The sequence below is a fragment of the Drosophila teissieri genome, chromosome X (genome assembly GCF_016746235.2).
Source record: "Drosophila teissieri strain GT53w chromosome X, Prin_Dtei_1.1, whole genome shotgun sequence".
NCBI classification, from domain to species: domain Eukaryota; kingdom Metazoa; phylum Arthropoda; class Insecta; order Diptera; family Drosophilidae; genus Drosophila; species Drosophila teissieri.
In genome coordinates this window covers 1,606,794-1,726,402 of record NC_053034.1, presented here as the reverse complement: position 1 = coordinate 1,726,402, position 119,609 = coordinate 1,606,794, and the positions used below count along the sequence as shown (strand labels likewise).

Genomic DNA, 119,609 nt, shown 5'->3' with positions numbered 1-119,609 from the left:
ATAAACGAAGGCTGCACAGATTTGGCCAGCCAAACTGAAATAGTGTCCAATTTCAGAGTCGCCACACCCATTAAACGGAGTCAACAGTGTTATGTTATCCTTGTCGATGCAAAAGGAAGTGCTGAAAGAATGCAAAGCCAAGGTGATTTATGCCTCACAAACTCACAAATGCCTGTGGTTTCCACAACAGAGTTGCAATCAGTAGTTTAGTTTAGAAATTTCCTACTGTTCTTCTCATATTTGCTTGGCTTTGCGAGAAATCTGCAGCCGATCAATTTGTTTTGCATTTAACTAAACATCACTACTACTGAGTTTTACCAATTAAGGCCTTCTGAGATTTGCATGCTATCGAGAACTTGAACGCCAGTAAAGAGAATCAAAAGTTAAGTCCCCCAAGTCTAGGCACACTAGCAGCCCCACCCACAACGGTCTCTATTATATATTAATCAAGTCTAAGGACTCTACAGGATCCAACCCCCCAACTGCGCCGCAGTTGCTTACCAACACTGGCCACGTATTAGCAGCACAGATAATCATCAAAATACATCAACAAACTTATTGTGGAGTGGGTAGTGGTGGGCAAGGGATTTTGGGGCGTGACAATCCATGCAAATGCAGTGCGAGCTGCTGGGGGTTAAGGCTGGTTCAGGGGGCTCAGGGGGTTCAGGGGGTCAGGGGGTAAAGGCTCAAGGGGCCGGGGGCGGTAACAGGTAATCGTAATTGAAACAAAAGTTGTAGCCAAAGAAACTGTAGCATACGTTGCGGCGCCTTAAAAACCCATTTCCAACTGTTGACACGTGCCGCATCGTGCCGCGGCCTTAACGCCACCTCCTCCACCCCCCTCTACCCCTACCCTTGCTTGAACCCCTCTTAAAATCCACCCCTCCCCACTCCACCCCCCCTTGAAACGATCTGAGACGCCGCCGTATGAAAATCACGCGACCGCATGCGAAGTAAACAACGTGAAATGAAAGTCATGCGTCGCATTTTAAAACGCGCCGGTGTCCCAGGACGTGGTAAGCCCCCTCCTCACTCCCCTGCTACCTTTTGGTCCATGGACGTAGTACCCACCCATGATAGCACACCCATGCCATATTCCCAGAGATGCGCATAATTTAAAAGACAAATTTGCGTCGCCCGGGACTCTGATGAAGATGGCAAGGGTATGGCGATGAAAAAGGTGCCGAAGAGGTGCCTGTGCACCTGAAGAAAATGTGTATGCGTCATATGAATTATACTAATCATAGCAAAGGGACAACCACTAAAGTATATGTAAGATACAATTTCTATATTTCCAATGGATATACACATATGTTTATACAATTATACAATCAAGGTGCCAAAACGCAGCAAAAGCTAACTTCCCCAGTGTATCATCACAATCAATGGAATGGGAATGGGAGACTCGAGCTCGGCGACAGAGATGCATTTGTAAGTACGCCTCATTATTGTTATTGTGCCGCTCGTTGCGGTGGCCCAACTCACCTGGAAACCGCCTCTCCGGGAAGAGGACCTCCTTCTCCTGCACCCCTCTAAAAAATAAAGGAAATAAGGGAATCCATCCCCCGCCCCTGGAAAAAGGAGCCCGGCATTAACATTAGCATTCGCATTCGTCACGTCGCATGTTTGGCTTCTGTCGTGCAGCGAAACGGAAATGGCAACAAAGTACAAAGCAATTTAATAAATGCCGGAATCACGTGAAGGTGTTAAACAAAACATTCATGCCCCAAACAGCCGACTTCCCCTGGCCGATAGAAAGTGTGTGTGAAATAAAAAGATGCATCTGAGTGGGCGAGGCGTAATTGAAAAACGGATTTCCCTGGGGCAACAAGTGGCACCTCACCTCACCCCACCTCACTCACACTGCTGAGGTCAGCTATCAAATGATAGTACTTTGCATTACTGGCACAGCTAATAATAAATAGCTAAAATTAAGGCTGCTAAGCTCTACGTTCCACTATTTTCTATCCAACATTTGTTGCCCTTTTTTGTCTTATAAACTAGGAATAAAATACGTCAATAGGTTTTTCTTAAAATTCTTTATTAGCTCATGGTTAAAGTGACACTTGAATCTGAATCTGAAAGTTTGCGTTCTTCCCCGTAAGCAGCACTCTAATTTACTCGTTCAGTCGCTTTAATAAATGTCAATGCCGTGACGTGGCCAGCCACCATTGTCCTGTTTTCCTGGTCCGCCTTCCTCCTGGCCGCCTCCTGCAGTCGTCCTGTATGCTCCTCAATCCCTCTCAATCCTTCGCACAGTGGGCAGCGTCGGCGTCAGCTGTTAATAATGAACGAGGCGTGTTGGTATTAAATGCGGCTCTGACCTCAGCAACAAAAAATAACAGCGGTTTCTTTCTTTCGGTTGTTGCTGTAGCTGCAGCTGTGGCGACACTGAAAAGAATCGCATTGAAGTTAGTAGTAAGTTGGCTATTATACAATTGGATAGAATTCAATTCGCCATTAATGAAGTAGTGAGATACGTTTTCAAGATACATTTATTGTGAGAAGTGTGCAGCTAGTGATATGTTTTATTCACAAAGTAATATTGCTGCCTACTGAGCTTTGATAAGTGGCATAGGTGTGCAATTTTTCTCCGTGTAACATCGCTGTATTGCCGGACTGCGTATTTCGGATTTCGGATTCCGCATTCCGGATCCGGGGAGCTGGCGAACTGGCGAGCTGGCAATGGCAATGGCGGCTGATCTTGTTCCGTTTACCTTTTCAAGTGGCCAGCGACACAAAAGCAAAAAGCGCGCCCATGTGTGTCCCGCTCCGTCGACCCCCCTTGCCATCCCTTGCCATCCCTTGCCCAGTGTCCTTTTAGCGGGCATGTCCTTTTGACAGGTGAAAGGCGAAAAGGGGAGAATGGATTGCTGACATCAATTTGTAATTTCAATTAAAAATTTAAACGCCGAATGAACATTCGCCGGCACGGCCGCGACTGTTGACCGTTTAACGGTTGGCAGAATATGCGTTTCTTGGTCGTCCTGTCACACACTCCCTTTTGATTTACTTATACGTTCACTATATATCCTTATATGTACATACATAGGTTTATATGCGGCCATAATTTGATATAGCGTATGCTCCAAATGGCTGCCCCGAGCACTTAATTTGATTTCTTTCGCAAAATGGCTTTCTTTTATGTAAATATACATATACATATCCTGACCACTGAGATACAGAAAGATGGGGAGAGAAAAGAAAGTTGAAAAGAGTGGTCGATAACGGGAGAGGGGAAAGGGGATGGGGATGGGGAGGGAAAACTTTCTGTTAAAGGCGCAAGTTTGCAAATTTTCAAAGCATTTAAGCCAACTGGGAGTGCAAATTGGGTTACTGTCCCACTTTTTATTCCTGACCCCTTGCTTTTGGCAGTAAGTTAATATTTTTGAATAAGACTTCGATTCGACTGGAAATTGGGTTACTAGACGGTGTCAAGGGGTGCAAAGTCTTCTTCAGTCCCTGCAATAGTGTCCCATCAATTTCTGGCTGAAAATCGTGTCCTTTAATTAAATAACATTGCCTTCCAATTGCCATTTAGGTAAAATGCAAACTGCGGCTGCTTTTATATTTCAACTCAGGCATGTACTTTAGTTGTTTCATTATAATATATGCATTTTTGTGATAAAACTAAATATATATTTTATTATATTAATATATATTGAGTGCATTATTTTGTGGAAATATTTACCTTAACTTCAAACCCAATCACACAATGTGAAGATAAGAATACGGAGGCCTGAAAAGTAGGCTACGAAAAGCAACACTTCAGCTTCGGCTTCAGCAAGCAGGGATTTCGGTTTGCTGGGTTGGCCCTTCGCTCCTGGCCCTTCCCCTTCCTTCCCCTTCCTTCCGCCGCCATTAGTCGCGAAAGTGTCAACTTCCGCAGACGCACACAAGCACACTACACATGTGTATACACGCACACTCATAAAGAGTAAGACTTGGCTAAAAGCATGTCAAATTTTTGCACATCGCGGGAGATGGGAATCGATGCGAGGGGCGGTTGGCTGGTTGGCTGTTGGGTGGTTGGGTGGTTGGGTGGGGTGTGGGAAATGCCTGCGAGAATGCATGATTGAATGATTGAGAAATTAATACACATTCGCGTATATGGCACACACACACGGACACCACACACACACACACACACACACACACACAGACGGATACGCAGACGGGCATGCAGAAGAAACCATCAACGGCGTCAGCTTCGTGAAATTATTCCATTTCACTTTACAACTGAATGCAAATTACATGCTGTAATTTCCTGCAAGAAAGCAAGAAATGAAGCGAAATGAATGTGGCACACACAGATACGCTGCCGAACACACACACGCACGCTCGCACACTCGCACGCACACAAATGTATTTTGCGCCGAGCGGAAATAAAAATAAATTCGAAAAGTTAATATTAAATGTGCTACATTGGAAACATATTGTGTGTGTGCTGGCTTTGGTATCTCGTTCTCGTTCTCGTTTGGTTTTCTTTTTTCTCCCCATTTTTTCACATTGGCTCCACCACTGTTTGGCACACCCCCTGCGCCCCTTTCGGGCGCGCCCCCCTCTGCGCTCTCCGCTTGGCTGGCGCTGATTTTCCACATGCCTAGCAGACAACAAGGGCGGCCTACCCCCCCACCGACGGCCCCGTTTTCACTGCGCCCCTGCAGCCATTACCACGCCTGAACCTATCCGCTCAACCCCTCTTCCACCCCCACCCCCGCTTCTGCAGTCACTCAGATACACGCACACCAGGCCAGAGGCGTCGCCCCCCTTTTCGGAAGGTGCCTCCCCCTCATTTTACCACGACCATGCCATAAACAATTGCGCATTTTCAGCGCCGTTTGCTTACAGTTTCCTTTTATTTTGTTTTACTGTACTGCGCTTTTTGTTGTTGTTTTATTTGTGTCTTCTTGTTTCCCTTTTTGTTGTATTTTTCGCGTTTTTTTTTGGCTTTTTGTTTATATTTTTTTCATGCCTGGCTCATTTTTACATTTTTATAGAGAGCAATTTCCATTGGATTTTTATTCTTTTTAATTTGCGCGCCATTTTTTGCACTTGCAGTTAATTTTTTTATTGTTATTATTTTCGCGCTCATTGTTGCTGCTTTTTCCCCCACCCCCCACTTTTCATGCAACTGGTCAATGGTTCGCTTTTCGTGTGATTTCCATTTTTTCCTGCCTCCCTTGCGTTTTTGTTGCTCTCTTTTTGTTTTTCGGCCAACGCGTAAAATATGCTTAAATATTTTAAATTTAATCACACGCTTCGCTGGCCTCGGCAAATACGTCAATGCATATGCAAACAAATGATGTGAAGCTGCTTGACTGAAGGGATGTTGGGTGTAAGGGTGTAAGGGTGCATGCACCCCAATCGGAAAAAAGCCCTCAAAGTCAGGTGAGCTGCCGGCTTTATTTGGTGGCTGGCCAACTAGGGGTTAAGCGGAGAATCCGAATACAAACGGTCAGCACTAATGGCAATTACATAAGTAACCCTCCAATTGACGCCGCATAATTCTGAGCACATACTTGATGAAAAAAGTTGAACAGAAATTCTTAAATACACATTACACTGCATTAGTTAATTAAATTGGGTTACATTTTGGACCGTTTATGAACACGCTTTAAAAAAGCAGAGCAGCATTTCAAAGGTCCAATTAAATGTATTTCATAATTGTTAATTGAATCTTTAGAAACTTGTAGTTGAAGTATTTCCGCAATTCGACCTGTTTTCATTCCTCGTTCTGTTCCATTTGAATCCATATTGAATTGTATTGTCCACTTGGACATGATTACAATTGCAGCTGGTAATTCTCGTCTGTTTACCTGGCATTACCCCTCAAAATCATCTCCCATGTGTTAACGATTATAATTCCGACCGGATGCAAATTTCTTCTCACTTGCGGCCTTGGCATTGAATTCATTTGATTTGATTTGCTTCGGCCTATGAATAAGTGGAAATCAAACTGCAATAGAGTATTAAGCATATGGTATTTGCGCATCAAGTTGTATGTATAAGTTTAAAAAACCAATTTTTATACATTTTTGCAAAATTTAAACCTAAAACTTCACAGGTGGATAGGGATTTTGTTACGAATTCAACGAGCACCAGTGCCCACCATCTCCTTCCTTTTTAACCACACTCATGTACACTCTCTTACTCTCTTCTTTCCACACTTTCTCTGCTGCAGCTTCTCTCTTGAGCTGTTTTAACTCTCGCTTGAAGTTGCTATAAATGCTGCTGTCGCGGGTTTGAAACCAGGCTAAAATTCAATTGGGGAAATGTAGAAATGTAAAAATGTAGAAACTGCATTTGAAAGCAGTAAGCACCTGTTAAATTAAATGTATTTAAATTAAATGCGGGGTGTGTAAACCGTTACTTTACCACTGAAGGCAGATCAGAGATGCTCAGTCACATTGTGCACTTGGTGCTTCACGCGTTTTTCACGAAATTTGCACGACAATCACGACATAATTAAAATATCCTATGTGGTTGTTGGGAGCGTGACAAAAAATCTGTTACACGCGGGCATCTCTATTTTAGGCAAAAAAAGGGATCGTTGGCTACCTACTAGGATTTTTGTTCGCCTGGTATTTAAAATCGGAAATCTCTTTAATTTCTTTAAAATTTCAGCCGCCCGGGAATCATTTTCGCTGCTAAATCGGCCAGTTTTTCGTTTCGCACACCAGGCGAACAGAAATCGCAGAAGGTGGCGTCAGGCGGCAGCAGGTATCATAGAATGAGACAACTAGCTGATATTTCCATGATGGCCATCCCTTTCATGCTTTCAGGCGCCCCTTGACAAGCTTACAGGAGTAAGCCGTTACTTTACCACTGAAGGCAGATCAGAGATGCTCAGTCACATTGTGCACTTGGTGCTTCACGCGTTTTTCACGAAATTTGCACGACAATCACGACATAATAAAAATATCCTATGTGGTTGTTGGGAGCGTGACAAAAAATCTGTTACACGCGGGCATCTCTATTTTAGGCAAAAAAAGGGATCGTTGGCTACCTACTAGGATTTTTGTTCGCCTGGTATTTAAAATCAGAAATCTCTTGAATTTCTTTAAAATTTCAGCCGCCCGGGAATCATTTTCGCTGCTAAATCGGCCAGTTTTTCGTTTCGCACACCAGGCGAACAGAAATCGCAGAAGGTGGCGTCAGGTGGCAGCAGGTATCATAGAATGAGACAACTAGCTGATATTTCCATGATGGCCATCCCTTTCATGCTTTCAGGCGCCCCTTGACAAGCTTACAGGAGTAAACCGTTACTTTACCACTGAAGGCAGATCAGAGATGCTCAGTCACATTGTGCACTTGGTGCTTCACGCGTTTTTCACGAAATTTGCACGACAATCACGACATAATAAAAATATCCTATGTGGTTGTTGGGAGCGTGACAAAAAATCTGTTACACGCGGGCATCTCTATTTTAGGCAAAAAAAGGGATCGTTGGCTACCTACTAGGATTTTTGTTCGCCTGGTATTTAAAATCGGAAATCTCTTGAATTTCTTTAAAATTTCAGCCGCCCGGGAATCATTTTCGCTGCTAAATCGGCCAGTTTTTCGTTTCGCACACCAGGCGAACAGAAATCGCAGAAGGTGGCGTCAGGTGGCAGCAGGTATCATAGAATGAGACAACTAGCTGATATTTCCATGATGGCCATCCCTTTCATGCTTTCAGGCGCCCCTTGACAAGCTTACAGGAGTAAACCGTTACTTTACCACTGAAGGCAGATCAGAGATGCTCAGTCACATTGTGCACTTGGTGCTTCACGCGTTTTTCACGAAATTTGCACGACAATCACGACATAATAAAAATATCCTATGTGGTTGTTGGGAGCGTGACAAAAAATCTGTTACACGCGGGCATCTCTATTTTAGGCAAAAAAAGGGATCGTTGGCTACCTACTAGGATTTTTGTTCGCCTGGTATTTAAAATCAGAAATCTCTTGAATTTCTTTAAAATTTCAGCCGCCCGGGAATCATTTTCGCTGCTAAATCGGCCAGTTTTTCGTTTCGCACACCAGGCGAACAGAAATCGCAGAAGGTGGCGTCAGGTGGCAGCAGGTATCATAGAATGAGACAACTAGCTGATATTTCCATGATGGCCATCCCTTTCATGCTTTCAGGCGCCCCTTGACAAGCTTACAGGAGTAAACCGTTACTTTACCACTGAAGGCAGATCAGAGATGCTCAGTCACATTGTGCACTTGGTGCTTCACGCGTTTTTCACGAAATTTGCACGACAATCACGACATAATAAAAATATCCTATGTGGTTGTTGGGAGCGTGACAAAAAATCTGTTACACGCGGGCATCTCTATTTTAGGCAAAAAAAAGGATCGTTGGCTACCTACTAGGATTTTTGTTCGCCTGGTATTTAAAATCGGAAATCTCTTGAATTTCTTTAAAATTTCAGCCGCCCGGGAATCATTTTCGCTGCTAAATCGGCCAGTTTTTCGTTTCGCACACCAGGCGAACAGAAATCGCAGAAGGTGGCGTCAGGCGGCAGCAGGTATCATAGAATGAGACAACTAGCTGATATTTCCATGATGGCCATCCCTTTCATGCTTTCAGGCGCCCCTTGACAAGCTTACAGGAGTAAACCGTTACTTTACCATTGAAGGCAGATCAGAGATGCTCAGTCACATTGTGCACTTGGTGCTTCACGCGTTTTTCACGAAATTTGCACGACAATCACGACATAATTAAAATATCCTATGTGGTTGTTGGGAGCGTGACAAAAAATCTGTTACACGCGGGCATCTCTATTTTAGGCAAAAAAAGGGATCGTTGGCTACCTACTAGGATTTTTGTTCGCCTGGTATTTAAAATCGGAAATCTCTTGAATTTCTTTAAAATTTCAGCCGCCCGGGAATCATTTTCGCTGCTAAATCGGCCAGTTTTTCGTTTCGCACACCAGGCGAACAGAAATCGCAGAAGGTGGCGTCAGGCGGCAGCAGGTATCATAGAATGAGACAACTAGCTGATATTTCCATGATGGCCATCCCTTTCATGCTTTCAGGCGCCCCTTGACAAGCTTACAGGAGTAAGCCGTTACTTTACCACTGAAGGCAGATCAGAGATGCTCAGTCACATTGTGCACTTGGTGCTTCACGCGTTTTTCACGAAATTTGCACGACAATCACGACATAATAAAAATATCCTATGTGGTTGTTGGGAGCGTGACAAAAAATCTGTTACACGCGGGCATCTCTATTTTAGGCAAAAAAAGGGATCGTTGGCTACCTACTAGGATTTTTGTTCGCCTGGTATTTAAAATCGGAAATCTCTTGAATTTCTTTAAAATTTCAGCCGCCCGGGAATCATTTTCGCTGCTAAATCGGCCAGTTTTTCGTTTCGCACACCAGGCGAACAGAAATCGCAGAAGGTGGCGTCAGGCGGCAGCAGGTATCATAGAATGAGACAACTAGCTGATATTTCCATGATGGCCATCCCTTTCATGCTTTCAGGCGCCCCTTGACAAGCTTACAGGAGTAAGCCGTTACTTTACCACTGAAGGCAGATCAGAGATGCTCAGTCACATTGTGCACTTGGTGCTTCACGCGTTTTTCACGAAATTTGCACGACAATCACGACATAATTAAAATATCCTATGTGGTTGTTGGGAGCGTGACAAAAAATCTGTTACACGCGGGCATCTCTATTTTAGGCAAAAAAAGGGATCGTTGGCTACCTACTAGGATTTTTGTTCGCCTGGTATTTAAAATCGGAAATCTCTTGAATTTCTTTAAAATTTCAGCCGCCCGGGAATCATTTTCGCTGCTAAATCGGCCAGTTTTTCGTTTCGCACACCAGGCGAACAGAAATCGCAGAAGGTGGCGTCAGGTGGCAGCAGGTATCATAGAATGAGACAACTAGCTGATATTTCCATGATGGCCATCCCTTTCTTTCTTTCAGGCGCCCCTTGACAAGCTTACAGGAGTAAACCGTTACTTTACCACTGAAGGCAGATCAGAGATGCTCAGTCACATTGTGCACTTGGTGCTTCACGCGTTTTTCACGAAATTTGCACGACAATCACGACATAATAAAAATATCCTATGTGGTTGTTGGGAGCGTGACAAAAAATCTGTTACACGCGGGCATCTCTATTTTAGGCAAAAAAAAGGATCGTTGGCTACCTACTAGGATTTTTGTTCGCCTGGTATTTAAAATCGGAAATCTCTTGAATTTCTTTAAAATTTCAGCCGCCCGGGAATCATTTTCGCTGCTAAATCGGCCAGTTTTTCGTTTCGCACACCAGGCGAACAGAAATCGCAGAAGGTGGCGTCAGGCGGCAGCAGGTATCATAGAATGAGACAACTAGCTGATATTTCCATGATGGCCATCCCTTTCATGCTTTCAGGCGCCCCTTGACAAGCTTACAGGAGTAAACCGTTACTTTACCATTGAAGGCAGATCAGAGATGCTCAGTCACATTGTGCACTTGGTGCTTCACGCGTTTTTCACGAAATTTGCACGACAATCACGACATAATTAAAATATCCTATGTGGTTGTTGGGAGCGTGACAAAAAATCTGTTACACGCGGGCATCTCTATTTTAGGCAAAAAAAGGGATCGTTGGCTACCTACTAGGATTTTTGTTCGCCTGGTATTTAAAATCGGAAATCTCTTGAATTTCTTTAAAATTTCAGCCGCCCGGGAATCATTTTCGCTGCTAAATCGGCCAGTTTTTCGTTTCGCACACCAGGCGAACAGAAATCGCAGAAGGTGGCGTCAGGCGGCAGCAGGTATCATAGAATGAGACAACTAGCTGATATTTCCATGATGGCCATCCCTTTCATGCTTTCAGGCGCCCCTTGACAAGCTTACAGGAGTAAGCCGTTACTTTACCACTGAAGGCAGATCAGAGATGCTCAGTCACATTGTGCACTTGGTGCTTCACGCGTTTTTCACGAAATTTGCACGACAATCACGACATAATAAAAATATCCTATGTGGTTGTTGGGAGCGTGACAAAAAATCTGTTACACGCGGGCATCTCTATTTTAGGCAAAAAAAGGGATCGTTGGCTACCTACTAGGATTTTTGTTCGCCTGGTATTTAAAATCGGAAATCTCTTGAATTTCTTTAAAATTTCAGCCGCCCGGGAATCATTTTCGCTGCTAAATCGGCCAGTTTTTCGTTTCGCACACCAGGCGAACAGAAATCGCAGAAGGTGGCGTCAGGCGGCAGCAGGTATCATAGAATGAGACAACTAGCTGATATTTCCATGATGGCCATCCCTTTCATGCTTTCAGGCGCCCCTTGACAAGCTTACAGGAGTAAGCCGTTACTTTACCACTGAAGGCAGATCAGAGATGCTCAGTCACATTGTGCACTTGGTGCTTCACGCGTTTTTCACGAAATTTGCACGACAATCACGACATAATTAAAATATCCTATGTGGTTGTTGGGAGCGTGACAAAAAATCTGTTACACGCGGGCATCTCTATTTTAGGCAAAAAAAGGGATCGTTGGCTACCTACTAGGATTTTTGTTCGCCTGGTATTTAAAATCGGAAATCTCTTGAATTTCTTTAAAATTTCAGCCGCCCGGGAATCATTTTCGCTGCTAAATCGGCCAGTTTTTCGTTTCGCACACCAGGCGAACAGAAATCGCAGAAGGTGGCGTCAGGTGGCAGCAGGTATCATAGAATGAGACAACTAGCTGATATTTCCATGATGGCCATCCCTTTCTTTCTTTCAGGCGCCCCTTGACAAGCTTACAGGAGTAAACCGTTACTTTACCACTGAAGGCAGATCAGAGATGCTCAGTCACATTGTGCACTTGGTGCTTCACGCGTTTTTCACGAAATTTGCACGACAATCACGACATAATTAAAATATCCTATGTGGTTGTTGGGAGCGTGACAAAAAATCTGTTACACGCGGGCATCTCTATTTTAGGCAAAAAAAGGGATCGTTGGCTACCTACTAGGATTTTTGTTCGCCTGGTATTTAAAATCGGAAATCTCTTGAATTTCTTTAAAATTTCAGCCGCCCGGGAATCATTTTCGCTGCTAAATCGGCCAGTTTTTCGTTTCGCACACCAGGCGAACAGAAATCGCAGAAGGTGGCAGCAGGTATCATAGAATGAGACAACTAGCTGATATTTCCATGATGGCCATCCCTTTCTTTCTTTCAGGTGCCCCTTGACAAGCTTACAGGAGTAAACCGTTACTTTACCACTGAAGGCAGATCAGAGATGCTCAGTCACATTGTGCACTTGGTGCTTCACGCGTTTTTCACGAAATTTGCACGACAATCACGACATAATTAAAATATCCTATGTGGTTGTTGGGAGCGTGACAAAAAATCTGTTACACGCGGGCATCTCTATTTTAGGCAAAAAAAGGGATCGTTGGCTACCTACTAGGATTTTTGTTCGCCTGGTATTTAAAATCGGAAATCTCTTGAATTTCTTTAAAATTTCAGCCGCCCGGGAATCATTTTCGCTGCTAAATCGGCCAGTTTTTCGTTTCGCACACCAGGCGAACAGAAATCGCAGAAGGTGGCGTCAGGCGGCAGCAGGTATCATAGAATGAGACAACTAGCTGATATTTCCATGATGGCCATCCCTTTCATGCTTTCAGGCGCCCCTTGACAAGCTTACAGGAGTAAACCGTTACTTTACCACTGAAGGCAGATCAGAGATGCTCAGTCACATTGTGCACTTGGTGCTTCACGCGTTTTTCACGAAATTTGCACGACAATCACGACATATTTAAAATATCCCATGTGGTTGTTGGGAGCGTGACAAGAAATCTGTTACACGCGGGCATCTCTATTTTAGGCAAAAAAAGGGATCGTTGGCTTCCTACTAGCAGATACAACGACCGACTAACTGCCCACCGTAATCGTCTCGCCCGGAGATTACAGGGGGCTATCCCAATTCGCAGGCTCAAAAGAAGACATTTTGGGCTGCTTCTAAGATGTTAGTATGAATATATTATTTACCTGAAACCTCACTACTCGAAATTTGACCTATTCCTATATATTAAGATGAAAACAAATTATATTTTATAATTAAGAGATTATTTACTTAAGACAACATTTAGGTTAAAGGCTTTAATTAATCTGTTCCTGAATAATATTAAATAAAGATGTTAATTAATTAAAAAAAGGTGCATAGTTAACTATGCCTATCCCAACTTTTTTGATTTTCGAAAAAAAAGATTTGACAAATTTTCACAGCGGTTACAGCGCAAATTACAGCGGTTCCGTTCTATCCTTGCTTCCGCCCGTGTCCAATGGTGCGGCGGAGAATGTGAGATCCCAGACCAGCACAGCTCCGTCCTTGCCGCCGCTAATAAAGTGCTCGGCGTTGTCCGTGAAGCGCAGGCAAGTGATCACCCGATTCCAGAGGGTGCTAAGCATACGGCCGGAGTTAACGTGCCACTGGTAGATGTTCTCCTGGATGGCGGCTACCAAAAAGTTCCCATTCGGCGTCAGGGCCATGGCGTTGACTTTGCCGGGCACCACGAACCGCAATCCGGTCATCTGTTCCTGCTTGTTGATGGGCCACAGCGTCTCCCATGTTGTAATCGGTTCGAAATGCGAGCTGGTGTTATAGTACGTGAAAATGTTGATATTGCATTGCTATTGTTTATAAATTCAACCGGAAATAAGCGGTAGTTTCTTATCGATACGAAATCACGAAAGCGTGATTTGCTTTGGCGTACCGAACAGTTATTGCGGTAATCGGTTCGCGTTCTCCTCTTGCGAAACCTGGTCACACCTAAATTCGGGCCAAATAAAAATAATAATTTGTTATAACATAAACAGTTTAGTTTTTACCTGGACTTTAGCTAACAAAATGCACCTGACGCTGATCAATTTGTTCAAGAAGACCGTGCCTGGTCACATATTCCGTGGCAAGCGGCGCCTAGTAAAGCCGGTCAGCCAGCGCGCAATGGACACCCTGACCCGCGAGTACGAGCGCCAGGAGCAGGTCATGCTGCTCCTCCGGCACCCGTATCTCACCCTGGTAAGTCTTGCTCGCTACACGCGTAGTCACACGTTCTAATACCACACTATCCACTGTTCGCCCTCAGGAGCAATCTTCCGGTCACGCCAAGGAGCTACAAAAGCGCGATAAGCTGGTGGCCAAGTGGACGGACGAGCAGACACTGCGCAAGATGAAGCCACACGTTACCATTGAGGAGCGGCTGAACCAGCTGAAGATCAAGGAGGCCTGGGACTAACTATCATAATATCTATATATAAGCCGGCGTTACCTGTTAAATAAATCTAGATGTTATGGAAATTATATAATGCCTGCTGGACTAGAGTATGTCGTTTTGTTACCCGATAAACATCCATATTCGGCTTGGTTATATCTACTTACGAGTTATTCCATGTGGACTCACTGCTTACTTGCCTTTGGACACCAATCGACCCGCATGCACATGTGAAAGGCAGTGCGCTTGATCAAGTTTCCACTTATTTCACTCAACGCTCTTTTCGTGTTTGGCGCTCATATCGCTTTTATTTGTTATTTGTTAAATTGCGTGTCTAAGTGTATATATCAATAATTTTTGTATGTTATGTATATGAACTGTTATGTACATATGCAAGGCATGTAACATGTTTCGTCGCTTCCACTTCCGATCGCTCGGACAAATCCGATCGCCATAATCAGAACGCTCCCAGCATCAATTCGTTAGTAGGCTATAGACTAAAACTTTATTATTTAATGGATGTTTTGTCTTGCTGCTTCATCTGTATTGGAGTTGGTTTAGTTTAATGCACACGTTTAATTTCAATTTCAGGGGTTCTCACTTTTAGAAAGCAATTTCAACATTTTTCAAATTGAAAAATCATATTTTCCAAACGCCACAAGGATAGGGAATGGTCTTCGGAATACTAGGGGGTTTAACTAGTTTTGACGGGTTGGAGATTTGGGTTTGCTTTCGTGTCCGAGGTCCGAGTACGTCGCCATCAGCATCTCGATTTGTTATAGCAATAATACCAATGGAAACGCCTAGAGATTGGTTATAGCTACGAGGTTGCCTCTTCTCATTTGTCCTAAGTTTCGTTTTGTTTTTTCGTTACTATCATTTGCGATTTGCCTGCTTTTGGTTAATGATGCGCATAACCTCAATAAAACATTTGTAACAATTTTAAATTAACTTTAAAAAAATAGATATATGCATATTTGTTGCTGCTGCTGCTGCTGCTTCTCCACTGCCCTCCTGCTGCTGTATACGAATATATGCGTAATAGTTCCGCCTTCTGTTGTTGCCCTAGCTCTGGGCTCTTACTACTTATCCCCCTGAAGATGGAAATCCTCTCCAGCTTTCCACTCAATCGGTGGCCAGCGGCGTGGCACCGGCCTTTTTCGCAGAGGGCGCAATCGCATCGGTGCCCTCATCCTCCGGCTGCACATGCTCCGACGCTTCGGCATCGGATCGGGAAAGCGGCGATACTGGCAGCAATGGCGGTGGCGAACTGGAGAGCATAGCAACGGGCGAGGCACTTGTGGTGGCCGCTGCGGCTCCATCGCCTATACCCCGCTCGGGAGCTGGTTCTGAAACAGATGACGCCGCTGTGGGGACTGGAACTGCAACGGACGCGGTCGACGCCGTGGGCGTCAGCGGCGGAGAATCCAGTTGCTGTTGGCTAAACTCCTGGTTGGGGCTCTCCCTGGTAAACAGGCCCATCTTGGACTCAGATCCCGCAGTGCCCGGCGCTGTCGGGGCTCCTCCCGCCTCCCCGCTGTCTGTGCTCGAGCTGATCAGCGAGTGGGCCACTGTAGGCGCAGCAGGACCGCTGACCAGGTGCGGCGGAGCGTGCAGTGGGACGTGTTGGTGCTGCTGTTGCTGGTGCTGCTGAGCTCCATGGTAGCGCGGTATGTCTGCCTTGCGCCACAGCGTGATCTCCTGTTGCTTGAAGTAGCGCCGGTCCTCGGTGTCCATCAGCACTAGGTTGAGGAAATACTTGACCGAGAACTTCTTGTTAATGTCCCGCATGGTCGGCGTGAGATTGTAGCCAGCAAGGAAGACCCGGATGGGTATGCTTTCGCCTTTAACGGGCGCTCCGTCCATGATTTCGTACTTGGCAATCGTTTCGTTCTCGTTAAACATGGTGGGACCCGTGCCCGTGCTCTCTTTCTTGATGATCGCAATCTCCATGTGCTTGATCTTGATGCGCACCAACAGGAAGTAGATCTTGCCGATAATAGTGTCCCGCAGGTGGTACTTGCTTTTGTTGTACTCAAACTCTATGTGCAGGCAGTCTTCGATGCCAACCTCCATCTTGATGGGGTTGTTCATCTCCGGGTAGCTACACAGTGTGTGCACGGCGATGTCAACCTCCTTGGTTATGTCGCTGATCCGCCTGACGATGGTAGCGCGCAGGAAGTAACGCAGTCGCACGTTCGAGCCGGCGTACACCTCAAACTGCTTCTCCACGTTGGGGAAATCGAACGGATAACTGTTGTTCTGGATGAGATCGCCCGGACGGGCCAGCGCCTTCGCTAAACACTTGAACTCGTGGTGGTTACCCCGGTCGTAGTACAGCTCGATCTGGCCAATGAATTCGATCTTAATGCCCTGGTGCTCCAGCTTGCTGCCCGGCTTCTTGAGGGTCACGTTCACCTGGATGAAAAGGGGGTGGATAAGGGGTTTATCTCTGGTAATGCTTGGGGGAACTCCCCCGGATGCTGACCACGACGCACCTTGCCGGATACCGTCTCCCCGTCGTAGAAGAGCAGCATCTTCTCCACCTTGCCGTCCTCCCCTTTAACCTCCGCCGTCTTGTGCTCAGCTCCATCAAAGACTATCTCAATGTCCGCTGACTGGCCGAATCCCAGGAAATTCATAATTGATAAACGTCGAATCGGCTTCTTCTTCCTCTTCGTCTTGCCCCCGCCTCTTCTTCTTTCTGCTCCGATGGAATGTCGACGCTGTGACTCCTGTCGGCGGTTTTTCCTGGAGATATCTTTTAGATAACCCTTTAAATAACCCTCAGCTGTAATGGGCGTTTTTCTGCGGCCTTTTTTCGTCCTTCGTTCCGATGCTGGCGTATGTGTCGCGTCTGTGTGTGTGAAATGAAAAAAATTGCAATTTTTCACACTACAGCGTTGCCGTATCGCGTCATTCCGATTGTTATTAAGGAGTGCCAACGTTGGTAGTTTTCAGTATTCAGTATCTGCATGGTATTTTTTAAGGAACCATTTCGTTTAACCACGCAATAAACATCTATTTGATATAAAAAATGTTATAAATCAATATTATTATTTTTTATAAATCGTTGTTACTTTTCATTAATTAAAGTCTAAATGGTCAGGCGTGGTATTTATATACCAATTAACCTAATCACCCGAATACCATAAGCGCAGTATTTAAATACTGCACCCATTGAGCGGAATAAAACTAAAATTAAAGAAAATAACTTAAAACCGTAACGATGCGAAAGTTAACCAGCTTCGTCTGCGGCACTGGAGCCGGATTGGCGGCTTACTACCTACAGCGGCTGCGGGACCCACAGGCGGCCGTGCACAATTCATGGACGAACAGTGATAAGCCGGTGGATCCGTGGGCCCTTTGGGACACCAACTGGGATTGCCGGGAGCCACGCGCGCTAGTGCGTCCACTGCGAAACAGCCAGCCGGAGGAGGAGAACCGCTACAATGCGGAGCTGGAGAAGGCGAAGGCCAAGAAGGCGCGCCACATTATCCTGGTGCGGCACGGCGAGTATCTGGACGTGGGCGATTCGGATGACACGCACCATCTCACGGAGCGCGGCCGCAAGCAGGCAGAGTTTACTGGAAAACGGCTCAGCGAGCTGGGCATCAAGTGGGACAAGATAGTAGCATCTACAATGGTGCGGGCCCAGGAAACATCCGATATTATACTCAAGCAGATTGAATTCGAAAAAGAGAAAGTGGTGAACTGCGCCTTCCTGCGTGAAGGAGCGCCTATTCCTCCTCAGCCGCCAGTGGGCCACTGGAAGCCGGAGGCATCTGTAAGTCAAGTCAATGGTCAACCCAGTGCGTATTCCACATGATTTTCGGCTTTCATTTTACTGCAGCAGTTCCTTCGCGACGGATCGCGCATAGAGGCCGCCTTTCGCCGATACTTCCACCGCGCCTATCCCGACCAAGAGAAGGAGAGCTATACCCTGATCGTGGGACACGGCAACGTGATCCGGTACTTCGTCTGCCGAGCCCTGCAGTTCCCCGCCGAGGGTTGGCTGCGAATCAGCATTAACCACGCGTCCATCACCTGGCTGACCATTAGTCCGTCAGGCAACGTGTCCATTAAGTACCTGGGCGACTCCGGCTTTATGCCTGCCGAGCTGCTTACTAATCGCATACCGCGTGACGTCAAAAACGTTGTCTAGCAGTCTTTTTATAGAACTGCCCGAAGGAGAAGCAATCTTAGTGTATTTATTTCCAATCCCTAACGTAAATCCGTTGAGCTCAGATCGCGTAACAGTGTAACTAGCATGTACATTATTGCCGCCCCGTAAAGTAAATCTCTAAAGAAGGAATCATTGAATCTTCCGACTGAAATAATAAAGTTTTTATAGAATGCCTAACTTTATATTGAGAAGCGTTATACATATGTACAAAAACAGTCGTGATCTTATTTCAGGTAGACCTAAACCCTGCTCAAGACCTTTTGGAGTCGCTGCAAACACTTGCGTATGCCAACGTCCTCTCCAGCGCCGCGTTTTAGCTCCACCTGCTCTGCCTGCTCCCTTACAAAAGTTAGGAGTGGAGCCACCAGATCCGGCGCGAGCTCTGCCAGGTTGATAAGCATCTGGAAGTAAAAGTAGGTGCAGTGGGCCAGGTGCTTTTCGGCGAGGGATCGCAAGTGATTGGAGCACAAATCCCTGACCGCCTGTGATCGCTTGTATGCATCGTGCGAAACAAGGACTCTATACAGTCCAAACACTTGGTTGCGACTGAGGTCCACTTCGTCCACGAACATTACGTGCTCCAGCAGCGGGATGTGCACGCCGCGCAGAAGGGTTAACAGCTGCTCTTCCTGCTCCTTGCCCGTGCTCTCGATGAGTTGCTGCATGATGGTGATCACCAAGCCCGCATGCTGTCCTGCCCTCCGCCGCTGGACCACCAAAAACTGGGTCACCAGAAGCTGAAGCACAAACTGCGCCAGCTCTCCATCTACATCCGCCTGGAGGAGGGTGGCATATGGACGGGCCACCAGCTTGGCGTTGGATGAGAAGCTAAAGTGCGGCGTCCAGTGCTGAACTAGCTGCTCCAGGGTCTTGGCTACGTATGTATCCGTGCGGTAAGGCAGCCGACCAATCCCTTGTAGCAACACCGGGAAAATCTTATGCACCAATTGCGGTAGGCGACCTTCGGGCGGTACTCCCGCCTGCAACTGCGTGGTAAGCAGGAACCGCACCATGGCCAGGTGGAAGAAACAACTTGGCTTGGATCGCACGTACGCTAAAGTGGGGCAATTATAGATGACAATGGCTAAGAAGCTGTAGAACCGGGATCCCAGTTCGGATCGACTTCGGTCCGGCGGTAGCCACAGCTCGAAATGATTTACATAGGCATGCAGCTTGTGGCTCAACTGCATACGGACGTGGGCAGCAGCCTCCTCTTGCTGGGCCCGCCTTCCCAAAGCTCCAAAAAAGGCGCAGAGCGGCTCACGCCCGCCCTCCAAGGAGGCGGCATCAATGGCTAGGTGTCGGAACTCCTCTAGCTGTGTAACATGGGGCATTAAAGCCAATACAGACTCGTGTTGTGCGTTAAGGAGGACCAGAGACTTCACCCAGACCTGGAGAATGGTGGAGCCCGCAGGCCGTCCACCGTCTTCCAACACCTGGAGCATCAACTGAGCAGAAGCAGCCATATTGATAGGTTCTGGTCCCTGCAGGAAGCCCAGTAGCAGTTTGTCGCTATCTTTTTCCAGGGCAATGAAGTTGGCCGCTAGCTTTGGGAGCCATGTGCTATGGCTGCTAACGTATTGGGTCCTTAGCAGTGGCATTATGTGCTGTTGGAGTGCCTCCTTGATGCCACTCGCATTGCCTGTCACAGCTCTCGGCTCGCTGAGACGCTGGATTAAACAGTGAAGCGTCTGCCAAACGCGATCCTGCGATGCCTGACCACACTTTTCTACGTAATGTGCCAACCAGGGCCCAAGAAGCTGCTGCTCGCCGCGGTTGAAGTCATCCGCAAGATTGAAGATGGCTTGAAGGCTGCTAACGTAGATGGCGCCCACCTCTGTATCATTCCGAATGGTGGCCAACTGGTTGACCAGCTTGCCCACGTAATCATCCATGGACAGGCGATGCTGGGCATGCAGAAGCAGCAGGGCCATATGGCCCTTGGCTACGAGAATCCGCCGCACCGGAGGCAGTTTTTCCAGGGCCAGGCAGAGCAGCATTTCGCGCAGCTTGGGCGCCAACTCGCCGAGATCTTCATGGCAGAGCAGCAGACACAGAAACAGCTCGATTACATGGTGAATACCAGGCTCATTCAGAGCCAAAAGTTTTGCGGCACTGAATTTGCTGAATATGCGGCCGAGTAGTTTCTGGCGTTGGTTGCTTCTGCCCTGCGATGGCAACAGCTTCAAGGTTTTGCCTAACATCCACGCGTACATGGTGAAACTGCTCAGATTCAAATCATCTATATGGGATTTCGACAGCAGTTTGCTGTAGCGATCGACGTAGGCCGCTCCATTGGGGCAAGTAAGCGGCAGCTGATCTAGCTCAGGACCCACACTAAAATTGCAGTTTAGAGATCGGTGAAAGTACTCCCACAGCTGGCACAGCACATCAGTATCCGGCTGGCCGAGCTGCAGTTGAAGAGGAGAGAGTAGAATTAGGTAGACACGCCGCTGCTGTTCGTCCGGCTGGCTCGCCAGGAATTGCTTAAGCAGATTGGCGGTTTGAAAGCTGTCTGGTGGCGGCGCAGTGGGTGAGAGATCCGGCTGGTATCGGCCTTCACTGTTGTATTCGTCTAGGCGGGCCAGACCAAGCCGTAGCCAGGAATAGAGTTCGTGGTATGCCAGAGAAATGGCATTGCTCTCACCCTGCAAGTGGTTTGTCTTATGCCTCTGCATGGCCTTGTGGAAAAGTATCCAAAAGTCAAGCTCCCGCTCTCCCAGCCATTTGGGAACAAGGCGTTTCAGCAGCAGCCATAGCTCCTTGTTGCAGCGGCACATGAATGGCGAGGAATGGCTGAGCTCCGGGCGGTGTTTACTGCGATAGTGATGTCCGGCACAGACGATCAGATCGTCGAGTGTGCGCTCCAGCTGTCCCAGGAAGGCTTGATCCTTCCCAGAGGCGTGCAATATATGCAGATCCAAGAAGCGCCACTCCAGCACGCCATGATACAGGTGATATGCCGGCGCCTGGCAGTCGTTTCCCTTGCTGTGCTCCGCAAAATACAAAACCTTCCAGGCATCCGCATCCAGCTGATCGTTAAGCAACTGACGAAACCCGTCAAGAAAATGTGATGGTAGCAGCTCGTTGTCTCGCAGGCGCAGCAGCAGATGGTAGAAGTGGGTAACCTGTTTTCGCACTCTATACCACCCGGAGTTCATGGAGGTGGCCGTGGCCTGCAGTTGTTGCTGACCCGTCACCACGGTGAACAGCTTTTGCACATTCTTGCTAAGAACGGGACAGTTGTACTTGTTGCCAGTTGCCAGAGGAGCTCTTAACTCACCAGGCCTCCCCGTACAGATAGTTCCGCACCGCGCCAACCGCCAACTGGCCCTGGGAAAAGTCAAAACAGAGATTCTCCAGTCGACAGCGGGGCGGATTCAATTCGGCGTAGCCATTCCCCAGAAAGCCTCCCTCAAAAAGTTGGCTCTTCACAGTGTCCCGGCCGCTGCAGTTGAACTCAGGCAGGAAGTCCAGACCGTCGTTCAGGTTCTCCTCTTCGCTATCGTCCACATCCATTTGTGCGCTCTGGGATTCCTGCTTCTGTGTAGCCTGGGTGAAGGCGGCCAGGATCTCCTCGTCGTCATCTGACTGGAAGAGGTCGTAGTCCATGGTGCAGGCGGGGATTTGGTTTTCGAAACCAATTCTCTGGAGGATTGGATTTCGCGCGGCGATATATTCTTCAATAGCATTAAAGCGCTTTGCAACACTGTCGGAAAGCCGATAGCTTCGATAACGGCCGATAAAGAGGTAATCTTTGTGACATTTGGACCTTTGTTTTGGACCTGACTTGGCCCCTTCTCTTATCGTTGGTTGCCCCAGTTACGTAGCATCTCCACTTCGAGCACCATGTCGTTCCGCCCGTTGGTCGAGGGCGACTGCGGCGGAGTTAATCCTCTCATGCAGCTGGGCGGACAGTTCACCCGCGATGTTGCCCACAAGGATGAGGGTTATGTGCAGCGGCACTTTGAGCGAGCCGCCCGTCCCGAGGACCAGTTGATCAACGAGTTCCTGGGACAGGTCGCCGCCCCGCCGCAGTCATTTCAGATGGACACTCTGCTCCAGGAGATGCGGGATATAAACATTCACGGGAACCCGCAACAGCAGATGCACTCCCAACAGGCGGAGCAGTGGGGACAGGACTTTGCCCGCGGACTGGCGCCCGCCCTGCCCAACAAGATGATCCACATGCAGGCGCAGCAGCAGGACCTACAGCATGCCCAGGAGTTCTTCGACGAGCCCTTGATCAGTAGCCAGAACTTTCGGCCTCTGCAGCGTCAACCCTTGATGTCCATTGCGGCGGGACAGCAACAGGACCCCTTCTTTGACTCCGCCATGGAGACTATCATCACAGATCATCTGCCACAGGCGCCACAGGGTGAATCGCTGGACGACTGGATCAGCGACTACCAGCGTAGCACCGAACAAAAAGAGCAAACCGCCTCCAACTTCAACGAAAAGTTCTGGGAGCGTCTGCAGGACGAGTGGCAGAAGCTGTCTGACGAGAACGAGCATCCGTGGCTGTCGGAGTACAACGACAATATGGACGCTTACAAGGAGTATGAGTTCGCCGAGGGCAACCCCATGTCTGAAGTGGAGAACCCGTTTGAAAAGGGCAAGGAGTACCTGGCAAAGGGGGATATACCTAGCGCAGTTCTTTGTTTCGAGGTGGCGGCCAAAAAGCAACCGGAGCGCGCTGAGGTCTGGCAGCTTCTGGGCACTTCGCAGACAGAGAACGAAATGGATCCGCAGGCCATCGCGGCACTGAAGCGGGCCTATGATTTGCAACCGGACAATCAACAGGTCCTGATGGCCCTGGCCGCGTGTTACACCAATGAGGGCCTACAGAACAACGCTGTGCGTATGCTCTGCAGCTGGCTGGCGGTGCATCCGAAGTATCAGCACTTGGTCGCAGCCCATCCGGAGCTTCGGGCCGAGGGCACCTCGTTGGCCTCCTCGCTGATTGGTCCGAGTAAGCTGCGCGATCTCCAACAGATCTACTTGGAGGCAGTTCGACAGCACCCGGCGGAGGTGGATGCCAACGTCCAGGATGCCCTCGGTGTGCTTTACAATCTCTCCGGGGAGTTCGATAAGGCGGTCGACTGTTACCAGTCCGCACTGCAGGTGGATCCCCAAAATGCCAAGACATGGAACCGCTTGGGCGCCAGCTTGGCCAACGGTTCGCGCTCCGTTGAGGCGGTGGAGGCTTATCAGCAGGCGCTGCAGCTCCAACCGGGCTTCATCCGCGTGCGCTACAACGTGGGCGTGTGTTGCATGAACCTTAAGGCCTACAAGGAAGCCGTGGAGCACCTACTGACAGCGCTTACCATGCAGGCGCACACTAACGCCGCCCGTGAGCTGCCCAATGAGGCGATGGCGGCCACTTTTAGAGGGCAGAACCAGATGTCCGAGTCCATTTGGAGTACCCTGAAGATGGTCATTTCACTGATGGGTCGCAGCGACCTCCAGAGTCATGTGAGCGATCGCAATCTGGCTGCTCTTAACGAGGCCTTCAAGGATTAACCAGTCCGACTGTCATGCTCTTGTGGTGTCTAAGGTTGAATTTAAGATAAAATTGACTCTGGTAGCGTAATCATTCCCTCTCGGTTCTTATTTTTTGTATAAATTTGTCTATTTCCTTAAATTTAAGCAATTAAATAACTGTTGGATAAATACGGAGTGCACCTTTATTATAAACTACGGCATGCCGCCCAGTCGCTTGTAGTCGATCTTCTCGAGCTGCACGAGAGGCTTTAGCTGCTCGGCAAACACCCGCATTTCCTCGCCGACATTCTCCTGCCCCGTGGGCGCCACCACAGAGAGTTCTACTATGTAGCTTTGTGAGATTGGTTCGTTGGCCATGTCCTGCTGCTTGCCGGGCACAATTTTGATGAGCTTGGAGACGGTAATCTTCATGCGACCCTTGCGAAACATGTAGCCTGAAATAAATCCGTTTGTCACTATGCTTTTTCGCAACTCAATCGTAATAGATGATCCCAACCCTTGGCTATGTACTCGAACTCTAGGCGAAAGCCCATTTCCGTGAGGAATTCCAAGATGCCATTGGTGCAGGCGCAGTCCATGCAGCTGCGTACCAATGTGGGCCGCCGCTGATCCACCTCGGGGTTACCTAGGTAGCGCATCTGAAAGGGAGCATCGCGACCAAGCGCTCGGCGCACGCGGAGCAGCAGCGGCTGGTTGGCATTGGGCTGGCGCAGGCTCATGCATACTTCCAGGTCGTGAAACGGCTCCGGCGAGGTGTCCACATTGTCGCAGAGTCCCTTTAGTCTGGTGGTGGTGAGGCGGTTAGGTAGGTGTGCAAACCATTCAAATCTGACGCTGGGTCTCCCACCTGTGCATCAAGTGTTCCACGGCAGAGTCCAGGATGGATCCCTGCAGCAAGTACTCCAGGTTGGGCAGGAAGCGGTTGTTCATCGCGTGGGAGAGGGACTCGCGGGCCGATGAAACAATCGCCATTGTTTTAGTTCACTTGTTCGTTTGTTAGGATAGGATATTAATTAAATTAACTGAGCACAGTTTGGTTTTTAAGCCGGCTTTGTTATGTTTATGTTTATCGTTTTTTTTCTCGGGGTAATTCGTTTCACAAGTGATACCGTTTTAGACATTTTTTGACAGCTCCAGCTAGATGCCAGAAAATCGAATGGTCTATCGATAACGATGAATGCAAATCGACGCGCACAAAATATTGTCAAATACGAATTTATTTAAAGCATATTCTTAAAGATTGATTTACCGTTAATCCCCCAACGACGCCCCCAAAATGGCGGATCATAAGTATAGGCTCTTCAATGCGGTCGATCCGAGCACAGTAAAAGTTCCCTTCAATCAAAAGTTCGCCAATTTGACGCTATCCTCCCAAAAAAAACGACAGCAGGTGTCCCATGTACCGAAGGATCAGCCAGAAAAGAGGAATTCTCAGGAAATAAGAAAACTGCAAGCAGATCCCATGCGCGAAAATGTGGGTGCTCCGTCCTGCGGGGCAGATACGGAGGACGTGTGTACGCAACTCGACAACTCCGATTACATGGAAGCCTTGCAGTTGAGCGCCGATGGCTGCAGCCAGGATGTGGCCCATGTGGGCGACGTAGAGCTCCTGTCCGCCGGCATCAGCAATTTGAATGTGCAGCCCATCAATCAAGAGCACTCGACCAAGCCGGAGATCTCCATTTGCATTTCCTCCACAACGGAAGAGAACATATCCGGCGGCGACGACGACGACGCCGCCTCCTGCATTACCATATCCGATTCTAGCGAGGATGAGGAAGAACCCTTGCCGCCCGATAGCATGGCAGTGAGCGAACGGGAAAGTGTGCCTAATCCCGGACAGGAAGACATACCACCGCCCATGCTCACAACCGAGAAAGTGCAGCGCATCGAGGCTTTTCTGCGCGATGTGTCGATCGAGCGACGCGAGATGGAGTGGAATGGCCCATTGACACCATCCCCCCTCTCATCTAGCAAGCGGCAATCCCGTCTAGCTGAGGCGGAAACCGAATCCATGTCGCCCACCGACGAGGACTGGCAGCCACCCGTTACCAGGCCGATTTCCAACAGCACACGATTAGCGAACAACGATACGCAGGTGAATACCATCTGCTCAGCAGATGCCACTCGATTGGATAGCAGCAAGCGGCTGGCAGACGACGAAACGGAGGCGAATACTCTCGGATCGGAGGATCTTGAGCCCACAGACAGCAGCAAGCGTTTAGCAGACAATGACACCGAACTGAACACCCTGTGTTCTGATAGCTCTGGGACTCATGACTCCACTATCCACGACAATGACAATGACGATGAGCCCGTTCCTGATGAATCCATTGAAATACCGGAAACTAGCAGCGAGGGCGAACCAACGCCGCAAAGGGCTAGCTCTGGTTCCTCGACATCGGGAGGGGACAAACACGGTTCAATTCAAGTCAGCAGTATTAATATTTCAGCGAAGATCAACATTAAAATCAGCATTCCCACTATGGAGTCTAGTTCGGCGGAGGACGAGGATGAGCATTTCTCTCCGCCCAGGGCCACGAAGTCCCTGCCCAGCTCGGAGAAGGTGCTGCACCAAGAGCACCATCAGCAGGAGCCCCAGAAAGCAGTCCACCAAAAATCCATGCTGTCTGTGGATGATGCTTCCGAGGATGAGCAGTTTCTCACCCACGCAGAAAAACTGCTCAATCAATTGTACGGCAAGTCTTGGCAAACACCAGATGTGATACGCACTCTCAAGCGTTCCAGTGGTAGTGGTGGGAAGAAGGCTCCCCTGAGGCCCAGGAATATTCAAGCAACAGCGGTAACCACTGCTAAAAAGAAGAAGCCCAGGCCAGACGAAAGTGTTCTCGGGGACTTCAGCATATGTAAGAATTTAGTTTCAATATCCTCCAACCGTCAAGTAACACGCACTTTTATCCGCAGTTACCAAAGCCCTGCGCACAAATCAGACACCTTTAAACTCGACTCGCCTGCCTGCCGTGCGCGCTGTCCAAACGGAGAGACGGCCGCGGCCCCAAAAGCCACTAACACGACCGCGCACCAATCATGTGGACGAGGATCGCTGGCGCAAGCTCATAGATTCCGACAGCGGAACAGACGCCTCCGACGATGAGGATGCCGATGCCACTTTCAGTGAAAGCGGTAGTGATAGCGACAGTGCTTCAGGCAAGGAGAACAAGCAAAAGCGCGGCGACCTTACCTATCTAGACTTGACTAAAGACGAGGTGGAGGTGATCAGCAATCCTGACCAGGACTCGCCATGTAAGAGTTAAACTTATAGTTTAATTATTTCTTGGTACATCTAAGGGATTGTGTAATTCTTTCCAGCGCCAAAATGTCACCGCCGCCTGGACGATATACTACGCTCCTGTCGCGCCAGCGTAAAGGCGAAACTTCCTGCCACGCCTGCGCCCCAGACAAACATTCGTCGCCAACTTTTTACCCCTAACGCTGGATTCGAAAACGATAACCAAGCTAAGGAAATAGTTGACAGGGCGTTGGACTTGGACATGCTCGATGAACTGGAGGGCGACTACCTTCCCGGCACTCCAGTCCACAGGCGATTGCAGGAAGTAAAGAAGCAGCTTGGCATGGGGCAGCAAGGTCAGCCAACGCCTGAGCAGAGCCCGATTCTCAAGTTGCTTACGCCGAAAACGGCTCCGCCTAAGGGCACTGCTCCGCCAAAAACAACCGCCCCGCCAAAACCAACTGCCCCGCCAAAATCCACTGCCCGCAAACCGAGGAAGCAGAAAGAACTCGCACCCATTAGAACCGGCGGCAAGTGCGGCTTCCTGAAATCCCTGGAAGGACAAGTGACCCGCGATAGGGCGGACAACGAGGCCTTCTTCTATCGGGAAAACTTCGCGAGGAATAAGGATCAGCTGGCCCAGCATCTGTACAAGATGTTTAATGCTCAGGTGTTCAACAACGAGCTGGATGTGCCCATCACCTGGTCCAAATTGCTGCGCAACACTGCCGGGCGGTGCATGAACAAGCGCAAGTAAGTGATTCTCAAAGAGATAATCAGATATCCTCTTTAACCTCCACTGATTCATTTGGTTTACAGACTTAACCAGCGTAGCAGCGTGGTGGAACTGAGCGTCAAAGTGCTGACTACCGCGGACCGCCTGCGTTGCACCTTGATACACGAACTTTGCCATGCTGCGGCCTGGGTGTTCAATGGCGAGGGTGGACACGGACGGGTGTGGAAGATGTGGGCCCAAAGAGCCAACGATAAGTGTCCCGATCTACCTCAGATTAAGGTTTGTCACAACTATAGTATTGACTTCAAGTATACCTACAAGTGCCTAAGCTGCGACAAAGCGTAAGTTTTCCTAAACGATACAAAGAATGTTAGTGTAATGTAGTTATTTCGCATCACAGTTCACATGCTCATTCCCGATCCCGCAAGGTGGAGGATTTGCGCTGCAGGATCTGTCGGGGACCCATCACACTGTTCCTGAACAAAAAGGACAAGCAGGGAAACACCGTATCCACGCCGGCGGGCGAGGCTAAGGGATTTGCTAAGTTCGTTAAGGACAACTTCCAGAAGCACAAGCGTGACAACATGACCGCCGCTCAGGTGATGCGCATCCTAAGCGTGGAGTATGCCAAGCAGAAGGGTCAGCCGGCGGAAGAGACAGCGGCGTCGATCGCCAGCCGAGTAGAAACACTGACACTGGACGAAGAGTCCAACTAGCTGGAAACTAGCGACAATTGGATGTGTTCTCATTTCAGTTTTTGCTTTCTCCTGTTGGTGGCGTTGTAAATCATTTTTTTATATCATTGACAGTTTGAAAAACTTAAGTGAGATCTCAGTTTATGCGAAATCCGTATTTGTATATTTTGTTTAATGTATTATATTTTTTCTTAACCAAGAAACATGGTTTCCATTAAACTTTAACGAACATTTGAAAGCCAGTGCTGTGTAGCTCGTTTTTGGATAGCCGGTGCCGGCTGGCGGTGTTGGTAAAGGTAAAGCTTGAACTCACTACTTGTTTCATTGAAAGAGTATGTTTGTTTAAGAGTTAATATATGCCTAGTACAGCATACGAGATAAATGTTTGGCACAATCTTGAAATCATCTATCCTACAGGATTTACACAGATGACAAGTGAATAGTGTGATAGTTTTGAAAGGGCTAGACACATAGTAATTTTTCAAACACAGTAATAAAAAAAATGCCAGGGTATCCCACGGCCTAATCTTTTGGTCAGAGGCGCATTAACGCTGCGTTTCCGCAGTGGCTTTGGTCACACTACCCGCACTCACACAAAGCCACCGTAAACATTTTGTCGCAGAACCGAACACGTCAGCTACGCGGATTGTTTGTAAAACAACGTTTCTATCGCCCCGCAAATCCGATCCGTAGCAGCAGTCCTCCTGCGCCGTCCGCATCCGATCCGCGAAGTATTTTCCAGGGCTAAAACGTGAAACGCAGCAGCAAAATGGTAAGAGCCCCCGACCTACGCACACAAACACACACACAGGCACACACACCTACACGTCGGCGATTTTGGGGCTTATCGGGGCGGGGGTTACTGTATTCCGGTATTATCACTAAACCTATTCGGCTTGCAGGTACTCATTGCTGCGGCTGTCTGCACGAAGAATGGCAAAGGTGAGTGGCTTGCATGTGTTTTAAGAAACGAACCCTTTGGTTAACCCGCAATGTACACGCAGTGATTCTGTCACGTCAGTTCGTCGAGATGACGAAGGCACGCATCGAGGGTCTGCTGGCTGCCTTCCCCAAGCTGATGACTGCTGGCAAGCAGCATACCTACGTGGAGACGGACTCCGTGCGCTACGTCTACCAGCCGATGGAGAAACTTTACATGCTGCTCATTACCACCAAGGCCAGCAACATTCTGGAGGATCTGGAGACACTGCGCCTCTTCTCAAAAGTGGTGAGTTCCATACGGAAGTACTGAAGCCTCAGTGTTGATCAGCCACAACCTTTGCAGATTCCCGAGTATAGCCACTCGCTGGACGAGAAGGAGATAGTGGAGAACGCCTTTAATCTGATCTTCGCCTTCGACGAGATCGTGGCACTGGGCTACAGGGAGAGCGTCAACTTGGCCCAGATCAAGACCTTCGTAGAGATGGACTCACACGAGGAGAAGGTCTACCAGGCAGTGCGACAGACCCAGGAGCGTGAGGCCCGCCAAAAGATGCGCGAGAAGGCCAAGGAACTGCAGCGTCAGCGCATGGAAGCCAGCAAACGGGGTGGTCCCTCCCTGAGCGGCATGGGCGGCCGCAGCGGCGGCTTTAGCTCCGACGGATTCGGCAGTAGCGGCGTGAGCAGCAGCTCCGGTGCTTCCAGTGCCAACATCGGCATCACCTCCATCGATGTGGACACCAAATCCAAGGCGGCTGCGTAAGTACTTTCTCTCTATTTCATCTTGACCCTGGACTTATTGCTTCAATTTCATCAGCAGTAAACCAGCTTCCCGAAATGCCCTCAAGCTGGGTGGCAAGTCCAAGGACGTCGATAGTTTTGTGGATCAGCTGAAGAACGAGGGGGAGAAGATTGCCAATCTGGCACCGGCGCCGCCCGCTGGAAGTGCCAGTGCTGCAGCCAGCGCCAGTGCAGCAGCCAAGGCAGCCATTGCGTCGGACATTCACAAAGAGAGGTGGGTTTCAGCATGATTGTTTAGTTCATTATTAAATGCTTAACACCTACTTTCAGTGTACATCTGAAGATTGAGGACAAGCTGGTAGTGCGTCTGGGACGCGATGGTGGCGTGCAGCAGTTTGAGAACTCGGGCCTCCTCACGTTGCGCATTACGGACGAGGCATACGGCCGCATTTTGCTAAAGCTGTCTCCCAACCACACACAGGGCCTGCAGTTGCAGACCCACCCCAACGTGGACAAGGAGCTGTTTAAGTCGCGCACGACCATTGGACTAAAGAACTTGGGCAAACCGTTTCCCCTCAACACCGACGTGGGTGTGCTCAAGTGGCGCTTCGTCTCGCAGGACGAGTCGGCCATCCCACTGACCAGTAAGTTCACCACAACCACTACTTGCGTCTCGCTCATCCACGTGATTGTGCTTCTCGCTTTTTTCCAGTTAACTGCTGGCCATCGGATAATGGAGAAGGTGGATGCGATGTGAACATCGAGTACGAACTGGAGGCGCAGCAGCTGGAGCTGCAGGATGTGGCCATTGTCATTCCCTTGCCGTAAGTGCAGTATTTATATAGATGTGAACAAGATTACTCATTCAATTTCACACTCAGAATGAATGTGCAGCCTTCGGTGGCAGAGTACGACGGCACCTACAACTACGATTCACGCAAGCATGTGCTCCAGTGGCACATTCCCATAATCGACGCCGCCAACAAGTCCGGATCCATGGAGTTCAGCTGCAATGCCTCCATTCCGGGCGACTTCTTCCCCTTGCAGGTGTCCTTCGTCTCGAAAACGCCGTACGCGGGCGTGGTGGCCCAGGATGTGGTGCAGGTGGACAGCGAGGCGGCGGTCAAGTATTCGAGCGAATCGATTCTGTTTGTGGAGAAGTACGAGATCGTGTAGGCCACGCCGCTGGCCACGCCCACCTAAGTAGTACATAGATATACATAATTTTCCGGGGTCATCCGATGCGATGCAATGAATTCAACTGCTGCTGCATGTTGAAAACTATTTTTCCATGTTTGAACTCTAAATATTTATGGCGCAGACAGCTTCTCAAGGCGAGTAATTGATTCCAAAAAAAAGAAACACCATCAAAACCAATTAATTAAACTAATTTTGTGCACTCCAAGCGCTGCGTATAACGGTATCAAATAAATTAATTGCAATTAGTTGTAGTTGGCGATTGCAGTGTTTTGTTTCGTGTGCTTCGTCGCACCCCTTCAATTGGAGTATTTTGTATGTAAAATGCTATGAATAAACCATATACAATATACACAAAGTGCATTGTTTCTGGATTGTTTACTATAAGCAAACATTATATCTTTTTTTTAAACTGAAACCCGCATAATAAATTTGAGTCACGCTTTTTGAAGTGGTGCCCACTGTGCATGGATTCTTAACGCCCGGCTTGTTGGTATTGCAGTCTTCTCGGCGAGCGGTCACACTGGCCATTGTTTTGATTCTGTTCTTGCTTTGTTTTTTCACTGCTCGAGGTGTTCTACGTCGCGAAATAAAGACATCGCCCATGGAGCAGCAACTGGAGAAGGTCTTGGCGGAAATGTAAGGATCCTTGATGCGTCGATACCTGAGAGTACTGTGAATAAACCACAAATCCATAACATATTTGCAGCGCCGCACGGCAGGACACTGTAGGGGCTCTGCTGGCCAACCGCCAGGGATTGTGTTTGGGCAGTGAGTATCGATCGTTGCCGGTTAATTAGTGGCCATAGCATAATGCCGATGCATCTTTGCAGCCAAGGGAGACATTGATCCAAACGTGTCCGGCATCGGAATGGCCATTTCCGAGCAGGTGGCCAAGCTGGAGCCGAATGCCACGGTTCCGGCCACGATTTGCCTTTACAGCGGGAACAAGTAAGTGGGGAGTAGGACCTGAAGAGGCTCCATTCAAGGCTCCATTTGTAATCGAATACTCTCATTTTACTCTTATTTTGCTCCTATGTTCGTGGTGTTGGCGGTGATCAAGAGTAAAGTCTGTTGAAACAGTCATCTTTCAAAGCCAACGATTTATTGCTCTGCTGTGTATTAATAGACACCCATTTATTTCCCTACAGACGCTGTGTCATCCAGAAGGATGGCGAGATCACGGGCGTTATCTTCAAGCAGCAGACGGGTACATCGGCGACCGCCACCAGCAACTAACAAAAGTTGGGGCCTCAATCGCAACTCTCAGGCCAAATACGCAAGTCAAGATACGGATACAAAGCTAGATACAGATACATATATCTTCCAAGTCGCGCCCGCTTCGCTCGATTCGCCCGATGGCAGCGCCTGTTACATTTGTCTCTCATTCTAACCGATAACCATAAGCATTGTTTTGTACGACTCGCATAGCATTAAGCATTACGGATTACGCATTAAGCACTGCTGTTACTTGATCTTATTTGTCTTAACCAGTCTAGCGCCATCAACATGTACATACATAATGACTTTGTACGATTAAGCCCCAGAAAGTGAACACACCATATACACCAATTAAATTTATAGCGATGAAGCAAGCCAGCTAAGAGCTTTTGAACTTGGCCATTTACTCGATTTTCAAACGTAATTACTCAATCATAACGGCGTGGTGCGCTTCGTGCTGCAGTCTCTTGCACATTTTCCGGGTTTGCATTTCGGGTTGGGTGCACCGCATCGAGGAAATGCCAGCGCCCACGTCATGTAAGAAGTTGCACACATACGTGAACGTGGACGTGGCATGCTGCATGCAACAAGGCGGTAACAATGCAGCGGTATCAGTAGTGCCAGCAGACAAATTGCTGCGCATTCCGCAGCCCACGGGCCATGCTATCCACAGTACAGTCGAACCTCAATAGCGCGGGCTTACTCAATTAAAGAGAAATTGTTTCAGACTTCAATAACTAATCGCAATATTAGCACATTTACTTGCGAAGTCCTTGTTGATTGGCATTAACTTTTCATGCCTTCGTTCGCTTTAGGCGGCGTTTGCTGTAATTGGAAAGTAGCCGTACACGAGAGGTGTGGCGCCCAAAATCTACAAGAAATCTCCAATCCCTGGTTCCATGTTCCTTGTGCCACCGCCGCGAGGAGGAGCTCGTTTGGTTGGTTTTGCGTCTCGGATATTCAGGCACATCTGCCAGGTAAACCCACTCTGTTTGTGCCTTGTGTCTACCTGTTGCAGCCTTGAACTTTCACCAGGGGCACTGGCGACCCACGTGTGGCGTCTAGGCCTCCGTCGTTGCCTCTTTTACGTTTTTTTTCCCACCTCCGTGGGTGTCGAAAAGCTGCGGCTGTGCAAGGTAAACACCACAGAGACAACAAAGTTGATAAAACACGACAAAAACAACAAATGAGCACCGAAATTGGCACCAAGGTGCGTTTGTTTAGCCGCCTCAATAAAGCCTTCAACTTGAATTAAGCGTTCACTCGGATGGATCCCCATGTGACCACTGATGACCTATCTCCGTGTTTGTTCGCGTCCGTCAGACATGGAGAACCCCACTTACAATTTTCCCGCTTTGGAACCTTTATTACCCATACGCAGCGTTGTCCCAAAAACACAAGGCATTACAGAAGTATTCTATTCCAATTTTTGAAATTACACCATGTCATGACTACTTCTAGAAATTGACGTGAGTATACCGAATGCCGAACGCAGCGAACATTAACCCACATTTGTGAGCTTCACTTTCGTTTTTATAGAACTGAAAGCACGACGCGGAAAACTGGTTACCTTTCCCAACGAAAGTTCCACAGCGAGATGATTCACGTTGCAGTCGAAGAGAAATTCCAAAGTACGGCGCTGCATTTTTCACATACATAGCGAAATCTGATCTGATCCACAAATAAGAAAAACACTATCTGATGATGGTAACGACTATCAACGATACGAGAAACAATGCGTTAAATAAACTAAGAACATGACCAAAAGGTCGTAATAAGAAGCGACAATAATAAGAAGAAACAAGGTGCAGGAATAAACAGTCTTCCAAAATTATACGATTTTTGTTTATAAAAATTCAAGGAATCGTCTGAATATGGAATGTCATATATCGTTGAACTCGTAATAAAATTTCCCATCGGGTGGCGTTCACGGAATAAAATGTTACATTTTGGCCATTTTTCGCAAAAAATGATGATGGTACCCCTTACAAAAAATGCAAAATTTTGAAAAAAATGTTTTTTTGGAAATCTTAAAAAACGTGATAGGGGTTTTTAATTGGGATCATTAGCTGTACAAAACAGTAATTTGTATGGCTGTGTGACGATTTTCAAGAAAGTTATGATGAAAACCCCGCCGAAAAATATCAATTTTTGCCTTATCCTCATTTTTTGCCCAAAAATAATTGGTTTTTTGTTTACAGAAATTTAAGGAATCGTCTGAATATGGAATGTTATATATCGTTGAACTCGTAATAAAATTTCCAATCGAATGGCGTCCCAGACTTGAAATGTTTAATTTATGCCATTTTTCGCAAAAAATGATGATGGTACCCTTACCAAAAATGCGAAAATTTGGCCAAAAATTATTTTTACAAAGTCGGTTCAAAAGTGATATGGTTGGTTAGTATGGGTAATTAGGAGTAAAAAAATGTACTTCGTTTAACATTCCGACCATTTTTAGTCAAGTTATACCGAAAATACCAATCGTAAATATTGAAATTTTGCCGAAAATCGTTTTTCTGTGTTTTTGCGAATATTATTATCAGTTTTTTGTTCACAGCATTCCAAATATTGATCTGAATATGGAAAGTCATATCTCGTTGAACTCGTAATCAAATTCCCCATCGGATGACGTTCACAGATTAAAATGTTCAATTTCGGCCAATTTTTGCAAAATTTAATGATGTTACCCCTTACAAAAAAAACAACATTTTGAAAAAAATTTTTTTTTTTGAATTCCCCATGGAAGTTATAGGGGTTGATAGCTATGACAATTAGCTGTGCAAAAAATCAATTTTTACGTATGTGCTCCGTTTTGTTGCCAAGTTATAAAGAAAAGTCGTCAAAATAATGAGTATTTCTGTCTGTATTTTGGTCAATTTGGAGCGCCATAGCTCGATGACACTCTAGCCTTTCTTGATTTTTGGGTGTAACATCTCATCTTGATCTTGGATGATTATGTCATGGGCAGTGCCAACTATCACGTCATCGTGCACATTCTATATCATGGGATATGCGATCAAATAGAACTTCATTGGGCATTATCGAAAATCAATGGGCAGCAATTACTTGCTTTTTATAGCAAAGCCGCAAAGAGGTAGGCTGATCAACAGGTGACGCAAAATCACTCAAAATATACAAATATGCCACAGTGACGACTACTTCTTGTTAAACAAGAGAGATCGCTACAGTAGAGTTCCTCGACTATTGGATACCCGTTACTTGGCAAACATTCAACATTCTTTTTGGCCTATTCACAGAAATTGACAACAAAAAATCAATAAAAATCTCCCTTTTCGAAAACGCTCTCTTCTGCCTGTTACATACTTTTCAACGAATCTAGTATACCCTCTTACTCTACGAGTAACGGGTATAAAAACAAGCTGACGCTCATGAATCATCGGATTGGGGAACTCGATTTCGGGCTTTCGCCTTATTTGGTCGCTTCTAAAGCTGATTCGAAATTGGAATATTGCACAATCTTCGTGAATCATTGACCATTTGGCCGAATGCCATTGCTTGGCATCTGGTCAGTTAGCCCCCAGTTACTATCAGTTACCAGCTACCATATACCATCCAGAATGTAATGCCTCGAACTTCAAGGCGACTGCCAAATAGAATCAATCAAACTGCACTTGCACTGCAATTGGTTATGGAGGAGTGTGTTCTGGCCAGCCGTGACGACTTTCAAGTGGTCATATCTAATTGCCTCACTTTGGGGCAAGATTTGCATGCCACCCATGGGAGTCGTCGACTGACTGTCTGTCTGGCCGAAAGCCTTAAATGGGAAAATGGAATATTGAAAGATCGCTCAATGCGCGATGCTATCATCTATCTATCTATCGCCCTTCCCATATTGAGTCTCCCGACTCGGATTCTCGGATTCTCGGCCAGCGATTGCATAATCTCGTTTCGGCAAGTGTGTTGTGCTAGAGATTTCGGTTTCGTGCACGGGGCATTACCTATAGATCGCCATGCCATATATACCAGAAGCCAACACATCCGAACACATCCCATCCCAACTCTGCCTATATACCAGACAATTAAAACAATTGATGCGATTTCTCGCACAAATGTGCCAAACACGAACGTTCAATTTATATTTAGTCGATCGCCTTCATCCGTCAAATGATCGTCAATGGCCCCCTCGCGCCCTCTTGCGACCCATCTGCCCCCCTTTTCGGTCATGAGCCACTGGCAAGAAACTAAATCGATTCAAAATCGATCAGTGATCGCTGATCTGGCGTTTTGCTGGCTGGCGCCTGGAGCAACTGCATTGTGTATTGACTTATCGCAAAACCACTACAATCTCTCGTTAGACCAAAGACACAAGTGTTAAGCCAACTTTTTTCGTCAGATACGCACTCTCATGCCCGCACCTCTGGTCTGGAATCACTGGAGTCACTGGAGTCACTTTCTACTTTCACTGCTGCACACCACTGCTGGAGTTCACTTCGCACTTGGGCGCTAACATGACGGGAATTGACGTCAGCGATGGTTGGTGACGGTGACCTCCGGCCACTGGGCTGATCCACTGGCGCCCGCTGACCAGGATCGGTGACTATAGGAGTACATCTAATGTCACATCAAATGGACCATGTGTACCTAGGGGCGGAGTCTGCGGCGCAGATGCGTGAAATACCTGATCTCGAGCGCCCGTTGATTGCTAATTACTTAGTTGGGCAAACACTATTTGTATATGTACTCAAGAGAACCTCAGCTGATCACACAGATCAGCGCTTCCGCAAAGTTGGCTCGACGGCATTATGGCTTTTGGCCGCAGGTGTGGGTATAATACTGTGTAATGTGTCCAAGGGTTATGGTTATCAGCTGCGGGTTACAGGTTGATTGCCACCTACCGCCGATATCCGAAGGGTAGCTACCCAGCAGCTAGCTGCTAACTACGCCTAACGACGTCTCCCTTATCCATCCGCTGACCTCGCCAAGTCGGCTGAAACACATGCGGTTTGATCTTGATCGCCGCGCTAAGGTAACGCGGTTTGTAAGTACGAAGCCCGTAAGTAGAAGCCCGTTTGTTTGGCCAAGGTAAATAGGTACATCTAAATTAAGAGGCATGCGCAGGTATGGTATTCTAGATAACATTGTTATTTTCTATTAAATTACCACATGCCACATGTGGAAGAAATTCGGCTGCAATGACGTCAGCGGCGGTCACGCTTAATACTCCCGATTGATACCCAAGCTAAAGGGTAGACTGACTGGGTTTCCCTGGGTTTCCATGCCAGAAATAAGAACAACTGCTGTGAGTTAGTTTAGTTTTAGACAAATCTTTGTTGCTTTTATTCTCTTGAAATTTTCGTTGTGCATTTGCATTACTCTTCTCATTCTTTCCGTTCAATATAAAGACATCTGCTTGGTGCAGTGTACATATTTGTGCTGAAACTTATTCTGCTAGGAACATCGATTTTCAAATAAAGTATTCCTCGGCTCGTTTCACAAATGGAACAGAATCGAGGAACAATAGTTAAACGTCGACAGTTTCTGGAGAGAAAATGAAAAGTATTTCTTAGCCTAGGATGGAGTTCAATGTGGAAAATTGTACACTTGAAGAAATTTTCAATGAACTTGTCGCGTGATTCGTTAAATAAATAATCAAAACGTTTGCAGAAAACATAAGGTTAACCTAACTTACGATTATGCATAGTGTATAAAGTAGTTCAAGTTAAACTTTACTTTCCTTCGTTTCCTTTTGTATATGAGATGCTTTATTCGTAAAAAAATAAAAATAAAAATAAACGAAATGATTGGCGGTAAAAAAAAACGAAACGAAACGAAACGATACAAAACGAAAACTAATGGTAAATGATAAATGAAAGATAAATGGAGTGATTTTAGTTGAAAGTTTTGGTCGAAAATTAAACTTATTTGGATTGCCTTTCTTTTGCGTTTCTTAACAAAATAATGTGTGTGCGGGTATGTATATATTTTTGTATTTTTGCATTTTTGTATTTTTCTATTCTTTTTGTAAGCTTTTACTTTTCATTTCCGTTTGTCGTGTAAATATGTGAGAAAGTGAAAAAACATCACAGTTAAAACTTCAGTACATTTTCTCGTGGTTCGAAATTAATCAAGAAAAAAAAAAACAATATGTGTATATACATATGTAGATTAAAGTACTATTTCTCTATAAATATACGCTTACAAAATGTACCTTATGTACCGCATATAATTATGTGCTTATCCTCCTCTTTCCTTATTCCTCTTTCCTCTTTCCTCCTTCCTCATTCCTCGCTTGCTCTTCTCTCGCCATTTTTTGTCATTTCAATTTTGCGATTTACTTTATATATACGCCGAGCGAACCCCTGGCAATGGGGCCCTATATACATTATGTACGAGCTTAACCGAGATAAGTCAGTTAGTCGGTGTTATAGAAACCGATTGCCAGGTGAGCAACCCAGCTGAGATTTTACGATTGTGTTTTGTTTGTGTTTGAATACAGTACTAGTACAAACTAGGCGAACTAGTACCTACTGGCTTAACAACTAAAAGTACTTGCTGGCCCCCAAATGTTACCGATCCGCCCCCCGCGATCGAGCCCCCTCAATCGTCCCAGCTCCAAGTGGGATCCAGCTCGCGGTTGACCCTCCACAGCATCAGCTCCATGCAGGCCCGCGAGTCCTCGAAGCTGCTGTGTCCCGTGGTGCCATCACCGCTCTGGATCTCCCGCTTCAGGTGCACCTTGGTCAGGTGACGCAGGGCGCGGCGGTAGGGAAACCCACTGCAGTGCGGGAAGCTGATGGAGGTGTCGATCAGGGTGTTGTGCACCAAGCGCAGTGCCCGCAGATCGTTGTCCAGCCCGTGTCCGATGAGGATGGTGTCCGCCGTGATCAGCTCGAGCAGATCCCGCTGCACCTCGGCCAGACTCTTGGCTCCGGAACGCAGATCCCTTTCCGTAATGCCCGAATACTGGGTGTTGTAGTCAATTATGTCGCACTCGGGCCGAACAAAATGCTCATACACCAATTGGCCATTGAGTGCCACCAGGGAGACCTTGGTCACGTCCAGACCACGACCCGTATAGCTCATCTCGCAGTCCAGGGCGTACACGGCGGGCTCGTCCTCGCCGGATCCTCGCTGCTCGGTCCTAACGAAGTCGTAGTAGGGCCCATTGACCCCCACCACCGATCCCGTCCACACATGCCGGTCGCCCAGGCAGCATCCCGGCGAGGATTCCTCGCCCTCGTTGCAGCACGTCCAGCGTCCGTGGCAGACGCCATCGTAGTAGCGTTGGTACTTGCCGGAGTGGTAGTGGCACTCCTCGTGGGTCAGGTATTGGCCCGTCAGCTCGTCCACCAGAAAGTGGCGCTTGCAGCGCGCACAGGGCTTGGCCAGACTCCTTTCCACCTGCACATACTGGCAGTACTTGAGCTCGAGACTCAGCTCGGCGTCGCCGGCGGAGGAGGACGATAGGTTCGAGGACTCGCACTCGCTGCCGCTCCACTCGCCGCCCGATTCGGAGTCCAAGGAGCGGGGCGAACTGTTGCCGGAGTCGGTCGAGGTGGCCACCTCCTCCTCAGCGCGGTTGGTCAGTCCGTCGTGGTAGTTGATCACCGTGACTGCCGGTGCGGTTTCCGCCAGCGCAGCTGCGAAGCTCATGTGCGGCAGGCACTTGAAGATTTCGATGGCGCCCTCATGGACCACCGACTCCACGGGAAAGCCGTACACCCTCAGCAGATGGTGATCTATGATGTGCCGACGCAGTTGCTGCACCACGGCCGTGTCGTCCAGATCCAGTTGCTCGTACTGGCGGAGGGGAGGCACCAGGAAGTTGGCGTTCTGGCGACCACGCTCCCGCTCCCGCCGCCATTCCAGAGCGGCTCCCGGCATCAAGGAGCGTTCGATCCGCTTCCGATTGCCATTGGCGTGGGGGGAACTGGTGGGCGAACTGGTGGGCGAGCTCAGCGCAGAGGAGGAGCTGCTGTCGCAAGTCTTCCGCTGACCGTTGCCGCCGTGTTTGACCATGTTGCTGTCGGAATTGTTGATGCTGCTGCTGCACTTTGCGGACTTCTTGTTCCTGCCGCGCTTCTGCTGTTGCTGCTGCTGCTGCTGCTGTTGTTGCTGCTGCTGCTGGCTGTTGTTGCTGCTGGGATTGGGCTGCTGCTGGCGCCACTTGGCATTCGCCTGCTTGACCTTCTGGCCCGCAATGGGGCCAGCTGCTCCGGTCCTCTGGCCATTCTGGTCAGGATTGCGAGTCTGCTGGCCGGACGGCTTTTGCTGGCGCTTCGATCGACTCTTGCTGCTGCCTGCCACATGGTTGTGGAAGGTGTTGCTGCCGGCGCTTGAGTTGCCCTTCGGTTTGTTCAGGAGCTCGCTAGTGGAGTCTATGTCCTCGCTGGTCGCCTCGCTGCTGGTGCTATTGCGATGGCCCGGATTGTGCTGGCCTAGGAATTTGTCTGCAAGAGAAGGGGAAGGGAGTGGGGAATTAATTTAAATAGGTACACCATTTTCGCAGCTCTGTGATCCAAAGCAGATCCAAACCGATCGCAAGCAGTTACATTTGATGGGTTTATGAGTTTAGTTTATGAGTTTAGTTTGTAACTGAACCGATTTTACAAGTATTACAAGTAGCTTTGATTAATTTTTAATAAATTAGAAATCATGATTTTAGTTTTTCGTAAAACAACTTCTTTATGGGTTATTAAAATTAAACTGCCACCTATTCAAATTCGAATATATTCAAACAACTCAACGCAATGGACTTCTATTTATTAAACTCTGCATTTAATTCATTAGGCAAATCTCACGATCCTATTACCATAAAATAAAATGTTCGTTTGGAAATTCAGATTTCTGATAACACCCTCGTACTCGCACACACACAGGCGCAGTCGGCTAATGCTCGACACACACGCTTATCAACAGAACCACGTGCTTTAGAGTTTTGCTCGTTTTCCACCTCTCTGTTTTACTATTCAGTACACTCAGAACATTTGGGCTGTATGAAATGTCAAATGAAATACTAATCTTATTAAATGCAGAGTGTGATCTATCGCAGTTTCGAGTGTTTAATAAATACAAGTCCATAGGTCGATTTTTGAATGGTAGCCATTATTGCCAACTGAAACAAGTGCATTTGAACCAGGTATGTATGTATGTATGAATGTCTTAAGTGTTCAAGTGACAAAGTGAACTTATTTCTCTCCGTGCAAGTGTACGTATTTAAGTTTCGAGTGTGTGATTTGATTTAGGGAAGGTTACGCATGACTGGAAATTGACGCATGTGCGGGTTTCCTTCCCGACTTTTCGCCAATTCAGCTTATTTGGTTGCCACCCAGGGGGTGGGGCTCGTTCGGAGGGGCAGCCAGGGGGGCTAGGGGGGCCAGGGGGGCCAGGGGCCAGGTGGCTCGCGTTGACGCATTACAATTATAGATGTTTATTATGACTATTATGTGCCCGTTGCTGCTTCCGCATTTAGCTCATCGCTTCTCACTTCTCGTTCTGAACGAATAACTCGGATCCATTGGCTTCCAGGTTCCACGTTCCTGGTTTGCGGACCAGGTTTTGTTGCCAAGCCCCAAGAAAGGGTTTTAAGGGAGCCAGTGCAATACATACAATAGTTTACTTATCTATCAGTTATCCTACAGTTGAAGCACTTCCGAGCAAAACTCGCACAAAACTCGCACGAAACTCGGTCATGTGGTGCGTCTTCCTGTTCCGGCACCCGACTTTCTTATCTGCCACTTTGCATGGCCACTTCCGCTTCCCAGCAGCTACCAGCGCACTTGGGTTAAGAGCGCTCGAGCACTTCCTTAACACCCACGTGCTCCCCAAGAGCTACATCAACGGATATCGGATATAGAGTACTATGGAGTACACCCCCTCCTTGGGGGCCCAGAAAGCGGCAGCCACTCGGGCCAGCCACTGAAATTGAATTTCAATGCGCGCATAGATAAATCATATGGCAGGTGGGTTTGTTGACTTCGCCCGGACGCCGAAGGACGCCGGGCCACTAAGCACCCAGACGTGAGCTGGAAGCCCAAAGAGCCGATGGGATCACCAGGGCGGTGGGAAATGATATTGGCTGGATCGGGGGGTTATGGTTTACATATGTATGTGCACATGTACATATGTACTCGCGCATGGGTGTGTGGGTATGTCCATCACGTATGATGGCAGAGTACATGGGGCGTCGAGTGCGTGGTCAGCGATTAGATAAGGCGTGGCCGGTTTTGGGCGTGTTTCGGCTTCTGGCCGGCCATCTGTCCATCTGACCATCTGTCCGACTCTCGGAAGCCCATCGAAAATCAGCAAATAGTGCTTTCCAAGCGCTTTTTATGACAGGCCCTATAATGGAGCACTATCGGCGACCGAAGCACGCGCCGAACTTGGCAAGCAGCCTTGAAAGCAGCAGAAAGCATAGAAGAACTTATAATATTTGTACGGCCGACCGAAAGGTAAACATAGCGAAATTTATGATCGAGGGTTTTGGGGCGCAAGAAGGCGGTATAACTATGCATTGGGTAAATGGAACTCTGGTAGTAGGACCCGAACCCACATGCCTAACTTAACTTAACCTATTGCGTCGTGCCCAAGACGAAACGGCTATTTATAAGATCGTCTTTATGACCAAGTGATAATGGCCAGCTCCAAGGGCATTCAATCTCTCGCCGTAGGCAGACCTTAACCTTAGGAGGGGTAACAAAAAACACTCGAGAGCCCGCGATTAGATAGTTTAGTTAAATAAGTGAGACTAATGTTAATCCATGAGTACACGCAGTGTGTGGGGAACATATGGTAGGAGCACTCGACTGGCGTAGGAATTGAATATAATTGGATAATTGGCAGAACTTGGGAGATTGCCTAACTCCTGTTCCCAGCCCAAGTATTCATATTCTACAAATTCATATATTGTGGGCATCGAGCTGAAGCGCTTGCCTGCCATGTGCGAGAATTGAGTTCCTGTGTCTAGACTGAAGGCTACCCACATTTGGTTACCGGGCGGCGATAAGATGTGCGTGTCCAGGGGCCCACAGTTCTCCCAAACTCCCGACTGACCAATTTGCAGTTACCTACGGCAACAGCGTCCAAAAGTTGCCTCGAGTGCCGCGATTGTCTTCGCCGCACCTGTGATTGTGATTGTGATTGTAATTCTTATTCTGATTATGATTTCGATTTCGACTTCGTTTCTGATTGTGAGGCGAGTGTGGTCGAGCGCCGAAAGTCGCCATTCTAATCAGTCCTCTTCTGATGCGGCAATCCCGAAATATCAAATCACGCCAACCAATTTCACGGGTAGCAAATATGAATTTCACAGCTGTTGCTGTTGCCTGTTGGCTGTTGGCTGGAGATAGCCCTTGCCTGGCGACGGTGACGATGAACTGATATTCGTGTGGGCACCACACCAGTGACGCAACGTTTGCCATAACTCACAGGTATCATCATCACGTCATCATGAGGCAGGCAAACCCATTTGAATGCCCAGTATTACACAGCATCCCAGGTGGTGCTCGGAGTGCCCAGTCCAGTGTCCGCAGTATAATGTTGTGCGACTTAAAAACGACCTTCGACTTTATGCGTCGCTTCCTGTGCCAAGACAACGAACAAAATTACTCGTCTCGCAATTGGTTTGTGCATTTTTAATGAGCCCGAAAACTTGGCTTTGAACCGAGCAGCTGAGCGAAAAACATATAACTATGATACTATCATACTATCATACTATGGTACTGTGGTACTAGTTAATGGTGGCCAAGCGAGCACAGCGCGCTCACGTATGTCACCACATCCCGTCGTCGTCAGTCCAAAGTTTGGCACAGTCCAATAGTCGCCTCTGGTGTAAGCCATATACCATATACCATATGCCATATACACACAGCACGGGCTTTAATAATCACACATACTATAGGTATATAACGACGCATGCGGCTGCCGTGCGTATGCAAAATGCGGGCATTGAGGTCAGCAGAAGGGGGACGAAGATTTAATAATCTCCAGCCGAAAGCAAAACAAAAGCTGCGATTCGAAAGAGCAATCAAAACGACTGACTGAATATGGGGTAAATCTAGATATGCGTGAGTTGCACATAGACACCTCCAAACCATTAGATAATACCACTGGCCACTGGCCACTGGTCACTGGTCTGTTGCTCCAGAATGAGAAGGCGATGGATAATAATCTTGATGTGCTAATTGGGTGTGCTCGAAAATATTTACTTTCCGCTAAATGTTCTAGGAATAGCCTAATAGCATACAAAAGGATGGGTGTATTACGCTTTATAAGCTCCATAAGCAGAGCATATTCTTAGAACAATAATCCTTCTACTAAAAAGGGCTTGTGGCGAGGAAGGGGTAATAAAGATAGCTGCGATATAGCTGGGAATATACGAGTAGTCGAGAACGCAGATGTAATCCATGGGGAAACTAGAATTCTATCTTTGTAGCTGTGACATAATAAGCGAGAATCCGTTGCCCATTGAACTTTCTCCTCCAGCCTCGCTGATCTCACAGAGCTCACAGATCTCACTGATCTTTGGCCCCCAGGCCTGGCTCAGATCAGATCAGATGGGATGGTGTCGTATTGGAGACACGGACTCAGACAATGGGTAAATGGCCGGTGGCTAAACGGCGAACACGTTGACCTTGACTATTGCCGGCGGCGGGGGGAATCACAGACGCCGGAGACTGAGAGGCACTGGGAGGCTGGATGGTTGGATGGATGGATGACTGGGGTGGGTCGTCGAGGGGTTAAGTGGAGGGGCGTTGCGAGCTACTATTCCACGGATTGGCAGAGATGTGCGAATGGTGATGATGATGGGGCGCTCATCACGATGAAGTGCCCGACCGAGCTGAACAACAGCAATGCACGGATTTGCGAGCACTTCTACGGTTGCGTAGTGCGACTACGGATTTCGGACGGTAGCGGTCTTTAATGGGTTAATAATGCGAGCTGGCGTGTGTGTAGAGTGCACACTGGGAGTAATGGAAATAGATCGACAAAACTAAAAATAAATGTGCATAAATGTGCACCAATGGACGTAACACCGAGGTGGCTGTGGCTGTGGCTGTGCAGTTGCCCAAAATGGCAATCCTAAAACGAGTCCCCCGAAGATACCACATGCTTATACCATATATAGCCCCAAATCGAACTTGTGGGGCGTAAAAAACGCATTCTGCGAATGTCGGCCGGCGTGGAAAACATTCCTCTTGCCATACATCGTCTAGATATAATGTCAATTGAGACAATGCTTCCAAGTCCAAGACCAAGACCAAGGTTTCTGGCCAAATGCATAGCCTGGAAAATGGGGCATTCAAATAGTTCGTTCTAGGGGCGCTTCGAATGCTACAAAGTTACTAATCAGATGACGGGCTATATGCCTTATCTAAGCAATTGCATTTTGTTGGGAGGAAAGCGTTTAAGACAGGGAACATAGAACTAGTGTTGTGCTGCTGCTTTGGCTCAATATTATTTTGGGCACTTAACGTCGCGGTGCAAATCTCGCTTGGGCGATCTCGGAAATGGGCTCTAGGCCATCGTTTTCCAGCCAAGTGCTAATGAATGACAAAACGATCGCTTGCGTAACGAGTCAGCAAAGTGAGCAAAGTGAGCAAAGCACATGTATGTACGCTTGGTTCGGTCCACGTCGATTATCAGTTCATCGTTTGACCAAATCGATCGACTGATACTACGCCCAATAATACACCTGATACGGCAGAAATCAAATAGTAAATAGCAAATAGCATTTAGCAAATAGCTTGTAGCACATAGCAATGTAGCTGTAGCGAATAGCAAGAGCAAGAGCAAATAACAAGCACAAATGGTCAAGAGGCGCCAGCTGACTAGGAACTCAAAAATCTGAGTTCTAATCAGCTGCTCTGTATTGCGTCTTAGCTTTCCCCACCAATACACGTTCTAGTCCAAGTTCGATGATAACAAGAATTGTTTAGACCCGATTCTGGAAAGTTTTGCCGATTAATGCCAAAAATAAATAGTGGAAAATTCTAAATCGCCCAATTGCACAAGAATCCATCCAATTTTTAGCCCCAACAAGTGTGGAAATATTTCAAATATTTGTTGTTAAATACATTACATACGTTTGCAACAAGCGAATTAATGAATGGAAGTGATTTATGTGTTTTCGATCATAATTGCCGATCTATTCCCGATGCGCATACATTATGAAAGTGGCGAGAAATGTAAATGTTTTGCTTGGTTTCTTCATGTTTTTATGACTGCTACGGAGAAGATGGCTTTGTTTGTTTATTTAATTTCCATTTGTTTATGTCGATTCGCCGCGTTTTTAATTGAATTTTTAATGCGAACGAAAGCGAAATCCACAGGCAAAAACAGGCAAATGGAAGTGGCTGTCTTTCTATGTCCCTAAATATCCTGATATTTTCATATTTTCTTAATTGCGAACAAGGCCGACTTCCAGTGGTGCGGTGCTCGAGCGTTTCAATTGAAATATTGGTAACCTAGGGCTTACCCCCCATCGAATGGCTACTCAGAGATAGAGCCAGTTTGATAACAACATTTCCATTCCGTAAATAGATATCGCTTCTGTTCGAGTGGACTTATATAAGTTTCCCCGCAGCGCAATATGGAAAATTTGGGGTGGGGAAGCACTTGAGCACTTACAAGCCTGGTCTAATATTAGGAAAACTGTGTGCAGTCACCAGTCAGTCAGTCAGAAGCGGAATTCGATATACAAAAAGTAATCAGTAGGCTGGCGCTTTCTCAAAACTTTTGGTTGTGCTCATTGAGTGCCTATCATTGTGGCCACTCTATACACAGTGGCATTGTAATAAGAAACCTCGTATCCTCCGCCCATCCATCCCCAATCCACTGACCCAGAAACTCCTCTGTTTGCGGCAATGACGCTCTTCGAAATAACCGTTCCCGTTCCGCAAAACCCGATACCATCCAAATTGAAGTACCCGTTCCCGTTCCCATTCCCGTTTCCATTGCCGTTAGCGGCGATGACGCCAAATTCGTGGCAGTGTGTGATTCACTTCAGATGCCGGCCGATTTGCTTGGAATTTTATTAAAAACAATGCGAAATCGTGATTCAGCGCCGTCTTTATTTTGATACCCATGAGCCGAGATACGATCACACACATTCGTATGTTATGTGGGCGAACGACTGGACTGACTGACTAAAACGCCGCAGAACCATCGAAATTCGCAGAAAGAGGTCAGCGTTGGCCCAGTGACTCAGAATAATCTCCGAACTGAACTGAATGATTACCCATGTAATGGCTGCCCATGTGGCTACCCACCCACCACCAAGAACCAGCAAGACTCCCAATGTGCGTATAAAGTAACTACATAGGTGCAGGCACTCACCTTCGATGCATGAAGAATGGGCCAACCGGCGTCCGTAGCCCCGTTCGAGCCAGGTCGATGTGGGTGGCGTGGGAGAGCACTCGCTTCCGGCGCTTCCTCCAGCGGCTCCATTCCGCTTCTGGATGTGCTCAAACTGCTGCTGCTGATGCTGCTGCTGCTGACTCTGCTTGTTGCTGTTGTAGCGACTCTTGCGAGAGGAGTTCTTGCCACCGGCGCTGCTGCCGTGCTGCAACGTTGCTGCCGAGGAGGCAGTGGCGTGCTGCTGATAGGCCAACATGCCGCTGGTGGCGGCTAGGTTATTGTTGCCGGTGTACTTCTGAGGGCAGCGTTTGTTGCTGCCACCGCCGATGTTGCTGGTCGTCGTAATGTTGCTGGTGCTGCTGCTGCTGTTCTGGTTGCAACGCTGCATTTTGTCATCTGGAAAAAAAGAAAGCGCAGGCATTAGTAAATCGTAGTGATGAATGGGGTGAGCAAAGGTTTCAGATCCTGTACGTAAATGTCATAAATCTCACATAGCGCGACCCAAACTTACAAATCTTAAGTAGATGTACTTGCAGGAAATCTTCGAGAAAGAAATGCATCGCACCGCTGCAGACATAGACGCGTTTGAATTAGTTTCGGGTTTTGGGTAATCAGTGATCGGAGATCGACGATCGATGATCAGGTGTGTAGGAATATTTGAATTTGGTAGGGAACCTCAGCTAACCGCCTGCACTTGCAGTTGAAAGCCAACTAAATGGCGCGATTAGCGAACGCTCGCGATATAAACAAAAGCTGGGCGCCAAGAAAACACAGCGAAAAACCCCAGAGACAGAGTCGTGCAATTCACCATTCGATGACGACACAATGAATCACCCGCTGATAAAGCGGGAATACAGCGCATTCATCGCCCTGTCTCTTTCTATATCTCTGTTGCCGCCTCTTTCGCTGGCGGCGGCGACGGCAGCGACGGTGACGACGGAAAATGAAACCTAGGCCAAGTCACACTGTGTTTGTGGGGCTTTTCGACCAGGTTTCGACCAGCTTTACCAGGTTTCGACCACGTGCCCCCACAAGCTTCCTACTTAGATAAAGCGTACCAACGGGTCGTATGAGCTATGCCATTGGATGGGTTTTTTGCCACACAGGGCTTGTGTTCTACTGCGAAGTGTAGGGAATTTATAGTATTTGATACAACTCAGACCACTTTTATCTACATATGTACATTCTGCTGGCTAATATTCGCAACTGGCTATGTTGTGGGGGCGCCCCGTTATCTGTTATCTGCCAACCTTTGACCCTCGAACTTGGAGTTAAGACCGTTTCGGTAAAGTATGCAGTTTTTGCGGTTCTCCGCTTTTCCGCTTTTCCGCTTGTCCAATGCTTTCGAAAAATTTAGCTCGATTCGAATTGGTTTTGGTGGTGTTGTGTGCTTCACTAAAGACAAAACGAAGCGAAACAAACGGCAAAAATTTTGATAGTTTTGTGCAAATGTTTAGTTTGTTTTGAAAGTGTCTTGAACTGTTCCGATAACATGTTGATAATAATATTCCACAGCACTACGTCAACTGCCAAGGAGCCCGGTGCTCAGAAAACGGAAATCTACCGGGCCATGTGATCCAAAGTTTTTCCCCGAACTCCCAATAAACCTCTTTTCCACATAATTCGGCGGTTTTGGGTTCGGTTTCGGTTTCGTTTTCAGTTTCAGTTTCGGAACCAGTAAACTCATAGGGCAGGCCAATCATGCTATCCACACCACACATTCGCATAGTTTCATAAAAACTATTTCATCGATGTGCGCACGGTTGACGGCTGGAATCCAGTTTGGAGATTTATGTACAATATAAAGCCACAGGCAGCCGGCTAATATCTTTCCTGTGCGAGTGGCACACAACTCGTTTGGATCATAGTTTGTTGTATGCATTTTGGTTGCGTGGAAGAGTGGCAACCAATGTTTTCGAACAGTTGGTTTCCTACATTACAAATGGCGTAAACTCATATGCAACCAGCAGCTTCACAGGCAACTGCAATTTATTCCCCTTAAGATATGTACATACATATGTATGTTGGGGGAAATTGTGTTTTTCCACGTATTTCGCAATTTTCCTCTGCTCTGGCCAAAAACAAAATTAGTTTCGTTATGTTCGTGAAGTCTTTCATGTTTGCGTGTGAATTTTAACACTCAATAAGAACTTTTGCCGGTATTTTTAGCCGGCGAGCACACAACGATAGGTTCATCATCTGGTTCGCTTTCACTGGGCCACCATAAATGAGTCTTGGAATTTCGACAATTATTCGCTTATGGCGAATATGAACCGCAGTGCCAAAAACAACAACTGCACAGATCGCACAAATCGCACAGCTGCGAGCCGCCAACAACAACCGAAAAATGTAAAAATTATACATGGACGAATAAAACAAAAAAGTCCGTCCGTCAGAAAGTCTGAAGTCTGAAAACTGAAATCTGAAAGCCCAAGACGAGCAAAAGCCAGTCAAAATGACGACTTTGCGAAACAGGTACCAGTTCGTGCCTAGCGCCGCTCCATGTGCGTACCGCCTGCCCTGCCGCCTTTCCAGCGCCACCCACCCCACGCCACACTGGGCGAAAAGACATGGCTTGCCATCGGTATCAGTTGCTTCTGCAAGGCTGCTCTTCCCGTTGGCCCCTCCGATTTCTCCCAGTGCACTGGCGGCACTGCTGGCACTGGCGGCACTGGCGGCGCAGTGCGGGAGAACTGTCCGAAATACGCGGGTAATTTGGCGTTGTTCTTGGTAATATTCATTTGCCGAATGCAAAATCGTGAAATTCGCCTGCGGCCACGCCCCTCGCTTGTCGGCAATTAGGGCGTGTGATTTATGTGTGGAGCCGATGCCGCTGCCGCCGCGTACTGAATTGCGATGAATCGGCATGAGAATTGAAATCGGAATGATGATATGATGATATGTTGTTGCGTAGAACCAGTTTGGAAAAGGCTTAGGCTTTGTAAGCACGAATCCGACAAGTTCGTTGAGATCGTTGTGGGCACGTGTGTGCAATCACCCCAGGCCCCACTGTACCGCCGCCACTCTTTCTCTGTTTTCAGCGCCGCCTTGCCAAAACGGAAATGCATTCTATTTTAGTAGCCACCGATCTCGCCATCTGCATCATCTGTATCATCAGCATGATCATCATCGTCATCACTGCCACTGTGATAATGATCGAAGGGCGAAATACGATTCATTCATATTCATTCAAGTTAGTATAAACTCGGAAAATGTAGCGCGCCAAAGCTGAATGAATTCCAACGCGGAATGTGCACACAGTTTGCTGATACATACATATGTATGTATGTATCTACACATGTGGTATATGTACAACGAATAAAGATATCAGCGAAAGCAAAAGAGCAAGGAAACGAGACAATAGGAGCGAATATAGTACATAGGGGATCCAACTAAAGCGGATCATTAAGGAAAGACTATAACAGCGAACCGAACAATGGGAGAAACTTCAAAAGAAACATGGCACGACGCTCGGCGAAAGGCGAACGCGGAATACCCTTCTGTCCACTTAAAGGCAGAGATCTCACGTGGCGTCTTACGGACATTGTGTCATTTCGAAATCCCCTCAGGCACTCTGGATATTTGGGTCACGATTCCCATGCAATTGACTTGACACATGTCCCTTTGCCCAACGAAGGGTATTCCGAGGAGGGTACTCCTCAGCAAGGAAGCGTCTGTTTCTGGGCCCATGGCAACAGCTGAAAGCCCAAACTTAAGCCGTTGATGACGCCGCATCTGCGCATGCGTGTGTGCTGCGCCGATACAGATACAGATACATTGTACAGATACTTGTATAGATAAAGATACATGAAGATACCGTCCGTCACATGTGCACTCAACTCAGGGAGTTTCGCATGAAAGTTTTCCGAACTCCACGAGTACTTTTCGAACGAAAAGTAGCCGAAAAATCGAGTGGAAATTTTCCCGAGACGCCAAAGTGCGGGGCGCAAAATCAGAAAACGAGTTTCCCTAATGGGTTTAATGGCTCCACTGGGGGTTATGTGCGGGGTGGTGGTGCTAACGAACTTTTCTCGGAGGCCTCCGGGCTTTCAGTTTAGGTTTGGAGTTTGGGGTATGGGGTTTGGATTTTAATTTTGTGCTGTGGGTTATGTGCTGTGGGGTTTGAAAAGAAACACGTGTCGCGTTCGTCTTCTTGTAATAACCAATGTTTCGTTTCGGGGGGACCGGAAATGTTAATGCGGCCTTAATGTATTGTATAATTGCGCTCAGGCCATAAAAATGAATGGAAGTCCATAGAAAATGAAGTGATTCGCATTCAATTACGTGCCCCCAGCGCGCACATCTAGAACTTTTTGCCATTCCGTATTGTGGCCGCATAAGCGTAAATTAGATTGATGTAAGGCAGTGCCAAAAAAACAGGAAGACTTATCAACCTGGGACGTGCCGCTGCTTGGTTTTTATTTTGGGGATTGGCCTAATCGAAAAGAAGGAAGAGATCGTGGCGATGGAGCGTGATGTTCAATGGCTGGCGTTCGGTTGGCTGCGGTTTTTGATGCGGTTTTCAAATGGCTGACTGCTGATAAGCCAGCTCCTTTTATTCCACATCATCTGCTGTGCTGATAGTTTCCTACTGAAGCTTCAATGAATAATTTGTTTACGATAAACAAAAATAAATAATAATAAGTTTCCACCACCGCCGCCGCCCCTCCGACGAATTTAAGTGTTTTGTGTGGCGCACAATAAATACGATTGGTAATGGGGTGTGGGGGCTGGCTCGAAAATCGATAAACAAATCGCTTCCGATGACGACATTGAGCACATGGCGTATGCGCAATGTGGCATCAACTTGACAAATTTCATGGACTTTTCGCATTTTTTATATGCTCACTGATACCAGTTGCCAACGTAATGGCTCATGCTCTTTCCGCAACGGAAGAAAGTTCGCGGAAAGAACAGTTTCCGCTTTTTGGGCAGCAAAAGAATAGCAGAAGCAAATGGATTTCAATATAAAATAAAATGGCTTTAGTTTATTTCAGACAACTGGGACACGTCATTGCCCATTTCCTCCTTTATGTAAGGTTTTGTTTTTATATTTAGACCTTGATTCACCTTGATTCCTTTCTTCAAAATATGATGACTGCTCTATTCATTTACAATCTAAAGTGGAACTGATAGGCTGGCTTATCAACGAAGGAGTCCCTTCAACACTGCTATTAGGGTTAAGTATCTTATTTATATTTAATAATATAATGTAAATGCGCGGCCATATCTTGAATATTGTTATTAATTGAAAACATTATGGAATTTGCTGTTTACTCAAATACATGAACGCCGCAAACAAATCAACTAATTTCGCTGAACCAAATGTTCTTTTTTTCTCCGACTTATTTTCTCAGACTCGTATTTATTTATTTATTTGCTGGTGCTTGGCTTCCCGAAATTAAAATTGGAGGGATGAGTTCATTTAAGATGAGAGTCCGCGTGCTTGCTGTCACAATTCTGCGATTCTGACACTTTTTTGACAACTCGAAATGAACTGAACTGAACTGAACCACAATAATAACAAAAATAACATGAACTCGTAGGCAACTACAATCCAAGTATCGTAATAATATTGTGAACCAAAAAATCCTGACACTTGTCAAAACAAATCATCTTCATTAAGCGCTGACTTTATTAAAATTATATTTGCGGCTGCAAAAATGTGAAAAGATGCGAACGTGAATGAATGCGCACACTTGAATGATGAATGCAATTAAATCAGCGCATTTTCCATGTTCTAGAAATTGGTTTTTGATTCGCACGATTATTCATGAAAAGAACTTGAATTTCTAATCTTCAATTTTTCATGTGCTGCTGAATTCCGTATGTCGGTTGCGTTTTTTCGGCGTTACGCCTGGCGTAAGTTGGTAATTGTTTTCACCGGTTCCACCCCCCAATTTTCCCAGTTTCCACGCCCCAAACCGCTATTTTGCCTACTGTATAATACTGCAGTAATAGTCCGAAGAACAAGTGGCTCACCAGATTTCTATCTATTGAGGATGACCCATATTTTCCTATTTCTCTAGTTTATCACAATTTGCAATTGTTTTCGACGTCCACGGCTCTCTCTTCCTCTTGTTCGTGGTTTCACGGCCCACACAAACATGCGAGAAGGAGATGGCGATACTCACACGGAGAGAAAATCTTGTATTTCTATAAGAACGAAATATTTGTGCTCGAAGCAATTCACTATGAAACAGAATTTGTTGTCTGTGCAGCTATGATACTCTAAATTCGTTGATATAAGCCAATTTATCATTCCAAATTACGAATGGCACATTATTGTTTTCAGTGCAGAACATTTTGTTTGGCCGCTCGTTGAAAAATTACTTTTGACAAAATGTTTTCGCATTTTGTTTTGCTATGTTTTGCATTTTTCTTTTGGTGCGAAAACGCGACGGATTCTCGCCTTCATTCATACAAAGAAAGCGCGACGAAAAGAGTCAGATATTTATGGTAATCATTATTATTATTATTATTATTGTTATAATATAGAATTGGCTGACGTACGATGTGTGTGTACTATGGTTATCGCTGCGATTGCTCTTCGGGGGATATTACTATTTTAAGCACGCACACCAAATGCACAGCCACCACAGCCACACCACTCGATGATTTATTTCACTCAAAGCCAGCCAGCCAAGTAATCAAAGTAATACAAATGGGCGCGCACAGTGCCCAATTCATGCAAATACAAAACTGAAAATACAAAATTGAAAATACAAAATACAAAATACGAAATGCAAAACACAGAGGCAGAGCAAGCCAATCGAGACGAGATAGAGCGAAAACACAAACAAACAGTAAGCAGCACCATCCTCCTTTCGAAAAAGAGGGGCAAATAAATAAATAAATAAAAAGCCAAAATACTAACTAATACTAAGTCTTGAGTGAACAAGGGCACGACAGCTAGAGAAATGATGGCAAATTTTGATTTTGATGCACGTCGCCAGCTGTGCAGGCAGCCAGCACAAAACTGGTGGAAAATAGACCAAACATTGGCAAAATGTTAAGTAAGCGGCACTGCAAACACAAAGTCGAGTTTCCCACGGAAAAGTAGCTCGTGGCTCTGCATTACGTGTCCGTAAAGTATTTTTCGCACAGCTCATTGTCACAAATTAGGAAAATCAATAGCAATTGCTATTCGCAAAGGTATCTATTACGCAAATTGCTTCCCCTCCAATGCATTGAAATACAATATTTAATACAATTAAAAGGCCAACAACACGCAATATGTAGAATCGATCTCCAAGGAACAATCGAAATGCCTCCAGTGACCCAAAAGACGTGCAAGTGGCCAAAAGATATTGTGGTCAAGACTTCTTGTCGACGAAATGGAGAAACGAAGAAAACCAAAATGATCGCCTGGCTGGCCCCAAACCTCCATTTGCATGCATGTACTTATTTATTTCATTTTAAATAGAAAGTAACCTCAATTGCACTTGTAAAAAACATAAGTAAATAGCGCCGACGAGCACATAAAAAAAGAGAAGTCAGGTAAATACAGACACATAGGGCCGCACCACCGACTTTTGTAGACTCTGTGGCAGTGAAACCACCACGGCCCACAAATCACAAATCAAATGCCCAAAGAGACGGAAAATCGAGGAAAAAAGTTGGAGGGCAGAGTTAAAATGAGCAGAGTTAAATGGCACGATGGGAAAGCGGGAAAATGGGAAAGTGGGTAGTAATTGTGGTAAATCACTGTAGTTGTAGTTACCTTATTATAGTTCACTTTGGCTTCTGAGGCATTGTATTGTGTAAATGTATCGTAAGTGTTTGGGATAAATAAACAGTTGACTACGAAAAGAGATATGTACTGTGACTAATAAATAATATATTTAATAAGATAGTTATACGAGTGTTTGCATAACATTAATGACAGCTCACACCCCGTCCGAATTGACTAATTCATTTTGCATTTTGCAGTTTTCGTGCTTTATTCTTAGGTTTCGTCACGCTTGTCATTCGAGGCTTTCAATAAACGTATGTACAAATGTACGAGTATGTAGAAATGTAAATAAATATTGTTAAAAAGTGAGAAAGTGGGAAATTTGTGTGCAAATTTGGTAAGAAAACTGGCGCGGAATGCGATCAGAAGTCGGGGAAAATAGATGGGGCGGTGATGGGTCCAACACTAAGTTTATAGAGAGGAAATCACAGCATCACACAACCCACTCGTTGTTCTAAATTAAGATCAACAATTGAATAGATTTTATCTATAAATTGTGCTAGATACACCAACAGGCCTGGGTGTGTATTTATTATTGTATGGTAAATCCCCATAGAAATCTGTTTTGATACTGCGAAGCCCTACCGCCAACACTGCTGATCCGATAATCCGCTAATCAAATCATCTAGTCACATATATTGACATAATATTTCCATTACGTTTAGTACCTTTTGGATATAACCTCATATATATTCTAAAAGCACAACACTTCCTGCGTAAATCACCCCTTAAAAGTAAGACTATAGAGGCCCAGTTCTGTGTGCGATATCTTTGAAATACGATTTCTTGATAAAATGCTGAGATCGCTGTTCGCCTCTCACCGCGCACCAAATAAATTCATTTATATACCTAAATAAAATGTGTTTATATGTAAATCAGGTGCGTAGTCCCAGGGGGATAGAGAGCAACGTGCTGATTTAGCGCCAAGTGTTGGCGTTTCATTTTGTTTATGTTTGAATACAAAATGTACGGAATTTGGGCATTTGAGTTACTTTTGATTGCATGAATGATCGGATCAATAAACAATTACCCCTGTCGTGTTTATACAAATTTGCAGCAAGTGAGGGGCAAAAATTAAGGCTTTTCAGACTATTTGGACAACCAACCAATTGTTGCCTCTGTCAATTAACTTGGTTGCGTTGTGCAAAGTGTTAACACTTTGCACCCGGAATGCAGCGGGCAATTTGCGTTGCTACTTCGTGGGGATGACACTTTGAATTGATTGTGCCCACTGACGGGCCCCTTGACAAATGTCTGTGTCCAAATCCCATTTGGCTTGCATCACCCGAGGAGGCTCGAGCCGAGTTGTTGGCGTTTTCTTGGGCGGATCGGTCACAGCTAATTAGGAAATCTGGCTTGCATAATGGCCGTATCAAGCAGCCAGCGATTCTCCAGCCGGCTGTTCCCAACAAAAGCTTCTGAGTTCTCCGATGAAAGCCAAATCGCGGAAGAATTGAGGCAGAATATTACGACATTTCTTGTCTGTAGATATTTGGAAATATATAAATATCGCGATAAATAAATGTTCACTCCTAATTAAAGCAACTGAAAATAGAGATATGGAATGTCGACGACAGCTAGTATGGGCATTAATCAAAGGAATTATGATGGATGGGGATTTCATAATTTTTAGTCGGCGTCTGGGTGAGTCAGCGGTTTCAAAATCAGTTTCAAAAACATTTCGACTCACTTTTGGATTGTCGCACGTATCGAAAACAGCAAAACCCGATGAAAAAGAAACCGGCAAGAAAAATAAACAGCTAAGCACAACAAGCCAAAGTGAAAACGAAGCTGTTAAATAAGAAGTTCGACCGAAAAAATGAAATACAAAAAAACCTGCGAGGCGAAAACTTTCGCTTTGGCCAACTTTGGCTTTGGACTTGGCCATCACCAGACACCAGAAAAAAGAAACTGGAAATGGAAATGCAAATGGAAGAGCGACTCCAGGGGTCTCGGTCTTTGCGACGACCTTTCTTATGTCACGTCTTGGTCTTCTTGGGTCTTCGAATGGCAGAAGCACAAACAGAAACAAAAACAGCACCAACAACAGAAACAAAACCAGAAAGCAAAAGCAAAAGCAAATTTCTTTGACTTTTCACTTTTGACCGCATGCAAATTAGCTGTGGCTGTGTGTGGACCCTATTATGTCACGACCCTTGAACTCGAACTCGAATACTTCAATCATTTCACACGTAGACGGCGTGCCGCATTCGTGATCTCGATTCAAAACACAAATTAGCACAAGAGTTCAAAAACATTATGTAAAGAGCGTGGTGGTGGTGCAAAGGGAAAACGCATACACACACAGAACCATTATCGTAATCGTAATCGTAATCAAAATCATATGATGACACTCTGCCCAAATGCGAAATTCCGAATATTCCGAAATTCTGTCGCGCAAATGGTGTGGTAAAAGTGTGTGTTAAAAATAAAAGCGGCGGCACACCATCTGACACAATTTAATAGATTAATAAACATAAATTGTTGTATAACAAATTCGGGCAGATTAACTGCTGTCACGCTTATGGGAAATCCACGCAAGCTCGGTTCGCGTGCAAACTTTCGAAAGCAGATATAAGCCTAAAGGGATTTTTGTATGGGTTCACTTTGGATCTACGACGACTCTGGACTGTGATAAATGCATTCGTTAAGAAAGAGTTATATTATGGCGACTTGAGCGGGTATTTAATTTCAACTACATCTTAGCTGATTCCTAGTTAAGAGCCGAATCGCTAGGAAGACACATCTGTCAGCCACTAAAACTAGCCTTATCGTGGTCTTTAATCGCCCAATGATTGATTTGAACTTGCGGCGTGCTCTCAATCGCCACATCTGGCATTCAAAATGTATAGTATAAACAATAAACAATTATAAATGACGCCTCGGCGGGATTTCGTGATTTCCGAGTCTCGCCAAGAACTCACAAATCTGCAACAAATTCTCAAATTCTCGAATTCTCAAGCCGCGAAAAATATAACACACAACGTGATTAGGCACGGTGGTGTATAATGCATACCAAATGGAAATGTGAATGGAATGTCATGGACAGGGAAAAAAGAAAATAATTGAAAAACATATTAAACAACTACCGCGGTGAAAAAAAAACACCCATAAAGCTTAACAAATTATTACGTCGCCCGCTGATAAGAACAAATTGCGCGAGAAATTCTGTCGGGATGCGCCAGAAATCCGAGCAAGCTATTAAATAAAAAGTAATAACAATTGTCTTTTGGCGGAATTCACTATTACTTAAGTTCTTCAAAAAGATAAAAGACAATGCACTTGAACTTGGATACTAGCTGAAGTGGCTTAGCTTATATTGAAATAAAGATACTTAAGATCGCACTATTGTGTTGTTAAGGCAATAAAGATAGTTTTCAAACCGAAATATACAAATTAACGTTCCAGAAGTATTCATTTTAAAGTAAATATGTATAACATAAGAAATCCCGTGCCAGTATCCGTCCAAAGTGCGATGATTCAAAAGATTTCAGCCAACTTTCGGCCACTGATTAATTTGGCCCGTTGCAGTTCGTATCTCTGCTAATTTATTGAAATTCGTTTACTGCCTACACGTAAAAATAAATGAACTCAATTTGCAGAGGAGGCGGGCGGCGGCAATAACAAGAGCAAGGCGAAATAAACACTCGCAAGAAAGCCCGAAAATAGCTGGGGAAAAAGTCAAATAAAATTGAAAGAAGGCAGCGGCAGCAGAGTAAGAGGAAAATGTTTACTAAATATATGTATATAGTATATAGCGTATAAATGTGCTACATATACATATACATATATATATGTATACATCTCCGATTGCAGATGGCCGAGGGCGGACCTTTCTCAACCGAAAAGAAAGTAGGCAACCTAAAGTCATTTTCGTACCAAGCTCCATGCAAATTACTTTTTGGCGAATGAAAGTTGCTCGCGGGCATTTGGGACCGGGGGATTATTATGTAAACATCGGGTTTATAAACACAACACTCACTCTTTTCGCAACGAAGAAACCAGAAACCCAGCCAAATCATATCAAGATTGACACAAAAACTTGATTTCGATTGCTTCCTTGTCCAAGTCCAGAGCGGCGATATCTTTCGAGTTCCCACCGCGCCGTCATTTCGCACCCAGGAACTCTCTGATTAATTGCAATTGAAGTTCTTATCGCCTCCATTCCAGGCACTCATTCAGCTGCGAGGGGTAGGTCAGGCAGCACCATAGGTTCCCACTTCCCGCTTCCCACTTCCCGCTTTCCGCTTCCCGGTTCCCAATTCCCAAACGGCCCCAACTTGAGGCGGGTGCTATTAATAAACCCACTTGGAGCGGCTTAAGCTTTGGATTGCGGCTTTTTGGATATATAGTACATATGTATGTGCATACGTCAGTTGGGGAGTGTGGGAAAGACCCGGCAGCTGTTTCTAGCTCAAACACTTTAAGGCAAATATGATTAAGCATTATGCGAGAGGCGAGACTATTTTGGAAATGCCAATGCTGCTCCATTTCTCAGCCGAAAGTGGATTAGGTTGAGTTCTAGATTCTAGATCTAGATTCCAGTTTCGAGAAGTGTACTTCACTTTGCGGCTAATTGATCCGTGAAGTGGGAAAATCTTTGCGGTCGCTTGGACACAATTGGATGTGTACCCCGATTCTATAGGGCCAGGGACCCTGTTGTTTCTCAGCCACATCTAGATAAATCGCTTAAATGCCATTTACTGTCCACGGCAATTTGATCAATGACAGCGAGCCACAAACCGTAAAGATAGCGAAATTAATTTGGTATCACTTGCGATGAACAATGCCCTTAAGCGATCAATCAGTCGCCAAATTGTGAAACAATACAACACTTCCGTATACCGAGTGTGGGTATCAAGAATCCCAAAATTATCCTCTTGAATTCGGTTCACAATTCAACGTGATGACTTAAGTACCCAAAGTATCCCTTTCCGCAACCCAAGAGTTATTTGCGTGCCACATCTCGACGGCAGCTGGCTTAGTCAGCGAGCCGCTTTTGATTATGAGTCAGGTGATGGTGGTAGGTTAGCCACACCTGGCATTCGGGACTTACTTTTGCACTTGGCCAGGCCGCTGGCCACCTGCAGGAATCCGTAGACGGCGATGACGACGCAGGGCAGAGCCACCACGCCGAAGGACACGTAATCCATGTGCTCGAAGTAGTTCGTTATTTGCTCCATTGTTGGTTTCAATGGTTTCAATTAATCAATTATTAAATTATTCAATTATGCAATTGCAATTTGTATATTTTTGAATATTCAACTTCTGACACTTTCGAAATTCACTCAAACAAAAAGCTAAGAAAATAGAATAGCGTTCGGGTATCGATTTGATGACAATTCTTTTGCGCAGGTGCAACTGTAGCGATTTCTTAATTCGGTTCGAGTTGCTCTGTGGTGTATCTTCGTTTATATCAGATTTTGGGCACTTCTTCAGTTTTTGTTTTTAATTTTTAGGGGTATTTTTTGTTTTTTTTTGCACACAAGCAGTTGAGCCGTATCCTTTCGGGGAACTAACTGAATGTCCTGCGCTGTCTGCTCCTTTGCCTTTGTTGTTGTTTTTTTCGCTCTTGCTGATTTTGCTGTTGTTGCCGCCGTTGTGTTAGTAATTGTTGTTGCACAAATAACGCCATTGTTTTGCACTGCAAATCTGGCGTAATTGATTTGCATCGGTGGCCAGGAACGCAATAACGCCTTGAACTCTCGAACGGAAAAGCTCAGTTAAACGGGTGAATATCCAAAAAGTCAAATCGGCCAAAAACCGCCGCGGAAAACTCGCGTCGTGGGAAAAGCACTTTGTTTGATTTATTTTTCGGTTTCTTTTGTGTCGGCGGAGCGCGCAGCGAATGCTCTGCGTGTGCGGCGACGGCGAATCGTCGAATGAAAATGAATGAAACGAAATTCGAGTGAACGACGTCGACGTCGCCGCCAAAAAAGAGAGCGGCGAGAAGAGAGCGCCAAAAGTCATACACCGCAAGAAACGGGTCTTTTGTCATGCCATTCGCATTTCGCTCAACACGACTGCGTAATTCTCTCTACTCACTCTCACTCTCACTCTCTCTACTGCACTTCATTACATGAATCACTACTCGCAGTCGTGTTGCAATTAATGTTAACTCAAAATTGAGAGCATCCTAACATATGTTCGACTTTTTAAAATTCAACATTAAACATGTTTTCAGCAAATGTTGAAAAATATTAATCATCCGCACTGTTGGTTACAAACTTGATTTCCAAATATGACCCAATATAAATTATGACAATGCACAGGCTGTTTCGTCCAGTGTAGAAAGTGGAGCTGTTTCTCATTCTCTCTCACAAAAAAAGCACGCGGTCGCGATCGCACAGTGGGCAACATGAAGGGGAACTGAACCAATATATTTCCTCTACAATTTATATAGCAAGTCCAATAGCTATACATTTTTAACTTCTCCATATAAATTACTTTTCAACAAAGATATTAAAGCCAAGGCTCTTGGTAAGGAGAGCTTTCAGCTTTAATAAAGGTTTCGATTGTTGGGGATTTATTCCACTGTGCGACTGAAAAAGCACGTGAGCCACTTCTGTTCGGCTGTGCACGATGCTAAATCTCCTGCAGCATTTACAGTTTGAGTTGCCGCATTAAATGAATATATTTTTAGAACAAACCTCAGTATAATGACTATTTTTTAGCAAACATGATGATGAACGGAGTGCAATTTAAGACTAAGCATACCTTGCTGTTGCACCGTTCAAAAAGTGTATAAAATTGTAATTGTGGATGCCGAATGCAAGGGGGTTGGGGATCGGGGGTCAAATGCACCGAAAAAACACGTACGAGTAAACTGCGATTCTACTGCACTTACTGCACGTACTTTACTTGTTGTCTGCACCTAACCTTACCCACTCATTGAATCTCCACGACCCACCAGCTTGCCCCATGTCGGCCCAAACTATTACTCCCAGACACATACATACATACATGCGTATGTACGAACTTTCCACAAACTGCGTCAGCGAATTGCCATTGACGTGGTTAGGAAAAGCGCTCGATCCGCTGTGTTTTGGTTTTGGGTGATCCTATCAAATATGCGTAGCAACCCCTTAATGTAATAACTCTAAGCTTTGGGCCACGTCAGCCAGAAAAGTTTATCAACGTCATCGTCGGGAATCGCTTCAATTATTGATGGATAAGTGTGCGCGGTGAGTGACAGCGGCTTTACCACATTAGAAGTCATTAAATCTAATGGAAACTAGTTAGGTTACGTTTGTATGCAGTACGTCTAAGGGAGCTTGAAAGGAAGTCTTTTTGTTATATGTATATTGCCATTAACCGAGCCAGCTTAAATAAGGAAACTGATTTTTTGTTTGTTTGCGCAAGGGTATTTATAAAGCGCATTTCTGTAATTGCCACACCCACTGCGATAATTCCTATCTGAATAAAATATCAGACTCTTTGTTTGAGAAACAAAACACGTGTCCTTGGCAAATTACTATGTGAAATCCAGAGGTGCAATTTCCAGGGGTTGTTTCATCACTCCAGAAAAAAACCAATTGTCTTGGCCAACTCCGTCTGGGAGCCTCCCCTCCCGCACTTTCTATCTGTTCCTTGGGTTCAACGAATCATTTGTTGTCCGAACCTCGGCCGATGTTAATGACTTCGGGGTGCCGCCTGGGCCTGGCCTTGCACAACCCCTAATATATGTGGTATGCACACGGATCCATATACTATATAGACGCCGTACAGCCGTATAGCATACAACATTGAACTTGGGGCTGTTGTCGTCTGTCTGTTGTCTCGATTCCATTTGCCACCCATCTGGCCAAGTGAGTTTTGGCTTATTGCTTTCTGCCTTCTGCCTCCTGGTTTGTGTGTTTTGGGGTTTGGCCATTGAACCTGGTTCTCCGCTCACTAGAGACACCCCCCTATGTTTTTTCTGAGGGTCCTCCACTTGCCACCCCACCGGCGGTTGGATGTGTTGACGACCTCTCTGCTACACCGAGAAAAATATTATTTCTAACCTTTTTCCAGATCCAAAATCTGAATTAAGACCTCAAAGTTTTGTTTGGCGCACATAACAACTTCCATTCATCCATTTTGCGTTAAGAAACGCTTCAATAATCAGCAAAGAAAAATTAAACAAGTTCCAGGAAAGTACTTCGTTTTCTACTCTAAGATATCTATCCCATGGGAGCAAATTTTCATATTCATAAGACCTCCGGTTCGATAGCAAATTTCATGGTAATGTCAAACTCCTAAGTAAATGATAAATAAACTTTTTTTTCGGATAAAACCAATTTAATTTATGCGCCAGACCCAAATTTATACGAAATGGCATTTTGGGCTAATTGTTTTCGAAACGCAACAAGTTGTATATTAATATTGTTATGAATATAAACAAATATATGGCGCTCGTTTCGAATTCCAGACTCGCCACAAATGCGCAATTTCGAAATGAATCTCGGAGTGGTATTGGCCTTTTTCCACACTTCTGCCTAAGTTATATTATGGCCAGTATTTCAAGTCGCAAACCTTGTGCGGGCAATATCTTTAAGGATGATGGCACTTACTCGTAGATACTTGTTATAGTGATGACTTATGCTTATGTTTCGTCGTTATAAGGAGGTTTTACTCACCTGAAAATAAACAAATTTTTGCAATATGAGTAAGGTTTCGTAAGTAAAGTGCTTAACAAATGGTATACATGTCAATCATCTGATAATCATCATCTTATGGAGATAATGCCTGATTTACTCTAACTACAGTCTGAAATCAATGGCGATGCAATTATTTAACCAAGTCATGCGATATGAGACGAAAGTGTAACACGTTTAGCTCTCTCGTTTAGCCCGCCGCCAAAGGAAACTTTGAACTTTCAAAAAGCGAAAAAATGCCCATAAAGCTCTTATCGGTGTAACGAACCGATATTGTTGCTCTAGCCATTGTTTATACACTTGCGTACTTGCTATTGTGTACGAGTGTATTATTGCTCGCAAACAGCAGAGCGTGTGCACTTTAATCGGTCACAGCGAAAGAGAGTGTGTGCGATTTGCGGCAAGAGCGACGTCCGTGTGGTATATATAGCACATGCCGCTCAGCGAAAGTGACAACAGCGCAGCTTCTGTTGCAACGCGGCACACTCAAGGCCGTTGCGGGTGGCGGGGCGGGCGGGCAAAGGCGGCAGCTGCCACAGGTGCTTGAACTTTCCGCTGGCCGCAGATAACCAACAACATCCATTGGCGCGCGTGGCTTTGTAGAATCAGGTGTTTGTGGGTGATTGAACCGCAGCTTTCTTCTCACGGAACACACTCCTCCAAACACCTCCCACCACCCATCACCCCTGCGGCGGAAATTGTTGGGGTAGGCACCGAGTCGCTGGGCCAGACCCACCGCACTTAGACATCCATTAGATAGTTATTTTCGCGTAAATTCAAACTTCATTGCAGCGACGTTCACCTGGGCTGTTCATCTGAATGAGATGAGAAAGGGCGCCTTTCTTTGTTGCAAGCGACTTGTCCCCCAATAATCAATAAATTGCGAATTATCACCAGCACGCAATGTGGCTGACAATCGTGGCTCATGGTCTCGGGCCATAAAAATAATTATTAAGAACAACTGCGAATTGTTTTCGCGCAGTCGCTTCCTGTCTGTCGCACTCTTCATGCACTTTTCATGCCCCGCGCCTCTTTCCGCAGCGTCTTTGTTCATCTGCCACAGGAAGTAATCCCCAGATATACAAGTATATATATGTATATATACACACTTGGCATACGGCCCCGACTTTTGTGTACGATCCGTTTGCAAACACGTTTGCGAAAGGGAGGCGGGTATCGGAGCCCCCGCTTATCTTGAGAGCCACCTGTCTGCCAGGTACCCAAAACCCACAGAGATCCCGAAAACATTCATATAAAAGCCACAAATGACACTGAGATAAAGTGCAGCATGCAGCGGCGTGTTAATGCGGAAATCGAAACAATCTGACAGCTCTCGTCCGGAAGTTGTCTTTATTGACTTTTGTTTTTAGTCGGCTTTCCGTTTGTTAATCCTCTGGGTGCAAGAATATTTATAGCGAATGCTTTAAGATAATAAGAGTTACTTTGCTTTTCAGCAGTCACACATGTGGTATACTTAATGCGATTTAGTTGGCCGCCTCGGAGACGAAAGGGTGAAAGCGAAAATGGAAGAGTAAAACAAGACAGTACCTCGACTATCAGATACCTGTTACCCAGCTAGTGGGAGTGCGAGGGAGACTTTCACGTGTGGTATACTTGATGTGATGTCACACGTGTGGTATACTTAATCTGATGTCACACATGTGGTATACTTGATGTGAAGTCACACATGTGGTATACTTAATGCGGATTTAGTCCGTGCTCCAGGATGCAAAAACTAGCCGTCTTCTGAGAGAATCCCATAAAGTAATAAAAGGTTAGTGAGCGCGGGTGCTTGTGCATTGGATGCGATATGCGATTTGCGTTTCCGAGTTCCGAAGGCCAAACGAGTGAGCAGCGAGCAGCTTTCGCAGATATCAAGGGAGCTTTCTCAAACTGAATTCTACTGCGTCTTAGGTGCATTGAACCTATTGTTTATTTAATTTCGCGAGCTTTCGATATGGGGCGCTAAGTAGAAACTGCTGATGTTTGTGCCAATGCCAATGCCATTGCCAAAAAATCGAAAAAAGCGAAAAAAAAAACCCAGAAGCAAAAACAAAACCAAAACCAAATAACAGTAGCCGAACAAAACTCGCCATTTCTCCTGCCATTAAATTCAACCTCGAAAACAAACTTTTCTTTCGGCGGCGAAGTTCATTGACGTACTTTGACCTCGCGAGTGCGTTGCCTCTCCCTCGCTCCTTTGTGATTGTTGTTGATTTCATTGTTGTTGCCGGCGCATTTACTGCATGTGATCATCATGACGTTCACAGCGACAACAACAAAGGCCGCGATGATGATGATGATGGTGATGTTTTGTTTACCCTCGCAGCATCCTTGACCGGTCAAGTTTAGCACTTTGCATTTGCAATGAAAACCCTGGTCGACGGTACAGTGGTACCACTTTCCGACGACTTTCAACTAGATGCACAGGTTTGGAAATTGAACAATAAGTCTCTGGGTACCAAGACTCCTTAGTTCATATCGCTTTCAGTGTGGAACTGTAGCATTCCTTAGGTGTCGGCGATAAGCCCACTAATTGCCTTCGATAAGAACACATTTTATTCAAATAAGTTTGTCAAATGGCGAACGACACCATGGAAGTTATCAATGCCTGGGCACAAGGCGTTTTGCATACATTTGGCGCAGGAATTTGTTGTGTATAACAAGCTGGAGAAATCAGTAGTAGAAGAAGCAAACAAGTGACTATAATGGCCGTTCGGAATATTTCAAAAATGAAACTCCCAGCCCCGATGGATGTGCAGTGTGTGTGTGTGTATGTGTGTAGCGATATGAGGCTGCTTTGCACCACTGTGCGTTTGGGGCTGGCAATCAGCTGACTGCTGCAAGTGTGCACAGCTGTTTTTGAACGTACACCCGAAACGTGTGGCGTGCGATTAAGTCGCATCATAACAAAAAGCGAACGCTGAATAAACAGGCAAAACAGCGCAAAGCAAAGAGGCAAAGAATCACAAACTCACATGTTGCTGCTGCTGCTGCTACGGCTGCTGCGTTGCACAAGTCGTAGTTAGTGGGGATTGTGGCCATTGGATTCGTTGGGGCAGCCGATCTGCATTTCCTCCAAAAGGGTCGCGAATTGGAGTTGTAATACATTTTGCCCTGCTGCCGCTGAAGTTGTCGATTGTCGCTGGTGTTGATGCTGCAGCTGCTGCTACTGTTGTTGTTGTTGTTGTTGATGTTGTTGCTGCATCCGAGGATGTTGCTCCTGTGCTGCTTGCGTTGCTGCTGATGCTCTGGATCGGTCTTTCGCTTGATTGCTGCTCCGGAGGGCGGTAGCATGTTTTCCTGGTTTCCGATTGCCGCCAGCAGCATGTTGCACTGCCTGTTGCAGTTGCACACAGCCTTGTGTGGGTGCTTGTTGCTCCAAGTACTGATGTTGCGGCTGCCGTGTTTGTTTGTTGCTGCTTACTGTTTGTCTTGCTGCTAGTTACACTGATGTTGCTGCCACATATGGGGCTGTGGAAACCTTGTTACTTGTTGGAGAGTTTCGTGTTTGGCTGCCACTTTCGGTTCTGTTTGCATCACTATTTCTTCTAGTTGCATCAGCAATAGTCGCATAGTTTAGAGTTATTTTCTGGTCACTGCCTGTCGCACTCACATAAAAAATAAGCACATTAACCACGCGGAAAAGCAGAAGAGTCGTGTCGTATATTTTCCGTTCGACGTCACTTGGCCGTGTGAAGCAAACGAAAAAAAAACACCGATCTACGCAGCGCACTCGAAAGTAAATCCCGGGCCAAGAAAATTGAGAAATTGCCACCAAATTGGGAACGGGAACTCGCTATTTTGCCAGTCATCTGCACACTGAATCTACTCCGCTACTCTCGCTAGCACAGCACACTGCACGCGCCACTTGCTTGAATTACTCTTATTATTAACAAGTATAGAACGGTTTGGCTAGCGCACCGCCCAACCGCTTGGACCAACAACAACAAAGTGCCCGCGTATGATTGAAGCTCAAAAATGGACTGGCAGCAAATGTGGCTGCCGCTTGGGGCTCTGCCGACGTCGCAGCCGCCAGAAGGCAGCGCTCTCTCTTGATTTCCGAACGGAATGAACCCGCAGCCAGTCAGTCGCTTTATGCAAGTGCCATATAGTCTATAGTCTTTGTGCATAATTCCAAGAATATATCAGCGCCAAAGAGTTCAAATGCGCAGGAGAGCACCGTGAGCACGCAGCGGCACATAGGTCTCGACTATCGGTTACCTCGTCACACTGGGCTCTAAGCGAAACTCCACGGAGATAATGGGCAAATCATACATACATATGTCGTTAGGAGCTGCAGGTACTGAAACATTTGTGCCGCACTGACCTCCACCGACCACCGACCACCTATGCATGCCTGCGTCTTACAGGGTGTTGTCTGTTCGTGGACCCAATACGCCCAGCTGGCCAGCGAGATACGAGGTATTACCAACCATATCAGTGCTTTCGCTGCCCCAGTCGACGTCGCATTCGCAGAACAAAGAAAAGCGCGCGCTGACGCATGCCTCGTATTTGGAATAAGGTTCGCAAATTGCGCCTAACCCAATTCGAGTGTCATCATCTGGTCACGGAGCCCAGAGCCCGGAGCCCGCTCGTTGTTGATGCTGCTGTCCTTATCGCCCCACCTAGTGCCATCTCTTTCGGCGGCTATCAGCGCGACACTGAGCTGTGAAGCTTTCAATCAGCGGTTCGCGTCGACCCCAAACAGCTGTTTGCTGCACAGTGGTTTACACCTCGCAAATCACTGCCTAATAACATGTATATAATACTATAAAGTCTTACCCAATTTGATGTATCTTTGGTAGTTTAAAATGAAACTGGTTCACTGTACTTGTGATATTTCTTTGCACTTTGCACTGCTGAAGGGTCCTCTTCACACCAGTTCAAAAAGTCAACTGATCCCCGACGCCCGCACATTCGGGCCTTTATAAGGACTCAAGTCCGGCAGGACCTTCGAAAAGAGATTAAAAACACATTGTGACCGATAACGGGTCGGACAGCAGTTATCAGGTAGTTAGGCACGACCCGAGGGCGACCTGACTTAAGGACGATCCAAGCGATTTTCCAGGACAAGCTGACGCGTGTCTGGAGGACTTCTGTCGGGTTTTACCTGCCCTCATCTTCGGTTTTATTGGCGTGTTATTTGCTCCAGACCCACTGTACGAGTCCGCCCAAAAATGGTCGGGCAGGTCCAAAATGTGTGTTGGGAAATTTGCTAGGGTGTAAACCTTTCGTTCTCTATAGGTAGGCCAGAGTTTTGTCAACATGGTTTAGCATGGTTTAAAGCTGGTTAATATAGTTTTATCCTTGCTGCAGCAAGTTTTATGGTTCAACAGCGCAGATGGATATCTATCTTATCTATTAACCAGTGTTTCAGGACACTGTTCAGCCAATACCGTTTAATCACTGGCCACTGGGCGTATAACTTGGCTAGTGAGCTTTGGTAGTAGCTTTTACAGTTGCGAACCCGACTGTTTGGCGCTCGACAAGAGTGGATCGCACAATTGTTGGCTACAAGTGGGCCTGCATGTCTTAAGGAGTCCATGGGGCGGATGAGCGATGCGAATGTATATATACATATAAGGTAAATATCATAGTTATGTAACCTATTTTTCATACCAAGATCACAAATGTAAATAAGCACTCCAATAATAATAAAAGCCAAAATGACTCAAGAGATGCAAACAGTGTTTGTAAACAAGGGAATTGGTGTCACTGTGTCACTTTTTTTAGGTCGGCCAATGCGAGATTGCAAAACTTGTTTTTGCTCCGTGCCGCAAATCCTGCACACTAACTCACTGACCAATTTTTTGGGATTGCCACTCCCGCGGAATGCAATCCAATCCCAGAACTGAGTTGTCAAGAACTTAAATGTTTGAGATTCGCTGGCATAGGGACAAGTCACTGATGAATTACAATAGAGACGGACAAAGCTTTGGAAAGCGGGCTAGAATAAGGCTATATGTATAATCGGTTGATGATGAAGGTAATTAAAGGGCGATATATTACCATCTATCAGGTAGGGTTGCCATCCTATTGATAGTGCAGAACCCAGTAGTGCTGGGCACTGAAATGGCAATCCTGCTAAGAACACTGCGCCAGAAACGTCAACGTCAACGTCAAAGTGCACTAATTTGCTGAGCTAAAAGGACAAGTCATTTCGATTGAGAAAAACCAGTGAAAACGTGAAGCGCTCTAAAGTCGATCAATTGTTTCCTAACTTAAATAATCGCGATTTTCTTAAGTCAAGTCATAATGAGGCCTAGAACGGAAATGAATCTGCAGACCAGCATTTGGGTAGGTTCAAGAGTGTAAAATTGGGCTTTTGCCTAAAATCTTGCCTAAAATTGTATTCCCTTGAAGATTAACAAGAACTTTGAATCGACGTTGCTGAGCTCTACCAAGCCGGTGCCTTCTGGTTCGGCTGACTTCCGTGCCACGGGTTCTGCGAAGGGCAACCGGAAGGGGAAAAAGGCTGCGACCTATTCGCGCTTCAGTCGCTCCGATCGAGCCGCCGAGGAGCTGGCCCGTCAATTTGCCAGCTTGTCCGTGAAGCCAAACGACGCTGTGGCTGCCAGCGCGAATGAGCCGTTCTTCGCCAGCAACCTGAAGTACTATCCCCACCTGCCGCAGCCCGCTTGGGTGGGCCACTACCAGACCTATGCCGAAATCAAGGCGCTCTGGCTGGAAGGTAATTACTCGCAACTTCGTGGCCCCATCCCACCGTTGGCGCGTTCGCGTCGTGATAATCCCTTTGCCCATGAGGTCCCGGATGAGCCACCGAAGCCAGCTCCGAACCGCCGCTACTCGGTGAACCGCCGCAATGGCGCCCGCACTGGCAAGCCAGTGCCCAGTTTGGTCTTTACGGTCCAGAACCATTTGCCAAGTGAAGCCCATCCGGAGGTCCAGATGCAGCAGGAGCAGCCAGTGCAGGATCTAAAGGAGGAGGGCGGCTCCTCCATCAAACCAGCTACTTCGATCTCGAAGGGCGCAATCCCGAAGCAGCCCAAGAAGTCCTACAAGAAATGGGAGGACTAATAAATCTAGCGGGCTGAGAGCCAGCGGTTATCTATCGTTTCCTATCATTACTAGATGTCTTAACTTAGTGCTGCCACGTTCGAGTGGAATCGGGCTAAAGGATTCATTTCCTGACTCACTGGGGCGACTTACGCAATTGCTTATACGGTTATCTGCAGCTTGGATCGGCACAGCTCGTTTGGCACATGACCACGTAGAGGTGCTTCTTTTCACGTTCAGCCAATATCGGAAAATATGGCCATATAGCACGAACCCCGAGACAATGACGCAATTATCCGTATGGATGGCTGTTTGCCATAGGTCTATCTACTGGCTATATTTTCTGTGCAATTGTCTTCTCATGTTCAATAAGGTTTTCGCTGCTAGCTTGCTTCGATTGCAGAAATTTCAAATCAGCACAATTTTAGCGCTTCACAATGTGGCACGAAAATGTGGTGCAGCTTTCAGCGAGGTTCTGCACCGGGGTTGAGTCCTTGCTTAGTTGTCGACAGGCCTTCAAAGCGCTCGTTGTTTAAACTAGCTTGCTGTGCTTAGCATAGTTTGTTTATTTGTGAGAGGAAAGTTCATGTACAAAACAAATGAGGCTTTGAGTATGGCATTCTATAAGTCTGCTAGAATGCCTGCTAAGATTGCCGGCACAAAGGATAACTCTCTTGTCCTATGGCAAACATAGATACTATGAACACAATGAGTTCAAATAGGTACCTCCCCCATGATTATATACCTTCCGACATTAGTCCGTAGACATTCCGCCAAGATCCTTAACAACGCCAATTCAGATTAGGCCCCCAGCTATACAAGTTAATAGCAAGAGTCTGAAGCAACGGATTGTTACTTGAAACTTGTTTTAACTTTGATTTCAAACTCAAGAGTGAATGTACGCAAAGACAAAAGTTATTAATATGGTTTAAAATATATATATTTTTGTATGTAGGTAGATTAGTAATACACATATGACAGCAGTTTTAACGACAAAGTGGCAGAGTTCGTTTCAAATTGATTAAAAGACGGAAGACTAGTTCCAATGCCTTGCCAAAGTTAGTTAAAAATTAAGCCGAATATTATACAGACATTTCAGCCAGTCGATCGTTCATATCGCATTCCGCCTTGGAGCGTTCTTTTTGTGGCCAATAATTGAGTTTTAAGAAAGCCTCGCCCATTGGGCCACGTCCTCATGTCCTGGACGGTTGGTTGCTTGGACGGGATTGCATTGTCTGCGGTGATTGACGGGCGTTTGATGGCAGCCGGACTTGTTTGGCGAGTGACATTTGTTTAACGGAATTAACGGGTGTGTGCGAAGAGCTTATCTGCATGCAGAATTGGAATGAAAGGGCTCTGAATCACAGCCACCCTCGGATGAACGGCTGGCTATCCATGTGGGTGGGTATCCATGTGCGTGTGGACATGGTGGACGTGGTGGACCTATATCCATCGAAATGGATTTAAAAGAACGGAAATTTGAGGCAATGTACGATGTCCGACAGGCGAAGGCGCTTTGCGGCTGTCCAGTTGTTCAGTGGTCCCTTGGTCCATTGGTCCATTGGAGCCAGTGCAACCTTCGTCCAGCGGTCTTCTTGATTGGCATAGGAAGTGTATAGGTCTCCCAACGTGCTGCTCTCGTTGCCGATTCAAAAGCGATTTCAGTTGCTAAACTTTGGCACGGCCTGACGTCTACGAGTTTGTCCACCATCACATCACTCCGGTTACACACCCAATCACCCAATCGGGCCACATATGTGCTCCTCATCCGCTCGCATGTTTGGACAGCAGTGAGTCGGAAACCAAAGAGTTTCCCGGCAATTGAACACGGTTTCATCCTCATCACAGACGTCATCAGTTCGGCAGCTCAGCATACCGCATCATCGTCATAGCCATTGGCTGTACATTGGTAGCCCTATTGACTTTCGATGGCCAAGACCAGCTAGCTCCTTTTTGTGATTTCTTTGCTGACTTCAAGACCTCGTTGTGCCTAGTGCCTAGTGTCGTACCAATGGAGCTTTGACAGCTATTCGCGGAATTAATTAATTCCGGTTGTACTTTCTTGGTCGTGAAATGGGACAAGATGCTCCTCGAGAGTGGATAATTCAACTATGATTGACTGACAAGGGTTGATTAGCGTGGATTAACTGACAATCGGCCTCGTCTTTCTGCAGAATCCTTTCTGGGGTTAGCTATTTGTTTAGTTTCTGCTCGAGACCCTCAGTTGTTTGGCAACTGTCGCTCCGTCTGTCATCAAACAGTTTGCGTTTTGGCTTAGCCAAGTTGCTAATAAAAGAATGGTTCCGTTTATTTGCCTGCCGCTTTCGATTCGCTTCATTTTGAAGCATTTGAAGCCTGTGCTGGCGGCCCCAAATCGACCAGGATCTGAGGGCCGAAGGAAGGACCCACCGATCAAATGAACAAATGAGTTGTGCTTAATCAGGTATCGAAAATTAATTTGTTCATGCTTCTGCGGTTGTTGTTACCCCGTTTTATGCATGAGGACTTGCTCACCCATTGGACCCACTCGCCGTGCCACGAGTATACCTTGACTCATTCGAGTGTCAAATGAGCCACACAGATAGCCAGATAGCCGATAACCGAGCAGGAGCCGTGGCTCGGCTCTCCCCACTGCTGTTTGTCAAAATCCTTTGAGACGTGTCAATTATGAAAAACGGTTTCCCCACACCCCCCACCTATCAATTGCCCTTTGCATTAGCACACGTCACCGAACCCAACCGCTGGCACCCATATGCAACCAAATACCTGAGCCAGCTCCTCCTACGCTGCTCCACTTCTCCGCTTTCCAGACCTTTCAAGTCCTGCAGGGTCCTGCACTTCAGTCGAAGGTGCACACAGGAAGATGTGACCCAATGATTTAAGGTCCGAACCAGACCAGACATTATCTGGAATTTTGGCAAAGGTTCTGCAGTCCTTCAGTTCTTCAGTTCTTCAAGCCGACCTCTGCGGTCTGCAAAAAGCGGCACGCAGCCAGTGGCGGCTAGCAAATACTCGTACTAGAATATGACAATATAGCTCTTGATTTACAGTGCCATAAATCCGCTTTATGGTCACACAGGGTCAGTCGCTGCCAGCCTGCCAGCCATTTCTGTGTTTTGGCGTGGTAATCAGATCGAAAGCCAGCCAGCCCTTCAGAAATGCCCTACATTAAGTCTACTGCAAGTTAGTTTCCTTGCGCAGAAATTCTAATTAGTGCAAATCAGGCATTCAGCAGCGACTTCCTGATGACTTCTACAAGCATAGAAAGCGGAATTGTCTGCTTAAATTATGGTTATTCAAATGCAGTCCAGCTGGCTTTCCAAGACCAAGACCAAACTCTCGATTTTGCAATTTCTAGCTCTCGGCTTCAGGCTTACCCCACTAAACGGTGGGAAAAGGACTCGGCGGCGGCGAGTTCAGTTGGATCGAGGCGAGGCTCCTCGATTCGCATTCGAACAATGCAGGGAAAACAGAATTGAAATGAAATGAATCAAATTGAAAAGCCAGCGACAGTGCTTGTGCAAACACACGGCCACACCAGATACGGCAAACGCATTGAGACACCAGCACAGCACAGCACAGCACGGTGCGGAATTTGTGAAGGCTGTGAGTGTATCCGTGGCGGCTCGCACGAGTGCGAGTACGAGTATATGAATAAATGCGGCTCAAACGCTGGATGACTGACTTGTAGGCGGCCCAATTGAAAAAACGCTCATGGCACGAACGGTGTGTGGTGTGGGACGTGGGGTTTGGGGCTTTAGGTTGAATGTCGAATGTGTCCCATCAGCAGCGATTTGAGCGCCGAACAATAGTGTCAATGGCGGCCACCTGTCCATCCCCATCCCCATCTCCATTCCCATTCGCAGGCACATCCCTTCGAACATTTAACTGGCATTCGGCGGGAAATACTCTTCCGACGATTCGCCGCACTTGGATGTCATCGAAGCACTTGCAAGGCTGTGCTCTGAATGGCATCTCCTGTGGGGCATCTTGGACTCAAGAACATGCGGCAGCATACGCTCAAACATCGTTTCAATGGCCCTACAACCGTTGCGGTTCCTGTGGCTTCCCCGCATTTGCTATTTATTCCAGTTAGTCCTGCAAGGGTGACCAGCACGGCTCTTTGGTCATTCGGGCATTTGGCCATTCTGCCGCCTGGCGAACAACATCTAACGCGCTGCATACATGAGTAGGCATTGCAAGCGGCTGGGGATGCGCAGGATGCAGAGTATCCAGGCATCGATGTGGCGATGAGGCGTGCGAGTCCTGGCTCTTATTTTTTTGTTGTGCCTTTGGTCATTCTTGTGCGGCATGTGTGGGTGTCTGAATTTTTCAATTTATATAAACAAAACATTTTAATTTCAGAAATTTAATTAAACAACACACCAGATGCGATGATAGCATACGTGTCGTTCGTTGCCCATTGCCCACTGCCCATTGCCCATTGGCCGTTGCCCATTGTCCTTGTCCGCTGGCGCTGACGTAGCCTTTCAATCAGCCAGCGCCGCAAACGATAATGGTGCCAATAATAAATTAGCAGTGTCGGCCCACAGAACCTCGATATATGGCCCGATCTGCAAGTCCAGCTCTCGAGCGGCTCATACACACATGCCTGCCGAGTGGACAGGACACGTGCAGTGGCATGTGCCACCGCCACTGCCATCGCCACCGCCATCGCCGCCACAAGCTGTATTCAATATATTGTCATTAGACTACAAAATCGGTTAATGGCTATCGGCGGGGAGTCTTCAGCGGTGGTTTTAAAGCTGCCTGCAGCCCGCAACGGTCGATCCCTATGGCTCACATCCGGTTTCAGGGCAGTGGACACTATTTGCATTTGCATAGAGCACTTTCGGGGAGTCCGACCGACCCTTTTGCGGCGCGGTCGAAACTAATTAATCGGAAAATAGCTGACCGCCTCCAGTGGCGAGGACTGGGAACCCTTTTCGGATGGGCGGCAGGCAGAGTGTGTACGAAATTTAAGTGCATATTAGTGCATGGATACGGGGAACCTTTCGTTTAATTAATTACCGAATGGGAATATAAAGATCAAAGCGATTAAAATCTCCACACGCTCAGGTATGCTTACTATTTATGTCGTCTTCCACTTAAGTGGGCACACGGACACAGCAGGCTGGTCCTGCTCGTCCTGTTCGTCCTGTTGTCGTTGTCGTTGGGTTGCCGATGCCGATGGCGATGGCATGGGTTTGTGTCCGTCCGAAAGGTGTCGGTGTCGCTCAGATTCACAGGAGTGAAACAAATCCCTTTACTCATAATTCATTAATTTCTGTATTTAGATTTGAGCGCCTCGTTTTTTGCCAGAGCTTACTGAACCCAACCCTTTATCCGTTGGCCACGACCATCCCCAAACCCGCCCTGTTTCCTCCAACGGACGGAACGGACTCAGCAGGATACGTATACGGATACGAGTATGGAGCGGTGCTCGCACGTGAGCTCTTTAGTTATCTAGAACGGGTTTGTTGTGTTTGCCCAAAACCTATTGTACTTTAAGGCCAGGATGGGCCATTTCAAATGCTCCTCGATTGCTTTTGGACTTTATAACTCTATTTCTTGCTCTGCTCGAACCACACGAAAGTAAACCTATTACTTGTAGGTTCTTTGTTTCTTTTTTGTTTTGGTGTCTATAATGCAATGCATGTTCTTTCTGAATGAATGCCATTTAGACACCATCCTAAGGGCGTTCCAAAACGCGAATTTATAGGCCGTTGCCGTTGCCGCTGCTGCCGAGCCTCGAATGCAACCGCAATTTTAATGCTGCATGTCCATTCCAAATCAAATTATGTTGTAAATTCATTTTTCAGCATCATCACAATGGGGAAAACGTGTAATGTCAAAAAAAAAAAATGTGTATGCTAACGCAATGATGTGCGGTGGGCGCAAGCCAAAGCGCTTCTGCCAAAGGCATCCTCCCAGTGAGGATCCCACTCCATCCAGGGATCCGCGGGACAGGACAGGCCAGGACAGGACAGGACAGGAGGCACTCTGTGCCAGGGAGTACAGGGAGGACAGGCGGGACGGCTGGCTGGCTACATCAGTGGCAACATTTGATGACTTTATTGCATGTCGCTGGACAGGAGGGGCGGCAACTGGCCGAGCCTGCTAACAAAGTAAAAGAGGCAGAAACTTCAACAGGACAACGTTTGCTTTTAACGTTAATTTATGCAACTTTTGTCAAACGCATCGAGTTTGTCTGTGCCCGCTCACTTGTTGGAGTGTTCCAGTTGCAACAGCCGCCAGGCGACAGCTTTGGCGCTCCGACAGGATCCAAAGTGGGGCCAGCATGGTGGGATGGTTGGGGCTGCGGTTTCTGCCGGTTTCGTTTCGAAAAACAAGGAGCTAGGAGTTGGGTGCTGGGTGCTGGTTACTGGTTGCTGGTTGCTGGGTGCCAAGCTCAAGCCCAAGCCCAAGCAACTGATTGGCTCAGGCGGGTTTTGTAGCAATACGTTTGCCCATTGTTGGAGGGGATTGTGCGTAGGTGTTGGTTTCATTTTGTTTGCATGTAACCGGATGCACTTCCGCTCGGTGACAACAGCAGGAACAGCAGAAACATCAGCATCAACATCAACAAGAACAATAAGAGCAGTAATGCCAGCAATTCAATAAAGTTTTACTGTGCGCCGAGTCCTCCTCGCAAATAAGTAGCACACAGCCAAAGCCAGAGAAAGCCACCCTACTTACTGCCCCTTCTTTTACGGATCCCTGCCACCCCTAAAGATTGTTTTCATACCTTAATCCTCTTATGATTCCCAACCCGAGAGATACCTGGTGAGAGTGCCCATATTTCGAAAGATCTTCATTATAACTCGACCAAAAGAGAGCAACTTAATCATAACTTCTCCAAAAAATCTCACACAGCCACCAAAATGACTGTTTTCTACCGCTAACGATCCCAAGTAATGATCCCTATTAATTTCCAGCTGATTTTGAAAAAAAAAATTTTTCTCAAAATTTCAATTTTTTGTAAGGGGTACCATCATCATTTTTTGCGAAAAATGGCCAAAATTGAACATTTCAAGCCTGGAACCATTCGATTGGAAATTTTATTGCGAGTTCAACGATATATGATAATCCATATTTAAACGCTTCCTTAAATTTCTGTAAACAAAAAACCAATTATTTTTGGGCAAAAAATGAGGATAAGGCAAAAATGGATATTTTTCGGAGGGGTTTTTCTCATAACTTTCTTAAAAATCGCCACACAGTCATAAAAATGACTTTTTTGTACAGCTAATGATCCCAATTAAAAACCCCTAAAACTTTTTTTTAAGATTTCCAAAAAAAAATTTTTTTCTAAATTTCGCATTTTTTGTAAGGGGTACCATCATCTTTTTTTTGCGAAAAATGGCCAAAATTGAACATTTCAAGCCTGGGACGCCATTCGATTGGAAATTTTATTGCGAGTTCAACGATATATGACATTCCATATTTAGACTACAACTTCATAGGTTGTGACTAAAAAATTGACTATTTTGGGCATAATTTAGGACCATGCAAAAATAAGGTAGTTTTCATCATAACTTGCCCACAAAAATCGCACATAGTGACGTGGCAGTTTCCTACCTCAGCCAAGGATCACCAGGATTATTGTGATGAAATGCAGAGAAATCATTTATTATATTAGCATCTTAAGCCCTAATTGGCGCGGAAGCGGAGTTTCGAGGTTGGTCGCAAAGAAGGGTTACCTAAATGCAGGCGATAAAATTAAGCGGGTTATGCTTGGCCTAATAATGACTTTGGTCGACGACAATCTCGGCATTTAAATCTGTCATCCCTGGTGGCTCGAATGTGCACAAACAGGGGACGGCATTCATTTGCACGGCCGCACATCATAAAACTACGGTAATAGTAGTCTCATCGCCCGCGTCAAGTGCCTTCATGAGTGAAATGAACGAGGAGCTGGAGCTCGAGCTGGAGCTGGTGCTGGAGCTGGTCCAGGATAGTGGCGCAACGCCCGGCCTGGCTGGAACCCACACCCACTCCCACCCCGGATTACAGGAGGATCCTGATAGGTGCGAGGAGAAGAGGACACTTCGTGGACACCCATGCCCCGAGTATCCGGAGGAGAAGCCGCCTCGGTGGACTCTCTGCGCATGACCGTGACGGTTCCCGTGTAGATGCCGTAGGTGCCGAGTGCCGAGTGGAGTACCTGTTGCTAGAGAGCGAGCAACAGTTGAGAGCTTAGAAGAATGCAAGTGTGCGTGGACCTGCGAGTGTGGAGGTGAGCAGATGCACTGGTAGTTGTGAGCCGGATAGCAACAGGGGCTGCAGCAACAGGCTGCAACAGGCAACTCCGCCCGGCTGCTTGGCTGCCTGGCTGCATAACTGCCAACGGGCTTGGACGCAATAATCAGTTTGTCACAGTGCTATGCTCCGCTGGTTAAAGTTGTGTAAGCTCTGCCAGACTCTGGCTCCGTCTCCGATTCCGATGCCGACTCCCTTCGGTTGCGGATGGAGCGCCCGGAGGCGGCAATCTTCCGAGCATAGCTGAGTGTGGCGAGCGCAGGCCAAGCTCCCCAGGCTCCCCAGGATGCAAGAAGGTGTCCAGAGCGAGGTGGCCGAGAAATCTAGGCCCTCGACCCTGCAAAGTACAAACGCAGGCAGGGATTATCCCTGTGGCTGTTGTGCTGTTGTGTGGGGGCGAGCAGGTGCAGCTTATCCAAGCAGGGCACACGAAGAATCCTCGCCTCGCCTCGCCTCCTTCGCGGATATGTGTGCACTTGCGGATGCATCCGTCTGTTAATTTGCATTAGTGCGCTGCACCTTCAGCATAGTTCTGATTCTGTCGCCAGGCCCTGAGAAATCCTGCCTGTTGCGGCAGCGGGCGAGTCCTGCGTCCTGCGTGTCTGTATGCAGCAGCAGGACGCCGAAGTCAGGGTCGCTGTGTGGGTGCGGCTTGCAGTGGCAGAGCGTGAGATGCGTGTGTATTGGTGGTCGGTGGGCCTCCTGCCTGTTGCATACAACTGCTGCATTTGATAACGCGCAGCAACAGGCTGACACTGACCACACCACCTGCATCCTGCGGTAGGTGTGCGCCACCGCAGACTGCAAGCTGTAGACTGCAGGCATGGATGCTGATGGTGCCTGCTGCCTGGTGCCTGTTACCTCATGGCCGATGGTGGGTGGCATGGTGCACCATCGTGCACCTGAGCCAGGAACGCTTTAAGCCGCGCCAGCTCTGATTTATGCCTAGCAGCGGAGCAGCGGAGCCGCGTACTCCGTGCGTTAATTGCTCGACTGCTTGGATAATACACATTTGCAGCACGGACACGGGCACTGGCACTGTCTACGAATTTTCGTATCCTTCATATCCTTCTCTCCCGGTCTGGCGCTCCTTGGGTGTGTCGTTTCGTGTTTACTGTTGCTGTCTTCGTATTTTTCCGCAACTTTTCATTCAAGCTTTTGTTTTTATTCACACAAGTGTGTGCTGCAGCACAGACACCAGCTCACCAGAAAACCCCCCATGCATGCGAATCATGGCATCCCACCCAGCCAGCCATCGTTGGTGCGGGTGGCGGATGCTGCTGCCTGTTGCGCGACTTGCAGGCCCATCGGATGGCCAGGACCACGACCAGCACCAGGAGCAGAAGCAGGAGCAGGAGGAGCCGCAGACGAGGAGAGGCTGGGCGGTGCGGACAGAGATGCTCGTCCGCCAATATATAGCATCCGAAATGGGCAACGAGAATCGCAATCGCGCGACTCGGGCGACGAGTCTGCGTGTCTACGTGTCTACGTTGCAATGTGCCAAGGTTCAGGTTCAGTCGTGCAACTGCCGCGTCCCAAGGCAGTTTAGTGTGCTTCCACGGAACCGGGCACACATCACATGGCGCACACCGTGCCACACATAACGTACAACAAGTTGTAGGCGCACCATGGGCTTACACAACTGGCAGTCCAGCAGTCGAGCAGCCCAGCAGCCAGGCAGCAGTATTGGAAATTGTTTTGTTCAAATTTTGTTGTTGTGCTTTTTTGTGTGCAGTGTGTTCGATTCTCAACGCCGCTGCGTTGCAGCCAGCAAAGTTCCATCGGATGGGCAGGTAAATAAACACTTAACATGGCCAAAAATCGGCCATTACCATGTACATAAGCCCAAACGCTCGCTCGTCAGCAAACGCAGCACCAATCGAGCATGTACAGTAGTGGCACGCACACATACGTGCTGCATTTAATTTGCATGTAATCTAATTAGGCCCTCTCCTGGGACAACACGCACTTGCGGGGGAACAGGAGCTGCAAGGCTTCAAGTGTCCTCCCGTAAGGACATACATGGCAGGCACATAGGCAGGCTATGTGCCATGTTCTCACGTGCCTGATTCCTTGGGCCTCGCCGCCAGGGCTTCGGAGTCCGTCACCCAGGCAGGAGTCCTTCGAACGACGTACCGAAAACGATCTCCGTGACGTATTGGGTCGCCTTGCTAGCAGCCTAATCACTTTTGGAAAATGAACTATTACAGTGTAGTATGTAATTCCAAGATGAAATGCTATTATCCTGAAAGCTTAACTAAAGCTGAGCGTTGTGTTGTAGAATTACATTTAGGTAAATACCCAGCGCCGACCGACATCACTTACAGCGACTATAAACGCAGCCAACGCTATTAAAACAGTGAAATGGAAGAGCGGCTAAGTGAATCAAAGGGTCCAGAAAAAGTCTGCGACTAAAGCGGCAAAAAAGCTGAAGCACAAGTCCTGCAGCAGTGGAGAAGGAAAACCAAACCAGACGAAACGAAACCAAACCAAACGCAGGACTGGACTATGGATTGTGTATTTGAGCTGGTGTATGCTCATCTGAGAACTTGGCATCCCGTTAACTGCGCGCTGGGCGGAAGTGGGAGTGGAAGTGGAAGTGGTCGTCCGTGGGTCGAGTGAGCGCACACTCGCGTAATCATGATTAATTGCAGTGTAAATGACTTGGCTTTAAGCAGCCACAGCATTCCATACTCCTGCGAAGGAGCCACCCAAAGCTGAAGAACCAACCAAGCAACAGGCCACTGGCCACGGCCAACGAAGTCGCATCTATTCAACGCGGGCAGAGATGGGGCGCAAATGAAAAGCCAATTCCAGGGAACCATCGGACAAAACTGCGGCAAAACTACATAAAGTCAGAACAAAGACCAGAGACAAGCGTCGGATTCCGACTAGCTCCAGAGTGGAGTGGTGGTCCAGGAGCAGTAGCATGAGCAGGAGCAGGACTCGGACCAGGACCAAGCCCAAGACCCAGAGCAGTTGTGCCGACTGTCCATCGTGATAAATAATTTACTCGGCACCCGCTTGCCACACAGATATGCACGTTGAGTTGGCGTTAACAATTTACGGCTGCAAATTGTTTTGGCCCAACTTTGCGACTTTGCGACCTCGCGACTTCCCCGCAAAAGCGCCCAATTGCACCGCGGCCAATCAGAGCTGAAATAGTTGGTAGTTAATTGTGCGAACCTGGGCTTAATGATGATATATAAGCCGTTGAAAGCCACCTTTGTGGAAAACACACAAGCTTTTAGCACTTATTAGGTGTTTATGACTGCAGTAGAGCCCCCCCAAAAATGAAGCTAATTTAGTGCGTGGAACTTTCGCTCCTTTTTGAGCAATCGAAAAACTGTAACAGTCCGTCCGTTTCACTTTGCCACTTCCCAGCTTCATAAACTTTGAAGCGAGGAGTGCGAGGGTGCGAGGGTGGGAGGATGCGGATGTGGGGGGCTGCGAGCTGGCTTTGTCCAACTTTGCAAATGCTGACAACAGGAAATGTTATCTTCATTACTACAGCCCGTTTCGCTCTGGAATTCCCTGGAATTGCCCATTCCCTCGCACTCCATATCCACTTTGGGAATCCTCGCCAAACGTCCGCCAGAAACTTTAGCACTTCACCTGATGACGCGCCCGCGTTCGTAAATACCGGATTGGGATAGGGTCTGTAGGTTGGATCCCTACCCCCTCCCGACCAGTCCCGTTCAGTTCAGTTTAGTTCAGTCCAGTCCAGTCCAGGCAGATTGCCCGTCCGGACGATGGACGTCTGAGGACGGACGGACGGACGGAAGGACGGACGAGCCTTCACTTTTGCTGCCCTTTTTAGCGCCACGCTTATCCGCCTTATGCACGTCGCAAATCCAGACATCCATCTCTCCATCCGCGCGCCGCTTCTTGCCGACTAAGTAAAAATTTTAGCTAATTTACTTCGCATCTCGCCCCGCCGCTCATTACCCTGTTTCAACTTCAACGCGTTTGCTTCGGCACTTTGGCGAAAGTTTGCACGAAACCTCCGCGGAAAAACCACTCCAGCCATCATCGGCTGCAAAAGGAAAAGAAGATTAATTAGGGAAAATATGAGAGATGTTTTTAAAGAAATGCTCCGGCGGCTGGTCAGGCGATACAATGAACTCGTCAGTTGTGCCTTCGCCAGCCTTCTCATCTCCAATCTGCGTCAGCCCTTTCAGTGGCATGTACATACATACATACATATATACCCCACAAATCCACTGTGAAATCTGAACGATTTGAGGAATTGGTAGAAGCTTCAGTATGTGCCGCAGATGAAAGACATGAGCGACCAGCGGCACTGCAGAGCCCCGTAATCAGCAGTGAGAAAGCGAACCCAACTAACACTCCTCCCCACTTCTCCCCGCCGCAAAAGTCCTGAAAGCCAAGAAAAGTCAAACACAATTTGGCCACAAATTGTCTTTAATCCGAAGGCCGGACTCCTAAAAGTATGCAAATAAAATGAAGGCCAGACCCTCCCCGTCATTCGCACTTGCCGTTTGTTTGGCTGCTTTTTTCCTAGGGCGCGCATTAAATCCCGTCCCAATCCCGTCCGAATCTCGTCCGAATCCCATCCGAATCTCGTCCCATCCCAACCCGCCCGACCCTGCTCATTTATTTCAATTGTTATTTTTATCTGCAGCCCCGCTAGTTATGCCACGCCATTTGTATATGTAGATGTACATATATGTAGATGCAGCCAGCCACCCGCCAGCCGGCGGAGGAAGCGCCGAGCTTTCAATAACTTTATGGACCGTGGTCTGGTCGGAGCCGAGCCGAGCCAAAACACAGTCGTCCTTACTCGGGATCCTTTTCCGCTTTGTCTGCCCTTTCGTCGCCAATTTAAGCTCTTCAAGTTCGGTGCCATACATTGTTGTATCCTGCTATTTCCACTTCCGCAGATACAGATACAGCTGCAGATTCAGATACAGATACAGCTGCAGATTCAGCTGCAGATTTAGATACAGATACAGCCACAGTTAGGAAGGTGAAGGCGATCCTTGTTCTCGATCCTCCTCGCACAACTTGAATACAGAAGGTGGACCCAAGGAGCCGAGTAACTTCATTTCGCACCACTTTCGCGGCTTCAGTGAAACCCCATCAATTGCCGCTTGCTGCTGGCCAAGCAAATGATACACTTAAGTTGCCGCGACACATCCACTCGAACCAGTAGGTATATCCGTGGACGGACGAGGGGTCCGGGTGTCCACAGATTGGCTGCACAAGTGAGACAGCTCTTAATCGGTGGCGGTCGGTCGTGTAAAAAATGAAAACGTTTCGTTTTGCACGTTCGGACTTAAATGTCAGCACGTGACTTAATTCAGTGGCCCGACTGGCCGTTAAAGGCCTTCAGCTCCACTCCATCACTCCACACCGTGTGATGTGAGGCAAAGGAGTTTGCTGGGTGTCCTGCCATTCGGTGCCGTCCGCAGCTGAGCTCATAAATTGCAATAATAATTTGAAAACCTTTGGGAAAGAATAACAGCCTTCGGCACTCCTGTGCTTTTGCGAGAAGGGGCGCGAGTGCGGGAAGTGCCACAATTGTTAAGCGGACAGATCCCGCCGAGCTATTAAATCGGAGCACTTATGAGCACACCGGCCATTTGCAGCCGACTGCAATCTGGACTGGGACTGGGACGCACTGCACCATCCCCAGCTCCCCAGCTGAATCTGCTGGGGGACGTGGTCGTTTGGGTCATCACACCGGCAGACGATCAGTGTGCGAGTAGTTGCAATGGAAAGCCATTTTCCGCTGGCCACACGACCGCGAAGTGGCACAAGCTGCAAATGTTGCACATAATTTGTTGGGCCAATTCATGCCAACGACAACATGTTGTTGCCTTGTGACTCCGTCATCTGGCGATGGCCCATGCCCGTGCCCATGCCCATCCTGCCCAGCTCTTCGTGTGATAGCATTTTGTATTTTGTGTGTCGGGAAAGCCGCACAATTTGGGTTTCATTTTTGTTGCCTTTGCAGCGCTCCTGTTGGCGTTTGTTTTGGTATTGGTGTTGGTATTGGTGTTGGTATTGGTGTTGGTATTAGTGTTGGCTTTATACCCGCACTGGCTCGTAGCACTCCTCTTGTTTTGCATTGCCGTCGAAGTCAGACAAAGAGCAGAGCACAATTCTGTGCAAATGTTTCACAATCAATTTTAAATCGCACATTCCATGAATGCGACGTCAGCCGCTTATCGTACGTACGCCTGACCCCATGGACGCCATGGACCCCATGGACTCCATCCTGTGGCAGGCCTTCAGTTCCTGCTGTTGCTACTGTTACTGCTCCAGCTAGTGCTCCCGCTCCTGCTCCTGCTTCTGCTGCTGTTTCTGGCTCTACTGTGGGTCCGGCTGCTGTTGCCAATCCGTGCCAAAATCGATTGGCAACCATTCTAAAAGCATTTTGTGCAGCAATCACAATTTCCTTTTAGCGCCGCGGCACACAGATACATACCAACACACCGACAGGCCCACTGCACCCGCCCACTTTGACTCCAACGCCCACACACACACACACAAACACACACCCACACCCACGGGGGGTACGACGACAACGGTCCTGGACAGGCAGCCATTCCAGCCAGGCAGCCATTTGCACAATATGGCAACGATCATTCGCACCATGTGACGCTGTGCTTTTGGCCCGCTGCTAGTACTTGTACCTGACCTGGACGTGGAGCCGGAGCCGGAGCTGGAGCTGGACTTGACTGTGGTCTTGGTGCCCGGTCCTGCCCATGGCCCTCGTCCTGGTGCCGCTCCTGGGCCTGGGCCTGGACCTGGACCTGTCCAGACGCTGACCCCATGCTGTTAGCCATCCCCATTCCTTCTCCGATGCAATTATACAGCGGGCGCGGGCTGGCAAGCTGTGCCCGGAATCCACTTCATCCATGATTTAGCATTCTTTTTGGCCATGGCTGATTTTTTCCGACTCGCTTTCTGGTCCCCTGGCTTCTCGGCCGTGGCACAAGGATAAATACGTATTATATGTACCTACATTTATATGTAAGCTGCATACCTACATACATATATACCCACTGTTCGTATATATATACAAACATGTACTGCTTTAGACTGTCCTTTTAACTTTGCGCTTGTTAGCTGTTGCGTCGCCCTGAAGAAGGAGATGAGATTGCTGATGCGGAGGGAATGGGGGCTCGACTGTGGCTGTGGCTACAGACCGGCATCCCAGCATCCCGGTATCCCAGCATCCCAGCATCCCGGCTTCCCGGTATCCACGTCGTGGAAAAAAATTGAAGAAAATGTATACGAAATTCGTTTTCATTGCGTTTTCCACTGGCCCAGCCCGAACCCGACCTCTCCCAGGCTGGAAGTTCGCGCCGTCTTCGTCTTCGCCATCGCCATCGCCTTCGCCTTGGTCGTCGCCATCGCCATCGCCTCCATCTCCATCTCCGCCATGGCCCTAACCTTTGCCTCCATCTTCATCAGAGCCTCCAACCGACGGCGTAACCGTCGTAGTCGCATCGCACTCCGGATGAATAGCCCCGCAAGCCCGCAAGTCATGGATGTTGCAATTTAAATGGATTTATTCATTTGCCATTTGGGTGCCCGGACGGAATCCAAGCGAGGGGTTTGGACGCGACAGCGATGGGTTCTTTTTCCTTTCTTCCTCGGGAATCAAGTGAAGACATAGAAGCATCCGCATAAGAAGGTAACTGCAGTGATCAGTGGGAACTGCGTAAAAGTGAAACAAGATTGCTCGAAAAAAGACAGTCACACCTAGCCAGGTAGTAGGCACCAGATACAAAGCTGCAGCGTGTGCAGTTGATACTTAAAGTCAGCGAAGTCAGCGAACAGAGAGCTGATGCTCTAGCCAGCCCATCTGGATCAGGATGGGTTGTAAATTTTGTAATAATGCATACAAGTCTGCGATTTATTTGTTTGCTGCGCAAAGTCGAGGTTCACGAGAGGGATTTGTTTGCCAATGGATAGAACAAACATGACTGCCTTCGCATATCCGCGTATCCCGTCCGACATTCCTTTTCAACTGTACGAGTGTACGAGTATCTGTAAGGTGGCGCAGTGAATTAGGCTTATAGTTGTCACAGAGGAAATCATTTAAATTTAAATGCTTTAGGCCGCTCGCGGCGGAAGTCGGCCAGCCCACATAACACACTGGTATACTGGTATACTGATATTCCTACTCCGCAGACCTACTTGTTTGTGGAATGTTTGCAGTTGCCAGTTGCGTTACAGGAATGCCATCCCCGCCTGGCTGCTGGCACGGCTCTTCATGTAAGCCAGAAATATTGGGAGGGCGCAAGACAAACAAGACCAACAGGCACCATTAGGCAGTGAGTCAGGGTCGAAGATGGTGGGCAACTGGGTGTTCTTCTTCGGTGTTCTTGCCTGCTTTTTGGGGGTGGCGAAGGGGAGTCCGGAATCCAGAATCCAGAATCCAGAATACGGAATACGAAATCCGGACGCGGGCGGTAGACGGCAGACGGCAGATGGTGGATGGTTAGCTCACTGGCACTTCGGCATAATAGCGCTTATCTGCATAAATCAATATCTTGGCTTTTAACAATCTTAATAATGCGAAGGCCTTCGACAACCGACAACCGACAACCGACAGCCGACAACCGACATTCGACAGCCTGATTGACTCGCAGGCCTGTTGCTCTTCCGTTGTCTCAGTGGAGCTGCACACACCCGCGATTTATTTGGCTGCCATAATCGCGCGTTCCCAGCGCTCACCTGTCATAAACTTTGGGGCCAGTGACAGCAGTTCATTTACATCACACTGCCGCACTGCCACACAGCCCAAGCCCATGCCCACATAGTCGCCTTGGGCGCCAAGTGGGGGGAAATGGTTAAGCGGAGTCGCAGGAATCGCTTTTCAGCTGCTCTCGCCCTGCGGCCATCGGAATCCGCTATCATCGTTAGAACACCATTATGTTCAAATGCGATTCAAATTGACTTGGGGTTTGGGTTTGGGGTGTTTTCGGGTAACATTTCATAGTTCGGTTGAAAGTAACATTTGTGGTGCGGATTTAATTGGTCATTAGCACATAGCACATAGCACATAGCACATAGGTGTGATTAAACAACAATGTGCTCAATCAAAACCTACAAGGAGTGAAAGTGAAAAGTTTACACTTGTTTGCAGTTGGTTTGGCAAGTTGAATCTGGGTGAAAACAGGACCGACATGTGTACGTCTGTTGTTGAAGGCGCTTGTTGAGTGGAATATTTGGCTTGGTGATTTGGTGTTTGGTGATTTCACTTTTCGGGGAGCTTGTGTTTTCCCTGCACCTCGGGAAGCTGATGCGATGCGAAAACCGCTTAACAGTAAGGCGCCTAAGACTGCTAAGAAGTGACAAAGTAAGTAAAGTAGCCTTTCAAAACAAAGCACCCTTTTGATTTTGGCAAAGCCACAGCTGCATAGCCACCCATGGGCAGATAAGGTGGCAGAAGTTTCTCCGGGGCTTTGCTGTGGTTTTTCCATCTCAATTTGGGCACTCAGTGGCAAACAAAGTTCCCAATGTGCGCCTAAACCATTTGATAAGTGACCATAGAGTTCCGGTATTTTGCCAAATTGCTGCTGGAGTGGAGTGGAGTTGAGTGGAGTATGGACCTCACTTATTGGATGAAATTGCAGATGCGGCAGCAGGGAACAACTTTAAGCGCCTTCTCGCACGCCGAGCAATAAAATTAACCAACCGTTAACACAACTTTCACTGCACCGCGCCGTGAAGGCCACTATGGTGATGGGAAAACAGGCATCAACAACAACAACTACTGGCAAGGCATCAACAACAAGGATGGCAGATTTCACAATTTCACAATTTCAAAATTTCACAATTTGAATTAACTCCCGGCTTCCCCGCCGCCCACTTGAGACGAGATGATATCAGAGTTGCCAACGCCAGGTAGTTGACACCGACGCAAAGTGTCTCTATACGCACTGAACACTGTGCACGAGTATAGAGGAGCTACGTCTGCAACTTTAATGCGTGCACAGTGGTTCGAAACAGCGTATACAGCGTGTATATCCAACCAGCTTATGCTGAGCAATTTTGTGTAACTTTGGCCAGCTCCTTGGCCCGCCCTTCGCCCGCCCCTCGTGTGCACCCCCAATGGAGGTCAGCACCCCTGTTGACATTCCGTCATAGCATTAAAAGTAATTAACATTTCCCCACTTCAACGCCCCCCACGTCCGCAGCTCGCTCGGCATTCAGTTGGAGTCAGCGGTAGAAAGTCGAAGACTTTTGTGTTGCTCTGTTGTTGCCCTAAGGTGTCCGACACGAAATGCAATTAATTTTGTCCTCCCGCAACTGGCGGAGGACGAGTTACCGAATGTAAGGTCATTATCCGATTTCTGACATCAGTTGGCCCATCTCATAGTTCACATAGTTCCGCTGGCAATATGCGAGTATCTGCGCCTTGCAGCAAGCGCTTAAAGCCCAACAACCAACGCCCAACGCCCAACTCCTAAAGCCCAAAGCCTGCGGATCCGATTTCGCAACGAGGTAATGCCACAGCCTACAAGCCGCCCGCCTGCGATCCAATCCAAATCCAGTCCTGGATTTGCTGCCCCTCCCAGCCGGATCCCTGCTCCTTCATAAACGCGGGCCTGCTGCCTGCTGCGTGCTGCGTGCCTCACTTTTAAGCAAAAACTAATTAAAAGTTGTGAGACATTTTTTGCCTCGTCTTGTTGCGTTTTGTTTTCGATAGCGGCACCTGCCGGAGATCCCGGAAGGGGCATCATAGCTGCCTGGAAAAAAGCCCGAGTCGGAGCAGAAACCCGACCAGAAACCCAGGCTCGAGCTCCATTGCATTTTGTTTATTATTTACTGTTTACACCGACACCCAGCAGCAGCAGCAGCAGTAGCAGCACCACCAGTGGTGTTCAAAGCTGAGCCCGACTGCGTCGCGACTTGGATCGAACCGACTACCAGATACCCACTGCTCAGGTTGCGCCTCAGTTAATGCAAATGTTTGAGTTGCGGCTGGAGGATGGAGTTCTTTATGAATGCCCGAGAGTTTACTGGTGGCGTCTAGCCAGTAAAAAGGAAAGCTGCCAGTTGAAGAAATAAATAGGTTGCTTTTGATTAAGCTGCTCAAAGTGTCGGGTATGCTTATTTTTTTTTTCTTTTTGCCAGGCCCGCCAATTTTCACCGGCTTATTGTACAAAGTTGGCCATTGTTGTTGCCATTTCAGTATCTCAGACTTGCACTTGAAACGAAAGTTACAGAATACAGAAAGACAACAATTGCACTTGCCATTGTGGATGCGTTCGCTTTTCGTACAGAATACACTTTCCCACTTGGAGTTCAAACGGCTAGTGGGGAGTTTTGAATTTTGATCGAAAACATTTAGGCTCACTAAACTTTTAATACTTCTCTATTGTCTCAAAACACGTGAGTTACAGCTCAGGGGATTTGAGTATGGAATCTCATTTGAAAGGCCATTCGGTTTGCGAGTTTGAGAGTATCGCTACTGTCACTTGCGAAATCGTACGCTTATCACTTTTTGTTCCACAAACTTTGGTCGTAAAAAAGAGTGAGTAGTCGCAACCGTAACGCAGGTGGCAAATGAAATTGAAAATTCTTCTTTATTTGCTCCGCAGAATAAATAAGCTGTCGCATTGTTTAATTGGCCCGCAAAATGCTAACGACTGTGGGCCCTTCCTGCATTTGTAGATGGCAATCATAAATGTCGGACAATCGCTTATTGCTCATCGCTCATCGCACACATAAGTGCATGGGGATCAAACAAAAACTTAGAGATTGCTCGCCAGAGTCAAATGGAAATGGAAATGAAAATGGAAAACGCAGGACTCAACCTCAAGCGAAAACCATAAAATCGCACTGCAGGCGCACAAAAACCATACAGCATGCAAAATGCGGGCAGTCAGTCACAAGCCCCCTCTCAAGTCACAAGTCCCCCCTCCTAGAGCACATAAACAAGCTGGGGCCAAGGCACACAGCGTTATTGGAGTATTGGAGACCCAAAAAGGATTTACGTATAGCTTTGGGGTAGATTTGCGTAATGAGTTTCCTGTGCAAATAAACACGCTAAACAGATAAAAGCATGCCAACGAAGATCTTCCCCGCCGTACACACACCGTACACACACCGTATGAAACAAAACCGTATGAAGGCTAGAACGAAAGGAAATGGACTAACATTTTTCAACTTTTCCTTTCAATCTGCGATGTATCGGAAAATCGAAGGCTGCAGAAGCACACACATCCACCCATCCAGAGGTAAATAAATGAAACAACCAGCGGGACAGCAGCAGTCGCCTTCAGCGAGTCTTGTGTTCAATTAAACACATTGAACACATAATGAGAACGGCCTTAGTATCCATTTGTTCTCAAAAAAGATCTCAGACGTGGCGGAAATCTTAAAAAACTTCCTTCGAGCACATTAGCATAGTGTAATCTATGCTTTAAATTTGATGCCTTCGTCTAGCTGCGAACTCGTTCATTGTCAAATAGATATAAATGCGATTTACTTCTTGCTCAGCAAGTAGATTCAATTTATATTCATCTGTATGCTTATTTTTCCAGCATTATTTGTACTTTTCCGAGCCCCACCATCTTCCCAGACAAGCAGAGATCCATTTTCCCTTCTACTCACTCGCTAGACAGTGATGATTTTAAACTTGTGATGTCTTTGCAGTTTCAATTTGTCATAAGCAGGATAGAAGCAGAATACACAGACAATTTCGGTGTCGCAATCGTAAGCGGTGCGAGTATTGAGTAAGTATAATATTTAAGTATTTGTATCTCGGTGCGCAGGGTATTTGGAAGAGGAAGTAATTCTGGGGACAACTGGGGACAACTGGGGGGCAACACATGTTAACGGGCCGAAAAATAATTGGCAAATTGCACATTTATTCGCTGGGCTGATTGATGCCTAGCACACGGCCCCGAATTGCCCTTTTGCTTTTCTCCGGCGCTGCCAAAATCATTTAAAATAACATTTTCGCGTGGCCAGACGGCGAGACACTGCCACGGAAGTCACTTAATTTCAGTTCATTTTCCGCGTTCACAATTCATATCCGCTTGGGTTTTAGGATTCAGCACAGTTGTCGTAGGACATCGTGTCTGGGCGCCCAGATTGTTTCGAGGGAAATGAGGCACGCCACCAGACTGTCGATTCCACAGCAATGTGGAATGTTCGAGGCCTTTGGCGAGCCAAAAAAAGCATGTACATGTACATCCATGTACGTGTATGTACATCCGTGTACTTGAGGTCAGATGACCTGGACCGATTCAAATGATGTCCGCAGCCCCGTAGCCCAGCCACGAGTGTGAAATTGGCAGCCTTGGTCGAGCACAGTGGCACCGCCGATTTCATTTGCCTCATATTTACATTAATGTGCCGCATTCACATCCACATCCACACATTACGCCCGGGAAGAGCAGCCAGACACTTAACGTAAGCTGTTGCCATTCCCAGGCACATGCACATATGAATATACGAGTATGAATGCAAACACACAGACGCAGCAGCAGATATCCTTGGCATGCAGCATGCAGCAGGCGGCAGGCGGCATTTGCCTGCAAATATTGTTGCTAAACAGCACATGAAAAACAACTGTGATGTATGGAATGTCGCCCGCCTAATGAAAACACCAATTACTTCCGCACATTGGCACGTACCCACTCAAATGCTAACACTATTGGGCGAATGCGCCAGTCGAGTCGAATATGCAGGGCGCTTCCTCCTAAAAGCGCACATCCACATCCATATAGCTGAGTGCGCTTTTAGGGGCAATAATCAAGGTAACTGCGTGGTCCAATCGAGCCCCGCCCATTGTTACATGATGGTTGATTACGATCCCCCTTAGCGGGTCGCATCTGGTATCTCGGTATCTTGGTAGCTGGTGCTGCATTCTTTGGGAAATTGATATGCGAATGCCTGTCTATCTGGCATCTTAAAGGCGGCTTAAAGAGCTCAGGCATCGGCTTAGGCTGAGATACGCCCTCGTGGATACACACACACATAGCATAGAGTAGAAGAGTCGCGCTCGGGCTTGGGCTTGGGCTGGGGCTAAAATGAAATCTGGCAGGCAATTAAGAGGGCGGAATTGTTAAATTATTGCAACTTAATGCCGCGGGAAGGCCACGTCGCCACCGCCACCGCCACTTCCCCCCACAGCACCGCATGTGCATCACCCAACGTGCAGCCAAACAACACGTCTGCCGCTCAAGTTAATGAGATGTTAAAATGGAATCTGCTCAGCGTTCGCATTGTGTACTTTTTGGCTTGGTGAGCTCCACCACCATCTCCACCATCTCCGCCATCTCCATCTACATCTCCACCTGGCTGTTTGCCGACGACGCCAAAGCCGAAACCGAGCCAACTCCTTCAGCATGTTTGCCCCTGCTTTTTGCCGAGTTGTAACGTCAACTGCTCCCGGATGTCCTTTGCAGTTGCTGTTGTTCTCCTGTCGGCGCCTGCACCTGTATTATAATGGTATACAGTAGTCGCCTAATGACAAGGCATTAATAATATGCGTGGCAGATAAGACCGCGCTGAAACCGGTCTAAAACCGGAGCGTAGTCCCAATAAATTTGGCAGTCTGAGACACACACACTCGGCGGCGCACAGTATGCAAAAAGTATTATAATTACGTCTCCGAAACTGGGATACTAGACTTTCCTCTACCACATCGCCGAGATCATCGCCTTGACATCGAAACTAAAAGAGTTGAAGCTAAAGCAGTGGAAAAGTATGCAACGAATAGCGGATTTCCGTGACAGCCGTGAAAAATAAAACGATATTGTGCCATTAACAAGGACTACAAATTGTTGGGGTTTTATTGCCCTGCGATGTTGTTATATGTAGACGCAATCATGCATCTGGACGACAAACGACAACTTTAATCCTTTGGAAAATCGCTGTGACATCGCAGTTGCCCCACCAGAACGCCCCTGCAGCCCATCCTGCCAAGCGTGCCCATCCTGACCAGCCTGGCGTGCTTGTGTCAACAATATCAAAGGCTCCTCATGCACTCCCTGCAGCTTTGACACAGACTGATTGCCTTCAGTGCCTCGGCTGCCTTCTGCCTCCAGCCTTCTGCCACCGCTTCAAGTTGGGCTTCGCCTCTGCCCGGTTATCTTGTGCCCACCTGAGCACCTGTATAAATATGCGAAAAATCTCCGACACGGCACGGCAATACTACCCATGGCCATGGCCATGGCCAATTGTTCTATTGTCATCATAGTGAGGCAACTTGTTGGCGTTAACACCTTTGTCGCAACACGCAAAGGGCGTCAAGCACTGCCGACCACCACCGTTGCCATCCGTGGGGCACTAAATACACAGGCCGCCTGTATTCGCTTTAAGGTACATACTTATGGGGCATGCACCAAAATTACCAAACACTCACGGCCCCCACAACGTGTGCGTATCGAAGGAGAGTCCAGATATTATATATAGGTTTTATATAAGTCAAAAGTCAGAGAGAGAGAAAGAGAGAGACTTGCTTTTTTTCAATAGTTTATTTCCCTTGAATGGCAAGAGGTGCACAGCGCTTTGTTAGCGAAACTCCAATTAAGCTGACGAAAATAATTTTCCTGACTTAGTGCCGCGGGTATAAACGCGCCCTGCGTAGGGTATAAATTAAGTGCGCCCACAGCCAAGGAGAGCCAAGGAAAGCCAAGGAGCACAGATAAAGAAAATTAAAAACCACGTCCAGTGTGCCAACAATATGTCTGGGTCCAGGTCCAGGTCCAGGTTCAGGTCCATGTCCAGGTCCAGGTCCAGGGTCGCAACCTGCTGGGCGACCTGGCGGCGCAGCCATTTGTTAGTCTGCTGCGACCGCGAGTTGTTTCCTTAACCCGCCGCAGTCAAATCATAATTAGTTCTGCCTCCATATCCATAGTTGGCAGTGCACACAATCGTGGCCATAAGAAGGCATTCAATTCCTTGGACCGCACACCCCCCATTCAATTGCCATTTCCGCAGACACATCTCGCTTGGAGACATGCGAAGGAGCAGGAGGATTTAAATCTAGAATCTGCAAAACACCAACAAACAAACAAACGAACAAACGCCGACGTATTTCGGGGATAAATAAGCGATCTCGCTGGTTGAAAGCAGCAGTAAACTGGATTTATAGATGTCCATGTTTCACTCGCAGTTTTGCCCAACTAACGCAGCCGTTTGAGCAGCCAAGAGGGGGAGTACTGCATCCATCCACAAGTGACTTACATTTGGCCAGAGTGAGCAGCGAAAGAGGCTAACTGGCCGGCTTAGACTAGACTATTGGCCGACACATTGCAAGATAATAAATTCGGTATCGCAGCCCGATTCTCCTGCACTGCAGTAAATGGTAAATGAAGCGTTTGCCAGCGAATGTATGCAAAGCTGTTTCCGTTTTATAGTTATAGCCGTGGCTTAATGTGCTTCTGTTTCTGTTTTTGTTTCTGTTGCTCTTGTGTTTCGATTTCAGTGACCGTTCCGTGCCGTTCGCGCTTTTAAATTTCGTTGTCCGGATGGCCAGAAACGCACATCGAGGGGGTAAACAGAGCGCAGACAGATAGACAGACAGACGGACAGACTGTCGCACTACCACGAGCAGAAAGCACTTACACTACGGCCAATTTTTATTGTCATGTGCTGGCTCTGACTCTGGCTCTGGCTCTGGGTCCATTGATTCCGTCGCACGGCCACGGCCACGTCCCCTGCCATGATTATGTACTAATAAAAAGGTAAAAATGCCTCAATTTCACTGCTTTTTGTAGGCGAGTCAGCCAACCGATTGAGGATGATTGCGGATTACGCCGGGGGAGTAGAATCGTACGTGGGACCTGGGGCTGGGCCTCGATTTTTTGGCTTCATACTGCAGCCGGGTATATGTAGGTATAGGTATAGGTATAGGCATTGTTGTTCTGCCTGCACGGTGGCCAAATAGCTAATTTCGGATGTAGTATACCGCTATGGGGCTTAACTGAAAGTCTCCCTAAACTGCTACTGCTACTGCTGCTGCAATCGTTTCGCCTCCCAGTTGACTTACTATCATTGATTTTAAACGTTGTTTGCATTACATTTTCAATGGCAAAATATGCTATATTTAGAGTAATGCGGTGGTGGACCTGGAATAAGGGCTCATCCCACCTGGCCATCTGACCAAAAACCGAGATCCGCATCGATTGAGTCGCCAGCAGCAAGTGCTGGGGAAGATTTATGCCGTCTACGCTATGTTCGTTACCCGTTTCTCCAACCATTGGACGAGTGTTGTCTGCTGCTGCTGCTACTGCTGCTGCTGCTGCTACTGCTGGTGCATTGAAAATACGCAAAAAAGGAAGAAAATGATGAATTTCCATACCATACTATACCTAACCTATACGTATACCTACCTACTATACCTACATCTATAACTACACCTCCTACACCTATACTATACGTGCCCGTTTCAAATGCCTGGTGCCCTGGTGCTCCGGCACACCCTCGCCGATCCCGATCCGGCTGCCTTCCGTTCTGACCATCCAGCCATCCGATGGCTCTGACAGCACTAGCAACAGCAGCAGCAGCAGCAGCAACAGCAGCAGCAGCAGCAGCAGCAACAGCAGCAGCAACAACAGCAGCAACAGTTCAAAGGTGCGCTCTCACGACATCGTCGAGCATCGTCATGGCCCAGCGCTGCCAAATCCCCGCCAGCACGACGAGCGGCTCGTGTCACTGATTTCGCCGACGACGACGACGACAACGACGACGAAGCCTTCCATGGAGCTGGGTGTGGGTGGCACTGGGTGGCAATGGGTGACATGGGCGGAGTGGCTGGAGAGGCAGGATGGGGCCGACGAAGAGTGATGCTGCTGGGTCGCGGAGCAGCAGTGCAATGCCATTGTGTTGTGGATACGTTGCGTCGCCTCTCTGCGGAAGGGGCAGACATGCCACCCACCCCACCCCAGCCCAGCCCAGCTTGGCTCAATCCACCCGCCACACACACACATTTGCTCACTCACTCACACACAAACACCCATTCGGCACACCTATTTAATGCATGTGCGCTCACACACGACGTATACGTATACGTGCTTGTGTGTATACAACAAGCCCTTGTTTCGCCCACTGGAATCGGGGGTTGAAAAGCATAGCATCGCACTGGCCTTTCTCTTGCCCTGCAAAAAGTTTTCATTTTGAACGAGAATCAGTTGTGGGTTCATTCGATTCGGGACGTTCGAGGCGGAAGTACGAGTATATGCCAACGCGCTTGGCCTACAAAAGTATTTATTACGCTTCGAGTTCGCGTGAGCCGTACCGAGTTTTTTTCCAGTTACTTTACAAAAATGTTGTGTTTATTTCGGAACATTTTTTTTTGTTGTGAACCTCATCAAATGCCTCAAAGGTGTATATTCTTTTCCTACGCATAGGAAATCTGCCGTGTGCTTTTATGTAAGTTACTTAAGCAAATAATATTAGGAACATTCGCACTGCCAGCTGTTCGCAAAGCGGAGACGGAAGTCAACAAGTTTCCCAGTGCTTCCCGGATGACTTCGCAATCCAACTAGTAATGGCAGCCGGTAAGAAAAACCTTCTTAAGATGTTCGAAAAGTGATGGAAAATGTTCGCAGAGTTAGTTCTGAATGCAAATCGCAAGTAAGTGCAGCACTATACTGCTCAAACAAAGCGGTTGATACAGCTCAAGATGCAGTTCATAGGGTAAATGGTAACAGGTGTCTGCAACATAGGTCACAGCTTCGAAAGTTTTATCACAAGTTCTTTTCGAGCCAGGCTATTAGAAGAGCCTAAAGGGTGTAACAGGTGGAAAAAGAAGTTTCGATCTGCATTCTCGTGAAAAACATGACGGCAAGTTCCGTAAAGATTTTAAGTTTACCAAGTTAGCAAGATGCAACCAAAATAGGTGTATATTATGGGTGATATTTAGTTGTCCAAATCTAGATAGCTTGAGTTTCCAGCTCTCATAACTCATGCCACATTGTGTTACTCCAAAATTAAATTACTGGAGCAAGTAGAGTAGAGTGTGATCACTATGTTGGCCAAGCGGTCAGGCGGTGCTTTGTGGACTGAGCACAATGAGCAGCCACTGACCATGTTTCCACTCCTGGATGTCATGGGCTCTTTCTTGCTATGGGAGCATAATTACAGCGCGCTCGGTCGCCAGTCAGTCAGTCAGTCAGCCAGTTAGTTAGTCAGCCATCCAACGAACAACGAACAACCAGTGAGCAACAAACCAACCAACCAAGCAGTCAGTCAAACAAACGGCCATCCGGCCATCGAACTATATCTTTGTCCACGGTCATGGTCTATTGCCTTGGCAGTGCTCTGCTCTTGGACCATTGGACCACATTTGAGTTGCAGCCGTGGGCAATCGCTTGGGCTCGAGCTCGAATACAGAACGTTATTGTGTGCGATCGGAGGGATAGGCTAAACTTTAATGCGATTTCTACCCTCCAATAACTCCGTCTACTCTCTACTCTATACTGTCTACTGCCGACTGGCTACATTTTGCCACTGCGATGAGGCAGTTCTGGGTCGAGTGGGTAAGGCAATCCCCTTTCCGTGGGCTCCAACGGCAATCTGTGGCTCAACTGGGTACGGGATCACCTCACATGGTTTGTTTTTCACGCACAGCTTGGATACTTGGTTACTCTCCTCGGGAGTCAATGTTCCACAGATGCAAAGGCATTTAGATAGCCCAAGGATCGCAGAGTCCCCTCACTTGAGATTCGCCCAGACTTCGAAGAGATAAGGGTTTTCTGGCCGTAGGCGGGTGGAGTCAGGAACAGGACAGAAGAGCAACCATTTTAGGACATTTTCGACTGTCAAGGCAAAAGCTAACTTGGCTGTCGAAACAAAAGCGAGTGATAAATTCTCAAACAGATGACGGCGACAGTAGACGGTAGCACCGGAAATGTGCGTGTTACAATACCACACTCAACACACACTCAATACACACTCCACACACACTCAACAGACTCAACAAATATACACTGTTCCTGCGACTGTGACAGTACACGATACATTTGTCGACTTCCGCTTCATTGGGTGGTGTGCGTAAGTGTTTGCCACAACAAAGAGGTTTCACAACATCCGCACTCACATCCGTTGCCACCACTACCGCCGCCGTTGCTGCTGCACGCTGAATGGCAACAAAAACAAAAAATTATAAAATGAAATTAGGTACAATAAACTTTATGTAGTTTCATTCTTGTTCCGCATGTTTCATGTGCAACTTTGAGTACCTGTGCGTCGAATGATGCATTGTATTCCTGTATGCCCGTATTCCTGTATGCCTGTCTTCCTGCCACACACCCACTGCCACTGCCACTTTCCTCATTCATCAGAGTTACTTGAGCAGCAGAAAGTACTCGTCCCACACAAATCTCCATGAAATATCTTAATTTCGCATGTACGTGCATCGACGTAAATGGCATTTTATGTGAAAATCACATTTGCATATGCTAATGCGAAAACCGATCACCAACAACTAAACATATTCCCATATTTCCCTGTTCCATAGAAGAGCACATTTACTCTGCCAAACAACGAAAGCAAAAAGGAGAACATATTTATGATCAACGCCAAAGGTAGGACCAACTTGTTGCTTTAAAAAGTCGCTAGTGGGCTTTAACCAACTTCGATGCGGTTGTCTCGGTTTTAATATAATTAGGCACTGAAAATTCTATTATGCTATTATTGTATCGAAACAAAAATACTTGTGCGGCTTGCCGAGTGCAACATCGCCGTTCTAGCTGACTTTGTGTCCAATAATTCGATTTAGTCACTTTTTACCGAGCGAACAACCCCGATCAATAGAGAGACCAGGGCCAGCCTTTAATGGCACTTTGAGTGCATTAGATCCAAAGTGGCTGGTTGCAAACTTTATTATTGTATCCGAGTACCAATACCCATGCAGCCAGCTACCCCATCAAATGGAATATATGCAGATGCGGATACAAATGGGGTATTGCATTCATATTCACGAATCAGCTAGCTACATTGGTGTGAAGCATCATAACCTTCGTTTCTTGTTCTACTTATTCGCTCACTTCAAAAGCCATCAAAACTAAACACCCTACTACTTTTCGCACCATAAACACAACAGACGACACCATGACACCAGTTGATGTGAGTCAATTGGCACTGCCGAATAAGCGTATGAATACCTTGTGCTGTCTGGCATTAAAGCATTAAACCAACCTGCATATCCTTGGGACAGATATACTTGCACTCGTACCTTGCGAATGTTCGAATGTTTGAATGTTCGAATGCTGGCAAGGTACTGCAACATTTGTCCTCATCCAGCTTAGCTCCCATTACCATAGCAAGTCCTATTAGGTCGCACTTGCATTCCCCCTGCAGAGTTGAACTCAGAACTGGAATGAAGATGTCGCCGCTTTGCAAAATTGGTTATTACCACGTTCTGACACGGATCTGACGCCAGACACAGATACGTACGTATGTATGACCGGCAGATCCGAGCGCCACATACGCCCAGGCCACATACCTTTTTCCAACTTGCTGGTAGGCGATATCCAAGAAAACAAGCCACTCTCGCCAGCTGGCGGGCAAATGTGTTTATGTGCCTTTTGCGCCACAGAACTGTCATCAGGAAAACGACAAGGCAAATACCCCGAAAGCAAATGTCTTGTTCTGGTCGTTCTGCCAGTGAACCAACTTCGTTCCTGGCGTTGCAAAGCCTGGGTAATTTGGGGTGCTAGCACTTCAGTGCTTAGCTCAGCTTCCTGTTTAATGCTGGTTGTGCTGCGCCAGTCTGGCTTGGCATCTGGATTAATTGGGATGCTGTTTGGCATATTTAAAGGACGCAGTAAGACGAGCAAAAACTTGATTTTTTAATCACACTTGCTCTATTTGCATTTCTGTTCATAAGAGTCCGCGCAGGCAAGAAATCACCACTAGCAGGTGTGCCAAACTAATCCAATAGCACAAGTTCCTCGAAAGTTCCTGGCCACCCGTGGGGATTTCCAAAGGAACAACAACGGGCGCTTGCAGACCATCTCTAGAGATCATCTCTGCGCAGTTCCCTGAGTCTGCAGTGCATTCACATTCAGAGGAGCACGGCTTCCTTGGCCCCAAGAAATTACCCTCTGAGTGCACTTTCCACAGCCTGTGAGCTGACGTATTCACTCGCTGCTGATGCAACCGGTGATCAAAAGACCGTCTTCGGTGCATTACATTTGGAACAAGCCTGGCACTTTGATGGCAACTTAAACCACTTTTTCCCATACGACAGCTAGTTGGTGCCAGCAGATGGGTCGTGGTCCTACTGGGAACTGGAAAACTCATTGCAGTATTTCGTTTTGATACAATGACGCGTTTAAATGAATCCATTGAGGAGGCACTGTGAATAGTTCGCATTAGTTCGTTCATCGAGGGGTTGGAGAGATAGACGCTATCTGTGCCCGCTGGTAATTGAACGTTATCATGAGCCAAATATGTGTTGCTGTTGCCTCTTTCGCGACTGTCTGCATTGGCCATGGCCATAATAAGCGTTGGCTCACTGTCAGCGTCACCATCCTTGCGCCTGGGTGTTCTTTTCTTGGCGCCTTTTACAAACGCACGACAGCCTCTAACGAATTTGTGATGTGTCTTTTCAAAAAGGTTATTTATGATTATTTTGGACTTACAGTTGCATCCACATTGTATTGGAAACGCGCTTATAAGAGAAATTTAGTGAGTGTGCTCAGTGTTTTGGCCCGTGGCAATTGTGAAGTTTTTGACTTTTATCTCTGGGCTACCTGAGCTCAATAAACTTATGACTAAGGTGACTCTGAGGTATGTACATATATTCAGTTCCTAGCCCAAAGATTCGTATAAACACCTTTTAATTTTCCACTTAATTTAGCTTGAACCCAACTTCGAAACTGAGCCCCTGTCCCAATTTGTTTCCAGTGCAATTTGTGTAGCCGTAGCCTTCTGCTGCTTTTTGGCCCCGAGGATGGCGGCATGAACCGAACTGTCTGCATTTTATAAGCAATACGGCACACAGGCATGACTGCCACTGACTGCCACGCTGTCGGATTAAGTGCCACCGCCGCCTCCCTGCCACTGAGCACATTTCCGTTAAAAGTAAATTACATTTTATTTGCTTTTAAGTGAATTATTTACTTTCTTGCTTGTCGCTGCTTTACAACCGGCAACCAACCAGGCAGCACCTGCACATACTTCCAGCACATTCCCAGATTTCCCAAATGGTCTTAGCATAAACTGCGATATCCGAACAGTTGGGAGATATCAAAGTATTCATACAATTTTCTCTATTTTCCAGCAGGAAATCCATTTATGCGGCACTTGCCGATAGTGTGAAATAACAAAATGCTCCTTGCAACTGCCACTGCAACTGCAACTTAAGAGAGAGACCAACTGCAAAGCATCCTCACTGAAGTCGGGTTTCGTTAGCAGCGGGCTGTTTTAAAAAATTCAACAAGTTCGTTGTCGACGAAACCTGCATGCTGTGTGGAAAATCAACGCTCAAGGCCGCCCTCGGATCTACGCTTGTACAACCCAATTGTTTTCGGTTCACTTTGAAGGGATTATGAAATTGAGGACTTACCGGGCTAGTTAGCTGCATCGCTTCGATTCAAGTTGCCTTGAATCCTCGGAATACATTTCAGCTCGGCTCCAAGGGATTCTTACGTGCAACCACGGGCGCCATCTGAAAATGGAAAATGAAATGGGGCGTTCTGTGAATAATTTGCTGTTAACATTAGCCTGCTATGCTAGGTAACTAAACTAAAAATGTATAAATTATGCTTGTAAATCCAAACCAGCTTAAAGTTTTAAAGTGGCCAATATATAAAACAAAAAATCGTTGCAGATTAAACACATTTTATTTCGTTTTTCTTTCTTTTTGCTTCCAACAGGTAAGTCAAAGTATAAGTAAACATAATAGTACAAAATATTCCATCGATATTAGCAATACACTACAATGTCATGTAAAAATACTTACATTTACTGAAAAAGATACCTACCAATATCGAAATATATTCCAATGCCTTACAAGCGACGCAGCTATACACGATACCTATGGCAACCATACGATACGATTGTAATCCCAACAATCGGAATCTACTCACCTGACATTATTCCCCATCAATCCCCTGGTTCAATACGCAATGTAGGTACAGTACATAGCTAATAGATCCGAAGGTTCGCGATTTGTAAATAAATAGTCGTATCCTGTTTTGTTCTCTATATATTATTGGTAATTTATTAAATTTCATTTACATTAGTTGGAGACCGAACGATTGTGTAAATATTCATAGGCTTATAGGGTTTAAGTTTCGTCTTCAATGACGTGGGGATCATTTTATTGGCTGACAGTCGATTATAAAACAAAAAGGCCATCGTAAAATCTATTTTAAAAGTTTGAATTATTGATACATTCCTTCTTCTTTTTTTGCCGACTTAAATGTTTAAGGTAGCTGTTAACAATGCTTTTGCTCGCTTTTAATCTATTTGAATCGTCTGGCTATTTGCACTAAATTTTGATCAAGTTTTGAACAAAGATTTACGTATAATTGTGTATTTATATGTATTAAGCTACGCATATACTGATTTCCTGGTACATACGGATTTCTTTCTTTAAAAACTAAACGAGCAATTTTGGATGCCTGCATTTGATTTTGACGTACTTGCAAGTATTCAATTCAGTGTTTAAAAGAATATTTCTTAAGCTGCAAATAGAATTTGTAATTTTCCGACTAGACTGTTACTATTTTGGAATTTTATTGATTCGCGTTATCCAAGCGAATTTCTTGAAACATGGACAAGCGAAGTTCCAGTGTAGGAAGTGTAAACCTAGTTTTTATTAAAGTTTGTTCTGTGTATTTAGATATTAAGTGTTTATTATTTGCTTAAATCGTTTGGATATATGCACTAATCTTTTTCAAGAACAAAGTTTTACGTATAAGTGTGTATTTCTATATATTAAGTTATGCATATATTGATTTCCTGGTACAAACGGGCTTGTTTATAAACTAAAGAAAATCCATCTATATTTGGATGTCTGCATTGCTAATTTCCTAAACCCACTAATCCATCAAAATTGCAAGTTTCGGTGGAATCAAAAAGTATTTAATGGTAACAAAAATGTGTTTTTGGCTCGAAAATAGAAATCCATTCAGCATAATTATACTGTTTATTTCTTTGGTAGTTTGATATTCGTTTCGTAAACTTAGTGAAATATGCGTAAGCAATGCCTAATGGATGCCTAATTGGGAAAGCCCAAAAGTAAAGTTTGTGGTCTAACCTTTTTAGCCAGGAAGTGAATAATGAATGAATGGTTGAATGGTTTTTGATTTCAGGAGTACTTGATCTGCAATATTAATTTAGAATGTTGTGTCTCAGCTAATTTATTGGTTACAGTCCTTTAACTTCGAAAACTTCAAATGGATAGCTGCCCCCGAACGGATTGTAAAGCATATGCTTTAATAATATGCTAACCAAGTCTGTCGTCAGTGGCCCTAACTTTTCATACAATTGCAAATGGTATTATAATCTGTCTTGGATTGCTGCCTTCAGCTCGTAAATATGCGGCTGCGATTGCAGTACCGCTGGATTAGTTTCTTCATGCTATATGATATATGGTATATGGTATATGGTATATGGTTTTGGTCTAGAACATCATAGTAGTAGGGGCTCGACGCGGCTTCTTATCACTGGTTTAGCGGGATATAATAAAACCCGGCATGTTCTCTATAAGCATCTAAGTGTGTTTGCAGGACTGCTTTTTGTTTGGAAGATGTAGAAATACTTTCCAAGTGTTTTGCAATTTGAGCAACCTTTTGTTTTGTATACTTATTCATGTAAGTCAAACTTGCAAGTACAATATCCATTTCAAACTGTGATATTTACTTTTTCTTTTTCTTTATCTTCATCTTTTTCTATTTCTATTTCTATTTATTCCCAAACAGGTTTCAAATATATTATGAAATAATGTGTATGCGAACCGATAGGCAAACCAACTTAGTAGGTGAATAGTTAAAGCCATTCCATAACAAGAGTAGAGCACTCGACTAGCACACTATTGTATATATCTGATTTTTATCCCAACTAAGTATAATTTAGTATAATTAAAAAATTCTCATAGTTATATTTGTGTGTTCTTAGATAGGTATTCTAATACGTGTTGAACGTTTATTAGCTGGTTCTTGAATATACCGACGACTAGCCTACGTGTTATAGAGTTAAATGTATCTATTATCTTTTTTGCTTTTTTGCAATAGAAATTAGTTGACTCAAGTTTAAATATGTATGCTGCATCGAGAGCCTATTGTTTTCTTTAGCAATTAAAAATGATATTTGAGGAGTCCCAATGTTATACCCACCTTTCCATACGTATTAATCTACTTTGTAAAATTTCTTATTTGAAAATCTAATGTAGACAAGCATGGTGCATGCCATTTAAAAATTTTTGTTTTCCTATATAGTCATTGATTATTATCTGCTGCTGCTTATCATAGAATATTTAAGAATGGATAAAATGCAGCTATGCTGGAAGTACTAGTAAAATTTAGTATCACAGTATTTTATATAAGATCAACTTTGGTTTATCCATCATACGCGGTATCTTTGCAAATATTACTTAAGTCAATTATATCGTCATATTATTATTTAATCAAGAAATGCCAATATATTGTTAGCATGCGCAAGAAAAAAAATAGTGTACTTGTATCACTTTGAACTCAAAGGAAATCTATAATTTAATTTTGGTTTATACCACTATTGAAAATTATAAATAATGTCTTCTCCACTTAGATTATAATTTCACATTTAAAAAGCCCTGATAGTTTTTGTATTTTATTTGTATTCAGAGTATCAGCAAATTTCTCATAAGGTAAGCTGGTAAAATTCAATTGCCTACTACGTGCCGAGATGAATAAGTTAAAAATAAATCTTTCGTTATAATTAAAACATAATCGGCACAATTAAGGTACTTGATAGTGAAGGATACAAGTTGGTTTGTAGGAAAATAAAAAAAAATCAAAACTCCGAAGTAGTTTCGTAAATAATAAACGGCAACGGACAAAATAAGCGATTGTTTCTCAGATCTTAAAGAAATGTATGGCTTTAAATGAAAAATTATATCTAAACAAATCGGTACAAATTTTCGAGGTCGTAAGTATTTTCGTGATTAAGACGATTCGGACAAACTGCAACTGCAACGAAATAAGCTGTGCTGCTCTAATGTCGTGCAGTCTTTTTCATTTTCGTGTTCTATGCAACTTCGACGTAATATTTATTTCACATATCTGAATGGTTAGAGACTATGACTTTTTTTGGAATACCACATTTGACTAGATTATTCATCGTAGCATTTTCAAGTACACATTAAAGGAGGAACCAAATCGCCTTGTTTTGAATTGGAATACGTCAAATGTTGGAAGAGTTATTATTGATTTGACCATTTACAATTGCCATTTCAAATTGAACGAACAACCAGAAGATAGCCAACCGGAAGAACTCAGGCGGAAGTTAGTTTAATAGAAAATATTATGATGTACAAGTAACCACAACTAACATAGTATGTCTTTCTACATTATACAAAATGGCGATACAAGCTTCATGATAAGACTTAGGTAGTTTAAATGCCTTTATCATGCTACAAAGTTGGTAACTAATATATTCTTATCTGCTTTTGCTTGCATGTGATTTGTATCAACTAAGATTCAAAGAAATCTACATAATTTAATTGATAAAATGTTGTTATATATAAAGTTTTTCAACCAAGAACACAGTTTTATTCATTGAAAATCGATTAAAGCTTAGGTTTATATCTGATCTGAAGAAAAGTACGTGAAATTAACGCAGATTCACCTAAAATGTTCTTATGCTTATATTAAGCGTGACTTTATTATAATTATTATGTCGTTGCAAATAACATTACTTAACAAAATACATTGCTTAATCGATAAGAGAACGAATTCTAGATTTCTGTTTGGATTATTGTTATTTATTGAGTTTACTTGTTGGTTTTATATATATATATATATCTTTCAACTGTTTCGTAACATTATTTATTACCATATTTTTCTAAAATACGGAAAACGAAAGACACAACTCACTTGAAAGTTTCGACAGTGTAGTTGCGACGACGTCGCAATACATTCATTTAAATAACAAAACAAGTCAAAAACATAGATGAGAAAGAAATTGCTTTAGCCAATTTAAAAAAGAATTGATACAAAAAAAAACGCCATAATACTCCTTTACTCAGTTCCAGCATAAAAACTACATTCTATTCTATAAATATTCTAGAGCTGTTCTTTATATTTCGAGCATAAGCATCTTTGTGCTTGCTGTTGCAATGGGTACGCAAGGTTGGCAGGTTCTCATTCATATGAAGTAGTATATCATAGCGATGTTTTTGCACCCAATTGAATTTGCATTCTATGTAAGAATTTGTCATAAAATCTATGTCGTCTAACTCTATTAATTGCTTGCCGTTACTGTTGTCTTTTTTTAAATTATATAATAGTGCTGAGTGCAGTCATTCGGCAAGACCGAACTCATCTTGTTCAATGGGTTTCTTCAGCCAGCTGCCAAGGTCTTCTCGCTTGAATGCAGAAAACAATTCTAGCTTTGCGATCTACAAGAAACGATGGCAAACAATTTGATGCATTTCCTTTTCAAAAGTATTGAGCACAACACTTACCTGATAGTCCTTAACGTTAGCTTTGGTTTGCCCATAGTCTGTAGTTACTTTGCGGACTAAAATACCGGGTAAGTTAGCCATTAAAAATCCATACTTAACAAAAAACGCCTGCTTGGTGATGCGAGACACCTGGCCGCCAATGGTTCGGCCAGTTAGCGAGTTCACCACCTCCAACTCGGTGTCCCCAATGGTCCAATTGATCCCGAAGTTGGGAGCCTTGGCCTGATTTCGCGGCTCTGCCGAGGTGACTAGTGCTAGGCGCGGCTTGTTCAGATGGTACGGCGGTGGCAGGCCTTGAATGGACTTCTCGATTCGGCCGCACACTGCGCGGTACATGTGCTCCGGGTGCAGCAGGCTGCCCAGCACAATCGAATGCAGGTACACCGGTTCAATTATGGAAGACAATAAGGAGCCTTGTATACCCACGATGTTCCAACGTGCAATTTTATCCGAGCACGACATTGTCAGCAGGCGTTGGCCCTACAACACAAAAGTCATACATGTTGTATATGATGGTTTGCCAACGATTTAATAGAATCCACCCAATTTAGTTACCTGCAATACGCCATCCCACGTTTGTATTCCATCACTGCTTTTCACTGGAATTGTCCCCTCACCGGACTCGATTTTGGTGCGCAGCTGGCCACGAGCTTTTCTGTTGATTGATGATTATTTCATGTATGATTCGTTGTCGGCATTATAAAATATGAATATGAAAAATATAATTATTAGCTTGTTCAAAATCTACGTTAAAACATGCCAAGTAATACTGGAAACAAAACATGGTATGAATTACTTTATTATGTGGTAGGGAGTGGTAAGTCTTATCATTATGATACATTTCCATCACATATACTTCAAAAGTAATTCCTCAGACCGGCACCTATACCATCGGATTCAAATGGTCCAGGATTTGTATGCTTAACCTATTTCGACCTGCCATTCAAAACTATTGTGGAAAACAAGAAGGGAATCTTCGGAGCGCCGAAGTTTGCAGACAGACAAATCCATATATGTAGACTTTCCAATAATTAATTAATAGCGGAGATGTCTTCTTCTCGGCGTTTTAAAAAATCTGCGAGGGCATACAAATACATATTCAACGAAATTGGGAGAAAGCCCAAGTTTTGTATGTCCTAGCCATCTTTAAGCGGATCTTAAAGACCTTACACTTGACTGAGTCATTACAGACGTACAGACAACATATGGCGAATACATTTTTTAACCATACTCAACACAAAGAGTAAAAGCTTTAAAATACCTGATTTCTTGTATACATTCATGCTTATGTTCAAATTAATAGTTCTGATATCGAATATACACAATTTCGTACAACATATGCCACAAATGTAAATGATAATAGCGCTTTAACAAGTTTTTACTTCTTTTGGTTATGCTTGCATCCAAAAATGTGACAAAAATATCGCTATTTCATTACAGGTAACTTGTGACACTTGTGGCGCAATTGTACATATTAAGATATATTTATTTTTATGCAAATACATATTTTTGCGATCTCAATGTGTTTCCCGCATAGAAATGTCGTTTCTTATTGCGTACAAATGTAAATCATTATAATTCTACTTGAATAATACAATTTAAATGTGTAGATAAGTAGAGAAAGTATTCTTTATATAAAATTATCGAGTATTAATAGAATGTATTTTGTACCAACCTATTTGGATGTTTATCAACACCAGTGTCGTTTTCGTGAGGACTAAATATCCGTGCATCCCCACAAGGTGCTGTATTTATATACAAATGGAAATGTACCCCGGATTTTAGTTTATAAGGGTATTGCCCATCAGTATTCCTCACGAAAATCGACTGATATGCTGTGGCTAAATTTAGGAGAAAATTGAATAAGAGTAATCAAATATAAATTAAAGTAAAACGAAGTAGTTTTATGTTTAAATCTCATTCTTTTCACCAATACGCAGAGGTATACATGAAAAGAAGTCCAACAAAACAATGCGAAACATGTTTTAGTATGCAAGTGAAGCTGGGAAAGCAAAAAGCCAATCGCAAAATACTACGCAACTAATACCTATTTTGTTTTGATTTCGTTTTGAGCCTAAGTTATTTTCTTATAATGCCCACTCTTATTTCCAAGTCAAAAGAACTATCATTACATGTGTTTTCGATAGGTGAGTTTTGACTTAAGAAAACTAAAGCACGTAACCACAACTTTTGGTTCTTTATAAATGCGTCTGGGGAGTTCACTGGGCCCAAATCATGCCACAGGCATTGAAATGAAAAGAAACTTTGTTACTTTAGGAGCTTTCCCTTTCGTACTAAATAATTGGTTTGCAATTTAGATACTAAATGTAATAAAATAGTTCAACTCAAATGTTAGTAACTAAATAAGCAAGGAAAATGCCGTTCAAAATAAAGTAAATGCGATACTCTTAATGTTTGTGCTTAGATTTCATAAATAATGTTTACAAATTGTTTATTTTGAAGATGGTTCGCCCTTAAAATGTAATTTTGTATAAACACCTTCTACGACGATCTGACAGGGAAAACATAAGTTAGCTTAAAGTGCTTGTTTAATGTGTAAAAAAAAGGGAAACAAAACCTTTGTGCTCGTATATGGTAAATGAGCACAAAATAGGAACTTTAGCTCTTACGTACAGCTAATTCTTCCTGACAAACCGTACATTTTAAATATCAACATTTAACAACTAAATTATGCATTACGCTTAGGTGTAACTTCTATGGTAATATTAGTATACGTAAACTGAACTTAGCATATGCATCAAACAACTATACCCTGATTGCACTGAAGGTCCAGCTGTGCATATAAGTATTTGAGAAGACAACGCCTGGAGACTATTTCAGCATGGGAATCGTTTAGGACAGCTCCGTTCACACTCATATGCTCACCGCTGACACACTTTGTGCCCGTCGAAACTGAAATAACCTGGTCAAGGATAAGTTTGGCTTTATAATTGTGTTCGCAATGTTAGGCTATGTACGGACTTACTTTGGCTTCACAAAAATTCATGTTTTCAGTCATTACAATGCCCGCTAATACCTTTCGACGTGAGTATGCCTCCTGACCCTTAATTACTTCCATGAACTTTTCCAAAACCAGTCGACCAATGGTATCCGCGTGTATCTGAGGCAACTCCATCGATGACGACTTGTCGTCGATTGGAAGGGGCACGTTCTTTTGTGGCACCACCATCGGACTGTAGGAAATATTGCACAACGAAGCCAGTGCCGCTTTAGCTGCCGCATTCTTCGCCGTCTTTTTGGAAGGACCTTGAGAAAAATCGAGTTACACATTAGCATATGCGGCTTATGCGGTGCTTACGAGGTAATTCAACTACATACCTGTTCCGTCGAACTTCTTTTCGTTGATTGTGACAGTCATTTTGAAGCGACAATTGTTCTGAGCGCCGTCAATATTGATGCATTCAAAATTAACGTCATTAAACAATTCGTAGAGGAGCATGACAGGACCCTTATCTGGAACCTTCTTCTGACCGTCAACAGTAATAGCACTTTTGCTGACATCTAGCAATATAAAACAAAATTAGCAGGGGATAGTTGACTGCTCGTCATCCTGAAGCTATGTCTTAGTTTTCTAAACTTATTTCAGACGCAATAGTGTTCTCCAGCCATATCAGGCAAAAGCAAGGGAAAGCATAAACAAGAAACACAAATAACTTATGAAAACGTAGAGATCAACCACTAAAAATGAATTTAAGTGAGCGTAGGGCACAAAAGCGCCATATTGTTTGCTCTATTAAACATTGTGTGCATTTTAGGAGTTAAGGAAGTAATGCTGAACAAGGCGCATTAATAAAGGCATTAATAAAGGGCGCTTACAGCTCAATTACACTGAGGCCTTTAAGTGGCCGAATGTTTGGCTATTTACTGAAATTAGGTTCAGTATTAAGCATTTGCTTTGGCCAATAAAAACTTCAGTTCAAATGAGCAGGGTGCGTTTTCATACGAATAATACAAACGATACCGAAATCAACATTGAGAACCTTATGGCACTTTAAACATACATATTTGCTTATATCATTGATAACAATTGACTTTGTGCTGTGCTCCATTGACAGACGACTCTTTCCAAGGACTGCGCACTCCTTGTAGACATGGCCTTTTTATTATTGGATAATCGGCAAAACATTGCTATTAGATGAATGGGGACATCTTTGACTGTAGGCATGAATGTGTGTGAAAATACGTTCATAATACACATAGTACACATTATTTACTTTAAGTTAAAGTGCATAGGGCCACAAAACGCATAAGGTTCCAGAATAAATTATATTAAATAATAAATTAAAATATTCAACAAAAGAGGAAAAAAAACACTAATACTTGCTCTGACTCATGCAAAACATTTGAAGACGCAACGTGGGTTGTTCAAGCGAGGTAAGGTTGGATTTCTTTTCAGTCAACATCAACGTCTTAATGATCTCGACCAATTTTTGATTGCACAAATTTTCAATACCATTTTCAAGATGTTCATCGCTGGTAAAGTCCAAGTTGCCCGCCGGCTTCAGGGGCGACAAAACTGCTCCATCCTTGAACTGTATGAAGCTGCGCAGTGCAGTTGCTGCTGCTTCGATGCGTGCAACTTTTTTACTGCGGCCCTGGCCCAAGTATTTCTGTCCATCGACCTGTGAATTAAATTCGAGAATTTAGGATCGCATTTCTTCTTTCTTCATTATTTCCTGAGAGCGACAATAATATAAACATCTTACCTCCACGGATATCGTAAATAGAGGTGCGTGTACCGGACCAGTCTGTGACTCCAATTTGTAAATCAGTCCATGTCTTAGCTCATTCAGCATTGCCACCGTGTTCTTCGGCTGCGGAATGCGCTCCTTGCAGATTTTCTTTTTTGGAGCTGCTGTTACGAAATTGCGTAGGGAATCAGTGGACTTCTTTCGCATTGGAACTAGCAATGGAATGTGCCCGGCCCAATGGGCACATCCTAGTGCTACGAAAAGGACTTACCAGCGTATTTTGGCATCTCATAGCGCCTTTTTTGTGGCGACTTTCGGTTATAGCCATTCATGTTGATATCAGATGGTGCACTCACCGGCTATGGATACGTATGCATTAATAGTGAAATCAAGAGTATTTAGGCATTTACTTTTTAACACTGTACAGTACAACGAAAAGCATTCAAACTTCATTTCAAGGACCCGTTTTGTGTGTAGGCATGTAGTAATTCGCGTTTTCTAGAGGACTTGCTTTTTATGACTTCAATGCAAGTACCATTCATAGGCACAGGGTTGTTTTTTTTTTTTCTGGTTTACATATTACCATATATTGCCGAATTATTCACTTCTAGAAAGCACCAACATGACTTAAAGACCAATCATGGTACATACATACACACAACGCATTGGTTGTTTAATATTACGCACAACAACATCGATACCATATAGACAGTTATAGCAAGACGTTTGTAATACAATAGCACAACAATATGTTTAGTTAGAACAATATTCTCACACATTTTGCTCGGTTAATACGTATGTTGGTGTATTTTTGTGGGCTTACGGCTAAAAGGCATACAAATTATATTACACATTGTATCTTTACTACAGTGCGAGTAGGCCAGTTCAGTTCAAACTGAAACAGTTTGGTTGGACTAAATCAACTTACATTGTAAGGCAATGATGGGAACGTAAAGCGCCGCCTAACAAATAATCGTGACCTTTTGCCAGCATAACTAGAAGCGGCATAAAACTGTTGACGTTGGTAACAAAATGAGGATCTAGCCACTCGCATTGCATGGTGGCATGATTTGTAGCACGCACGCCCTGGTTTATAGGACACTGGATACATTATTGGTCCACCTTTCACTGCTATTTTCGATACAATAAAACTGAGCAGCGAGCAACGAGCAACGATATGACATTCAAGACCGTCTACAACCCAGCGACTGATAAATTTCGAGTTTCCCGGCTAAGCACTGACATTTATCTGACAACGACAAAAGCCAACTGCAGCTAATTTTGTAGAAGGAACTGCAATTATGAAAAAAAATTTAAAAAATGTACATACATGTGTAATAACACATGTTTGTAAGTGTGCAGATAATTTGCGCGACTAGCAGCGATTTCGAGGAGCTCGATATTTATATACCCTTTTAAAGGGAAGGCACATGTGGCAGTCCGTTTCACTGCAAGGCATCCGCATTCGGGAACACTTCAAAGAGCTGGGTTGGAAAGGTCTCCAGAGACTGGGGAATTCGTTTGATTTTGTTCGTTTACCTTTACCCGAACTGCCTGGAAAAAAATACCTAATATGTAGTGATAGGCATATTTTATAAGTCGAGAATTGAATTAATTTTGAAAGGGGGCATGTTCTAATCGAAGGACATCAACCTTGCTTTGGTGGCATGTGTCACTTGTTTTGAAATTCAACAAAAAGCACGGTGCATGTCGAAAATTGAGATGCTTTGGTGCTGATAAAACTTTCGCAGACGGACAGAAGGCAGATTTCGTCGAATTAATGAAGTCAAAATGTCAGAAAGGCATTACCAACCCCACGGCATGAACGAAATTACATTAAAATTTGGATGCCGGTGGAGCGGTTATTGCTGCAGCAGCTGCAGCACAAACTCAGAGATGCATGAGTTGCATTGGCGTATTAAAATCTGCAGTAATCAACAGCAACATTTTAAAATAAATATATTGCGAAAATGTGTGCGTGTACATATACTAAGACTCCGGGACATACGATACACATTTGCAGAATCACTCAGTTCGAAGAAATTATATTTATGGTCAAAGTTTGGAGCAATTGGCACCCGCAGTCTCGTAGGTTATTTATGTGCGCATAGGTGGCTAAAAGGACAGCTCGTACAACTGACAAATACAGAAAGTACCTCTCTCTGAAAAATGTTTAAAGAATATCATTTCAATAACTGAAACTAACGACGGCGCAGGCGTCCGATCAACCAAGTTTCCTAACCAGAACTGAAAACTGAATGTGTGTAAAATAGATATACTCGACTACGAGTACGCCCAAAGTAGGAAACAATAAACGCCAAATGCGAAATGCAAAATGCCCAAAGTGTGTTGTGAACAAAGCCCGAAATAAACAAGTGAAACAATCGGAAAGTGGTAAGGCTCGAGAAATATCCTCTTATGTTTTCGTTGTTCTGACCATTTCGAATTCATTGCAACATATTTATATAACACCGCACCTGTGTGTTGAGTGTCATTTGTCGGACAAGTGATGGCGAAAATTGTAAATGTCTAGTATAATAGGATCGGCCAGCTTCAAGTACTAATGAACATCAAGTACAACATCAAGCATAATTTCGATGTTTAATTATGATCAGTTCTTTTACCTTAAACAATCACGTTAAAAAGGAATAATAACAAATTCCTTTAAGAATTTAGATGGACTATAGTTATCCATGTGGTGTTGTGATTCAGAACAAAAAAAATGTAGAAACTTAGGAGGATCTATAGGAAAACGAGGTATAAAATTACCTACCATTTAATCATAAGATACTTGCTATATAAAAAGGTGTTACAAAACTGGAAAACAGAACCAGGAAATGCAGCAGAATATAATGTACTTGTCCCAAAACTGCGACTCATGCCTTATATAGTATAATATTCGCACATAACTACGTCTAATTTCATGCTATATTGTGCAATAATACATTTACATCTAAGCATTGGATTCTTCAGCAAGATCAAACTGAACCATATCGCTTTTTGACCAATATGCAGTCGTATTACCATCAAACAGAATAACCCAGTTGGCCACGATCTCAGTTTTATCACTTTTAAATAGTAGGCATATCCACGAGTATATTGTAATTTCCTTACTTTGTTACACAGCCCTAAAATGTCTGACTATAGTAGAGTTCTTAAGAATAAAGTCATAAAAGTCATAAAATCAACCGATTCAAACTAAGTGTACAATATGCAAGTTTGCGTAAACTTAACATGCAAGCTGTGTTGGAGAATTCGTACAAGTAACAAGTACATACACATATAAACATCACATAAGCAAGTTATAAAGAAATCTAATTTTTAATGACGATTTTCGTCTACTTACGTGCTGGGGAGAATTGTTATTTGCGCTGTTTAACATGACTCTGGAATCGAATTTCACGTACTTTATATATCTTGGTGAAATCTGTTGTGCTATTGTAATGGTGATTTTTGATTAATGTTTTATGATTTATAGGAGTATGATGATGAACTACCAATATTCAGAAAAGTAACATCAAACCGATATGAACTGAAGCAGAAGCTCTTTGTTAACAACATAAAATCATATCAATGCTAATAATTAGTCTATTAATCAAATCAAGGCTACGAATCTAGTCTCACTTGAGCATATGTAAGTTTAACAAGTATTTCTCCCCTCTTTCCAATTGGATTTTGTTTCATTTTTCGTGTCCCTGTAGAATACAGTTCCTAGGGCTTAGGCATACAATGTAGTATATACTAAGTATCTATCAGTTTACGATATGCAAAAATCAAATTAGATCATGTACTCGAAACTCAGAACTCAAGGCAAATGGTTGGTGGTGGTCGGGACTGCAAGAAATAAAGACATCGCATACAATCTCGACTCTTGAAACTAGGAAACTGCTTATATGCATGATTATTGGCATGCGTACATACATTCCACATGCATGCAACATTAAACATACGTACTTGTATGCCTAAGTTACACGATTCTATTGATTTTCGTACACCCACGCTCTCGTGAATTGGCCAATCGGGCCCATAGCCATCGGGCTGGCTGGCCAAAAGTGCACTACACACAGTATACAGCTTATGCAGGCACCTTACTATCTGCTCTATGCACTAAACTCTGTGCCACATTAGGTAATTGCACATGGTCAGATGAATGCATCGCATCGCAACGCAACGCAACGCATCGTATCTCTCGTTCCTCCTCTACAAGTCACGCAGTCTGAATAAATCTGATTCTGAATCTGAACCTGAATCCTAATCTGAATCAGTGAGCCACTTTTGCGACTCGCTGCAAGAAGGGATGCGAACTTATTGGCCTATAAGCTTGTTGGCTTGTTTGTTTCGCCCAAGAAAGTGAAATGCAAATTGAACGGGGTAGGGGCGCGAGGGGCGGAGGGGCAGATGAACGCAATTCACTGCAATGCAGCAGTGAAGCCTTTCCCTTCTTCTTTTCTTTACGTATCTCGCCTCTCCTTCCCATTCGCAAGCCCTCTTTTCGCCGCTTCGCTCCGCTGTTCTCCTTCCTCCTTCGTTCTCTTCCGCTTTGATGTTGGTCGGAATCGGAATGTTACGTCGCATGTGCTTTTGCATGTGTGTCCCTGTGTTTGTGTTTTGGTTTTTTTTTTGTTTTTGCCATGTAGCTACGTAACACCCCTTATCCACTACCCACTATCCACTTTGCTCCACCTATTATGCCGTTTTGCGGCACTTATCGGGGGGAATTGCTCCTATTTCGGGACACAATACCTATAAAATCTATTGACTTTCGTCGTTTGCCTTTTATTTGCATGAATGCGATACGCGATATACAACGGCACATACACACACACGGCTGCAGATGTGTGCATGAGCGCGTATATGTACCGTTGGGTTCCGTTCTTTTCTGGCTACTGCATACCTTTTTGCTCTAATTATTGATTTTTACTTCGCTGTATCGGCAGAGTGTCATTTGTTTAACGGTTCTGCTCTCTTCGTTCGGCAGCCGTTTGTAGCCTCACTTCGCTGTTTCGTAGATCAGGATTGGATTTGGGTGGCTGCGACTGCAGTGGCGTGCAATTACATATTTCACTTGGCGGCACTCGGGAGAAAAAAAAAGCACGCACACACACGCACGGGGACACGCACACGCACACACTGGCGAGCCCTTGTCACACACACACTGACATGGCCGGACAAACAAATCAATTCTTGTTTGTTTTATCCTCGGTGCGGTGCTGCCTCTTTTCTCTGGCCGCGAATTCGATTCGATTCGATTTGGTTTCTCGTTGCGGATAAAACAACAATCACGATTCACTTGTTCAAATGTGCAAATTCACTTCATTACATTGCATTAGAAAAAATAACAATGACCCTTCGTCGCTTTTTTGTTGCTCGGAATCTAGGGATGTGTGCAGTTTATCACAATATCCAATATCGATACTTACATCGTAATGTTACTGCTTGCGGAATGTCAGCATATCGATATTTTGGATATCTGCTAACAGTTGCTGTTAATAAAATTGATGGAATTTCGCGCCGTAGAAAAAGTAGTACATATTGTACAATTTGTTAAGCACTTTTATCTAATAAGCTGCTTTACATCGAATTTGCCTTCCTTTTTACATATATTAACTTTCATTACCCCTAAATACAACAACTTTTTTTGCCGCTGCATGGTGACAGCATTGGAAAACATTAGAAGAACTCTAGTAAACATCTGCCTGTTTTACCAGTTACTTCTCAAACATTTCACAATTTTAATAAAAATAAACTTAATGCACTTAAACTTATACCCAAATTTGCGGCAATGATTTCATTTGTAACGATTATACTGCAAAATATAGTTTGGGTACTAAACTTAATATTTTCCATATATCAAAATGCATAAAAAAAATGTTTAAACAGGATTTAAAAGACTATAGTGCTTAAAAGTTTTCATTTTAAATTGGTTTAATTTAATTAAACGCTTTTTTTGCCTTGCTTATTTTTTTTTTTGTAAGCGTACCCAGGGCAATTTTGTATGGAAACTAGAAGGCTTCGAAGACTGAAATTCAAATAACTATATACAATTTTTTATCATATTAATGATTGATTTTAATCAGTTAACTCTTTTCTCTTACTTTTTGGCATATAGTTAGCACAACCAGCGAAACTTGTTAATTAAATTGTTAATAAATTAAATATACTTTAACAGCGATATCGCCATTGCGATATTTATGGGTTTTGGTGTGTTTGTTGGCGCAGTCGCACCCTTTGGTATATTTTAGTGTGGCGGCCCTGGTCACACCGGAGAGCAAGCGGCCCTTAGCGAGGACACCTACCCACCTTAGCGAGTACATGCACCGTAGAAAAGCTTCGCAGTGCTACATATGCAGCGCCATCTGTTGACTGTACGGCGCACTTCGTTGAAAGGCTTTCATTACTTTTTCTGTAGTTTAGCGCCATCTAGTATTTCACAGTGAAGGGATTTTATGATTTAGATTTTGATGAGTTATGATTTTTACATTGGCATGTCCTGGGGATTCTATGACAAATCATTCCAAAATCGTCACAATTTCAAGCAGCTAATACCCCAATGCATTTCAATTTTTATCAAATTCTTTGCGCGTTGCAGCGTGAGGGGTTCTGGGTTATACAATATATTTAATTTCGCATATAACTTTGCATCTTT

At 45.6% G+C, this 119,609-nt stretch overlaps 13 protein-coding genes across 31 annotated transcripts; 7 read left to right on the top strand and 6 right to left on the bottom strand.

The window, feature by feature from the left end:
* Nucleotides 1–13,701: 13,701 nt before the first annotated feature.
* LOC122624444 (ribosomal protein 63, mitochondrial-like) lies at nucleotides 13,702–14,296 on the top strand. Its single transcript, XM_043803981.1, has 2 exons — nucleotides 13,702–13,993; nucleotides 14,061–14,296. The coding sequence occupies exons 1-2, from the start codon at nucleotides 13,823–13,825 to the stop codon at nucleotides 14,208–14,210; spliced, it is 321 nt and encodes a 106-aa protein (XP_043659916.1). The 5' UTR covers nucleotides 13,702–13,822; the 3' UTR covers nucleotides 14,211–14,296.
* Nucleotides 14,297–14,466: 170 nt separating this feature from the next.
* On the bottom strand, nucleotides 14,467–17,095 carry LOC122623510 (vacuolar protein sorting-associated protein 26). Its single transcript, XM_043802713.1, has 2 exons — nucleotides 16,685–17,095; nucleotides 14,467–16,604 (listed from the first exon to the last, which is right to left on the bottom strand). The coding sequence occupies exons 1-2, from the start codon at nucleotides 16,826–16,828 to the stop codon at nucleotides 15,312–15,314; spliced, it is 1,437 nt and encodes a 478-aa protein (XP_043658648.1). The 5' UTR covers nucleotides 16,829–17,095; the 3' UTR covers nucleotides 14,467–15,311.
* A 248-nt stretch (nucleotides 17,096–17,343) lies between these two features.
* On the top strand, nucleotides 17,344–18,554 carry LOC122623581 (serine/threonine-protein phosphatase Pgam5, mitochondrial). Of its 2 annotated transcripts, none has more exons than XM_043802813.1 (2): nucleotides 17,344–17,973; nucleotides 18,043–18,554. In XM_043802813.1, the coding sequence occupies exons 1-2, from the start codon at nucleotides 17,416–17,418 to the stop codon at nucleotides 18,349–18,351; spliced, it is 867 nt and encodes a 288-aa protein (XP_043658748.1). In that variant the 5' UTR covers nucleotides 17,344–17,415; the 3' UTR covers nucleotides 18,352–18,554. The 2 variants fall into 2 exon arrangements, with proteins under 2 accessions (XP_043658748.1, XP_043658747.1); XM_043802812.1 differs by having other exon boundaries at nucleotides 18,040–18,554.
* Nucleotides 18,555–18,559: 5 nt separating this feature from the next.
* Nucleotides 18,560–22,109, bottom strand: LOC122623579 (protein MMS22-like). The gene is made up of 2 exons (XM_043802809.1): nucleotides 21,656–22,109; nucleotides 18,560–21,600 (listed from the first exon to the last, which is right to left on the bottom strand). The coding sequence occupies exons 1-2, from the start codon at nucleotides 21,982–21,984 to the stop codon at nucleotides 18,612–18,614; spliced, it is 3,318 nt and encodes a 1,105-aa protein (XP_043658744.1). The 5' UTR covers nucleotides 21,985–22,109; the 3' UTR covers nucleotides 18,560–18,611.
* LOC122623580 (peroxisomal targeting signal 1 receptor) lies at nucleotides 22,016–24,045 on the top strand. Its single transcript, XM_043802811.1, has 2 exons — nucleotides 22,016–22,122; nucleotides 22,195–24,045. Exon 2 carries the CDS (start codon nucleotides 22,222–22,224, stop codon nucleotides 23,893–23,895), a length of 1,674 nt encoding a protein of 557 aa, XP_043658746.1. The 5' UTR covers nucleotides 22,016–22,122; nucleotides 22,195–22,221; the 3' UTR covers nucleotides 23,896–24,045.
* On the bottom strand, nucleotides 24,042–24,986 carry LOC122623582 (mediator of RNA polymerase II transcription subunit 18). Its single transcript, XM_043802814.1, has 3 exons — nucleotides 24,725–24,986; nucleotides 24,374–24,660; nucleotides 24,042–24,311 (listed from the first exon to the last, which is right to left on the bottom strand). The coding sequence occupies exons 1-3, from the start codon at nucleotides 24,847–24,849 to the stop codon at nucleotides 24,070–24,072; spliced, it is 654 nt and encodes a 217-aa protein (XP_043658749.1). The 5' UTR covers nucleotides 24,850–24,986; the 3' UTR covers nucleotides 24,042–24,069.
* A 118-nt stretch (nucleotides 24,987–25,104) lies between these two features.
* Nucleotides 25,105–28,800, top strand: LOC122623344 (nucleolar protein dao-5). Its single transcript, XM_043802438.1, has 5 exons — nucleotides 25,105–26,744; nucleotides 26,803–27,141; nucleotides 27,208–27,880; nucleotides 27,947–28,204; nucleotides 28,264–28,800. Exons 1-5 carry the CDS (start codon nucleotides 25,154–25,156, stop codon nucleotides 28,577–28,579), a joined length of 3,177 nt encoding a protein of 1,058 aa, XP_043658373.1. The 5' UTR covers nucleotides 25,105–25,153; the 3' UTR covers nucleotides 28,580–28,800.
* A 336-nt stretch (nucleotides 28,801–29,136) lies between these two features.
* Nucleotides 29,137–31,787, top strand: LOC122623636 (coatomer subunit delta). 2 transcript variants are annotated; one of them, XM_043802900.1, is made up of 8 exons: nucleotides 29,137–29,330; nucleotides 29,461–29,500; nucleotides 29,563–29,786; nucleotides 29,844–30,256; nucleotides 30,318–30,512; nucleotides 30,569–30,882; nucleotides 30,951–31,062; nucleotides 31,120–31,787. In XM_043802900.1, the coding sequence occupies exons 1-8, from the start codon at nucleotides 29,328–29,330 to the stop codon at nucleotides 31,412–31,414; spliced, it is 1,596 nt and encodes a 531-aa protein (XP_043658835.1). In that variant the 5' UTR covers nucleotides 29,137–29,327; the 3' UTR covers nucleotides 31,415–31,787. The 2 variants fall into 2 exon arrangements, with proteins under 2 accessions (XP_043658835.1, XP_043658834.1); XM_043802899.1 differs by having other exon boundaries at nucleotides 30,315–30,512.
* Nucleotides 31,788–31,949: 162 nt separating this feature from the next.
* On the top strand, nucleotides 31,950–33,039 carry LOC122624520. The gene is made up of 4 exons (XM_043804127.1): nucleotides 31,950–32,074; nucleotides 32,145–32,206; nucleotides 32,269–32,386; nucleotides 32,587–33,039. Exons 1-4 carry the CDS (start codon nucleotides 32,040–32,042, stop codon nucleotides 32,672–32,674), a joined length of 303 nt encoding a protein of 100 aa, XP_043660062.1. The 5' UTR covers nucleotides 31,950–32,039; the 3' UTR covers nucleotides 32,675–33,039.
* Nucleotides 33,040–37,955: 4,916 nt separating this feature from the next.
* LOC122623415 lies at nucleotides 37,956–103,235 on the bottom strand. 5 transcript variants are annotated; one of them, XM_043802568.1, is made up of 4 exons: nucleotides 49,228–49,508; nucleotides 48,489–48,544; nucleotides 47,957–48,373; nucleotides 37,956–41,070 (listed from the first exon to the last, which is right to left on the bottom strand). In XM_043802568.1, the coding sequence occupies exons 2-4, from the start codon at nucleotides 48,535–48,537 to the stop codon at nucleotides 39,218–39,220; spliced, it is 2,319 nt and encodes a 772-aa protein (XP_043658503.1). In that variant the 5' UTR covers nucleotides 48,538–48,544; nucleotides 49,228–49,508; the 3' UTR covers nucleotides 37,956–39,217. The 5 variants fall into 5 exon arrangements, with proteins under 5 accessions (XP_043658503.1, XP_043658505.1, XP_043658501.1 ...); XM_043802570.1 differs by lacking the exons at nucleotides 48,489–48,544; nucleotides 49,228–49,508 and adding an exon at nucleotides 103,149–103,235; XM_043802566.1 differs by lacking the exons at nucleotides 48,489–48,544; nucleotides 49,228–49,508 and adding an exon at nucleotides 67,327–68,230.
* LOC122623417 lies at nucleotides 70,461–71,410 on the top strand. Its single transcript, XM_043802572.1, has 2 exons — nucleotides 70,461–70,648; nucleotides 70,715–71,410. Exons 1-2 carry the CDS (start codon nucleotides 70,607–70,609, stop codon nucleotides 71,387–71,389), a joined length of 717 nt encoding a protein of 238 aa, XP_043658507.1. The 5' UTR covers nucleotides 70,461–70,606; the 3' UTR covers nucleotides 71,390–71,410.
* Nucleotides 101,401–102,336, bottom strand: LOC122623416. Its single transcript, XM_043802571.1, has 2 exons — nucleotides 102,223–102,336; nucleotides 101,401–102,164 (listed from the first exon to the last, which is right to left on the bottom strand). Exons 1-2 carry the CDS (start codon nucleotides 102,234–102,236, stop codon nucleotides 101,459–101,461), a joined length of 720 nt encoding a protein of 239 aa, XP_043658506.1. The 5' UTR covers nucleotides 102,237–102,336; the 3' UTR covers nucleotides 101,401–101,458.
* A 4,072-nt stretch (nucleotides 103,236–107,307) lies between the features above and the next one.
* Nucleotides 107,308–118,335, bottom strand: LOC122625149 (double-stranded RNA-specific editase Adar). Of its 13 annotated transcripts, none has more exons than XM_043805082.1 (12): nucleotides 117,858–118,335; nucleotides 116,310–116,398; nucleotides 113,235–113,322; nucleotides 112,979–113,127; nucleotides 112,597–112,894; nucleotides 111,591–111,773; nucleotides 111,238–111,518; nucleotides 111,024–111,174; nucleotides 109,927–110,092; nucleotides 108,807–108,906; nucleotides 108,252–108,731; nucleotides 107,308–108,185 (listed from the first exon to the last, which is right to left on the bottom strand). In XM_043805082.1, exons 2-12 carry the CDS (start codon nucleotides 116,343–116,345, stop codon nucleotides 108,087–108,089), a joined length of 2,031 nt encoding a protein of 676 aa, XP_043661017.1. In that variant the 5' UTR covers nucleotides 116,346–116,398; nucleotides 117,858–118,335; the 3' UTR covers nucleotides 107,308–108,086. The 13 variants fall into 13 exon arrangements, with proteins under 13 accessions (XP_043661017.1, XP_043661020.1, XP_043661024.1 ...); XM_043805085.1 differs by having other exon boundaries at nucleotides 112,979–113,124; XM_043805089.1 differs by having other exon boundaries at nucleotides 112,726–112,894; nucleotides 112,979–113,124.
* Between the last annotated feature and the right edge of the window lie 1,274 nt (nucleotides 118,336–119,609).

Coding starts and splice junctions, on each gene's coding strand:
- LOC122623636 (XM_043802899.1), top strand. Junction 30,257..30,314: donor ACCAAATCCAAGGCGGCTGC/GTAAGTACTTTC, acceptor CAATTTCATCAG/CAGTAAACCAGCTTCCCGAA. Junction 30,883..30,950: donor GTCGGCCATCCCACTGACCA/GTAAGTTCACCA, acceptor GCTTTTTTCCAG/TTAACTGCTGGCCATCGGAT.
- LOC122623415 (XM_043802566.1), bottom strand. CDS start 67,678: ATGCTGCTGGCGGCAATCGGAAACCAGGAAAACATGCTACCGCCCTCC. Junction 48,374..67,326: donor AGCAGCAGCAGCAGCAACAT/GTGAGTTTGTGA, acceptor CTTTTTTTCCAG/ATGACAAAATGCAGCGTTGC. Junction 41,071..47,956: donor CCATTCTTCATGCATCGAAG/GTGAGTGCCTGC, acceptor CTTCTCTTGCAG/ACAAATTCCTAGGCCAGCAC.
- LOC122625149 (XM_043805077.1), bottom strand. CDS start 114,074: ATGTATCCAGTGTCCTATAAACCAGGGCGTGCGTGCTACAAATCATGC. Junction 111,774..112,596: donor AATGTTTTGCATGAGTCAGA/GCAAGTATTAGT, acceptor TTATATTGCTAG/ATGTCAGCAAAAGTGCTATT. Junction 111,175..111,237: donor TGAATTTTTGTGAAGCCAAA/GTAAGTCCGTAC, acceptor ATCCTTGACCAG/GTTATTTCAGTTTCGACGGG.
- LOC122624520 (XM_043804127.1), top strand. CDS start 32,040: ATGGAGCAGCAACTGGAGAAGGTCTTGGCGGAAAT. Junction 32,075..32,144: donor GAGAAGGTCTTGGCGGAAAT/GTAAGGATCCTT, acceptor ACATATTTGCAG/CGCCGCACGGCAGGACACTG. Junction 32,207..32,268: donor CCAGGGATTGTGTTTGGGCA/GTGAGTATCGAT, acceptor GCATCTTTGCAG/CCAAGGGAGACATTGATCCA.
- LOC122623417 (XM_043802572.1), top strand. CDS start 70,607: ATGAGGCCTAGAACGGAAATGAATCTGCAGACCAGCATTTGG. Junction 70,649..70,714: donor ATCTGCAGACCAGCATTTGG/GTAGGTTCAAGA, acceptor ATTCCCTTGAAG/ATTAACAAGAACTTTGAATC.
- LOC122623579 (XM_043802809.1), bottom strand. CDS start 21,984: ATGGACTACGACCTCTTCCAGTCAGATGACGACGAGGAGATCCTGGCC. Junction 21,601..21,655: donor TATCTGTACGGGGAGGCCTG/GTGAGTTAAGAG, acceptor TCCCGTTCTTAG/CAAGAATGTGCAAAAGCTGT.
- LOC122623510 (XM_043802713.1), bottom strand. CDS start 16,828: ATGAATTTCCTGGGATTCGGCCAGTCAGCGGACATTGAGATAGTCTTT. Junction 16,605..16,684: donor GGGAGACGGTATCCGGCAAG/GTGCGTCGTGGT, acceptor CTTTTCATCCAG/GTGAACGTGACCCTCAAGAA.
- LOC122623582 (XM_043802814.1), bottom strand. CDS start 24,849: ATGGCGATTGTTTCATCGGCCCGCGAGTCCCTCTCCCACGCGATGAAC. Junction 24,661..24,724: donor GTGGAACACTTGATGCACAG/GTGGGAGACCCA, acceptor CACCACCACCAG/ACTAAAGGGACTCTGCGACA. Junction 24,312..24,373: donor GTTCGAGTACATAGCCAAGG/GTTGGGATCATC, acceptor GATTTATTTCAG/GCTACATGTTTCGCAAGGGT.
- LOC122623581 (XM_043802812.1), top strand. CDS start 17,416: ATGCGAAAGTTAACCAGCTTCGTCTGCGGCACTGGAGCCGGATTGGCG. Junction 17,974..18,039: donor ACTGGAAGCCGGAGGCATCT/GTAAGTCAAGTC, acceptor ATTTTACTGCAG/CAGTTCCTTCGCGACGGATC.
- LOC122623580 (XM_043802811.1), top strand. CDS start 22,222: ATGTCGTTCCGCCCGTTGGTCGAGGGCGACTGCGGCGGAGTTAATCCT.
- LOC122623344 (XM_043802438.1), top strand. CDS start 25,154: ATGGCGGATCATAAGTATAGGCTCTTCAATGCGGTCGATCCGAGCACA. Junction 27,881..27,946: donor CGGTGCATGAACAAGCGCAA/GTAAGTGATTCT, acceptor TTTGGTTTACAG/ACTTAACCAGCGTAGCAGCG. Junction 28,205..28,263: donor TGCCTAAGCTGCGACAAAGC/GTAAGTTTTCCT, acceptor TTCGCATCACAG/TTCACATGCTCATTCCCGAT.
- LOC122624444 (XM_043803981.1), top strand. CDS start 13,823: ATGCACCTGACGCTGATCAATTTGTTCAAGAAGACCGTGCCTGGTCAC. Junction 13,994..14,060: donor GGCACCCGTATCTCACCCTG/GTAAGTCTTGCT, acceptor GTTCGCCCTCAG/GAGCAATCTTCCGGTCACGC.